This window comes from Globicephala melas, chromosome 18 (genome assembly GCF_963455315.2).
Source record: "Globicephala melas chromosome 18, mGloMel1.2, whole genome shotgun sequence".
NCBI lineage: Eukaryota > Metazoa > Chordata > Mammalia > Artiodactyla > Delphinidae > Globicephala > Globicephala melas.
The window spans coordinates 78,642,874-78,781,634 of record NC_083331.1 but is presented as its reverse complement, the minus strand read 5'-3'; the positions used below and the strand labels follow the sequence as shown (position 1 = coordinate 78,781,634).

General features: G+C 58.7%; 2 protein-coding genes across 5 annotated transcripts; both read left to right on the top strand.

The window, feature by feature from the left end:
- Positions 1–26,553: 26,553 nt before the first annotated feature.
- RASA3 (RAS p21 protein activator 3) lies at positions 26,554–115,485 on the top strand. Of its 4 annotated transcripts, none has more exons than XM_060287803.1 (24): positions 26,554–26,692; positions 62,224–62,341; positions 74,273–74,376; positions 83,266–83,360; positions 89,768–89,844; positions 93,024–93,104; positions 93,338–93,410; positions 93,994–94,070; positions 94,814–94,918; positions 96,056–96,212; positions 96,508–96,656; positions 97,196–97,310; positions 98,002–98,076; positions 98,673–98,796; positions 99,303–99,409; positions 100,200–100,277; positions 101,630–101,707; positions 102,165–102,238; positions 103,036–103,142; positions 103,497–103,579; positions 108,096–108,304; positions 108,440–108,543; positions 111,992–112,163; positions 114,152–115,485. In XM_060287803.1, the coding sequence occupies exons 1-24, from the start codon at positions 26,638–26,640 to the stop codon at positions 114,225–114,227; spliced, it is 2,493 nt and encodes an 830-aa protein (XP_060143786.1). In that variant the 5' UTR covers positions 26,554–26,637; the 3' UTR covers positions 114,228–115,485. The 4 variants fall into 4 exon arrangements, with proteins under 4 accessions (XP_060143786.1, XP_030712512.1, XP_060143787.1 ...); XM_030856652.2 differs by having other exon boundaries at positions 111,992–112,175; XM_060287804.2 differs by lacking the exon at positions 26,554–26,692 and adding an exon at positions 28,798–28,926 and having other exon boundaries at positions 111,992–112,175.
- Positions 115,486–115,533: 48 nt separating this feature from the next.
- C18H13orf46 (chromosome 18 C13orf46 homolog) lies at positions 115,534–130,956 on the top strand. The gene is made up of 12 exons (XM_060287858.1): positions 115,534–115,591; positions 115,696–115,716; positions 115,859–115,921; positions 116,195–116,257; positions 118,602–118,796; positions 122,503–122,554; positions 123,053–123,191; positions 123,281–123,328; positions 124,235–124,282; positions 126,736–126,803; positions 128,765–128,843; positions 128,997–130,956. The coding sequence occupies exons 1-11, from the start codon at positions 115,534–115,536 to the stop codon at positions 128,829–128,831; spliced, it is 822 nt and encodes a 273-aa protein (XP_060143841.1). The 3' UTR covers positions 128,832–128,843; positions 128,997–130,956.
- The last annotated feature ends 7,805 nt before the right edge of the window (positions 130,957–138,761 follow it).

Sequence of the window (138,761 nt, the reverse complement as noted above, 5' to 3'; positions counted from 1 at the left end):
CCGGCTGACCTGGAAGCGGCAGCTCCCCCCGCGTCTGTCCAACGTGCCGGCTGAGCACCAGGCAGCCGGGACCCGAACCCACAGAGCCGCGCGGCGACGGAGCAGGCACGTGCGCAGAGAGCCAGGAGATGGCCAGAGGGTTTGGCTACCGTGCTCAGGAAGCAGCACTTGTGTCCTGAAGTAAGGGGGCCCCTGGAGAGCAGAGGCAAGGGAGAGGTCCTCTGCCACTGCTGCGGAGCGGGACACGGCCTCACGCCGCGCGGTCACCGTGGGGACCAGGGGAGTGACCCAGGCTTGGCGCGAGCCTGCTGGGGGGGGGAGGGGGAGGGGAGGGGTGGAGACGGCCCCAGGCTTACGTTAAGGAAACATCAATAGCAATTTCTGTTTTGTTATTTATTGTTTGTCTTTGGCATGAATGGGTGTTGAGGTTCCGAGGCTGAGGCCCTGCTGAGACGCGGGGCTGGGGGAGGGGTCTGAATCTGCAGGTGCTGTGGGCGCAGCCCTCCTACAAGTTGCACCAAAGTCCCTTCCATCCCCATCCATGCTGATATGGAAGAAGAACCGGGGAGATATCAGGTGGTGAACCCTTCCCCACCGACAGCTCTCTGCTGAGCGCGCATGACATACTCTGGGTGACAGGACCAGGCCACCGCCCTCCCAGACTGGGGGACACAAACAAGAGAACCGAGCGAACGCTTTCCATCCGCTACGCAGCGACGCGAAGCAGGAGAGCAAGATGCAGAGTGAGAGGCTGCGCGCCCGTCCCTGTTCTCAGAGAGCTGGCGGGGAGGCTGCAGAACCGGAGGTCGCAGGAAGGGCAGTGAGCCCAGGACGTGGCCAAGAGGCTCCACGGGGCTCCCATGGGGACACGGGTGCAGGGCCACGTGAGGGGGCCCTGGGCCAGCCTTGCACCCAGGCGCGCAGCACCCCGGGAGGAGCGGGAATCTTGGGTTCACTCCTGGGGGGCCCCCCAGATCATCCCAGGGCACCCCGGTTCCCAGAACGGCCGCTTCTTCAGAGCATTTCTCAGCCTTGACGGCCAGCCAGCACCCTGCACTTGGACGACTCCGCGAGGTCTCGGGGGCAGAAGACCGCCGGGCTGTTTGGGACCACAGAGCCACCTTCTCAGACGAGTTCCAAGTTTGCATCAGGTAAGTGGAAAGAATAACATGTGTCCTAACAGAGACAAAAGTCAGCTTGCAGTCCCCACTGGGGTGTGCTCTTTGGATAGGGGAAAGGGTCCCTGGGATCTCTTTGCCTTTTGGGTCATTTAGGAAAAGCTAAGTACCTTATAAACACGTGCCACGTTTGAGAAAGGATGGTCCTAAAACATAGCACTTGAAAACCGTAGTCTGTTTAATGGAATTTTTATTGTATGGCAACATACATGACCAAGCTTTTAAGGAAATGCCGTTTCAACTATTCCATCTCTGAAAAGAAAATTCGCCTTTGGCTTCCAGGGGAGCCCTGGCATCCGGGGTCCTGCTCTGCGCACCTGGCCCCTACCTTCCTCCTGAGATCCGGGTAGGCTTTCTCCCACGTGCCCTGAAGGCAGCCCCTGCCATGGGGAAGAGTCAGCCGGGGGGCTCTGGGTATCTCCCACAGCAGAGAGGAGCCCCCGGCCGTGCAGCCCTGGAGGGACTGTGTTTGCTGGGTCACATGACAGTCGTCATGGCTTCCAAGCTCTGGGGAGGGCAAGAGAGCAGAGGGTGGCCTGTGCACTTGGCAGGAAGAGCTGAACGTCCTTCCCTCCAGTGGGCATTTTCTCAGAGATGCCATTTTGAGGAGCGCCCCTCACCACCGCACACTCACGAATAAGGTAAAGAATTTCTCCCCCAGCTAACCTCTCCCCGCCCCATCTTTTCCTCCCCTCCTTCCCCACATTATCCTCCCCTTCCTTAGCCCCTTCCTCTTCTGTCTTTGAATTTGATAATAATTTGGACAACTCCAGATATTTTTATTTGCAGCTCGGGTGGCAGATCTTCATTAAATTTGTTTGTTTGTTTGTTTTTATTTTTGGCTGCGTTGGGTCTTCGTTGCTGTGCGCGGGCTTTCTCTAGTTGCGGCGAGCGGGGGCTACTCCTCATTGCGGTGCGCGGGCTTCTCATTGTCGTGGCTTCTCTTGTTGCAGAGCACGGGCTCTAGGCACGCAGGTTTCAGTAGTTGTGGCTCGCGGGCTCTGTTGCTCCGCGGCATGTGGGATCTTTCCGCACCAGGGATCAAACCCGTGTCCCCTGCGTTGGCAGACGGATTCTTAACCACCGCGCCACCAGGGAAGCCCCCTCGTTAAACGTTTTGGCAATGGACTTGAAGATTAGCTATAGAAAGCTTTAGCCGTTTTAGGCCATTCCTCCCTCCCTGGCTTTTTTCTGGTTGGGGTGGGTTTTCCGTGAGACAAATGAAGTGAAGTGATGATAGCATATCTGTTGAGCCATCCATCTTTGTCAAAATCATATGCTTCATTTTGGAGATGGCATGATTAGAGGAATTGGTTAATGACAAAGTAGCAGTATCGTTTTCAGAATTCTGGTCGTCATTACATTACAGAATCCATTACAAACACTTCGCGGTGTGGCACTAGCGAATGGGAGCTCACTGTTCCGCTATGTGTAAGTAAAGTGTCGAAGAGAGGCATTTTATGAGGAATCGAGTTCTGCATATTAACATGACTCAGCGGCTGTCAGTCTGAGAGAGAATTAGCCAAGCTTAAGTTGAATCAGATTTGGGAAAAGTAAGATGAGAATAAAATCTGAATATGACTCTCTCCTGTCCTGCTCCAGGCGCCTGAGCTGCAACGTACTTAATTGGTTCTAATGATCTCGAAATTTTGGTAGAAGACTTGGCAGGTTGGTAAAAGTGTTGATATGTGGAAAGCTTAAAAGTTATCTGAGTAGAATAAATTATTAAAAGAACTAATTTATTTTAGTTCAGGATGGTTCACAAGTATTAGCTTTAGAAAACTATATACACATACAGCAGAAGACAGATGTAAGAATTACTGCCTAAAACATACAGGCGGCACCTTAAGACATAGGCTTCGTTAAGACTTCTTAGCCTATAAAACCTGCACGCCACAGTCAGAGGAATTCTGTTAGAGTGGTTCATTGTCTTTACCCGGCTACCGTCATCGATCAAACCCGATATCTGCCATTGATGATGACGGAAGATGGGACTGACGGTAGTCGCTGAGTCCCCGGTTGGGAAGCCGAGACATCTTGTTCCACCGTCACATCACTCTTGTCTTTCGTTTCCTGAAGCCCGTTGGCCTCACAGGCTGAGAGATATTTGACGACCTCAGAGTCCTGCCAGGTGCCTGGGGGTGGAGGCCACGCTGTCCAGTTTGCTCGAGGTCGTGTGGACAGCCCGGGGATTGAGGACAAAGCAGAAACGGGACAGGATAAAGGAGGCTTGAGGGCTTTTGAATATGTGCTTTTGCTGCACACGTTGGTACGGATTCGCCCGTCCAGCTGTGTGCTGACCACCCACCTGGGCTTGCTCGACTGACCAGCCCCTCGATTCACGTTTGCTGTTTGATTTGACTGGAAGGCGGGACCCAGGGCAGAGGACCTGGAGAAGGTAGATGTGGCCCCATGAACCAGAAAGGCCACCATCAAGCTACCTGGCCTGGCTCCCATGGCCTGCCCACCCAGGCTCGAGCTAAGTTTTAGTTTTCAACACGTTTTCAACAAGATCAGACAGAAAAGACAGTTAGCCAGGAGTCCCTTGGGGTTTGTCCTGAGGAAAGACTCTGAAACACTGACAAGGATTTACACACATCAAAGAATTACTCATAAAAGTGGAAGATTAGAAGGCTTGGAGTTTAATTAGTCGCAAGAGCCCACGTTAGCTTCCACTGATGTTCCTTTTCTGCCCAAGACCCAATCCGTGACACCACTTTGCATTTTGTGAACTTTTAAGTAGAGAATTTTTTTTATATGGTCCTAGGTTTGAGTGTTGAATATTATACAGTTTCCTCCTATGCTCTGCAGAAAATAAACACCAAAGCCTGATTTCGATTTGATTTTTCACATGACACCTGTGTGTTCGGCTCAGCCGTAATCAGCGTTTTGGCCCAATGTTGACCTGAAAATTGAGTTTATTAATAATGCCTTGAAACGTTACCCAGTGATATGATGACTGCGTGAAGCCCTTGCACATGATTGGTTATGATGTATACACGGGATCAAGCATTTGTGCTATAATATGTGGTAATTAAAGCCTTAATAGTCATAATTCTTTGCTTGTGTCCTATGACTGTAATTGGTTTTTCTGTTCCTTTGCCCTCCCACAGGGGCGGCGAGAGCCACGCAGAGCAACGGGCTTCGTTCTTATTTCACAGGACACAGTAGTTTAAGAACAATCTCAAATTGCCCCAGGCTCATTCACTTTTGGAGGGAAACTGGCCCACAGATGTTTGTTCTCAGAAACAAGGAGGTGGCCCCAGTGGCCACTGATGAGTGCGGGTCACTGGGAGGCCTTGGTGAAGCCACTGGGCACCTACATCCAGTAAGGGGTTGGCTGTTCCCCCAGCACTGAGAACACCTGAAAACATGGATAGCGTCTTAAATGCACCAAGGAGCTGACTTAGGGGTCAGGAGTTTCGAGGCTACAGTCAAAGAAACCAGAGTCCTGAGCCAGCCCATGGGGAGCTCTTCCTGGGGGCACTCACAGTCCCCAAAATTGGGGTCTCTGCAAGTGAGAGACATGGGGAGCCCAATAGCAGACCACGGCTGCACCCTTGGGAAAAGGTGAATCAGAAACAATCTCCAGGACTTCTCTGGTGGCACAGTGGTTAAGAATCCTCCTGCCAGTGCAGGGGACATGGGTTCAATCCCTGGTCCGGGAAGATCCCACATGCCGCAGAGCGACTAAGCCCGTGCACCACAACTACTGAGCCCGCGAGCCACAACTACTGAAGCCCCACGCCCTAGAGCCCATGCTCCGCAATAAGAGAAGCCACCGCAATGAGAAGCCCGCGCGCCGCAACGAAGAGCAGCCGCCACTCGCCGCAACTAGAGAAACCCCGCGCACAGCAACGAAGACCCAATGCAGCCAAAAAACAAAAGAAAGAAACAATCTCCAAAAGCAACTGGCAGGTTCCTGCAGAGCAGGCCAGAGAGGGGGAGACCCTGCAGCCCATCTCGAGTGCCTGGCAGCCACACACCCTCACCTGGGGCATGGGCTGAAACAGCCCTGGACGGAGACGTCCCAAGATGCCGAGAAAAAGCGATGGCCTCCCTCCAAGGCCCCGAACTTTCCCAGAGTCTCCAGGGCACGACCGTCTTACAAAGTGAGTCGATGTGAGTAGAGCCAGCAGAAGGCTCAGAACCGACGCCCAGAGATGACAGCTACCGAAATCATGAGACGATTATGGGACAACGGCGCTTACTGTGTTTTAAGGGGGAAAAAAAGCCGAAATTTGGAATACCTGCAGGATACAGGAAACCACAAAACTTTTCAATACAGGAGGACCATCTACAGAATTTGCAAAATTTGACCATATGCTGAGCTATAAAAATATCTCCACAAGTTTCAAAGGACCACAATCATACAGATAACATTAAAGTGAGATTGCGCTAAGAATTAACGACAGAGATCGCTAGGAATCGCGTGTATTTGGATGAGCTCTAAGGTCAGGAACAGGGGTGTTCCTGTGACCTTCGTGTGCTTTTAGGATAAACTGGATGTATTTGTTGGGTGTTTTGAAACCAAGTAATTTTAGTTGCCAGTAATTAGTGATGTTGGGCTTATTTGTAGCCTCAGTTATGCAACCACTTCTCAAGAATGTTAGTCCCAGAAAGATTCACTTAGGTCTGTTAATCCTACTCTGAAGATGGTCTTACAGGGAGTTAATCCAGAAAAAAAAGAAAAGCTAAATATACACGGACGACCAACTTCAGTGTTTCTAATTTTACTGCTAGCGGAGCGATGCGCCTGCAGTGTCCTCTGCGGGGGAAGGTCACCTGTGCACATCACATGATGGGATATAGTGCAGCGAACTACTACGATTACAAAGATTGTAAACCCACTAAAGCAGATACACAATTGTTCCTCTTCCAGCACATAGGCGTCAGGAGAGCTCACAGAGCCTAGAGGACGTCCTGGAAAGGCTGATTTGTTATAGGTGGGAATGAAGCAGGTGTTGATCTTTAAAATGGACCTATCATATGGATGTGAGTACTTAAAAAGTCTCCTTGGGGTGCAGAGTGGGCCTTGTTGACACCATCTGCAGCCCACCCGGCTCCCTAACCCCTGCTCTCATCCACTGAGCCTGGAGAGTTCCAACCGCGGGCCACCCCCCATGACAGAGCCTCTGGTGAAGCGCACAGAATCCCCGGGGCCTCCCATCTGAACAGGGCCTCCCTGGGGTCTCCTGTTTTCCGGTCACGCGGCCTCCTGCTGCTTTCAGGGCGTTCGGCTGCCCCGGGCCCTGCAGCGGGGAGCCCACGTATGGAGGAAGAACCAAACACGGAGAAGTTTTCAGGCCACAGAGCATTCCCGGGAAGAGTGTCTGGAAGGATGTGAGGGGCACCTCCCTTCTGTGCCTTCCTGCCTCTTCCAAGCCAGGCTGAGTGAGAGTGGATTTGAATTTTCAGGCAACTGGGAAAAAGGCAAAGAAGTGACGCGTGAGCGGCTCCCAGTGGGCTCCTCCAAGGCCAGGCCGGGTGCCCGGGTTTGCACCAGGAACCAGTCCTGCAGGGCCTCTACCCCGGTTCACTTTTCCATCTGGCTCGAGAAGGCTTTTGTGCAGCTAGATAATTTTGTCGCCAGTTATGGGTCCTGCGGTGTGGCCTCTGGCAAAGCCCTGCCTCTGCAGGGCAGGGATGCGGATGCTGGCGGGACCTGTAGGACCACCTGCCGGGAGGCCCCCGGGAGAGCCTTTGACCCACCGGCGGCCGCAGACACTGTCTCAATAGCCCTGAAGTTCGGGCTCTGCAGGGGCGCAGGCTGAACAGGACGTGTGTGTTCTGGGCCCCAGGGCTGCGTCCAGGGGACCCTCCAGATGCTCGTGAGCTCGTCGGGAGCCCAGGGAAGGAGCGGGTCCCAGGTCTCAATCCCACTGTCCCTTGCTGCCATTTTAACGTAGATGCCACTGTACGATAAGAAGCCATTTCCTCCCTCATGGAAACAAGGAGACAAGGAAGCGGTTGACCAGTAGTCTTGGCAGCACGTTGAGGAAAAGGAGAAAATGCACCTGGAAAGAAAACTGCACCCCCCCAACTAGAAGAAAAAGGAGATGTGAGAAGAGTGCCGTTCACCCACGCCGTAACAAAGGGCCTCGGCCTCCGTGTGGGAAAGCAGTTCTGGGGGCATCTGCTGCCCCGTCCGCACCTCTGTGCGGCCACCCTGGGGGGCGGCTGGCTCGGCCGGGGGAGGCCGCATCTCAGCGCAGCTGGCGAAGCCAGTTTGAGTAGTTATGTGTATGGTCTCCCTCCTTCCACACTCTCCCCCAACAGTGAGTGGATGAGTTCTTAAAGCTTGTTTCCTCTAGGACAAAATTGAGGTTAAATGCCAGAAAAGTGTCGTGTTGTCATCTTGTCCTCGGGCCAGAGGCACTCGTGAGCTACTTAATTTTTAAAAATGGAAGTGATTGCTGTCAAAGTGGCAGCAGATCCAGTTAGCAGTAATAATAACAAGGGTTCCAACCTTACACAGTAGGCCTGGCTCCGGTGGAGACAGAGCTGGGCCCAGGGGCTCTGACTCTTGGTCCAGTGATGTCTCCCTCTGCCTAGATCTCGGTGTCTGTCGTGTCTTGGTGAAATAAGCCAGATGTGTCACTGGTAATAGCTTACCTTCTTCTACAGACATCACAGTAGCTATCTTGGTGTCAAGGACATACAAGTTAGAAGGTCTGACCAGGTCTCTCGTTGAAGATGAGCTGTTGCTTTCCTTGAGGCCATGATGTGCAGGCGAAGTGGGTTCACTCTGCAGTGTCACTGACAGTGGCCTGGAAAGGGGAGGGCAGGGGCTGGGCTGTGGTTTCCCCCGCTCCTTCCCCTGGCTCACCAGCTGCTACAAGCTGTTTCCTCTGCTGTGTGAGCTTCCAGGGCCCTTTCAATCAGGCTCCTGACCGTGAGTCTCCATGGAGACCACACCAATGAAAATCTCCAAAATCTGACCTGCTCACTGCCCAGCCCGAAGGTTCCTGTCCCGCCCCTGACCTCGCCTCGCTTCTCTCCCACCTGCTGCTGTACCACTGGTCCCTCCGCAGGAAAAATGCAAGTTCACCCTGAAGCTGAGTAAGCTGACGTCCGGAGCCTACACTGCACCCCCCAGACCCCAACCCCGAGGCCTTGGGAAGAGGCTGCCATTTTCTCTTTGTAACTTTAACCCCTTTTCTTTTTGACAGACAACCTCTCCCAATGTCAAATCATATCGGCTTCAGGGTCTGCCCCTACCTTTTCCTTCTCTGCAAAATGCTTCCTGTTCCCGTGTTCTCTGCCGGGTAGACGTCTCCTGAGGTGGCCCCTGAGCCACCAGAGGGGGTGAGGCTGACACGGCAGGACCCTGGGCGCCTTCCAAACCCAAGCAGAGCAACTCCTCCTGAACACGCTTAAATATGTTGGTTCTGTGCTTTTGTTGGAAGAAAACGTCCTGACGCTCACAGGAACTATGAAAAACTAAGTGATCCGTAGCTGGAATATCAAGTGTTCAAGCTCATAACTGGTACGTGTGACATGTGATATTTGCCCATAAACAAGGAATAGTAATTTGCTGTGATGTCTAATTCTAAAAGATGTCAGTGAATTGGGCAATGAATCAGCACAATTCTTCCCAATTCAGTGGAGCTGCTGAGGTGACATGTGCAGGTACGTAGAAGACACGGTCGTAGATACTGTTTTCCCCTCTCTGTCCTCGAATATAGGGATTTGGCCTATTAGTGAGGCCAGGAGATTTTTACCCATGCCACAAGGCACCCTCACAGAGATGAGTGGCACAGGGAGGGTTGACGGGGCCTGCGACATCCTGCAGGCCGTCCAGGAGAGCGTGACGGGTCTTCTGGGAGCTCCACACAGACCAATTCAGAACGGAGCAGGCAGAGCCCTTCCCCGTAACCCCACAGGTATGTCAGGCCCCCCTCTCCGAGCCTGGCCTTTACTAGAAAACCGATTCACCCAATTGGTCGACATTCAATAGTGACAGAGCAGCGTCTGCAGACCCCAAGTGTCCAAGCACTTCCGCACAAGCTGAACCTTAATGACCAGACAACAGGACAAAGGAAAGACGAGCGAGGGTCCTACTGTGTTGAACACGGATCAGCAACAGAGGTGATTTTGAAAAGATGATAACCTGCTGCAGAGTGCTGTTTCCAGGGAAAGACTAGAGACAGTAGCTACCCCGTCTCAGCACTTCTCGAGCTCCTAGAAGAGTGACAGGTCAGTTTCGCTCCACACCGGGGGTCGTGAAGTGGCAGGACGCCCCCAGACATCTGGGCCTCCCCCCCCCCCCCCCCCCCGCCTCAGGCCTCACCAGCGGGGAAGGAGACACACGCAGGCAGGATGACCCCAGCGCTGCGGAGGCTGCGCTCACCCGTGGGAGGGGCCCTAGGCCCGAGGTGTGGGCGTCACGGGGCGTGGTTTTGTGCACGAGCTCCCGCGCCTGCCCCCTGCCCCCCCAGCCCCTCGGCTCGCCCGTGGGGCAGACACCAGAGGGCCCTCCTTCAAAGACCTGGGTTGGGCTGCAGCTTCTAACCGTGTCTGTGGACCCCCGAGTAAAGGCTTCCTTATTCCGCTTGGGTTGGGATATGTTGGGGGTGGGGGAGGGGGATGGCCCGCCTACTGCCCAGCTGACTCCTCGCCCATCTACCCAAATAAAGTAGCAAAACCCATCTGTGGACGCACAACCCCAGCTAACCTCTCCACTTTGAGGACCCAGGGGAACCCACAGCTGTTCTCCAGAAACAGCCTGATTCTTAACCTAGAGCCTTCCAGAAGAAAGTCAGCACAGAGGAGAGACATGAATCTCCACAGAGATGCTGACCTTGGAGCAGACAGCTAAGTAGAAAACAAAAGAGAATTAAAAGTCAAATTATTGTCCTCAGAAACGTTCCAGAAAATATTGCATGTCCATAACGCAAGAACAGGATGCTCTTTTCAAACAGGCAGAGAACTGGAAAGAAATTAAAGAATGACTGCTGAACTTAAATCCCACGGAAAAGCTGGCGGCCAGGATGGAGCTCAAATGGGGAGAGATGGGGAAACACACAAGGAGAGGAAGGGCGATCGATGATCAGCCTGGGAGCGATATGCCTGACTACTAGGGTGTCAGAGAGAAAAAAGAAGGGTGAGTACTCACTAGCACGTAACAGAGAAAACTTCCCAAGCAGGAAGAAGCCGTGGCTAAGGAGACTGACCCCACGGAGGCTGAGGACGTCAGGAGTGGGACGGGCTACCCAGACCCGGCCCGAGGGGATCTGGGGACACCGGACCCGTCAACTCCAGTTCACAGGACGCGAGCCATCAAGCCACACAGGGTGAAACAGCAGAGGGGAGATGATGTCCACCCCCACTTCTGGGAACAGAAATACACACAGGGTGAAACAGCAGAGGGGAGATGACGTCCACCCCCACTTCTGGGAACAAAAATACACACAGAAAAGGAGAAGAAACACATTCCACCTCCAGCGAGACAAGGAGCCAGCCGAGAGTCTGAACTACGCGGACTGGAGACATGCGAGGGGCAGGAGACTGCGGGCCACGAACCTTCGGAGTCAACGCCAGGCCCCCAGCGAGGAACAGAGCGTGGGCGTCAGGGCTCGCGGCGCGAAAAAGCAGCGGTTAGAGCCACCAGACCAGGCCTCGCGCCTCGCGCCTGCCAGCGGGCTGGGGGTCACCCGGGCCCAGCCCTGGTCTGGGGGGGGTGCTGCCAGCTGGACAGGTCCCACCCCCGATGGAGCCCCCTGTAAATAGCTGATCCAGGGAGGACTTGCTACGCACAGGTGAGTCATCATCAGAAAGGAACCAGCACAGGACCTGTGCAAAGACACGGTGAGAATAAAACACACAAAATAAAGGGAAGAGAGCAAGCAAAACACAGCAGAAGGAGCAGAAAAAATGGCCACGAAGGGGGTGAAAACTGAGCAGACACCCCTTCAGGAACAAAAAGATTGCCCTTCCAAACGAGAACACGCAGCAAATGAGAGGCACAGCGTGAAGTTTCTTAAGGAGAATTAATTACAACCAGAAGCTATAACAAGAAATATGATGACAAAACTAAGACTCACCGTGTTCTTGATATCAACGATTGTCCTTAGTTCAGCTCAGCTCGCCTTTTAAAAGAAGAAGGCCGTCAGGTCGAATCACAAAGCAGGAACCTGCCTAAAGCAGAGGGATTCAGGGTTTGCAATGAGAGGACGGGCTAGAGGCATGCCAGGCAAATGATCCCGAAAAGAGCATCAGAACGGGGTTGCATATTTTTTTAACTATAGACAAGGTAAAGAACCAAAGATAGCCGCAAAAAATATGTGAGGAAAAAGAATCGTGGTGGTGGGGTGGTGCTAGTCTATAAATAGGCCAATTAACAAATTAGAAAACCCAGAACTACCCTCAAGTTTATACAAGAATCTACTGATAAAAATGGCATTTCAAATAATCAGGGAAAGGATTAGTCCTCATGTGGTCCTGAGACAAGTAAATAGCCGTCTGAAAAATTAACTTCAGTCCACACCAAAATAAATCCTAGAGGAATCAGAACTTAACTGGAGGAAATGAAAGCATGAAACTAGTAAATGAAAATATGAATGACTTTTAAAATAATATGAGGGGAATTTCTGTCTAAAGTATGATACAGAACTCCAGAAGATAAAGATTAATAAAAATAATTTTTAACATAAAATATCAATAAATTTTATCACATAAAAATAAAATATATCTTCAACAAAACACAAGCCAAAGACAAAAATCGCAACCTATAAGCATAAACAAAAGGTTAATTTCTTTAACAAATGAGGATACCAACAAATCGATACAAAAGACCGCAGACCCAACAGAAAAGTGAGCAACAACTACGAACAGACATTCCACAGCAAAGGAAATGCGCTGGCCTTAAAACTGTGAAAAGATTCGCGACCCCAAGAAACACACACAAACGTCACGAGGAGTGTGGGGTGGGGTCTGCTGTGGTCCTGCTGGGCGTGTGGCTGAGTGCCTCTGTGCCCCCGTTCCTCGAAGCATTTTTACACTTCTTCAGAGCCAGCCGTGCCTTCTTTGGAGTATCCTTATATATGGCAAATCTCTGTCATTGAAGGTAAATGTGAATTTTATTTTTCAACACAGACCGCAGTAATTTGGAATCATGACTTTAAGCGACGCGAGTGTCGAGGACAAGGCAGCAGCACTTCCCAGAGCTGAAGGTGCCGCGCAGTGGTTCCAGGAGATGCCGTGGCGGCTACGGCTCTGGGCTCCGCTGCTGGACGGGTCCAGCCTCAGCCTGTGGCTTACTCACAAGAGCATCTGGGACAATCCCTTCATGCCCCCAGGCCCCGTTTCCTCCCCTGCAAGATGGGGTAACAGTGGGTGGGAGTCACGGGGTGATTACAGGGTGACTGCTGTCTCAGTTTGCCCAGGCTGAGGGGTGTCCTTGGACACTAGATGGGGGCTGTGCTGGGGGACTGTCTGATCGGCCCCAAGGAACTAGAACTGGACGTGCCTCTCGGCACGGATTTGGGGGGCACTCTGCTGGTGAGTGCCCTGCTGGTTAGAGCCCTGCTGGTTAGAGCTCTGCTGGTTAGAGCTCTGCTGGTGAGTGCCCTGCTGGTGAGTGCTCTGCTGGTTAGAGCTCTGCTGGTTAGAGCCCTGCTGGTTAGAGCCCTGCTGGTTAGAGCTCTGCTGGTGAGCCTCTCCTTTCTCACAAGTTGCTTTGAAAGACAATTCAGAAACCATGAAGTTTTTGTTCAGAGATTGTGGCAAACTGCTTAAGGATTTGTGGCTGAGCACAGGTGGTCCCTTTCCATGCTGCTTCTGGGCTCGGCCAGGTGACTTGGTTCGACCGATGGGACAAAAGCAGATGCTTGAAACGTGCATGGATCTTGGGGTTTGCCACCTGTGCTGTGGGGAACCCCTTGGTACCGAGTTAGCAAGCCCACTTTGCTGGCCTGAGAACGAGTGACCAAATGGTGGGGCCGGCCCTGCACTGGTGAGTGAGGCCCTCCTAGGCCACCAGCCTGGCCACCAGGAGAACTGCCCACCAACCCCAGAACGAGAGAGCGACGCCGCTTTAAGCCACAAGGTGTGTGGCGGTTGTTTTATAACCGGCAGAGAGATTCTGTTAAAAAGTTAGTGGTTGAAGCTAAAGTTGCTTAGTGCATAAAATGAAGATGTGGAAATGATTCTACGCGTGGACGTTAGAAAAGAACATAACACTTTATAAAGTGCAGAGCTAAGGCCTAAAGAAGTGAAGGATATAAAATACATCTTTAGCTTAGATGCACAATGGTCTCTGAAAGGTTTTGTACCCCCGTTTGAATGGTTACCTCTTTCAAAGTTCCTCTTCGTAAGAGAAACTTTCTTGTAAACAAATCCAGATTAGGTGTTGGGGCTTGTTCTGCTGTCTTCCTGGTGCGTTTATATCTCAGGAGAATGTCTGCCGCGAACGCAACAACGTTCTGGACGATTCATTGGTACTAGAGGTAGAACTCCATCACTGGGGTGGGTGCTTAGGTCAGGGTCCCAAAGTCCCTCCCAGGTTTGCCCCAGGATGCTCCAGTTTTAAAACTGAAGTCCCATGTCCTGAGAGCCCCCTTTGTCCCTGGCAGACCGGGACTGCTGGTCATACCTTTCCAGGAACAACAGTGAAGAATCCTTTGGGATCTGACAGAAATGCCAATTCTGGGCCTGCCTTGGACCTGCTGAGTCAGAACCTCAGGCCGTGCTGTGCAGCTAAGGGTTGTGCGCTGGCTCCAGGAGGGGCTGGGGTCCAGGCGCGTCTGGCAGGGGCCCAGGGAGGGCTGGAGTTTAGCAGAAGCACCTCAGGAGCCCAGTGGCTGGGCAAGCCGGCAGACCTGTGGTCTGACCACCGGCTCTCAGCCCTAACCTGCCAAGACTCAGGAAGTTGGGTTTTCCCGGCTGGCTCCAGGCCACCTTCCAGGCTTCCTTTTCACGTGGGGACATTGTCAATGTTTCCAGCAGGTGGCCCATGCTAATCACCCCGTCAGAAATCTGAGTAAACCCAGTGGTTGACTTGGTTGCTGAAGCATCAGGTGTCTCTATTGGCAAAGCACACGCGGTCAATCGCGCCATCAGCGGTGATGAAGAGAAACGTATAATTGGCGTAATTAGCACTGCAGCGCCGTCGTGTGTAATTACAAAGAACTCTCTCCGGCTCCAGTCAGGCTGAAACTGGTAAGCACAGATTTTTGAGGAAAAAGAATAAAGGAGGATATTCTGAAATTCAGCCCATTTACTCAATCACGTCTTAGCTTTTACTTTGCTTTGGAGGTGATGCGCCAACGTTGCCCGGTCCTGGTAAAAACCTATGGGGCACCTTCACCGGGACAGAGAAGAAAGTAAGATGGTTTAGTGATGAGTGTGGCCAAAAATGCAATCTCTTCTTTCTTTCTTAAGGAGGAAATTTGAGACAAAGTAAAGACAGTAGCTCTATAAATTTTTGTAGTATTCCCGTTACTTCACAGTTGGCTTAAAATAAAACACACGTAGTATAGGTTATTTCTGTTACCTGAGAAATTGCCCACATCACAGCGACTTCTGGTGACTGACTTCCACGGGTGACTGTCTACTGTCTTGGCGTTGGAATCTCCTGCAATGGCAGCAGAGGACGTGATCGTGGGGCTGCTCTGAGCAGGACGTGAGCTGAGAGCAGCAGAGCCGATGCAACGCGATACCTGAGCTCCCAGCCCGGCCACGGCTGGTGCGGAAAACTTGGCAGGTCCCAGTAGCCCGTCGGGGCCACAGTGGAGACATAGCTGAGAACCGCAGTGACAGGTGTGCACAGAGCCTCGGCTACCCTCATCACTGGCCAGATTTTGGGAGAGAAGTTAGCTTTGAGATCAGCAGTGACATGGGCCTCTCTGAGTTTTGAATAGAGAGTCTTGTAACTTAACCAGGGATTAAGCGTTTCAGCACAGTGTCAAGTAGGTAAATATGGCTGGTTATCCTTGACGCTCTGGGTTGAGCTGGGCTTTGCCAACCAGCTCTGAAGGTCTCATACAGAGATCAAGCCGTTAAGGGCACTATGAACATGGTTGGGAGTTTTTTAAAAATCTGTTAGTACAAAAGCCTTTGAATATCTAAGCCCATCCTAGGAGAGTCTCATACTGGTAATTACACAATGATGCCTATCTATATATAGTTTAGATGTTGGCATTTAGTTTAGAGCACACAAAAAAAATGAAAACAAAGATGAAACAGAAGTACCAGATCCTCTCCAAAACGAACCAAATACAGCCCTTTTGAATAAGAATTTCAAAATACCATGCAACCACCTTTTTTGTATTTCTGATTATTTTATGGGGAGACTGAGACACAGATGAAGATAACACACACCAGCAGCTGAGGACAGAGCCAGGAGTGGCTTATGTCAATGCCAGGTTCTCATCTCGAGCTGGAGCAGTTGTTTCTGCTTCCTTTTCTCAGTGCTGGCTTAACCCCACATAAGAGTTAAAGAAATTAAATCTGTATGTGTTTCCGGCCCTGGGACTTCTCAGTTGCCTTTTTAAACTCAGCACTGAGGGCTAGAAAGGAATTCGGGGAAATCCGCCAGCGAGGTGCTCTGGTTTGCTTAGCGGTCCAGAAATCGCGCTGGGGGTTTCCCATCTCGACACCTGATGGGACCCACCAAACCTTAACTCCTGGCTGCTTGGGGGTCAGACAGCTGCTAAATCAGAAAGCATCGTCAATCGCAACGACAAAGACGATGATGCCACACATCTTAATTCGCATTTTGATCCACCGTCTAAATTCCCTGTGGGCCGAGTGCCACGTGTGTGGAGGGAGGTGAGACCAGGGCACAGGCCACGCACACAGTGGGAGACCTGCTCGCGGGCTTCTGGGCCACGGGAGGCCGGGGCGGCAATGCTTCTCGTCTCCCTGGCAGGAAGCCCTCCTCCAGGGAGCAGGAAGGAAGTGACTGGAGGGCCGTGAGTCACCGACTCTGGCTGAGACTCCTCCGGTGAGGGCATGCGGAATGTTCAGGCCCTGATTAGGCCAGACGGCCGCGAGCATCCCTGAGGCTCAGTCCCTCCCGTCCGTCTTCAGATGTACACTCACCGCGGTTTAGAGACGGAATGCCTGACCTAAACATAGAGGGGCAGATTAACTGACGCCTGGGGGTGCGGCCTGGCCCTGTTACCACTGGGAATCACCTTTGAAGTAAACACGCGAGTCTCAGGAGGGGCCTCAGTGTCACTGTGGTAGACTTTTAAAAGTAAATTTCTATTTCACTGGCTTAGAAATTTGGGATGAATTAGAGCACGGTCACTGCGACCCAGCCAGCACAGGGATAAACATCTTTTCCTCGCCTCACAGCGAGAAAGCGACCCTCAGGAACCTGACAGCCGCTGCCGCTCTGTGCAGACCCCAGGCCGGCGGCCTCCGTCGAGTCTCAGGCCCTGTGTGACCAGGCACTGCTCTGGCCACCGGCCTCCGGCTCTTCCATCCAGCAGACTCATACATTTACGTTCTGAGTCCCGTCCACTGTGTGAGCAGTGGAATTACAAAGACAGTTCAGCTGGGAGCCATGAGGCTTCCTGCTACCCCGGCCCCCAAACCCGGCACCTCAGCCCGGAGGCCCCGTCTATCCCGGGGCTCCTCCAGGGGCCTCTCCCTCCTTCTGCTTCAGGAAGCTGCTCTACACGATGGGGATGGGCAGGGACACTGAGGGCGGGACCTTTGGGGACCTTTGGGTGGTTGGGGTCCAGGGTCATGATCTCGTTAGGGGCACACGGCGTTCGCCGCTTTCTTCGTCCAGAGGAAAAGAGGCCCCGCTAATTGCATCTGTCCTTAATTAAAGCTGGAAAAGGCAGGGAGAGAGTTGTGGTGGGAGAGGGAAATCGTGGCCTCACTTACCTCATCCCCTTCCAACGCGCAGAGCCCAGTTTCGCCGTCCATGCCAGGGAAACCCTCAGGCCGTAGTGCGCGCTCCGCTGGCGTGGTGCAGGGGTCCGGCTGTCCAGGACCTTGTGAAAATACAGGCGCTCAGGGACAGGACTGCTGCAGACGGGAGGGGGGCACGCGTGGGCTCTCAGGTTTCCCGTAGCTCTGCTCGTTCAGCAACCGGCAGCGGACACGCAGAGAAGTGCTCTGGGCGCTGGAGTTGGACGGAGTGCGTAAGCAACACACGGCCACATGCAGCTCCCGCCGTGTGCTGTCCAGAGGGGCGGCTTGGAGGATGACCCTCCGGAAGGCTGGGCGTTCTCACTCGGTCACTGGCCTCTCCCCACGCCTCCTCCGCCAGGTGTCTTGACAAGGACAGTGAAGACGCCCCCCGAGTCAGCAGGACGGCAGGAAGCCAGGGCCCACACCTCCCCGAAGCTGATGCCCGGTCTCCACGGCAGGATTGTGGATGTGACAGCACTGCACCCCCAGCTCAAACATCAGCCAGTCCTGGGCGCCGGGCCCTCCCACACCCCTGTCAGTCCCTTCACATAAAACAGAGCTGGGCAGGCGAGGGGACCTGCCTGGAATAGGGCGTTTCAAGCAGTGGGTCATGGCCAGCGACGGGCAGGTAAGAGCTCGACAGCTGCCGGGGAGCGGGGAGAGGGGTGCGGGCAGGGCTTGTCCATTTCCACGGCATCAACCCTCTGGCCGGGAAGAGACGAAAAGGGCCCATCATATGCGGTGTTTCTACCGTGTAACAGCCAGTGAGGACTTCAAGAGCAGGGGTTTGTACAGTTTTATAAACTTATAAAGCTTATATAACTTAATTTAAAATAATGGTCCTGTTTAACAACAAGCTGGCAGAACTCCCGAAAATGTAGCGGTTGATCTCGCGAGCTGCTCCCTCCAGGCCACCAGTGGCTCACTGGCTCATTGAGGTCCTGAAAGCAATTTCAAACTTATGTAAACCAGACGAGGTTAAGTGAAGCTGGAATAGAATATGAAATTTTAGAGCAGATTATATCTAGTCAGGATGTCAAGTACTTGTGTGAGTGTGTCAGGTTGTGACCTAAAGTGTATTTACTTTTGTGGGTCTTTTAACAAGAAGTGTGAGCAGTTCTGGAATCGGGACTCCAGCTGCCTTTCCGTCCAGCTTCAGAGTGACCGTCGGGAGGGCCGCGCCCATGACCTGCTGCCTGAGGGAGATGCCCCGAGAGCTTGAGGAGACAGACTCTGCGAAAGGAGACCCTGAGGGGAAAGAAGATGCAGAGCCGGGTTGGTCCTCGGGCGCCTGAGCCGCGGGCGCCAGTCGCCGTCCTAGGTGTGGACAGGGACCCACACGTCACCGTCTCGTGACACCAAGGGCAAGGTGAGCGGTCATGAGGGGACCCCTCCCGGGGCGCCGGGTCTCAGGCTCCCCGCAGGAGGGGCCTGGGTCCTGCGGGGCTGCAGCAGGAGCACAGGAGGGACGGTGAGTGCTCACCTACCACCGTCTTGTCCTTTGCAGAAAAATTATTTGGGGCTTCCCTGGTGGCGCAGTGGTTGAGAGTCCGCCTGCCGATGCAGGGGATGCAGGTTCGTGCCCCGGTACGGGAGGATCCTGCGTGCCGCGGAGCGGCTGGGCCCGTGAGCCATGGCCGCTGAGCCTGCGCGTCCGGAGCCTATGCTCCGCAACGGGAGAGGCCGCGGCAGTGAGAGGCCCACGTACCGCAAAGAAAAAAATTTTTGTTATTTTGAGGTCATCGTAGGTTCTCGTGCGATTATAAGGCGTAGGACAGAGACCCCGCGTCGCCGTCCCCAAGGCCTCGTGTGGCGACGTCCTGCGTGACCATGGTGATTGCACAGATCTCAGCAGGAGCTGGGCGAGATACAGCCCGCTGCCCGCTCGGGGTGCACTGGGGCACAAGCACGCGCGCATGTGTGTGTGTAGATCTGTGTCATTCTGTCACACGTGCACACGCATGTGGCCACCACCACTGTCAGCGCACAGAACGCATCCACCCCACGGGGTCCCTCCTGCTGCCTTGTTATGTCCGCAGCCGTCGCCTCCCCCTTCCCTGGGCCCTGACCCCCACTGTCCCTTCCCCGTCTCTGCAGTTTGTCATTCTAAGAAATTTGTGTAGGAAGTTCCTGGTGGCCTAGTGGTTAGGATTCCAGACTCTCACTGCCAGGGCCCAGGTTCAATCCCCGGTCGGGGAACTGAGATCCCTCAAGCCTCACGGCCAAAAAAAAGAAGAAAGAAAAGAAGTTGTGTAAGTGGCATCACGCATGAGCGCGGCAGGCTCTCCTCGGCCTCAAGGTCGCCGGGGTTACTGCGTCAGTCGTCCGTTCCTTTCTGTTGCAGAGCAGAGTCGGCTTCCGCTCCTACCTGCGGAAGGGTGGGTGGAGGTCGCCTCTGGTTTGCGGCGTCAGTGAGCAGCGTGGTTTTGTGAGTGTCCTGTCTTTCGAAGGAGACTTTCTTCCTCCAGGCGGAGGGTCTGGGGAGAGCGTAAGGCCTCCCTCTGCACTGGCTACAGGCTCACCGGGGGCGGGCGGGGGGGACTGACTCCTGGGAGGAGGTGGAGGTCTGGAGGGACCTGCGGGGACCGCATCCCAAGGTCCCAGGGCAGAGTCGCCGTCGCCCACCCCCCAGCGTCTCCCAGGCCCAGCACAGGTGCTGCAGGACAGCCAGTGTCTCCTGGGCACTGGCGGGGGGGAAGCACCCCGCCCTCACCCTGGGGCTGATGAAACCGCCAAGGCGGCCCGGGTGCTGAGCGCCGCACAGCAGCACACGGGCCCCACGGCAGCCGGGTGGGTGGGCACTGCTGCTGGCCCATTTCACAGGCCAAGACACTTAGAGACAATCAGGGGGGAAGAGTTCTGTTCACCTCAAACCATGTGGAAGGAAGAGAGGTAATTTAAGTGGGGTGTCGTGGGCTACGTCTGTAGTAAAAGCAGTGTCAGCCCGTCACTTTCACACTCAAAGTTGATTGCCACGTGTTCACACCCCCAGGTGCTGTGCTTGTACAGTCTGCCAGCTGCCACCGTCCACTCCCTCCTGTGCCACCCACGGCCCTGAAGCTGGGAGTGATGGCCACACAGCTCCCGTGAAGGGGTGAGGGGAAGTCCCGGCCAGGCCGTCCCGAGGCAGCTCCCCCATCCCCAGAGTCAGCACAACCTCAGAAATGGGCTTTCCCACCATTGCAAAGCAATTATACTCCAATAAAGACGTAACAACAAAAAAGAAAGAAATGGTCTTTCCATTCTTCCTCAGTGCTGCCACTGTGTTCATAGCTTCGAGACCACGTCGGCTTCTGGGGTTGTCTCCTCTGTTTGTTTCCCTGCACCATTCCAGGTGGAACTAACTGCAGGCCGCGGGGTAGACAGTGATTTCCTGCTCTTCCCACGGGGTCTCGCGGCTTCTGGACATGTGCCCCGTGCTCAGTAAACGAATTGCTAAACAAGAGTACACACTCATTCAAACACCTTGTCCGGCCACTGTGCAAGATTGTCTATAGATATTAATGAAACCCTGAAGGAAATACAATGTAATGGTGGGCGCACAGGTACCATTTCGCCCTTTTCCAGTTTCTTTACTATTACATTGCATCTCAACCTAATGTTTCACAAAAGCAGCAGCTCCTACTGGCCGCTGATAGAATCTGCTGTGCGGTTGTAACAGCCCGCTGAGCAGTTTGCCACCATGGCTGCCTTTGTCGCTGGGTCTCTGGAGCCTGACTCCCTAGACAGGAAGTGTCTGCGGTCAGAGCTCCTGGGTTTTCTCCTTTGCAGCCTGTGCTGTGATTCTGTTGTGAGGACTGACTGACAGCAAATCCCCATCTCCCGTGGTGGGGATCAGTTACCTCCTCCGCTCCTTTTAGCTTCTGGGATCCTTCAGTGGAGATTTTAGAAGAAAAAACACACACCATCCGTCCATAGCTAAGAAGGCAAGACTTGGAGGCTAGTTAATTGCTGATTTCAGGGGTGTCTCCAAGGAGCTACTTGATATTTGGCGAATTATGGTCAAAAATAACAAGTTAAACTTTACTATGATGAAAACATAGATATTTTGAGCAACTGTTCTTGATAATAAGCGATCAAGGCATTATGCGAGTGTATTCAACAGGTGACGCCATTAGGTACCTGGGGTTATATTTCACTATTAACGCAACCTGACAGGTATACTGATATGGATCAATGGCGTCGCACATCAACGGTTAGGGCTCCTGTTAGTGAGGCCGGGCCAGGCGTGGGCTGGGCCCAGGATCCCTACATCTCGTTGGCTTTACACAACAGGGGCCATTTCTCACGTTTGTTCATCAAGACGGTTCCAGGGCAGCTGTCTCTCCACAGGGACTCAGGGGTCCACTTAGCTCTGAACTTTGAAGCGAGGCCTCCCAGTCGCCGTCGATGGAGAAGAGAGAGACGAAGCTACACGGTGGCTTTTCCTAGCTTCCAACCAGATGCACTCACTTCCTAGGCACCCGGTCCCTCGGCGAGCTGCCAGGAGGGAGGCGGCGTGGTCCCTGCTCCCCCCCGCCCCCCAGCCCATCCCAGGAGGAGCTCCTGGTGCTGGCAGTGGCTCTGGCGCTGTCTCCTTGTAGGCGGGCCGAGCCGGGCCTCCTTTCCACCAGCAGCACAGAACATCTGGGCTTCGAGCATCCAACGGGAACTTCAGTGCAGGCGTCTCCCCTCTATGGCTTTTCTCCCTAGTGTGGCCTAAACGACAAATATTGGAGAAAGATTATTTGAGGGTGTTATTACTCATCTCTCTGGATTCTCCAAATGCTTTCTCTCCTAGACTATCAGGTCACCAGAGCCACATTCCTTGACTCCTACGGGCCTGAGTAAACTATCAGAGAATTAGGACTGAACGTTACGTTCCCAACTTTTCCATGTGACAGTAGGAGAAACCACTATGTTCATTCAGAGAATATTAGTTGGACTTTTACCATGTGCCAGGCAGTGTTGTGAGCAGAGCAGCACAGGTCAGTCATTTGAGACGGAAAAATCCTTCCCTGACTTGTTGAATATCCATATGAAAAATTTGTCTAAAAAATTCCTCCTGTTGCTTAGTTGGCCAAAATATTCTTTTCTGAAAAAGTGGATACACTTCCTTTTATGAAGTAATATATAACATATATGGAAATATGTTTCCATATTTCCCTTTTCACCTTGACTATCAGGAAACTCAGAGCTGAGCTCTACATCATTGCAGTAGCTGTTTTCACTGCAGATGTTTGATACAATAATTTCTTCCTTCAAAAATTTTTTGAGTTCATTGTATACTGGTCATTTATTTTATGTCACTTCAGATCCTTTGAAAGTAGACTGAACAGATATGAATAATAACCTATCTAATTATGCTGTTTTAGCCAATACATAAATATCCACTGGTTGATAGATTGACGCTTCTCAATAAATATTCTTTGGGGGGGTTGCAGAAGAGGATTCTATCAGAGAGAAAAAGACAACAGCGAGTTATAAACAAAGAGAGTATAGATCACCTTTTCCTTTAATCCCTCAGTATCTTCCTGTCTCTTATAATCACAACTCTAAGGGAACAGATTCTAATTTAGAAAAGAAGGATCAGTCCCTTTGGGCAGAACACAGATTTAAGAAGGCATGGTGCCCGCACAGGGCTACGGAGGTGAGTCTTCTTAGGGAAGGAACAGAGGAAGGACGCTGTGTGGGTCTCCGTGTTGCATGGGGGGAAAGCGAGGTGCTCACCCGCATCTGGCCCCACTGATGTGTGGCCCCGCATCCTCATAAACTTATTTCCTACCCTCTGAGCACACGCGTCTTATCAAACCCTGTGATGAGCTGCCAACTTCGTGCTCATTTGGTCTGATTAAAATGATGTCATCGATACGGCAAACCAGACTGCTGCTCTGCAGACTGTCCAGACTGTCCAGGTCTCTTTGGGCTGTCTTATAACAGAGGGCAGGAAAGCCTAAGGGTGCAGTGAGATTCCAGGTGTGTGCTAGAGTCTATGCCATGTGATGTAAACGGCTTCTGCTTCTCCTCCTTATTCGGGACGGAGCAGAGGGCATTTCCCAGTTCCATGGCCGTATACCATGGATAAGAGGCCATGCTGATGTGGCCTGGAAGTGGCACCACCTCTGGCGTGGCAGCTGCAATGGGGGCTACCGTGTGGTTGAGTTTTTGGTGGTTCAGTGTCATCCTCCAGAACCTATCCGGCATCAGACATGGGACTGGCGAATTATATGAGGGAGGTCTTGATCTCCATGGTTCCTCCAGGATGTGTCATTGCTTGTGAGCCTTCCCTGCTGGTATGGCTGTTAACCCACATACCAAGGAACCAAGGTGGGTGTTTTGACAACTGTCACATGCATCCCTACCGGTCCCTCACCTGTGGTGCAAGGAGAAATGATCACTTGGGGGTTCCCTGTGAGCCGCTCCTAGCAGAGTTCCATGTGTTTCTTGGGCCTCACAAGTTTTGCTTTAACAGGGGCGTGACGAGCCCTCGACTCAGACCTCAGCCCAGCAGCCCTTCTAACGTCTAGGTGTTTCCCTTTCCATGTGGAATTACATGAGTAAATGGCCACAGGCCCCTCTGGGGACATCCCAGGGGCATCCTCACTGTCAGCACGTGCAGCCGGGTCCTCTCCTCCAGTCAGCAGGCTCCAGGGCTGAGAACTGGCTCCCGCCTGGAAACTGGGTAAAGGGTCGTGACGTTTTATTGAAGCAACTTTCTTCAGCACCCCCGACCCCATCTACGATTTCCTTTGGCAGCATAAACTGACTTATACCGCTGCCGGCCGGCTCTCTGTCCTGCCCTGACACTGTGCTCGACTGACCATCACTACAGCCTCTGCAGGTCAGGGCGCCGGGGCTGCCGCTGCAGCCTTGCTGCACAGTCACTGCCCCTGCCTGGCTTCTGATGCTAAGTGTCACCTCTGGCCTCTATCATGTCACCACCCCATCATCCTCACGCTCTTAGGAGGCCCAGCGCTCCCTGTGACAGCGTCTCCGCCCTCGGCCCAGCCCTGCATGTCCAGCCGCGGTCGAGCTCTCTCCGGCACATCCCTCATCCCAGGCACTGACGAGGTCTCCTGGTCTCGTGGAGCGTATTTACTCTCCCGTGCCACCTCTAAGCACTGGGATGCCTTCCTCGCTGTCTGCCGTGACCACAGGGCATTCCCACTTCACTTAGTGTGGGATGATGCTTTTTACAAGCTTTCAAAGGCCATACTGGGGCCTGGGGTCCTGGCCAGTGTGCCAAATCCTGCATCGTGGTTGAATGATGCCGTACCAGTGAACTCTAACCTGGTCCCCCTTGCGTGCTGCCTCTCCTGGGTCCAGCATTCTCTGGCTCTGCTTCTGCCTTTGCTCACCCACCCCCACTGGCATGCTTCCCGGGTCTGTTTGCAGAGTGGAGCTGGACACAGCGCTGGTACCGTCCCGCAATCATCTCCAAGCACAGGGTAAGGGGGACACCTCTTCCGGTCCAGAAGGTTTACGGAAAGCTGGGAGTCAAGGTTTTGAGTGCATTAATTCAGATGATGCTCCCCCAAGCTGCAGGGTTACAGCAACCTTCCTTGGGTTGAGCCTGCAGGCAGCCCTGGAGCACCACTACCTTCATGATTAAGTTCTCGCTCTGATCTGCACCTGTTTTGGTTCTCTGGGGTAGGAGATGAGGCTGTCTTTATATGGTAGCAAGAAAACCTTTTTGTCACACTTTTCTTTAAATGGGTGATCTTTTCACTGCCTTGCCCTCAGCAAGAACCACCTGATTCCAAAGTCGAGGTGATTCCTGCTTCCCAGCCTCCCCATGCCTGAGACGCTGCACCCCACTGTGTGCCCCCACGCTCAGCACTGCTGCGTCCACCAGCGGGTGTCCTGCTGTCAAACAGAGGCTGCTCCTAGAACACTCCCGGCCCCAACCATCTTATGCCGGGTTCCTCTGGAGACAGACTCCGAAGAGACGTCCGTGTGCGGGCCTTTACTGGCAGTGTTCTCAGAAGGGAAGCCCTGTGAGGGTGTGAGGGAAGGTGGGCTGGACAGAGAAGCAGCTTGACAACAAGGCTGCTGCTACCGGGGCTCCGGCCGATCCTCTGAGAAGCTCGGGAGCTGGGGGTGCTTTTCAGTTACGTTGACGGAGGCAAAGCCTTGGTCATGCAGAGGGATGACGGCACTCGCTACAGAAGCCGCCTGAGGTCCAGGCTTGGAGACGGCAGCTCTAACTGGCTGCTTTCCTACCCTCCGTGTTAAACCTGAGTAAACACCTCCTATGAAGATCTCGAGAAGATAGACTCAAGCAGAGGACTGAGGACCTGGAAGGAGGCGCGGGTAGTCTGGGTGAAGAAGGGTCATTACTCTTTTTTAACATGTACCTAAGCATTTTTTTTAGGAAGTGAGGTAAAGCAATGAGAAGAACAGGCCTTTCTCTTTATTAAGCTTGTAGTCTGGTCTACACATGGTGTGTGTGTGTGTGTGTGTGTGTGTGAGAGAGAGAGAGAGAGAGAGAGAGAGGGAGTGTGGTATTAAGCTTGTAGTCTGGTCTACACATGAGAGAGAGGGAGTGTGGTATTAAGCTTGTAGTCTGGTCTACACATGGTGTGTGTGTGTGTGTGTGTGTGTGTGTGTGTGTGTGTGTGTGTGTGTGTGTGTGTGTGTGTGTGTGTGTGTGTGTGTGTGTGTGTGTGTGTGTGTGTGTGTGTGTGTGTGTGTGTGTGTGTGAGAGAGAGGGAGTGTGGTGTTGGGCGCTATGAAGCCAGAGGAGTAGGAAGTGGACAGGAAATCAGGAGACACAGAAAATGAGCTGAGGTTGGTGGCCTGCGGGTCAGCAAGGGCAGACAAGAGTGCCCTTGGCCTGTGTGAGAAGCTAGGAGCCAGGGTGGCCCGAGGGAGGCCCGGAGACAGCAGAGGGGCAGGAGGGACTGGACAGCTTTGGAGCCTGGTCAGGATCTCACCCGGACTGCGCACTCCCCCTGACCCCAGGTGGCCGGCAGCCCCTACTCTGAGGGGCCTGAGCTGGGCCAGGGAATTCTTTTCCTTTGATACCTGTAGGTCTGAGTTTCTTAAAACCCTGTGCATGTGCCCCCCTCCCAAGTCTCCCGGCCAGGTTCCACCGCCCCCGCCTGGTCCCCACCACCACCAACCCTAGCCCGGTCGCCCCCCCCCCCCAGCAAATCTCGCCCGGTCGCCCCCGCCGCCCGACTAGGTACACCGGCACTCCCGGCCGGATCCTCCCCGTGGGGCGAGACGCCCCCTCCGGGCCCCTTCGATGCCTCCTCGGAGGCCAACCCCGCCCCGCTGCGGGCCTTGGGATGTGGGCGGAGCCGTCTTGCTCCCGCCTCCTAGCCCTCAGCCAATGGGCAGTTGGGGACGCGCTGTTGGCGGAACCGTAACGCTCCCGCCCCTCTGCGGGCCTTGGACAATCGGGAACTGGGCAGGGCCGTGGGCGGAGCCTCCCCGCCCCCACCCGCGTCCTCGGCCAATGAGCGGGCGTGTGGGCGGAGCCGGAGGTGGAGGTGCAGCGGACGCGCGGGCACGGGGTAGGGCACAGAGCTCCGGGACTGCGCCGCCGCTCGGGCTCTGCTGCTCCGCGGGGCTCGGCGCGCGAATTCCGGGCAGACCCAGCATGGCGGTGGAGGAAGAGGGGCTCCGGGTTTTCCAGAGCGTGAAGATCAAGATCGGTGAGCTCCCGGGAGCTGGCGGGGGCGCTGGGGTCTTCGAGGGGGCTCGCGGCGGGCGCCCCCAGGCCCCCGACCCCTTTCCTGGGGACCAAGGCCCTGACGCCTCCTGGCCCTGTGTGCTCCCCGGTTGCGGCCCCTCCCCACCCCTTGGAGATCCCCAGCCGCGGCCCCTCCCCACCACCCCGGAGGCCGCGGGCCTCGGCCCCCTCCCCATCACAGGGAGATGATGGGCCGCGGCTCCCTCCCCATCTCCAGGAGATGCCCGGCCGCTGCCCTCTCCCCACCTACCCCAAGGACGGACTGGGCCGAGCCAGGCTGGCGGCTCCGGGGGACGCAGCTCCCTGCGCTGCCTCCACGCCACTAGCGGCCCCAGGTCCCCGGAGGTGGGGTCGCCTGCAGCAGAGGGAGGTGCGGTGCCGGTCTTGGGTCGGGTCCCCGCTGGGAGTGTGTATCTGCGTGTGCATGAGCGCGCGCGCGGGTGCTCTCCGGATGAGTGCACTTCAGGTGCCAAAAAGACCAACCCCGGGGTTCCGAGCCTCGCTGAGTGCGGTACCCAGACGCTTCCTTCGCTGGGGACGTGGAAGCTCTTTCACATTCCCCCAGGGGCGAGGGGCCGAGCGGGCGGCTGAATAGAGCCTGGGTGTGCACGCGACTGTGTAGGTGGATGTGTGGGCATGTGTGTGTTCCTGCGTGTTTGTGTGTGTGTGTGTCTGCCTGTGACTCTGTGGAACAATCTGGCCCAGGGCTCCCTCCGGGCAGGTCGCCACAAGAGCCACCCCTCCCCCTTCCATTGAGAACTGGCTGCGGGAGCTTTTGGCCACCAGGGCCTGCCATTCAGGTCGTGTCCCCAGAGCAGTCCGCCTTTCTCACTGGACCCAGGAGCTGGGGGAGGGAAGTGCAGACTCTGGAGTAGCTGGAAGGCTGTATCAGGACTTCCGGGGTTCGGTTTTAACTTGGGAGGGTGATGTGCAAGTTTCTTCCCCCCAAAACAAGATCGGTTCCTGGAGTGACTGTTGCACGTTAATGCCGTAAATGCGCCAGCTGAGGGGACAGCTCCCCTTGGAGAGGGCTGCTGAGACCCTGGTGTGTTGCCCGTCCTCGGGGCCCTTCTTGCCCACTGAATGCCTGCGTCCTCCACACTCCCATGTGAAAAAGGGGCTCCGGGAACCAAGCCAGGCGCCCAGTGACTGCTGGAGCGTCAGTTGCTGGTGACATTCGATGCTGCTTAGGAATTCCAGCTACCCCAAGTCAGCGTGTTGTTTCCCGTCTGCTTTATTTTGGTTTATGGATCATCGCTGAGACGCTATTGATATCTGGCTCAGAAGCGCTGCAGATAGGATGTGGTCGCGCTTCACCTCGAGGAGCCTGCCCGGAGAGGGTCTCTCTTGTTCACTTGGTTGAAATCTGCTGCCACTTCTGCTGAGAGGTTCAACATGGCACTCCACCTGAAGGCACAGGGAAAGTGCCTCTCAGCGCCAGGCTCCAGTGAGCATGAGGGGGATGCCAACCCAGAGGCCTTGAGGTGCTTCCTTAATCGGGGTACAGGAAGGGGTGGGGCACGGCTGTGAGGCCTGGGCCAGGCTTCTGGGTGCAGCAGGCAGGAAGGGGTCTGGGGACTTCGGGGCTCAGGCCCCGCACGGCCAGCCTGGACTCGACTCAGGAGGGCTCTGGAACGGGGGTCTGTTAAGCAGAGCGGATTGACTTCTTTCGAGAATGGCACCGAGATCTGCTGGCCTGGCAGGGCGCCCTCACGGGAGGTTCTGGACCTCACACACAGGGGCCACGTGTGGAAGGAAGGGCTTTGAAGATGCTGCTCGGTTAGGCTTTCCCTCTTTTGTGCTTCAGTTTAAACAAGTGAGAGAAATGCCCAGCTCAGCTGAGGATTAGTGCAGCGACTGAACATCTGCTGGTCTAACTCCATGTGGGCACGGGGTATTATTAGAACCTTTGGAGCCCCGCCCCCACGTCTGGGGGCTGTGGCAGAGCGGATGAGCAGAAACGTCTGTGCGCAGTGGTCCACCTCCCTGGACGCGGCTCCAGCTCTCAGAAGCCCCTGTCTTCTCCCCTCTCCAAGGGTCTTCACCTGCAGCTCGGGGCTGCAGGAGGGAGACATCTGTGTCCCACCCTGGCTGCTGGGGCTTGCAGGGAGCAAGGGCCTGCGCACAGCACAGGCATTGGAGCAAAGACGTGTCCTGGGCTGTGCTGCCGACTTAGAGCCGGGGCCGGCCCCAGAGGTGAGCTGTGGGGACTGGCCTGGGGCTTCATCTTGTTCCGCTGTGAGTAGACAGGGCCTGGTGGGTGGTGCCCCGAGCTCTTCGTTTCTCTCCTTAGTCCTCTGCTGTGGCCAGTCTTGACTCTGACTTGCCTGAGTGCCCCAGCCGTGAAGGTACAATGACGAGGGAGGACACCAGAGATGACCTGGAGGAGGGGCGGCTGTGCAGGAATCACAGGCATGCTCGCCTCCTTGTTCCGGGAGACCCTGGCTGGCTGGCCATTCACGCTGAGCCCTGTCTCTGGGCGGCTGGCAGCGTGCCCGTGTCTGCTGGTGGCCTGCCGGCCTGCCGGCTGGAAGACCCAGGGCAGGCGCCCCCGCCCCCCGCCCCCCTTTCATGGCCTCGTTTTTCCATTTGCGAAATGCCGGCAGTCATTGTCTGCAGCATCCGGTGGGAGCCCCTCATCCCAGAAAGAGACAGAGAGAAATTCTCCCTCCAGTTATACCCTCAGCAGTGTCACCATTCCTGTTGCTGAGGGGAAAGGCGGAACATTTTGGGGGGCTGAAGAGTTTTTAGTGGGGGGGCCTTGGCCGTTAAGTCCTTAGAAAGTCTGGAACGTGTGGTGGTAGTACGTGGTCACTGAGAGGCTAACGCTGGGGAAAATGAGAAGAATCTCTTCCTTTTTTCCCTCTTCTCCTTCTTCCTTCCACCTTAAGTGCCAAATAAAAGGGGGGTATTTTTATTGTAACCATTTCAAGTCCTCGCCCTGAAGAGCTTGTGTCTTTCCCCACTTAAATCTCGCAGTTATTTTGGGCCGTTCTGCTGCACACTTGAAAATCTTACCCGCGGTCTATCTTTGGTAACAGCAGTATCTCATGTCACGTAAGACTGAACACACATCCTGTGAGGCTGCTTGAGGAAGTGTGCTCCTCTGGCTTTCCATGAGTCAGGGCTTCAGCCCTGGAAGGGAAGCAACGTGAAGATTTGTAGGCGGCGGCGGGTGAAGACGCCCGGCGAGAGCACCTCTGCCCAGCAGGGTCGTTTTGGACTCAGCACTCCTGTAGGCCTTGCAACGTAGCTTTACTTTCTGGTGATGTTTCCCTTTTCCATGATAGTTACTCCTTGTTTTTAAAAGTGTCATCTTGATAAATATGTCCAATTAAGAGCAATGTACAAAGGTATTTCTCTCAAGCTAAAAAAAGAGAAAATCCTGGCCTTGCCCTTGAGGGTGAGAAAAGCCCTCTTGGGCTGTGAGTGGGTCTCGTCGTTGTCAGGTTCGAGGGCAGCTTGGGGATGCGTGGCGAGGCCACAGGGCAGACCTTCCTTCTTGGACCCAGAGCAGCGGCCCCCCTGCTCTCCCCGGGCTCAGAGCACCCACTCCTGTCCCTTCTCATTCAGATTAGAACCCGTCACCAGGAAGGGCCAGGGCGGTCTGGGTGCAGCACGAGCACAGGGGAAGCGGCGCGCCCCCATTCAGCCAGACGTGGCCACGCAGCAGCTGGCTGTCGGCCCGTCTGCCCCCCAAACGTCCCCCCACGGAAGCAGGAGGCCCCTCAGGTAGGGGAAGCGGGGAGCAGGGAGGGCCCCTGGGCGGCCTGGAGAAGAAGCCCCAGACCACAGGGGCTGGGAGCTCAGGGTTCTAGGGCCACGCTGCCGAGAGTGTGATTTTTTTAACCCAATGTCCAATGTGGGAGGCAGTGGCGCACCAGTCCCGGGGTCTGTAAGGCTCAGGCGGGGCGGTCCAGCGTATAAGTGGCAGTGGTTGTCAGCAGCCGGGCGTCACAGGCTCCGTTAGAGGACACGCTCTGTGCACACGATGGCCGACGTCTGCGCAAGGCTGCGCGTGAGTCGGGGAGTGGGGAGCTGCGCCGGCCACGCACGGTTCTTGGTATCGGGCTGCGTGTTCTCCGGAGCTCTCTGATGCTAAAATTAGCCTGGATACTCTATTAACCTGGGAGCGCAGCTCGTGAGCTATTTTTGGCCCCTGAGGACCGGTGTGCAGACTGGCGCTGCCCACGGGGCCGCGAGGTCGGCCACCTGGCCGCAGCCCGCGGATCTGGGCTCCTCTGGGCAGCAGCGTGTGCTGGCGTGTGAGGTGGGGAGGTGCGGACTTAAGGGTCTGGCGTGCGCCTTCTCTCGTTGCACCTAAGCTCTCGCAAGCCCGCGTGGAGTCACCTGCCCAGGGTCTTGGCCTGCAGGGGGCGGGAGCTCGCCTCGCGTGCTGCCTCCTGCCCGGTAACGCGCATGGACAGGAGGGGCCACCGGTGCCCCTGAGGGGAGGGCCCGGGCCACTGGCGCCTGTGGGAGGACCGGGGCGTGCGCACACGGCCCGTAGTGCAGGTGCTGGCCGGAAGCTGGAGGGGACAGAACTCGTGAAGGTGCGATTGAACAGGGCACGAGATCCAGAGGCGACCCCTCGAGCGGGGCCACCTGCAGTCCACGGAGCCCCGGGCACGCAGGGAAAAGGGTCTGCAGGTGGTGGGGCCCCGTGGACGGGTCATGGGGCTGCAAAACACCATTTGGCAGAAAACGTCTGGGTTTGTTTCTCTGAAGCTAACGAGGCACTTGTGTGTGTCAACACTCACACCTTCTGGAGAGTATTTGGGAAATCAGGACATCGGAGCATCACGCTTTAGAAACAACCACAGTGGGAGCAGCTAAGCCCGAGAAGTGAGGTTTGCAAGTCACACTGGAAGGTGGAGGCTGCAGGTGCCCCAGCTGCTTCCGAGCGAGGAGGGTCCATGCTGGGCCCAGGCGGCTCAGGAGGGGAGGCTGGGACCTGAGACTGAGTCCCGGCCACCTTTCTCGCTAACTCTGCAACTTCAGGTTCATCTGAGCCCACTCTGCTTCAGTTTCTTCCTCTGCAATAGGGGAGAGTAAGGCCCTTTCTGTGCAGCTCAGCGAGCTTGTGTGGACACAGGCACTTGCATTGCTCCGGTCCTGATGGCAAGGTGTGACTGCTGGTACAGTTTGAAGCTTCTTGTTCTCTTAATCTTGTAACGGGTTAGAGATCAGCTCAGCAAGTCAGGAGGAGTTGGTGAGGCAGCAGTGGGGAGGGCTCGCCGGTTGTCTGTCCCCGGCACCCAGTGTCAGCATGGGGGTCTGTGTTCCAGCTGTGCCCAGTCGGTGGGACGTTCAGATAGCAAAATGGGGAGACAGAGTATTGATAAACGCCAGATGAAGGGGCAGTTACATTATGGAGCTTCCACAGCCTGGAATACTATGCAGCTTTCAGAGAAATAGGTTGGAGCCCGGCCCGGCCATGTGACAGGCAGGAAGCCCGTGGGGTGTGACTGGAAAGAAAGCAGCATGCGGAGCGTGTCTCCAAAGGTCCCGGAGAAGCGCAAGGCAACAGCTACGGGTGTGCAGGTGTGGGGACGAGACCCACACACGTCTGTCACTTGGACCCCGGGGCTGGGGAGAGTGGAAATGGTTTAGCAGGAAGAGGGAATAAAAGGTCTGTTTGAAAAAGCAAGAATATTACTAGGATGTATAAGATAGGTCAGTAAAGAGTTTAGAAACCACAACCACTTAAAAAATGGAATGAACACGTTCTGTAGGGGACACTGAGGCCCAGAAAGATAAAATAATCTCCTAGACACACACAAGGCTCACTCGGTGCAGGAGAAGTGCGGGGCTGCCGTCAGGTCAGGAGCGAGTGAGTAGCGGGCTGAGGGCTGGCCCGGGAGGGGACCTCGAACGGACCCAGACACGCGGGCGGCGCGAGCTGCAGCCCTGTGTTCAGGAAACGCTGACCCGGATGAGAGGGGATTTGAAGTCCCACCATCCACACGAATGACCCTGTGCTTCTCTTTAAGTGTGAGGCAACTTCCAAAATTAACAGTGAACACATTCGAGTTGCGGTGTAAATGCACGTTTCGTGACCCTCCTTAGAGAAAAGCGGACGAGTGTCCCCGACCGCGCGTCCCAGCTCTCGCCGTGGCCCGGGACCCACGTGTCGTTTCCGCACGACGGCTCTTGGGTCAGACTCAGAGCTGCTCGTTATCGGAAGCTTCTTTGCCGGAAGTGAGGGATCAACGAGTGGACCGTGGGACCACAGGTCGTGACCCTAGTCCTCCGAGTGTCTGCAAACACGCGTTGTGTTTCTGCACGCAGGGCAGATCCCGGGCCAGCCCGGCCCGTCCTGAGGTTTGGCCTCGCTCGTTTGCATTTTCAAACAAGCCTGCAGCCCGTGGCAGGGCCAGTCAGCATCTGGGCAAGGGCCCTGCTGGTGAGGCCACGTGTCTACGCCTGAGGCCTGCCGTGGAGGCCTGGGGGAGGCCGGGCCGCCCCCGCTCAGGGTTTGAGGGAGCGCTGTGCCCTTCACTCCTAAGTCAGACCAGTGCCTGTTTCCCTCTTCGCATAGTTTCTCTTCCCGTTGTCTGAATAATTTCCCAAGTGTGACGGAGTGCTCTGTCTCGGCCCCCATTGCCAACGGGATGAAATCCAGAGGCCGGCAAAGTCGCCGCGTCTCTCTCGGACTCAGGGTGACTCAGAGCCTGGAGCCTCGGTCGGCGGCCGCTTCCCCAGCCAGGTCGCCCCGCGGGTGCTCCGGACACAGCCTCGCTCTGGGCTTGGCGGCCACCGGTGCCGTTGGGACCTGCGGCAGCGCCAGGACCAGGGCCTGGTCGCCGGCCTCTCCTGGGACCGGCTCCCCCTTCGCGCCCCCCAGGGCGTCGGGAGCCCAGGAGTGGGCCTGGGCTTCTGGGTTTTCGGGATGTTTAGCCGACTAGGGGGCTGGTAACTAGCCCGCCTTTCTCTGCAGCTTTGATTTGGACTCGACAGTGGGTCCCGTCGGGTGTGACCCGTGTGTGGAGTCAGGCCTGTCTCTCCTTCCTGTGACGCCCCTTGGCCCTCCCAGGAGCCCCCGTCGCCAGGCCCCCGTGGTTGAGGGCAGCTACGCATGCCCTGGATCTTCTCTGGGGCTTTGTCTTGTGTGGTTTTTCCTCTGAGGAAAAAGTTGTCGTTTTCCTTTTTTGCTCTGTGGGACTGGTCTGATTTTGTGCACTCTGTCCGTTTCCACGACACCGGATCCGTCGTTGCCCGCGGAGCCCTGGACACACCGGGGAGCAGCAGGTGCCCCTGCAGAACGTGGTCCTGTCAGAGTCTGGCAACGACTCTGTGCCTTGTGCAGGCACGTGTCTTAACTACCCCCCACCCCCCGAGGCCCAGAGAAGCCAGGTCACTTTCCCGAAGTCACACAGCAGGAGAGGTTGTGACTGTCTCAGTTGTCCTGTAATGAACTCGAAATTACCAAGGCCAGGCACTCCTCCTGTGGTCAGTGAGGAACGGCCTTCTTGGGTGTGTTATCAAGTCACTTCCTCAGTAGACAGCTCACTTCCCACCAAGGCCTCTCCTTCCCTGAGAATCTCTGAACGAGCATTTCTGGGAGATTCTCAGGAGAGTGACACCTGTGCCTGAACCTGTGGTCCTGAGAGGCCAGGACACCCGGGGCTCAGGGCCTGCTGACCACCTCCCAGCTGAGTGTCTTGAGCTGCTGGACACCTGAGCAATTTCACCTGAGACCATGCTTTACACGGGGGGCCAGCCTCCGAGTGGACAGACTGCAGGCTGCCCTGGGGGCGGGAGCAGCCCTGTTTCTTCCTGACGCTGCCGTCTGGCTTCTGACCATCTCTTCCTCCTGCTGGGGTGGGACCCGGGCCCAGAGGCTGCCTTACGCAGGAAAAGCCCCCGGGCCAGGCAGGCAACGTCGGGGAGGGGTGAAGTGGGGCAGTTAAACTCCAGCCGGAGGTGGTTCAGCCCCAGGCCCGGAGCCTCTGGGCCTTTGCTTGTTTGGACCCAGCCGACTGGGGACTTCCCAGAGCCGGGCTCAGATGGTGGTACAGAGCTGCTTGCAGAGATCCTGGAACCCGAGCTGGTTCCAGAAATCCCATCGGTGTGCAGATCCCAGGGGGCCTGGCCGAGTGCCTTGTTGCAGAGTTCTGCAGTGGGCTGCTGTGCCGGGGCTGCTTTTCCCATGGCCTTTGGGGTGAGGGCGGGCTGGGGAATTCCAGATTGTTCTGGGCTGCGGCTTGGCGAGCTCACCCTTCTCAGGGGGCCCTGCTGGCCCGTCCTGGGGCTGACGGCCACAAGCAGTTTTTAGCTTAGGATCTGACGACTGGGTGTTTTATCTACTTTTTTTATCTACTAGGAGTGAGTTTCAAGGGCAGAAGACACTGTGTATGCGATGTTCCCATGGAGGGCACACCCCACCCGTGTGTGGTGTGTCCAGGACCTTCTGGAGGAGCGAGGTGTCCCCAGGCTCCCCTGAGAAAGGCCTGCACCCCACGAGGCAGAGCGTTCAGTTGAGGGAGGGGTGGTTCGCCCTGACCTTCTCACGGGGGCGCCTCACGTCCTAGTACGGGTGTGCGCACACACGCACACACACGCCCCCGGCCTGTCTCGGGGCAGAGGTGCGTGGTGTCGTGTCACCGCGCGGTGATGGCGGGGGAGGCCGGGAGGCCCACGGCGGCTCCTGCTGGCTCTTTCCCATTGCCGGGACCCGTGGTGCCAGGGAACCGGCCTCGTCTGCGCAGTAAGGTGCGCGGAGTTTAGAAGAGCTTCCTGTGTCTCAGGCATTCTTGCTGTCCTTTCTTCTGCCCGTCGTGGCAGAGGCTGCAGAGTCACGTGGCCCGCGTGGGCCCGACCCCGGGGGTCTGGGGGGTCTGGGGGTGTGCGTTGGGCGGCACCTGCTGTCTGAGAGCCCTGAGGGCGGCTTGGCCGGGTCCCCGCCCCGCCCTGGGGCCTCGCTGCTGGGACGCCTGCCTTTGCGCTTTCTGTGACTCCAGCGTCTTTTCTGCACTTTTTGATTCTTTAATATTTTGTATGTGCGTCAGACACCTTTCACATTTTAGGCCCACAGCCGGGTTTTTCCTGTAGCTTCTTTTCCTGTGCGTTTCTGGCCCGTTCTCTCTCCTGGCTGCGCTCAGGTGGGAGCCCCCAGACTTTGAGAAGCTCCGAGGACCCCGGGCAGGGCGGGGCTGCCTGGGAGAGTATGCTGGGATCGAGCGAGAGGACGTGAAGGTGAACAGGGAAGTACTGCAAACGGGGGTGCATGAGCCATAGTGGGTGGGGGCTGCCGGGGGGCCTCCTCGCCCCCCGAGGTGTGAGGCTCTTGTTTCCTGCCCGGCTGTACGGGTGAGAGAGCCCAGCTCCCTGAAAGTGGGTGCCCTGCCTGGTGGGACCCGAGCCGCCCGAGCCAGGTGGGCTGCAGGTGCCCCATGGCCCCCTGGCTCTCCTGGCCGTGCTCCCGGAGACCTTGTAGCTCCTGGGCGATGCTTCCTGGGGCGTTGGGAGGGGAAGGGCAGAGGACCCTGTGCTTCCTGAGCCCCAGCTGGCCCCGTCCATCTGGAGTCCGTGGCGTTCCTTTCTCTGTTCATCATTTCCTGCTCCACTCAGCTCCGCCTCCGTATTTGGAGAAAGGATTTCTCAGCGTTTGGACCCGAGGATGTGTTTGTGCACATCCTGACCGGAAGGAAGGGTCTCGGGGACAGAAAACCCCTGGTCGCTACAGTGTTGCTCAGTCTCCTGACTTTCTGTTTATTGGTTTTGCGGAGGGTGTTCTGGCCTTCTCTTCGAGGGCCCTTCCCTCGCTGCCGGTGTCCTTCCCGGACAGGCAGGCTGTCCAGTCAGGAGGGCAGAGCCTGGGTCCTGAACAAGATGCTTCCACCTCTTTTTCGCCCACACAGGATTCACTATAGTTAGTAGCAATGTAGTTCTAATTGTTACTAGACCTCCTCCTGCCTCTCCCCAGCCCAGCCCGCTTCCCTATCAGTATCTGTGTGAGGACCCACCAGTCTGGTGGATAATATAAGAGTGTTGGGTTTTCTTTTTCTTTTTTTTTTGCGGTACGCAGGCCTCTCCCCGCTGTGGCCTCTCCCGTTGTGGAACACAGGCTCCGGACGCGCAGGCTCAGCGGCCATGGCTCACGGGCCCAGCCGCTCCACGGCATGTGGGATCCTCCCGGACCGGGGCACGAACCCGTGTCCCCTGCATCGGCAGGCGGACTCTCAACCACTGCGCCACCAGGGAAGCCCCGAGTGTTGGGTTTTCTTAAGCAGGAATTTCTGTGGCCGGAAGGAGCTGGCTGGGGGGCAGTGGGTGTTGGCCCCCAGCACACAGATCTCTTCAGCCCTTCACGTGCAGGAGGCCAGTCCAGGTTTCCTGTCACCGGGGCCTGAAAGCGGTGGAGGCACCCTTTTCGGACAGAATATTTCCGAAGAGTGTGGGAGGGCTCTGTGCATCTGACCTGGGACGTGTTGGGGGCGTGTACACACGTGTTGATTTTCTGTATCAGGGCCCGTGGAGGCCAGTGTAAGGGCCACCCTGAGGCAGCGGCAGGAACTCTGAGCCTGACCTAACGTGTGAATCACAAAGACCGTTTGGGAAAAGCTAGTTTCCAAAAGCTCTCCTCCTTGCAAAAAGTGCTCCGGCGTCGTCTGGGGGGCGATTCTGCATCGCATGGGCTGACCTTTAGGTGAAGTCGGCCCGGGGGTGGGGTGGGGGGTGACCTTTGCCTCCCTGGTTGTCCCACGGCAGTTGGACGCCACCTGCAGATGCTGCACGTGGGCCCGTGGGGCCATAAATTGGGCATTTCACAGGATGCATGGGAAACGTTGGCCTTGCCTTCCAAGACTACAGATCAAAGGATAAATAAGACAAACCATCAGCATAGTCACGCTTTTATGGGAATAATAATGACTGAGATTTTCAGGTCTTGGGGAGGCGCTAAGGAAGACTGGAAGGGGTCCCCTGCTCTCTTCCTGTTCTCCCAGGAACGGGAACCTATGTGTGCACACGTGTGCACAAACATACATGCACACGCGTGCAGACGTGCGCACGCACACACTCTGCACACAATGTATTTTCCAAACCTGGAGAATTCTTAGAAGTAATAGAAACTGTATGTGCAGAATTAATTTCTGAATATGTAAAGTGACCCCCATTGAACAAGGGCAGCACTTACTCTTATCATTAAAACTAAACTAAACATTAACTTACCATTTTCTACTCAAAGGCTTAGTCTGTCCCAAGGTGTACCTGCACCCTGGTTAACAGCTCTGGGGAGGGGACGCCTCTACAGCGGCCCCTTGATGGTCACTGCTTCCCGCTCTTAGTAGCAGACGACAATAGTCTGTCTTGTTATGAAGGCGTCTTGGGGTCCTTGAAACGTGCCGTCTTCCTTGGAAAGCAGAGGCCGGGAGGGTGGCGGACAGGACACTGTACGTCTGTTTTAGTGTGTCTGAATTTCTGGGTCGCAAACCACCTTAGGTAAAGTAGGGCCCTGGGCAGGGCGGGCCTGCTCCGGGGACCTGGCCACCCCCTTGGGCCAGGCTCTTGGGCTGTGCCCCAGCTCGCGGTTTGGTCCTCTGTCTCTTCCTTTTCAGGGTTTTTGTAACCTGTGGGGTCCCTGTAGAGAAGGTGCAGAGCAGGGCACAGAGGAGAAGCACCACTGAGAACATGAGTTGCAGGTGAAGTGAGGGCACAGCAGGCCCCCTTCTGCAAGGTCCCCCTGGCCCTGGGGTCTCCTGGCTCCGGGGAGCTTGCTGGGCTCTGCCCCCGAGGAGCAGAGCGGAAAACAGCAGGACGGCCCGTGGGTTCTCTAAGATGCGCTTGTTCCTGGGTGACCAGTGAGCGTAGTTCCTGCCTTGAGAGCAGACGTCCTGCGGGGGGGACAGTCTCCCCATCGGGCTCCGAAAGACCCGTCCTGAGCTCCCTGCCGCGGCGGAAGGCGTCTCCACTTTCCTCCAGTGCCCCGGTTCTAGCCAGGGAACCGCCCCCCGGGGACATGTGGCCCTGCTCTGGGACTTGTTGTTTGTCACGCTGGGGGTGGGGAGTGCGGACCTAGTGGGCGGACCCCCCCCCCCCCCCCCGCCGCAGCTCAGTGCCTGACTGTGCACGGGGCGTGCCCGGGAGAGGGGGCTGTGGGGGCGGCATCGGACCCCGGTGAGACCCGCGCGTGTGTCCTCTGCTCTCTGCCTCTCCTCAGGAGCGTGCGGGCAGGGAGCAGCTAGATCCCATGCTCGCCTGGGGGAGAGACGCCTGCGGTGTGGACCCACCACACTGCCTGACGGTTTAGGGCGTGGACGGGCCGGCAGGACCCTGGGGCAGCGGCACGGTGGCCAGTCCGCTGCGACCTCCCACTCTTCAGCTAGCTTGTGGCAAGTCACTTAACCTCTCTGTGCCTTAGTTTTAGTGTCTGTAAAGTGAGGGTACTGATAGCTGCTTCGCAGGGCTGTTAGAGGGCTGAGTGCAACTGTCGCCGTCCTGCCAGCTCTCACTTCACGCTGGAGGCGAGTGAGCCTCAGAGGGTCTGGACCTGCTCGGGTCGCCAGGTTGGGTCCGTGAGCCGAAGCTGCTTTCACGAGCCGTGGGAAGCAGGACCGCGCCGCGGACTCCCGGGGAGGATGTGTCTGTGCGGAAGGGCTGGGCTGGGAGGGCGTGGGCTTGTGTGGCCGCCCCTGGGGTCTGGCGGCACCCTCCCTGGCCGTGCGGTCTGAGCTGCGCTACCCGACCCCACGAGGGGACCCCGGGATGGTACCAGCTCCGCCGCGGGCTGCTTCCGAGCCCGAGTTCTCTTCGGAGTGTCGGTGCTCCTCTGGGCAGCCGCCGATGACTTAAAGGTGAAGTGTTAACCAAGAAGCATAATCTCGCATTTGAGTGTGGCTTTGCGGGAGCAGGGACCTGTAGCAGCGTAATTAGGGGCTGTGTTCCCCGAGAGAGGCAGGGATGGGGGAGCGGCAGGTGCTTCTGGCTTCCGGGCTAGCACAGAGCACTTAGCCCGGCTAAAAAGCTCACACAGGGCTGCGTGGGTCTGGGAAGAAATGGGAAGAGCAGTCCCCCTTTAGATACTGTGGGCGTCAGGTGACAGTTGCTTATTTACCATGTTTTGAATTCTGTAACTTTTTTCTGGATCATTCTGTGGTTTTATCTCTATGGCACAATGCTTTTATGACAGGAGGTGCGTATTAATGAATCAGTTAACTATTTTGTAAATCGAGGGTGCTGTCTTATGATGTCTTTGTAGCCCCCAAACACAGGCGCCACGGGCAGGACTTGCACAGGTGGGTAGGGACAGCTGCCCTGACCCCCCTGTGCTAACCTCGCCCGGGAGATGCTTGGGGAAACTGCTCAGCCTGTCACAGTGGGACAAGGGTGTAAATATTTACCCACCTCTGTGGGCTGGGAATACTGCACTGTCGCCGTGCCCCCCTGCAGCGGTGACCTCTCCATGGCCGGGGGTGCTCTCAGCACGCAGACATTAGCCAGGGGGGTGGTGGGGGGAGAATCTAGCTCCCGTGTCCCCTGCTCGGGTGACGTGGATCATTTCACCAGTGATTTAGAGAGTCTGCTTCTCCCCACACATGGAAATGAGGCCGCTGAGAAACCAACACCAAACAAGTTTGGAGGATGTGTTTAACCCACTCTCAGGCTCGTCCAAAAAACTTGTCCCAATTTTATTAATGGATAAGAGTGAACAAAGGTTCGGGACTTCCCTGGTGGTCCAGTGGTAAAGAATCCGCCTTCCAGTGCAGGGGACGCGGGTTCGATCTCTGGTCAGGGAACTAAGATCCCACATGTCGAGGGCAACTAAGCCCGCGAGCCACAACTACTGAGCTCCCGCGCCCGACTAGAGAGCCTTCGTGCCGCAAACTACAGAGCCCATGCGCTCCGGAGCCCGCGCCACAGCTGCAGGCCCACACGCTGCGGTGAAGAGCCCGTATGCCACAACGAAAGATCCCGCATGCCTCAACAAAGATCCTGCGTGCTGCAACTAAGACCCAACACAGCCAAAAAAAAAAAAAAGGTAAACAAGGTTCGTGAAGAAAAACACGTTGCTTTTATAAGTAAAATCATACACATAATAATGTTCCACTCATTTTGGCCCATGCACCGTAAAGACCAGCCGAGAATAAGGCATTTTTAAAGGCAGGATGAGGTGCTGGCCCTTTGGCAGCGTGAGCAGTGTTGTGGCTGGTCCCTGAGGGCCCCAGAGCAGGGATGCGCCCACTTCCACGCCCCTCCGCAGGTTAACTGTCCTCCTCACCCCCTTACAAGTGTGAGGCCGACATGACCCAGAGTCCTTTCTGAGATAGACTTGGACTCCAGTCTAATAAAGGAAACCCCAGGAAGTCCAGAATACACAGTAGCACGTGACAAGGGAAGTTCACTTTTAAGCTCTGCAGATAAATGCGGTTTGGCCTCCTCACATCACGGCAAAGGGCAGGGGCGCCGGGGCCCTCGGCATAAACTGGGGTAAATTAAGGAAGCGTGTGCGAGCTAACAGGTCTCAGCCCTGAGTTCGGGTAACGAAGGCTACCGGACTGGTTTCCTTACTCGCACGTTTCTCTCCTTCTTAGAAGTTTGCTGAAAGCAATGGTGGTTATTCCCCGTGGGGTGACGGGGATCCGCACAGCCTTTTCAGATGTTTCTTTGATGTTCCTTTTGTTTGTTCGGAGGTTGCAGGAACGCAGGAACGCCCCGAGCCACAGCTGCTGGTTAGGGTGTGGTGTGCAGGGGGCGGGGCCTGTCCTGGGGGAGACTCTCGGGACCAGAGGCCTGACGATGAATAAGCTCGATGAAGAGGCTGCCAGGCCCACCTGGACGTGGGAGAGGACAGGACCCTCCCCCTCCTGAGTTTCTCCCCCTCGACCCGCTGAGGGCTCTCCCTGGGGGGTCCTCTGGGGCGGGGCCGGGTGGTCTTGCTTAAGTGTCCCACGCGAAGGGGGTCCGAGGGCCCAGGTCCAAGGTCTGCTCCCTTACAGCTGAGCTGGGCACCCGCGTGCTTCCTGCATTGTCATCCTGCACTGTCATCGGCAAGGCTGCGCTTGGCCCTGGGCCCGGCTTTCCCGGCGGGCGGGGAAATCCTCCCTGCCCTGCGGCCAGGTTCCGGCTCCCACGGGGGCCAGCGGCTTTGGCAGCTCCGGACGGACGCCCCCCACCCCCCCACCCCGCGTCTGCAGGAGAGGGTGGGACCCCACGGTCTGATCTGCTTTTGGCTTCTGCTGCTTCCACTAAAATCCACCCCCTCCCCTGTTCTTTGGAATTAGACGGAGGGTGGAACCTGTCAGCGGGGCAGGTTCAGGATGGTTGCGTTCTGTGCGTGGTGACCCCGGCCACAGCTCGGGGGCGCACAGCCCCCAGAAGCGCCGGTTTCGCTCAGGTTGCACCAGGGAGGCCCCGATCGCCGGCCGTGCACGGAGACTCCACACGCTCTGCTCTTACTTCTGAGCTGCTCTGAGCAGCTCGTGTGGCTAGAGACTGTTCTGGAAGGCGATTGTCACGAATGTACTTGGAGCACCGAGGCTTTTCATGGTGCTGTTGAGAGGCTGGCCCTGCGTGCGAGCATGGGGTGTGGGACCTGGTGCTTCTTCCCTGGAGCCGCCAGCCCCCTGGAACTTTCTCTCTGCTCGTTGGTGGCATCAGCAGTGTTCCGTTCTGTAGTTCTACCTGGTTCACCTGGAGCAGCCCTGAGTGGCGGCGGTGCTGGTCCCACGTCCTCTGGGCTGCCACACCGGCAGCTTGCAGGCCCAGGTCAGGGTCTCAGCGCCGTCCCGCGTGCCGACCGGTCTCCACGGGCCCCAGACAGGCGTGAACCAGGGCTCAGCTTCTCAGTTTCCAGAGCAGCGTGTCCCTGTGCAGTGAGGTGCATGCGGGCTGATGACCGAGTGGGTGGAGGCATCCCCCAACCCATAGGAGACGCCCACGGGGCCGGGGCCTACCTCTGTGTCCCCCTGACGCCCACGGGCAGTCAGGCAGCTGTGCCCAGGCGGCCCTAGAGAGCTCTAGGACAACAGCAGTGCCGGGTCCCCCCCAGGACCTGCTTCCGGGGGCTGGGCCACGCGCCGTCCATTTCCAGAGCCCAGGGTTGGAGACAGAGAACAAGGGGAGTGCAGCGAGAGGCGGGGGCGAGGGGCGGGGGGGCTCCTGTGCTTCCGTCTGGGGGTCTCGGCTGCCCGCTCCCCAGGCTCGTCCCCTGAGGACTGAAGCAAGTGCCTTCTGGATGCCGTGTGTGTGTGTGTGTGTGTGTGTGTTCAGAAGTAAACATCTTCCCTGAAGAAGGTGTGGGGAACATAGAAACGCAAAGTGAGAACGTGAACAGCTGTAATTGCACGTCGGGTGCCTCGGGCCTGGGTCACCCCAGCCCGGCAGCCGGCAGCCGCGAAGCGGGGCACGTTTGTGCTCCACGTGCACACGTCCGTGTGGGTTCCGACCTGTCGGCCCGTTTCAAAGCTGGGAGGCCCCCGAATCAAAGGGCGGTCCCGCACCCGGGGCCGACTACAGCCTCTGCTCTGGGAGCCGGAGCGGAGAGGGGCCTGCGGGTGGCGGTCGGAGGCCGAGGGCCTTTGTCTCACCCGCGTGGGTGCGTGACCCTGGTGCCCGGTGAGTGGCGCAGGCTTAGAGGCGGCCTCGGCTTGGGAGAACGTGGCTCGGCCTCTCAGCCTGTGCCGCGCAGGGGCCGGCCCCGCGTCTGGAGCTGTCGGTGGTTGGGAGTCGTGACGAGACCCGGCTGTACCTGGGCCGAGCTCTGGAGGGACGTCGAGAGAGAGGCAGCCGGCAACGGGCCCCGAGGACCTGGCTGGGCTTCTGGGTTGGTGGGAAGAGCTCTGTGACAAAGCAGAGCCGTGAAGGGGACCAAGAGCACGGTGCCCAGCGCTGCAGAGTGCCTGCTGCCTGCCTAAAGCTTTTCTCTAGACAAGAGCTTTGGACTGAAATAGGCAGCCGAACGTCCTGCGGCCGTGGGGAGGCTCTCAGAGCCCAGGAGTCTGGCCGGCCCGCGTGGCCTGTGGTCAGACCCGAGGGCCTGACGGCTCCTCGGAAGAGTCTCCCTGGGAAACGCCTGGGATGCTGACCCCGTTGAAGGCTGTGGGCACCGCGTCCCTGCGTCTGGGTCTGGATCTGCGCTGACCGTCCACGCAGCCCGAGCCTCCTTCCTGCAGCTCTGAAGGGAGTGGTCACCCGTCTGCTCGCTGCTGCCTCTGTCATTCTGGACGCCTCTCTGTGACGAACTGGACCTTCACGGTGATAACTGTGGAACCAGAGCTCCGTGGAAGGACTCTGACTTACACGGGACGTCTGGCTCGGCTCAGAAACACGCGAGCGGAAGCGCTGTCGGTGTGATTGGGGGCGTGACACCCTGCCGTGGACCCGGCCTCCAGTGTGAGGCTGTGAACCCGGTGGGTCCGGACACGCAGCAGGAGCCTCTCCCCGCTGGTCTGACACCAAGAGAGCCAAGCAAGGTGGTGACAGCGACGGCCCCTGTGTTGTGGCGGGAGCGGGAAGACGAGGGCTCCGATGGTCCCGGGGGAGCGCCTGCCCTGGGAGAGTGCCAGGAGCCAGGCCTCTCGCAGGCGGTGTGTCCCCTTTTTACCGACGGGGACACAGGCAGCTGCTGATCTCAGGTGACAGCGGGGAGGCGGCTGGTTCGGAGCGTCGTGCTGGCTCTGTCCTGGAGAGCACAGCCGCGCCGTGAGCCCTGACCCCGGAGGCTTGGGGCGCCCTGGGAGGATGGGGGGACGCCCGCGTTGGGAGCGGGGCGTGAGGGGCAGGACCTCAGACCTTCGAAGGGCGGGTAATGGGGGTGGGAAGTGGCACCGCTGGGCCGCGCTTGAGGGAGGTGGGGACAAAACGTTACATCTGCCATCACCAGCCAGTGGAACAGAAAACGCGGGAAAGACACCCAGGGCGCTCGGGATGTGCGAGGGCCGTAGGCTTCTGCGTCTCCTCCCTCCTTTCTTCTGGGTTTCAGATGTCCTGGGCCGCTGTTCCACTGTTGTAACACACACACAGTGGTAGCTGCTTCCTGTGTTGCTAATTCAGGGAGCGTTCCCTCTGCCCTTGGGCCTCCACCTTCCCTGACGCCCCGCCCTGCCCTTTGGCCTTCGTCCCCAGCTCCCTGCCTGACCTCGGCCCTCTCCGGTCCTCTCGCCCCCGGTCCCCTGACCCGGCCATCGGGGCTGCTCCTCCGTCACTGCCCTGGGGAGGGGCCGCCAGACGGCCGCTGCAGCTGGAAGCACTTTTCATTTCTTAGACGTGGTGGTGGCGTTAGGACTGGGCTCTTCTATGAGGGCGGTTTATTTTAATTCATGGAAAATGGCTAATTGGCCCTTGGTTGATTAACAAACGGGCAGGCTAGGCCAGGCCAGGCCAGCCAAGGGCTCAGATTGTGGGAGCTGAAATAGAGGTGCTCTGGGGAGGGCGAGTGTCCCCAGGTGAGGTGCTGGGGCCCAGACGGCACACGGCCGGCAGGGCACGCGGCCGGAGGAGTTTCTGTAGTTTTGTGTTTTGCTCAGGCACTGTAGACTGTTAAGCGGGAAGAGGATGCTTAGATTCAGATTAGAATAAATTAAAGAGGAAGTGTGGAGCGTTCAGTGTTGGCTTATTAGCTGGTGTATAAGTTAGTGTGTGGAAATGTGATTATCACTTGGAGGGTGACAAGTGATGGGGTTGTCAGCTTGCATATATGTCAGTCACCTTTTAGTAGGTAGACTCGGTCGACTCAAAAACGTTAGGTAGATATTCTTAGATTCCTAACAGACAGAAAATATCACAGAGGATACGGAAGCAGATCAAAACATATATGGGCACCTGATCCACAATGAAGATGCGTTTTAGTCCCTGGAGAATGTGGGAGCTGCCTTCTTTGGCATCCGGCTTGAAAAAAGTTACATCCTAACTCACACCATGTAAAACAAATGCCGAATGGATTAAAGGTTACAAAGTGAAAAACTAAAGCCAGATATCAGAAACATTTTGGAGAATATTGTGAATAACCTCTGAAATGTGGGAGAACTTCTAAGCAGTCAGTAAACTAAAAAGATAGACCGATCTGATTATATAAGAATAAACATTTCTGTCTAAGTGATGACCTCACAGCGGCCGAGCGCTCATGCCCGGGACAGGCTGGCTGGGAGGTGGGGGACAGGCGGGCGGGGCCCAGGCCACGTGCTCGCAGACACTTTCCCTGGTGGCTCGGCCTCGCCCTCAGCCCTGCCTGCACAAGGTAGTGGGGTGGACACTCCGTGTTGGTGCCACATCCTGAGGGTGGCCGGGTCGTCCCTGGATCCATGGGTGGAAGCAGACATGTCTCGTGGTAAAGAGAAAATCGCTCTCGCCAAGCCGTGATCAGTGATCCTGTTTCAGTGACCAAGTTAAGGCTCTCCCCCCACCCCCGACATTTCCTCCCTGTGGGGCTGTGAGGGTGCAGCGCAGGGTCTGGAAGTGAACCAGCAGGGCTGCTGTGGCTCAGGGCTGTGGGGCGGGCAGAGGGAGGCTGGTGACGAACCTTATCTGTAGGTGCTTACGCAGCATTACCGGTTACAATGAATATGTATTTCTTTTGTAATAAAAAGTGTTCAAAAAGAGGACGAAAAAAGAGTTTCTCTATAAAACTCAGTTTCAAACATAGAGCTTCTAAAAGAGCCTGTGCCTGTCCTTCGGTGGCCATGGACTGTGTGCCCCCCGTGTGCCCTGAGACGGGACAGGTGACTTCCTGGCATGTGTCACAGTTTGGACCCAGCTGGTTCAGGACTTAAGCAGAAAACACTTAATAAGATTAAGTGATTAATTTACCATCTGCCAGGGACTCAGCCTCTGGAGCTGGAAGCTCTCGGCCTCAGTGGGGTTTGTGAGTGAATTTCTAGTTTAGAGTTAATAAAGGGGGCATTTGTTCACAAAGCCCTGAATTACACTCTGTCATTTTACATTTAAACTTACTTATCAGAAATGGCTGTTATCATGACACATAATAAATTGACTGTCAGTGTTTAATGTAGAAGGAAGGAATAGCTGGTCAAAGAGAGATTAGACCTAAAATTTATATTTAAAATAAATCTCAGATGCGGTTGAATTTCAAAGCATTTCTGTTCAAACATAGTGGAGGCTCTATAGAAACCTTAGAAAACCTAGTTCTTAAGTTTTCAGGGTTGAGAGAAAGGTGACTCATTTCCCCGCTGAAAGCTGTGCCACTGTCAGCATGTTGGTTCTTCTGTTCAGTTTCTCCATTCTTGTTTTTCATATGGAGATATATTGTGTGTGCACATATACTTACTAGATACTAAATACACACACATATACGTGTGTATTACGTAGGCCCCTTAAATTTCCCCTTCAGACATTTCTGTGTGTTACTGGAAGTTCTTCGTAACCTCCACTCTGGTTGCTGTGTCGCAGCCCGCTTCCCTCCTGCAGCCCCCGGCCCTCGCTTCTCCTGCGCTCTGGACACCGGGGGTCCTGCCGTCGGCTCTGGAGGCCGGGCCCAGGCCATTGGAATCTCCTGTTTTTGGACATTTAACTGTTCCCTTTCTTTTGGCCAACATAAATATTGTTATAATAAACATCGATCCTTCATAAGTCTTTGTTTTATGGATTATTTTATTAGGACAGCAGTGCCCAACCTTTTTGGCACCAGGGACCGGTTCCTTGGAAGACAGGGGGTGAGGGTGGTGGTTCAGGCGGTAACGCGAGTGATGGGGGGTGGCAGATGCTCGCCCGCCGCTCACCTCCTGCTGTGCGGCCCGGTTCCTAACAGGCCACGGACCGGTACCGGTCTGTGGCCCGGGGGTTGGGGACCCCTGCCTCAGGAGACCTAGATGTAGATGTATTCATGGCCTTTAAAACATGGTTTTGAAAGTTTGAGAAGAAACGGCAGCTGTGGGCATGGTAGCCAGGCGTCAGGGGAGGCCGTGGGGCTGCGGGCACGTGTGCCCTGCTTCCTGGACACGGGGCCTCTGCAGTGAGGCGTCCCCACCTCAGGCCGGTGAAGAGGCGGAGGTGGATTTCTGCTTTGTCAGCCGTGGCCCTTGATGTGACAGTGGCTTTGGGGGAGGTGGGTGGCCAGTGGGGGGCAGGTCCCACGCAGGGGCCGCGGTGGCGGGGCTGCTCTGCCCTCGGCCGGGTGGCCCCAGAGTCCCCTTCCCCGCAGGCCCTCGCCCTGGGCGCCCTCCACGGAGCCCGTGCTGCTGGCCAGACCCAGGGGTAAGGAGCTTCGGCGCAGGTGTCGTAGGGCCGGCACCTGCTCCCTGCGCCCCGAGCTTCTGCTGCTCTTGTGAACGGACCTGCCCCTCGTGGTTCACACAGCTTGGGGCGCAGGCCTGTCAGGCAGCGGGGGTCCCTCTGCCCCGCCCAGGACCACCCACTGCCTCCTCTCTGCGCACTGTGGGCGGGGCCTCCTGCCCCGGGGCGGCGGCAAGCCTTGGGTTGGGAGAAGATGGGCCACCCGCGTGCACCCGGGTGGGCCGCAGGTTTGCCGCGGCTGTGATTCAGGAGCGAAGGGACAAACAGCACCGTGTCTCTGCCGTGGAACCTGATCTCGCTCCTGGCTGCTCTTTCCAGTAATGAATGAGGAAGGAAAAACCAAAGTCTTAATTTTGCCGTTTCCTCCCGTCCTAAAGTTGCCACGAAGACTCAGATCCAGAGGCCAGCGCGGCCTTTAGGCTGCGGTTCTCTGCAGGGACAGCGGGTTAGAGGCCGTCCTGGCAGCGGGTTCACGGAAGCGGGCTGATGCTCTCCGCGGTCACCCACGCCCGACGACCAGGCCTGAGGCGGCGCTCCTGGGGGGCTCACGGCCTATGCTCGCGGACCCCAGGGGCCGCGCTGTGGCTGGCTTGTGCGGGCCCTGGGCCCAGCTTCCAGTGTGGCTGCACCTGGCAGTTGGTCACCTCGTGGCAGGAGCCCCCCAGGCCCGGGTCCGTGTGCCGTGAGACGGGGCTCCCTTTGGGGCGCCGAAGTCTGGGGTGCTGGGCACAGACCCAGCGTGCCTGGGATCCTGAGATTCTGTGTTTGCTGGCGTCTCCGAGCCTCTCAGACCCTCGTGCTTTGATGGGGCCAGGATTGCCCTGAGGGGGTCCCGAGTGGCGGACCGCAGTACAGTCGGCGCCAGGCGACGGTGCGTGTGCCAAGATCTGAGACCTGGGGTCTTGCGCGTCTGAGCTGGTCAGCCTGCCTCTCCTCCTGCCGGACCCCACAGAGTGTGGGCACCGCCGAGCTGACGAGCTCAGAGGGGCCCTGCCTCGGCTGCTCGCTGCTCTGGGCCGGGCCGTCTACGCTTCGAGACCCTGGAGCTGCGCACACCTTCTGGGGAAGCCAGTCCGCAGACTGACCCTCTGCTGTTTGCTTGTTCTACGTGACCTCTGGTCACTCACCGAGACTCTGCCCCCAGACCCGGAAGGGATGACGGCGGGGCTCCCTCGGGGGTGGGTCCCTGTCTCCGGCCTCCAGGGTGCGGCCTGTGCGCTGCGTGGAGCCCTGCGGGTGAGGGGTGAGCGACCAGCGTGGGCATCTCTGGCACGCTTTGGTCCCCACTCAGGCCGGTGCCCGTCTGCTCCCTGCGACCTGACGAGTCTGCAGCGGGAATGGCTGGGCAGGAGCCCGACCCTGGAGGCCCACGTCCTGGCGTGGAGGTCCCCCCGCTGGCCGGTCGGGGTGGTGGCCGCGGGGAGAAGGGCCGCAGCGATGCCGCGCCCAGGCGGCCGCCGGGATCAGGGCCATTGTGGATCGCGCTTTCGCAGCATCTCGTGCCCGGGCGGGTCCTGGGCTCTTCCTCGGCGCGGTCCTCCAGCAGCCGGAGAGCAGGCCGTTGCCACGGATGGTGGAGTCGAGTCGCGAAGCCTGGGGCGCGGCAGCTGTTTCTGGGCGGACGCTGTGCACACAGCCCTCGGGCTCGGGCAGAGGCAGACCCGGCCTGTGTCCTCTGACCGAGCCGCGCCCGCAGTGTGGGGGCAGCCCAGGCGCCCCCTGGTTCGCATCTGCCGGGTGCCTCCGGGCCTCAGTTCCCTGTGGAGTGGGTACTGGGGGCTGTGCCTGGCGAGGCCCAGCTGTCGAGCCCGTCGCTGCTGCAGGTCCTGGGGGCCCCTCCCTCCTCCTCCACACAACAGGAGGTGTGTCTAGCGGCCGAGGTGGTAAACTTGGTGGTGTTTCGTGGTGTTGAAAATGACTTTGGAGTTTTAAACAACTCTTGAGATGCAGAGCCCCGGGGGCTGCCGTGGGGCTGAGTCTGCAGCCGTATTCAGGCCCCGAGGGTGGGGAGTGCAGGCGGCCGAGGCCTGAGTCAGCCGGGGACACATGGTCCTGGCCTGCAGGGTGGGCCTGAGATCCTTCCCACCCAGAGACACTCGTGCATATGAATCACAGCTGAGCACAGCCCACAGCCCTTTAGAAATCGTTCTGAAGCTTTTATTACTTCACTCGCGGAACCCCTGGCAGGGTCCCGCCTCCCCCCACCCCACCCGAGTGCCTTCCAGCTGCCTCTCTCCTGGGCCCCAGGCTCAAGGAAGCCTGTGTTCCGGAATGTTCCTGGGGCGTCACGCCTTCTCTGACTCAAGCCAGCCTCCACTGTGCCTGCCCTTCCCGCATCCCCTTGTCACCCCCAGGGGCGGTCACCCCCAGCCTCCACCTTCCAGACTCCTGCCCACCTTTCTGCCTCCACGGGGCCTGCCCTTCCCGCGTCCCCTTGTCACCCCCTTCGCTCTTGTGGGCGCCCTCGCCTGGCCCTGGCTTCCTCTGCGTGGTGGTGCGTGTGGTCAGCCGCATGGCTGCTGCTCCGCTGAGAGAAGGCGGGTGACGAGCCAAGGTCATCCTCCCCTCTGGGTAGGTCCCCGTTAGCGCCAAGCGCGCTCCTTGTTCCCGCGTTTGCCGAGAACCGCCCAGCGACTTGAACGGGGAGGCCTGGCCCCTGCAGGTGCGACCCTCCTGTGGGACCGCGTGGGACGGAAAGGAAGCACCATGGCCTCCGCGGAAATGGCAGAGCGCTGGGGGCAGGGGGTGGGCCTCGGGGTGGGGAGGTGGGCGACGCAGGGGTCTGGACGCAGGGACGCACTGGCAGCGGGAACCGTGGGGGCCTCAGGGGCCCAGCTGAGGGCTGTGCCTCGTTCAGGGGGAGTAGGCGGCTTTGGAGGGGTGGGGCGGGACGGTCGTCGGGGAGGTGACAGGCATGCCCACGTGAGCCACCAGGGAGGCCCCTGAGCATCCGTGACTGGGAGAAGCGTGCTTCCTGGGACAGCTAGAACGCTGTGGACTGTCCTGGAATGCAGCGCGAGGCATGGGCAGGGAGGCGCCGGCTTTGGGACCTTAAGCGGTTCTCAAACGTGGGCCGGCTCCTGAGGCTGCGGGACCGGTGGGCCTGGGAGTCTGCTTTTCCAACCAGGCGCCCAGTGATGCCACTGCTGCCGGTCTGGCCCCCGGCTCAGAGCTGCCGGGTGGACGGACACGGGGAGCCGCTCGTCCTGACAACCAGCCGTGCACCGGTCACCTGGCGGGTGTCCCAGTGAAGCCGTGCCCACACCCTAGAGATGCCGCCTGACACGGTCCACACGCGGGGGAGCCTGGAACACGAGGCCAGGGCCACGCTGCCGTCGCGCGAGACGTCCAGGGAAGGCAGGCCTGGTGGGCGTGTGGACGTGGGGCTGGGGCAGGAGTGCTCACGGGACTGTGCTTCTGCTTCAGGTGATGAAGGTCCTGGGCATTAGTGCTGATGGCCGTGCAACTCTGTACTAAAAAGCACTGAATCGTACGTTTCCAAAGGTTGCATTTTATGCTGTATAAATTGCATCTCAATAAAAAACAAAGGTTGCAAAAAAATTACAAAAAACCCAAATTACCCACCTTCTGAGGGCAACAGGGAGCTAATTCATTCTTTGAAAACTTGGTAAATAAAAGGCTGTTTGCCCTTGGTGTGTGGACCTCAGCAGTGGGCCAGCAAGCGGCAGAAGAGGGGCGCTGTCTCATAAAATTACTTCAGCTTATAAACCAGAATCAAAGACTATTACCATTTGCAACCCCGAGTGGGTTAGTGGATTTGGCTCCATTTTTATGAGGTACAGAGTGGGCAAAACCGATGATTCTGTGGAATTCCGAGAGGGCCAGGCTCTGGGTGGGGAGGGGCCTGAGGACGTGCTGAACGCCGGAAACGTTCCCCATCGTACCCGGCCGTGCACGTAGGGAAACTCGTGGAGCTCTGTTTACCGAGTGTGCGTTGTACCCCAACAAAAAAGTACAAGTGAAAAACAACCGAATCAAATGCATACTCCAAAAGAGGTATTTATTTATTCCCACCCTTCCTCTCTCCAGAAAAGGGTCTGGGGAGGTGCGTGGCCGTGAACGACACATGGTCACACTGAACAACCAGCGCTCTGTCCACGCCCGTAACCAGCTTTTCTTCGTTTCGCTTAAAATGTGGTAAAATGCACATAACGTAGAATTCAGCAGCCCAGCCGTTCCTAAGCGTACAGTTCAGGGCATTTGGCACGTTTACATGTTGTGCCACTACGTGGTCTAGTTCTAGAGCTTCTGAGTCGCCTATAAGGACGTGTCTCATCCCACCCCCCTGGCAACACGGAGGATACACCATGTGTTATCAGCATGAATAAATAAATTTATTTATTTTTTTTTGGCTGCGTTGGGTCTTCGTTGCTGCGCGCGGGCTTTCTCTAGTTGCGGCAAGCGGGGGCTACTCTTCGTTGTGGTGCACGGGCTTCTCATTGCGGTGGCTTCTCTTGTTGCGGAGCACGGGCTCTAGGCACGCGGGCTTCAGTAGTTGTGGCTTGTGGGCTCAGTAGTTGTGGCTCACGGGCTCTAGAGCGCAGGCTCAGTAGCTGTGGCGCAGGGGCTTAGTTGCTCCGCGGCATGTGGGATCTTCCCGGACCAGGGCTCGAACCCGTGTCCCCTGCGTTGGCAGGCGTATTCTTAACCACTGCGCCACGAGGGAAGTCCCCAAGTATTTGTCTGAGCACCTGTTTTCACTTCTTTCCAGCGGAATTGCTGGGCTGGTTGGTGACTCTGTGCTTAAGTTTTTCTTCCCACCCTGGCTGCACCGCTTTGTGTTTTCTTCCTCAAGTTCAAGACAGGACTCTTTCAGAGAAAGGTGTGGGAGAAAGAAAAGCAAAAATAGTCCCAAAATATACAGGGTGGGGTCGTGTGTGGATTGCTTCTGGAAAATGAACCTGGGTCTTTCTGCCAGTGGAGTGGGGGTCTTTGGAGGCCAGCGTCTTCCTTTGCGCATCGAGACCAGCGGGGCTCGTGGCTGCGCCGCACTTGGCGACTTTCCCCAGATTCATGTTTCCCAGATTGTCTTTCCTCCTTGAATTCAAAATAACACTAATGCAAGCTGTGAAGAATGTCTTGCTGTCAGAATCCAGAAACCCGGGCTGCAGCGGAGCCAGGCAGCCTTTAGCCCGAGGTGAGGGTCCTTGGCCTTCACCGGGGGACCTGCTGGAGGGCGGGCAGACGCCCTGCCGCGTCAGCCGTGCGGGGGTCCCAGCCCCTCCAGTCAGTGCACCACAGGATACTGTAGGGCTAGTCGGGAGGGTGGATCTAGACACAGCTGGAAAATCAGAATGTGACAGCAAAGGAGGTCTCGGCTCCCTAACCCTTGCTTTCACAGCCTCCGTCAGAGCTGGGTGTGCTAACCCTTGTCAGGACTGGTTTTGGGGCCCTTGTCCTCGGAGGACAGAGAAGAGGGACAGGAGAGGCTGGGAGCGGCTTCAACTCCCAAATAAATGGAATGGAATCAGGTCCTTCAAAAAGAGCCCTTCTTAGCAAACGGAGGGCGAAGCACACACAGCATTTTTACCTCTCAGACGCAGAGATGCATGATTTCGACGACTCAGTTCTAGCAAGGATCTGGGAAAGAGCGTGTTCAGACGCGGTGGTGGGCCTGCGAATCGGCGCTCCAGACGAGAGCTGTTTGCCAGCGCGGTACAGGCGTATGAAAGTTACAAGCTGCCCTTCTGCCAGAAAGTCTGAGTCCGGGCACTCGTTGTTGCTGCCTTCTCGGTCCCAGGAAGGGACCTGTCACTCAGTGGGAGGCAGAGCAGCCCCCCACCCCGGCAGAGGGGGTTCTGCCCGGTCCTCACGCGCGGCGCTCACGCGGCCTGGTGGTCGCTGCTGCCTGGGTGCTGCGCTAGCTCCTGTTCACCCTGGACCTCCAGCGGGAGCAGGACCCGGCACGTTGCAGCCCGTGAAGGAGGCCGAGGATGGGACTGAAATGTGGACCATTGAATGCGTGCGAGCTGCTCCCGCGGCTGGGGTGGGGCCCTGCAGGCGTGAGGGGAAGCAGCTTGAACCCTGAATTGACACGCGGTCAAACCACGAGGCCCCTCGGGCGGAACGAAGTTGCCAGGGCCTGGGAGTGGGTGTGGGGTGTGAGGGGTGAGTTGCACAACGCTGTGAATGTGCTAAAAGCACTGAGTTGTGCACTTGAAATGGGTGAACTTCATGGTCCCCCGATCCTACTGCGATAAAGCTGTTAAAAAACAGAGATCAAAACATGCACGTAGGGCTTCCCTGGGGGCGCAGCGGTTGAGAGTCCGCCTGCCGATGCAGGGGACATGGGTTCGTGCCCCGGTCCGGGAGGATCCCACATGCCGCGGAGCAGCTGGGCCCGTGAGCCATGGCCGCTGAGCCTGTGCGTCTGGAGCCTGTGCTCCGCAATGGGAGAGGCCACAGCAGTGAGAGGCCCGCGTACCGCAAAAAAAAAAAAAAAAAAAACCATGCACGTACACACCTGTCCATGCCAGGCACGTGCAGCATGGCTGTCTGGCCATATGCCCACTGCCAGGTGTCGGCCCGGGTGTCCCCACCTCTCCTGGCTCTCTTCTGGGTCCCTCCCTCACCCCTCACATCTGGGTCTCGTAGCGCGGAAACGTCCCAAGGGTTGTGTTCTGTTCTGTGTCGTCTGTGCTCACGGGCACCTCCGGATCGCTGCCCACATGTTCAGGGATGCTAGGGGTGGCCTCCCTGCCCTTGCGGAGCTCGTATCCAGGGGTCCTCACTCTTCCCGAAGTTTCCACAATATCCTCACCTTAGTTTGTTTCATTAAAAAGAAAAAATCTAGTCATATCCCTGCCACCTCTGTTTCCTTTTTCTCCTTCACCCTCTCAGCTACCTTGAAATTCTCACCCCACCCTTTTACTGATAACCTCCTAGAGATTCCTGTGCAGTTAGTAAAAGCAAAGCACAGAGGAGCAGAGGACGGGGTCGTGCAGCCGAGCGGGGAGTGGGGGGCCTTGCCGACAGTCTTCAGCTGCTGCTTTAGTCGTCACGATGCCGCACGTAATGATATTCTTGGTCCCTGTTTATTTCTTAGGTGTTTTCCCTACTTTGTTTTCCAGAAGCTTCTTCATTGATCTTAGTAACCAGCTAACCAACATCTTCTCATTTGAAAGTTAATCGGGAGATTTGCAGTTTACACATGTATTCGAATGTGTCAAACGGCGGTTCTCGGGAGGGCCCCGGCTTCCTCAGACTCTGCTCCTGTTCTCGAGGGGCTCGCAGTCAGGAGAGACGGGCGGGAACTTCCACCCAGACGAGGCGCGGGTGCCCAGAGCTTGGGTGGGGAGGGTCCCAAGGCTGGTCGCAGGCCGGGGGCGAGAGCAGAGGCACAGCTGCTCGGGGTACCCGGCGCACGGGGCAGTGGCGACCGGCACGTTGGTCAGATGCTGTGTCTCAGTCGTGGGGCCTTTGACCGTGCTGTTGATGGAGTGAGCGTGTATGTCACGTAGCACTCCTCCCTCCTGTCCTGCCCCAGAGGGAGCCCTGGAGGGGGGGCCGTGTGCCCCCGAGTGCCCGCTGGGGCGCCCGCTGCCCCGTTTCCAGTGTCCCCGAGGCCCCTCAGGTGTGTCCCCAGGGTTAGGGGGGCAGAGTAAGTGCCGCTTGTTCTTTTCTGGCCTTAGCAGCCCTTAGGAATGCAGCATTAGGGGAAGAAGGACGTCCTAAACAGAGGCACAAAGTTTCAGATTCCAAGGAATCGGAAATACCCCTTCACCACAGCATTCGGAAATTAAAGGAAACAAGTTTCTTTTTCCCTGGGCTTAACTGTACAGCTTTTATTTCAGGATTGGGTTGTTGTCCAAGAGCACTATTTTCATTTCTAGCTTAATTGGAAAAGCACAAGAGAATAGCACTTGCTTTTTTTTCCCGATGGGAAGAGACCAGCCTCTAAGTAAAAGCAAAGTTAGCTAATATTTTGTGCGTTTTTAGGTGCTGAATAGGTTGAGTTCAGTTCAGATGGAAGATCTAAACGATCCTGGGGCTGCGCCGTCGTCCACAAAATCCGCCGGAACGTGGGGAAGTGGACGACTTTCCACCTGCTGTTCTTCGTGCCATAGGCGTTCTTTCTTGCCCAGGAGCCTAAACTGCACTTTTCTTTAGATTCTAAGGCCTTCTCAGTTCAAGCAGAGAAGTGTGTAGGGTTCTCCACGCCCCCTTGCCTTAGGGGGTCTGCCGGGCTCTGCATGAAGGAGCTCTGAGGGCGGGGGGGACAGCCCAGGGTGGAGGAGGCGCCCACCCGCCCCCTGCAGCCCCGACATTTTCCACCAGCTCGGAAGCTGGGGGGTTCCCAGGGGTGTCGGGGCACCGGGCCGAGCAGCCCGGCAGGTGTTGCCAGCCCTGCATTTTATGGTTGCAGGAGTGCCACAGATCTGTGCCCCAGAGGACCCCCACAAGCTGTGCAGGGCCGTCCAGCCAGCCAGAAATTCCCGTCCCTCCAGGTGACCGGTGCTCGGGCCACGGGGAGAGACGGAAGCTTCCAGGGGCGGGTGGAGGCCTCAGGCGGGAGGAGGAGACCCTCATGTAGCTGGGGGTCCCGTCAGTACTTCTTTCCACAAGTCTTCTGGGCGGCGACAAGATAGAATCTGACAGTCACAGCACATGAGGAGGGCGGACAGGTGCCCCTGGGAGGGGCTGCCCCGACCCGGCCAGGGACTGTTAAGACGGGGCCGTGGCCCAGCACCGCTGGATCTTCTGAGTTTTCTCAAGGAGCGGCAGTCCTGGCTTAGGAAAACGTTAAATCACCAGTTTTAAATGGCGTCAACTTATTCAGAATTGAAAAATCCCCGTGTAGGGAGAGCATTGCCTTCACCGCCAGCCCCCAGCTGAGACCTGAGGGGCAGCTCCCAGCCCGGAAGGCCCTCGGTCATCGCCGCACTCGCCCAGCTGTCGACGGTGCTGCTGGAGCCCGGGTGTCCCCCGGCTGCACGGCTGCCGCCCTTCATCATTATTCTCACTAGAGTTGGAGGTACTTTGAGTCAGAGTCAGAAGGCAGCAGGGGTGCAGGGCAGGGTCTCCTCACCTGGAGGGACTCTGGGTGTCTCCTGGGCTCTCCACTGCTGGGTTAGTCACACCTTTAAGTCCTCACCGTGTGCAGGGAGGGGACCGGTGAAGAGCTGCTTCGCCTAGAGCCCCGTGAGCGTCTGACAGCTGTGCTATCACATCTCACAACGTTGGGGCCAAGGGATTCGGGCTGGACGTGAGGCCTGGTTGGAGCCATGGGGGGCAGCTGGTGGGCGGGCTGCCCCGCAGGCACGAGACGCGTCCGTCACTAGTGTGGAGCGCTGGGAAGCTAGGCTGGCCCGGGTTGTCCAGGCAGCTGCACTGCCCCCCCAGCGGTGGCCTCCGGGGCCTGGCCTGTGGCTCAGGGACAGAGGGTGTCCAGTGGCCAGGGTGGAAGCACATGGCTCTGACATCTCCCAGGGAGCCGGCAGTCACTGCTGGTCAGTCAGGGCCCTGAGGCCAGCCCAGACCAAAGGGAGGGACACGGGAGTCCCCCTCGGAGGAGCAGAGTAGGAGCTGTGACTGCCCCCACGTCGTGTCTCTGGCGACTGTCTTCAGAAGCTGCCGTGCGTGGTCATTTCATCACAGGCTTTCTCCTTTAATCCCTGGAACCAACATTTCAGGGACGCTCGTCATCTGCCCGGCGCTGCTGGGGTGCTGGACGCAGAGAGGAAACGAGACCAGGCGCGGCCGTGGGGTCCACAGAGAGGAGGGGGTGACCAGAGGCTCCTCCAGGGTCCCTCTGCCCCGCGGTCCCCGGGCCTGAGGGGCGACCCTGTCGTGTCTGCGTGCGGAACGGGGCCTCACCGGGCTCTTCCTGGGACTCCTGGCCGCCCAGCGTGCTCGGCCCCCGTCGGCGTGCCCCCCGTGCCAAGCGATTCTCACAGGTTGTCACTCGAGTCCCCACCTGCTGAGGACAGAAAAGAGCCTCGAGCACGTTTCTGCGTCTTCTGTCAGATTCTCTCGGAAGCCATGCCGGCCCCTCTTTTCATGGTGTTTCCTCCTGGAGAGCTGGTGTGTTTCATTTTTAGGTAAATCGCGAGAAGTGTGTGTTCCGCCATATTTCCATTTGTTCCTTAGCTACCGGGAAACTCGGGACCACTCATGGTGGGGTTGGATAGGTGTAACTTTCCTCCCTCTCACCATATGTTAAACGTTTAATTTCCATTTTAACAGCCTTATTTTAAACTTGTCTTTCATGGTGTCACCTATTCCTTCTGGAAATTGGAGGAAACCTGCGATGCCTGTTAGTAAATCTTCCCGTGTCCTGGTCATGCCCCTCCCCGGGCGCAGACATCAGCCGAGCCCTGCGGGGTCTGGCAGCTCAGCCTGGAGGTCTCCTGACTTGTAACTCAGCGTGCAGTAGAGGAGGCTGTTGGTAACTTGACTATAAAGTCCAATCTCGTCAGGTTTTACGGACTTTTGTTCTATTTAATATCTAGTGCTAGAGTCACCTAGCAAGGCCGTCAACAACATATTCTTGGAAATAGGATGTTTTAGTCATGAAAGTGATCTTCTGAGACCAATAGGCTTCTACGTAGGTATCATGAGCTGTGCTGGCTGCCAGAATTTGTAGACCCGTTAGGTGTTTAGAATGACCAGAAAGACGGGAGCGCCGGGGGCTCTAATTCCTCCACGTGTCCTGCCTCTGTGCACAGAGGCCCTGGGCCGGGGAGGTTCGCTTTTACAGGACTAGTGCACTGGGCTCGAGTACCTGTTTAGGTGTTATTTGCAGAGGTTGGCCTGTAGTTGAGGTGAAAACCAACACACTGAGTAGGAAAGAGCAAAGTTCCGACACTCCGTGGATGTGGCAGACTCGAGGCCCCAGCTCACGGCTGGGAGTCTCTCTTGGGGTGGCTGAGGACACTCTTCTCGAGGGCAGCAGACAAGACAGAGCCCCTGGGAGGTGAGCTGGCTGACGTGCGGTGCCCAGGCCGGTTAGACCTCCAACACCCCTCTTGGGGTGCAGACAGCGTTGTTGCCCCACAAGGGCAATGGGCTTCCTCGTCAGGGCAGAGCCTAGCGGTGCCGCGAAGACCGCCCACAGCCCTGCGGGAGGCGTGGACAGCCACACGTGGCCCTTCCCTCCGCCGGGTCAGGTGCCTGTGGGTCTGGGGCTCTCTGGCCGTGATCACCCCGAGTGTGGCGCCTGTGATCAGGAATAGGTTTGCTGTTTCAGTGCTGTTTCATCACCGAGTTTTAAGTGCTGCCTTTTGCTTCCGTGTAAATTCAGGGTTCAGAGGCGGCACCGGGCGCCAATGTACCGTCTTTATCAAATCCACCAGCAGACAGTTCTGGTGGGTGAACAGTGTGCGTTTTGGAGACGTGGATAACGGGAGGGAGGCGTATGAAATGTGACTTGGCTCGTAGACTGAAACCAGAGTTTACTTTCCTTTTTCCTTGCAGGCGTTTATCCATCCAGTCATTCAACAAAGGTATACGAGGCATGGCTTTACCTTCTTAGGCAAATGCCTCCCACACTGGAGAAAGGGTCATGGAAAGGCCCCTAATCTGCCTCCAGGGAGGGGAGCGGCCTCCGGCCTTTGGCAAAAGTAACACGCTTGGAGGAGACGTCATCTGCTCTGAGTGTGGCTGGGACACGCCCCGCCCAGCCCCCTGGGCCACGGTGGGGTCCCCAGCTGGAGGACCCTGGGCAGACGACACGGCCAGGACCGGGTGCCGGCCCACTCCCAACCCTCCTGGCCTGAACCGCTCCTTAATGTTGGCTCCGCTCTGCCTGCCGGTGCTCTGGTGTCGCCACTGTCATAGCAACCGGGATGTTTCTGTAACCGGTGGGGCTGGGCAGGGCCAGGGCTAGGAGGCGGGGAGCCAGGCCACGTTCACAGCCACACAAGGTAGTTCGGTATCTCGCAGCTGTTAACCCGATTGTTCAGGGGAGGCGCGTCCGTCTCTTCTGTCCTTGAAGAGAAGTGTCAGCTGCCGCTGCTTGTGTTCTGAGGTTCTTCCGAGAATAAACAGAAAAAAAATCCCAGTTCTGTGTTTTCCACCAATGGCCATCTCCAATAAGACTTTCCAAAAAAAAGGATTTTTTTTCTACTTTTAAGAAACACAGGAATTTGCAGCTAAATATCTCATTTGTTGCCCAAAAAGTTCCAGCAGGAAATAGGGTCACATCCTAGAGGTGTCAGCTGGAAAGTCAGCAGAGCCGGGCTGTGTTAGGGGGAAGATTTGTGAACGTAAATCAGTTTGGAAAGTGGACGGGAAGCTGCTGGGCCCCTTCGGATGTGGGTCGTCACGCCCCTCGCACGCACCTGTGTGTGCCCACGTGACTGCTCACATCTGCCAGGAGCCGTCGGAAAGTCTGTCTTTGGACACTTAACAGCGGGCTCGAAGCCGGGCGGGATCACGCGCCTCTTCTCAGATGGTCCGTGGTTCTGTGCCTGACGCTTGTGGACGCGCTTCCCGGAGCCTTGAGGCGTGAGGTACCGTGAGGATAGCCGCACCCCTAGGAAAACATTCATTGGTTATTTCTTTTTCTTCACCATCTGAGAGTCACCGACGATTCCCAAAAGAAAACTTCCTAGAACGTTTTGAGTTAGAGGAGGCTGGGAGATGTGTGCTGTCTTGCTTTTACGGTCGGGGAAGCTGAGGCCCGGAGGAGAGGCCTGGTGTCCCGGCCGCGTGTGCGGCAGACCCGCCTGTGCAGAGTACAGCTGGGGCTGCTAGGAAGCCTCAGAACACTCGATTTATTGGCCCAGTTACTGAGCCACTTCTGTTCATTGCTGCTCTCCTCCGTCCCGAGCAATAAGGCCAATCGGAAGTTTGAGAGAAAGACTTCGGCCCGTCAAGCTCACCTCCACCCTGGGCAGCAGGAAGTTGCCACCTGCGTGTTTCCCCGAGAGCGGCGTCAAGTGTGTTTGTGGGGTGCGGGCGCGGCTCCTCTGGGGGCTGAGCTCTGAGGTTTTGGTTTGCTTTCTGTTGTTGCTGCTTTTCCTTCGGTTTTAACCAGAAGCGGTAGCGCGGCCCTGGGTGGTACTAACAGGTGTCGGCCGCAAGGTAGCGCGGCCCTGGGTGGTACTAACAGGTGTCGGCCGGGACTGGGCTGCGTTGGTGGGTGCTGGGTGCTCAGCCCCGGCCCCCTTCCTGGCCCTGGGTCTGGTGCCTGAAAACGCCCAGCTGGGGGACAGGAGGCCCCTGGGAGGCGGGAGCTCGTCAGTGGGGGTTCCTTCCAGGGAGGGGGCTTCTCCTCCCTGGTTGCAAGCCCCTCTGCTCCCTATCAGTCCACAAGCAAAGGGGCTGCTCACATTTGCAGCCCAGGTGCACTCCCAGCTTCTGGCAGAGGGTCCAGCGGCTGCGGCTTCACTAATGGTCTTCGGTCAGACCCAAGATCAAAGGCGACATGGCGTCCAAGATTCCACGGGGCCGTTGGCAGCTCCTCCCTTTTCTCCAGCGTGTGTCGGGGAGGCATGGCCCGTGGCTGGTCTCCCCACCCCAGACTTCTCCTCACCGACTTCTAAACAGCTGGAGTTCGTAGCTTACTCATCAGTAAAAAAAGAGTCCTTCTCCTTAATATTGCCCCAACTTTGACCTAATACTATCAAATTAAATTCAAAATGAAAAGGGACCCGGGGGATGAATAGACAAGCAAAACGTTAGCCTTGGAAAAGAAGCGAATCCTGTCTCGGGCCATGACGTGGATGAGCCTTGAGGACATTGTGCTCAGTGACATCAACCAGGCCCAGAAGGACAGGCAGTGTGTGGTTCCACTTCTGCGAGGTGCCTGGGCAGCAGGTGGGCGGCAGGGGCTGGGCGGTGGCGGGGACACGGGGCTTGTTGTTTAGTGGGGGCAGTTTCAGCTTCACGAGGTGAAGGAGTTCTGTAGGTTGATTGTGCAGCAGTGTGAATAGAGTTAACTGCAGTGCCGCTGAGCTGTATGTGTGAAGGTGGGTGAGAGGATACATTTTAATTTCTGTGTATCTTACCATAATTTAAACATTAAAAATATTAAAGGGACCAATGTGGGTAAAACGAAACAATCCTTAATTCCTAGGCCAATGGATTACTACTGTTATAGGAATCCATTGCTTTAGAGGTTAATGTATATGTTACCTTACACTGTAACAGTACAGATGGTTTTCTCATCAACACTTTGGTGGCAAGAAAACCGAGACCTCGTGAAGAGCTAATGAACGTACAGAAGTGAGCGGGTGCCTTGCTGTGAGAGAAATCCATCATTGGGAAGGTGTCTGTGGTTATCAAGGAGACTGAATAATTCCATGCTAAACTGATGATAGATTTACGTTTGCTTTTTAGGTGAAGCCAAAAATCTTCCCACTTACCCGGGGCCAAACAAGATGCGAGACTGTTATTGCACCGTGAACCTAGACCAGGAGGAGGTTTTCAGGACCCAGATCGTGGAGAAATCACTCTGGTAACGTCTGCTGCCGCTTTATTTGCTGCTGACAGTTGCTTCTGTGCGGAGGGTGTCCTCACTCCATCCTTATCCTCTCTCTCTGCCTGAGAGAGGAACGGGCTCCCGGGGCGGTGACGGGCTCATGGTCCCTAAATGCCCGAATGACCGGGGCAGAGCGGGAAGGACAGAGCGCGTAGACTTATTAGTCGGCTGAGAGGTGGGTGAGGACTTTCTAAGTCGAGATGAGCTGGGCAGTATATATAGTGCAACGAAAGAGTACAAAGCAAGGATTTCAGAGCATAAATACTTGGGGAGCTTTTTTTTAACCATCTTCCTTTTTCTGAAGAGGCTCAAGACGGGGGTGGAGGTAACTGTTCACAGAGATCAGAGACCTAGAAAGCATTGTTGCTAGACTTGAGGAACAGAGGGGTCAGGTGAGAGAGGCTAGCATTGAAGCCTTAAGGCTGAGAGGTTTTCAACCTAAGAAACACGTCCGTGCCCCTCACCCCCGGCTTGTGTAGGAAGCGTTCGGAGAGCCTGTTAAGGCCCGGGTGCCGCCCCAGGCGGGTAGGGTAGGGCGATGATTTGCCTTTCCCGCCAGCTCCAGGCCTGCTGGCCCCGGACCCCGCCCTGGGGTAGGAAGTGGTGGCACCTGTGGTCACAGTATGTCTCCGGGAGAGGGAGTGGGTAGGTGAGGGGGGCCTCTGCCGCCCTGGCAGGCGGGCGGGGACGGTGGTGTGAGCCTGGGGGAAGCACAGCAAAGCCGGTGGAGTCCCAACCAGAGTAAGTGGTTCTGGAGCCCGTGCTGACAGTGGGCCACCCTCGGGCTTAGAGCGGTGGGCTGTACGGGTCCATCCAAAGAGCTGTCGGGCTTGAGAACATTGTTAGCAGATGAATTATATCCTTGCACATCGCTGCTTCTAAGTGGGAACAAACAGCACGTTCTGGTGACTTAATGAATTTAACTTTTAGACACTGTTAAGATCTCCTGCCCCCGAAACATGCAGACACTTCCCTTCTCCGTCTGCCCCGTTGTCGCCCAGACCGGCAGGGCTGCTCCTGAGGCCCTGTGTTATTTGAATGCGCCCTCCGGATTCTCTGAAGTAATTTGTTGAAGGAGAACGAGAAGACTGAGGAGTTTGTCAGGAGTCGCGTGTGGCTTTGGCGCTGATGTTGAAGGTGCTACCGTCGCCCTCAGGGCCATTTCCGTGAGCTCCCCAGGAGAAGAGTCCACGTTAGAGGGTCTCTGCAGAGCTGGGCTCCCCGCAGACCTGCCGGGTGAGGGTCTCTGGGAAGGGAATTTGGGAACCTGTGCTTTAGTTGAGGCCGAGAAATAGGGACCATTCCTGAAAATATTTCTTACACGTTTAGAGGTAGAAATCATAGTTTCTGGTTTTGATGGCATAAGAAAATGAGCTTTTGGAGCAGAAAAGGGAGGCTGAGAGCGAAATAAAAAGAGTGGTGTAGTAATATTGTCTCTTCTGGGAAGTCGGCTACCTGTGATACAGCCAGAATCGGGCAGCCCCCAAACACTGTCACCAGGAGCCAGTTAACTCTAGTGAGTATGCCAAGGTGATTCTCCCAACTCGTCAGAGCGTCTAACCCTTCACAGACCATTCCTGCTTTCCTCAGACAGTTTTAATAAGCTTAGTTTTTGAAAGGTTAATTTATTCATTAGCTCAATTAATATTTATTGAGTGCTTATCTAATATGCCAGATAAGTCAGGGAGCGCTGTAAGCAGAAAGTTAAAGCTGACAGCAAATAAAGAGACAAACCTACATGAAATAATTCCAAGAGGTTAAAAAAATATGAGACAAGAAACAAATGGGACCTAATTAAACCTAAAAGCTTTGCACAGCAAAGGAAACCGTAAACAAAGTGAAAAGACAACCTACGGAATGGGGGAAAGTATTTATAAATGATACTACTGACAAGGGATTAATTTCCAAAATATACAAACAGCTCATACAGCTTAATAACAAAAACTCAAACAACCCAATAAAAAAATGGGCAGAAAACCTAAATAGACATTTCTCCAAAGAAGACGTACAAATGGCCAACAAACACATGAAAAGATGTTCAACATCGCTAATTATTAGAGAAATGCAAATCCAAACCTCACTGTAATGAGGTACCACCTCACACAGGTCAGAATGGCCATCATTAAAAAGTCTACAAATAATAAATGCTGGAGCGGGTGTGGAGAAAATGGAACCCTCCTCCGTGGTTGGTGGGAATGTAAACTGGTGCAGCCACTGTGGAGAACAGTATGGAGCTTCCTTAAAAAACTAAAAACAGAGCTACCATATGATCCACTAGTCCCATTCCTGGGTGTATATCCAGAGAAAACCATAATTTGTAAAGATGCATGCACGCCAGTGCTCACAGCAGCACTATTGACAATAGCCAAGACATGGAAGCAACCTAGATGTCCATCACCAGGTGAATGGATAAAGAAGATGTGGTACATATAAATATAATGGAATATTACTCAGCCATAAAAAAGATGAAACAGTGCCATTTGCAGCAACACAGATGGACCTAGAGATTATCATACTAAATGAAGTAAGTCAGACAGAGAAGGACAAATATACGATATCGCTTATATGTGGAATCTAAAAAAATGATATGAATGAACTTATTTACAAAACAGAAACAGACTCAGACATAGAAAACAAACACAGTTACCAAAGGGCATAGCAGGGGAGGGGAGAGGGATAAATTAGGAGTTTGGGATTAACCATACACAATACTATATATAAAATAGATAAACAGCAAAGCCCTACTGTATAGCACAGGGAACTATATTCAATATCTTGCAAGAACCTATAATGGAAAAAAAGAACATATATATATATTCTGAATATATATTCCTGGATCACTTTGCTGTACACCTGAAACTAATACACATTGTAAATTAACTATACTTTAATTTTAAAAATGATTTAAAAATATGGGTGTATGTGACCATTTAGTATTGAGGCAAAACCCCTATTTATACTGGTGAGGGGCCAGCTGGTCACCCCAGACCTTGACTCTGCAGTGTAAGGGCAAAAGCAAATAACCTGCTGCATAAAAGAAGTGAGCGAGGAAATTGTGCGTCCACTTGGTGCTGAGTACTTGAAATCACAGGCTGGCTCTTGGAGTGTGTAGCCTGAGTCTGCACCACATCCGTGGTGCAGAAACCACAATCCATACACACACGTTAATGCAGTCTTGGGTTGGTAGTTTGTACCTCCTGCTGAGGCAGTGACAGGGCAGTCGAAAGCAAATCCACTCCTCTCCTTCAATCTAGGTCTCAGGATTCTCCAGTATAACGTTTCAGGGAGCTTGCGCTCAGAGGAGAAAATGCACAGAGAACACAGAAATAAAGCGTCGTGTGCATTTTCCAAGAGAAACAACAGACAGCAGAATCAGGCCTGCAGTGTTTGCAGAATGTCAGCTAACAAAGTTTAGTGAACTTAAAAGTAATGAGACAAGATTGAAAACATGAGCAGGATAAGGAACGATGAAGAATGCCTGCACCAATTTGAAAAAGAATCTAACAGAATTTCTAAAAGTGCAGATCACAAGAATTTAGATGAAAAACTCAGTGAATGAACTAAATAGTTGATTAGACATAGCTGAAAGGAAAATTGGTAAAGTGGAAGGTACATTTGAAATATACCCCAGAGGGACTTCCCTGGTGGTCCAGTGGTTAAGACTTTGCCTTCCAATGCAGGAGGTACAGGTTCAATCCCTGGTCAGGGAGTTAAGATCCCACATGCCTCGTGGCCATAAAACCAAAACATAAAACAGAAGCAATATTGTAACAAATTCAATAAAGATTTTAAAAATGGTCCACATCAAAAAAAATCTTAAAAAACCCCGAAATCTACCCCAGAGACACAAAGGAATGGAAAGTGTGAGAGAGGTTTAGAGACACAGAAGGTAGAGGGATGTCTGAACACGTCCTGTGGGAATTCCTAAGGCCAGAGACCACGGGTGGAGGTCACAGGAGGTGGTGTCTTAAATGCAGCTCAGTTCTTGAGGGGCCGAACCTGGGGGGCAGAGCCCAGTGGCACAAGACCCAGACCCAGATGGCAGCTGCGAGGGTGGAGGGAAGGGGGCATGCCTGGGTGACAAGGAGGGCACTGCGCCCTGGACAGGCCACCGGCACCGGCAGCCGTCAGGGTTCAGTGTTGCCCGCACAGAGCAGCTGCACGCCTTGCTGTGTTATGGCCCTAACTCCCGCATCGTCCTCCAGGCTCAGCATCGCCTGTGAGGGTTGACCATCTGTTTGGCAACGTTGCTGTAGGAAACAAAGAGCCTACGTCTGATCTCTGGACCTGAGGGAGCCGGCAGGACCTGGTGCCCTGTCTGGGGCTCGTAGCCAGAGGGGCCTCGGTGGCCACAGAGGGTCAGTGCCACCCAGCGTGGTCTGTCCTCCCTCAGGCTGGAGTGCAGATGGAGCGTGAGGGTGAGAGGGAGGACACACACCCCCTTCCCTCCTTTCTCCAGGGGAAGGGGGTCCAGGAATCGGGCTGCGGCCTGGCTCTGTGGGTGTCCCCACGCCCTGGGTCTGCAGAACGCCGCTCACCCGTGAGCAGGTGTCACCGTCCCTGCCTTCCTTTCCTGCATGTCTGGTGTGGGACAGTGGGCACTGAGAGGGGACTGCTGTTGCAAATTTACTGGGGGAACCCCCCTGGTCAGACCCTTCGGGGAGAAGGAGGCTTTTCCGGGCCGTCTCTCCTCCAGGACGGTGATTCGGGGAAAGCTCTGTCCTCCTGAGAACGGTATCTTCCTGATGGTGCAAGTGGACGGTGTTCACATTTAACTTTTTACAGCTATAATTTTTAATCATTTAAATGGCAAGTCATCATTTCTTTACCATTTATTTAAACAGAAAGGCTCTATGAAACTGTGTTGTCTGGGTCCGGGCGGGTTAGCTGCCTGCCTGGGGCCACAGTGCATCTGCGGAGGGCATCCTGGGGTCCCCGGGAGGGCAAAGCGGAGCTGAAGGCTGCCTGTGGAGAAAACCACCGTCCTATCCAGTAAAGGGAGCACGTTCGTGCTACAGTTAAAAAAAGGAACTCTTAGGAGCTGGGTTGGCCCAATCGTTTGCAGGCGTATCCCATGAAGTGCTAGTTTTTCATTTCCTTTTGTCCATGTAAGTGATTATTTTGAGGATGACATTGCCCGCCTCTCCCCTCGACAGACAGGAAGCGGCTCCTACTCTGACCCTCACTTTCCCCCAGGGCAGCTCTGTTGAGGCTGTGCTGAGCCTCCTGCCTGGACGCCCGCCCCCCCATATCCAGCCCAGAAGCCCCTCCCTCCCGCCCCCGTGGGCCTCTGGACCAGACGGCCCTGACCCCGCGACTGTGCCTCCTTGCCTCCCGCAGAGTTTGGTTGTGTCTGTCAAGCGATAAAGGCAAGTTAGAAAGTTGTGTTCACAGTAAGATTCCTTTTTGTTTAAAAAACTGGCATAGCTCTAAAAATGGTCTGGCACGTGAGGACTTAAACGCCAATGTGGTTATTTTTTCTGGGTAGTGGGATTATGGGCAGTATTTTTGTTCTTTTGTTGGTAGGTTTTTTGTTTGTTTGTTTTTGTATTTTACGTAACATTACAAGTTAGTAAAATAACCGCTTTCTAGAGCACAGTGAGGAAGGAGCTAGCTCATCACCACGCTTATCGTTTTGGGTGTCATTACAGAATCTCTAATCCCGTCATTCTCGCCAAGAATTCTCCCGAATGAAAGGCTGTTCCCCTGCGGGTGGGCGCGAGCTTCCGGTTTGGAATCAGAAGGAGCCTGTGGGTCAGTGACTTGAGAGGGTCTCTCTGTTCCTCCGAGAGATGCAAATTGCTCAGAAAATAGAGCTTTGTGTGGTGGCCTCCGCGGTCTTCGTCTCCGGGAGGGAGAAGTTGTTTGGGGTTAGGGTGTGACAGCACAAGAGGGAGTCTGTGGTTTGGGACGAAAGACGTCATTTTCTCAGATGTTCTTAATGAAAACCAAGTTGTTGACTAGAAAACACCAACTTTGAGATTATAAGACAGTACAGATAGCATCATCTCTCCTTATGTTTCTTTTCTCTCTAATTTCTCAAGTTAAAGCTTAAAAAGGAAGTCTTTTTGACATAAATGCAGGTCTCAGGCCCAGACGTTCCACACCACCCTTCGCCCCAACGGTCCTGGGGAGCTCCAGGCGGGGACCCTTACCTCCGGTCCTGGGGAGCTCCAGGTGGGGACCCTTCCACCCCACCGGTCCTGGGGAGCTCCAGGCGGGGACCCTTCCACTCCCCCGGTCATGGGGAGCTCCAGTCCGGGGGACCCTTCCCCTCGGTCCTGGGGCACTCCAGGCGGGACCCTTCCACCCCCCCAGTCCTGGGGAGCTCCAGGTGGGGACCCTTCCACCCCCCTGGTCCTGGGGAGCTCCAGGCGGGGACCCTTCCCCCCCGGTCCTGGGGAGCTCCAGGCGGGGACCCTTCCCCCCAGTTCTGGGGAGCTCCAGGCGGGACCCTTCCACCCCCCCAGTCCTGGGGAGCTCCAGGTGGGGACCCTTCCCCCACCCCGGTCCTGGGGAGCTCCAGGCGGGGACCCTTCCCCTCGGTCCTGGGGAAGTCCAGGCGTGGACCCTTCCCCCCCGGTCCTGGGGAGCTCCAGGCGGGGACCCTTCCCCCCGGTTCTGGGGAGCTCCAGGCAGGGACCCTTCCCCTCGGTTCTGGGGAGCTCCAGGTGGGGACCCTTCCTCCCCCCGGTCCTGGGGAGCTCCAGGCGGGGACCCTTCCCCCCGGTCCTGGGGAGCTCCAGGCAGGGACCCTTCCCCCCGGTCCTGGGGAGCTCCAGGTGGGGACCCTTCCCCTCGGTCCTGGGGAGCTCCAGGTGGGGACCCTTCCCCTCGGTCCTGGGGAGCTCCAGGCGGGGACCCTTCCCCCCGGTCCTGGGGAGCTCTCTGGTCCAGGGTGGGCCTTCAGCTCAGAGCATCCCCCCGACGTCGGGCTCCAGTCCTCACTGAGCCCCTGAATCTCAGGATGTGGGGCTTCTCACAGGGCTTCCCAGATGCCCAACTGACCGCCGTACCCAGGCCCAGGTAAGGCTGGGACCCTGCAGGGAGAGACCACCCTGCAGGGAGAGACCCTGGGCCCACCCTGTCCACTCTCCCTGAGTAGACAGTCAGTCCCCGTGGAGCTGTGGGCTGGGCAGTTTGGGTGTCAGAATGCTGTGGTTAATGGGTTCCTCTGGGGTCCCCAAAAGCTCCCCAGGCTGCCGGCCCCCTCACGCCTCCAGGCTTCTCCCTGACACCCTCCTTCCCTTGGGGCCTTTCTGAAGGTTCTGGAGTCCGGGGGCTTCAGTTACCTTAAGAAGCGTGGCCAGGCCTTAAAAGGACAGTCTGGGTGTGAGTTTTTGGTGAGGACACGTGATTTCTCTGGGGAGGGTGCAGGGAGGGGAGGGGCTGCATGTGGGAGTCCCGTGTGGGGTGCACCCCATGTGAGCAGATGGGGAAACTGAGTCTGGAAGAAGTGAGGAACCCGCCAAGGCCATGTGGCCGTCCGCCTTGGGCTGCTTAGGCCAGGACAACGGGCTGCAGGTCACCCATGAGGCCGGGCTCCGGCACAGACACCCGGCTGTGCTTCTGGAAGAGCGTGTGGCTGGCCCTGTAGGCGGGCGCCCTGGGTGCCCTCGTGTCCTGTGATCCAGCCTTGTCCTGCGGGCCAAGACTGGCCCAGGTGGGGTCCAGGTGGGGTGCTTCTTCCCCAGCAGTTGGAGGAAACTGTGATCTGACCTCCAAGGCTCCTTCCCCGGGAGGGTCAGCTGCATCCCTCCGTCCACATCTGCATGAAGCTGGGGGCAGGCCCTCGTTTCTCCATCCGTCCTTCACGTGGACGGAACGCCTTTCTCTCCTGGGAGCCGCCCCTCCCCGTGTTCAGGCCGTGACCCACGACTTGGGGGGAGGCTTCAGCTGAGCACCTGGCCTCCCAGTGAGCTGCAGTAGCTTATCGGAGCCTCAGAGACAGGCTCTCGGGTGCCGAGGGCCGCGCTGCTTTAAAATCGTCATTTAGAGGAAGTGAGGGAGACACCAGACAGGGTTCCTCCTGCTTCTGGGCGCCATGGGCGGTTCGCGCCTGGGGTGCGGGCCCTCCCGGTGCCGGGGTCCCGCGAGCACCAGCCCGTGCGGGGTGCAGGCTGCACGAGTCCCCTCCCTTCCCGACTCTTCTGTGGACGTCTGAATACAGTATTTGGTCTCATGAATTTTAATCCAGGTTTTAGTGAATGGTTTAACCACCTGCACGTTTATTAGCCGAACGCAGAGCTGTTCAGAGCCGGCCGGCACCCTTTTCGGAGAACGGGCCCTGCCTGCCTGGCTTCCAGCTCTCTCTGGGCCTCGGCGTGGGCCCCGGGTCCCCGCTTCTGGGCACCTGGGCTCCGCCAGGGCTGCCCTGTGGCGCATCCGGGGCTTGCGGGGAGGCTCCCCTCTGTCCCCGTGGCTCCCGCGCTCCCCTCCCCCAGATGCTGGGAAACGGATGCTCGTGTTTGCAACATAGGGCACAGCACACGGCGCGAAACCGGGCAGAGCCTCGCGTCTGGCCGCGGCGGGGCAGGGCAGTGCCAGCCGGGCTCTGGGGGCCGGGGAAGGACTCTGCGGTCCTGCGGGGGGCGCCCTGCCGGGACCTCTCCGCTGCACATCTGGGCTCGCGGAGCCAGAGGCCAACAGCTTCCTGTCGGAGGCTTTTTCTCTTTTCCCAATTCTGTGAAACTGCATTTAAACTTCTCCCTGTAATTAGCGAGGAAAGCGCTCTGGCCGGCCTCAGACGCCAGAGGCCGCGTTTTAATTCCCTTGTCAGATAGTGGTAGTTAAGGCCGTCCAGTCCTTTGGGTGGCATTTTCCCTTTCCCTGGACAAGCCTGCAACCGTGCAGGGCATGAGTCCTGCCTCTGCTGCTGCTGAGCTGTGTGCAGAGATGCCCAGGCAGAGGCGCCAGCTGGGGGAGCTGGGGTTGTGCAGCCCCTCTCAGTGCCCCAGAAAGGAGAGTCTGTGTTGCAGGCACGTGGGGGGACCTCACCCCACTCCCCACCACCCACAGCTTCCTTTTCTTTTGGAAATATGCTTCCAACTCTGCCCCCTTGAAGAAACACTGCAGGCTTTCCCATCGACCAAGAAGGGGGTGGCCTGGCCGCACGCGGGCACCAGGGGGCACGCCTGTCCCACCCCCAGGATGTCTGCCCTGCTCCCTCACGCCCCTGTGGGCCCTGCTGATGCCAGCCCCGACCTGAGAGATGCCACGATTGGGCTGAGGAGGCCTTTGTGCAGGGACCCCCTGGGCTTCTGGTGGGGACAGCCGGGTCGCCTGCCTGTCCCTGTTCGTGGACGACAAACATATTCCTTGTATGTTGGGCGTCAGGTACTTGTCTTTTACTTTGCGACATAAATTTAGAAGTTCTCAGTGGATTAGTATCCTGAACTTGAAAAGCGCGTGAAAAGGTGGTCATTTGACAGAAAATGAGCTAGATATTTCAGCACAAAACGAAACAAAAAGTGCGCACACACACGACAGACATTCAGCCTCAGCAATGACGCGGACTGTTCAAATGAAAGCAGTAGTGTTGGTCACCAGCTTAGCAGAGTTTGTAAACATCGATGGAGACCTTCCTGGAAGGTCCGTGGTCCCAGAGCCCAGGATGGAGGACGCCCTCCCACCAAGCAGGCCACCTCGGGGACTGTCCTGAGGACACCAGGGCTAGGGACGCTCCCGGTGGTGGACGTGGGGGAGGACTTGCTGTCCGCGTGTTGGAAGGTGTGAGGCCTGCGGTTGTGGTCACTCAGACCTCAGGTGCCGTTTGGCCTTTACTTACTTGGGAAGTGGTCCATGGCCTCATGTTAAAGGAAGAAGCCGACTGTGTACCAGGTTGAAGAATGTAGCCCCACTTTTATTTAAAAACATGTGTCTTTATTTTTATTCTTTAGAGAAAAAAACCTTAAGCATGATATACCCTAGGATGTTAATTCTGTTACTCACGTGCTGACATCTTTATGTATTTTTTAAATTTTTGGGTTTTGAAAAATAGCTTCGCTGAGATATAATTCACATAGCATATAATTTACCCATTTAAGATGTGCAGTTCTGTGGTTTTTATTATATTCAGAGTTGTGTGGCCATCACCACAGTCAATGTGAGAACATTTTCATCTCCCTAAAGAGAAAGCCATTCCCTTCCCCTGCTCCCCAGCCCCTGGCCGCCAGGAATCCACTTTGTCTCCACAGATGAGCCAGTTCTGGTCATTTCACGTACAGGGAACGGCACCCTGTGTGGCCACTTGCGATGGCTTCTCTCGTTGAGCCTCAGCGTCAGAGCTGAAGGTGCCAGTGGGTCAGGGGCTCCGTTCGGTGTGTCCGCCCTCTGTTGATGGACGCTTGGGTTGTTTCTGCTGTAACCTTGCACGTACCGGTTTTTGTGTGGATGTGTTTTCATTGCTCCCGGACATACCCCTGGGGGTGGGCTGTTGGGCTATAATGGTTACTCCGGGTTTACCGTTTTGGAAGAGCGATGGCCCCGTTTTACATTCCTACGAGCAGCTCAGTTTCTGCACGTCCTCACCTGGGAAAGTGCATTCTGGGTGCACTTGTCCCGGGCCCTGTCCCGGGGCTCCTGTGCCTCCAGGGGCCGGGGGTGAGATTTGTGTCCCCCATGTGTAACCGGCTGGTGTCACGGCTCTGTGTCAGGAGGTGGCAGGTGTGGGACTGAAGGTGCTACCCTGTGAGCCACCCATGAAGAGGGTCCTCTGAGTGGGGCCTGGGCAGTGTGTTTTCTAGAAACCTCTCCAGGTGATCCTGATTTGCAGCCGAGAGTGGGGACAGTCCCCCGAGATAAAGCCGGGATGGGGGCCGGGCCGTGGGCAGGGACACTGGAGGCAGGACTCGCGTGTGTGGCCGTCTCGGGGGCAGCCCTGGGGACACCTGCCGTACACGTGCGCCTTCTCGTGAGGCCTCGGCCGCAGCTCTGACTCCTGCGGGACGTGCCTTCGGGGCTCTGGCCCCCAGGACATGGCGGGGGGAGAGCAGCTGCCTTCTCTGCACGCCTGGACCTCAGGCCAGCGCGGTCCCTCTTCCTGCTCTGGATCTGAGCTGGTCAGTAAAACAAGCGATACCTGTTGGGTGCTTCTGACGGCAGCACCACAGGTGGGCTCGTCCCCCTCCCGAGGGGAGGCTCTGCCATCGCCTCCCTCCGCCCCCCCCCCCCGCCTCCCTCGGCCCGCCGGGACCACCAGCTCCCAATTTCGTGTCCCCCACGTGAGGTCACAGGTGCATGCCTGAGGCAGGCGCTTGGATGCCGGCCCCCCCCAGGACTGACCCCACCTCAGGACTGATGACCCCCCAGGACTGACCACCCCTCAGGACTGATCCCCACCCCAGGACTGAGTCCCCCCTCAGGACTGATTCCCCCCAGGACTGACCCCCCAGGACTGAACCACCCTCAGGACTGATCACCCCCCCCAGGACTGACCCCCCCCTCAGGACTGATCACCCCCCAGGACTGACCCCCCCCAGGACGGATCCCCCCCAGGACTGACCTCCCCTCAGGACTGATCACCCCCCAGGACTGACCCCCCCTCAAGAATGATCCCCACAGGACTGATTCCCCACAGGACGGATCGCCCCCAGGACTGACCCCCCCTCAGGACTGATCACCCCCCAGGACTGACCCCTGCCTCAGGTCTGATTCCCCACAGGACTGATCCCCGCCCCAGGACGGATCCCCCCAGGACAGATACCCCCCAGGACTGATCCCCCCAGGACCGATCCCCCCAGGACGGATCCCGCCAGGACGGATCCCCCCTCAGGACTGATCCCCCCAGGACGGATCCCCCCTCAGGACTGATCCCCCCAGGACGGATCCCCCCTCAGGACTGATTGCCCCCAGGGCAGGGGACGCCGCCTCGTAGAATCTAACGGTGCCCCTTCTGTCTGTGTCCAGCCCCTTCTACGGAGAGGACTTCTACTGCGAGATTCCGCGGAGTTTCCGTCACCTGTCCTTTTACATTTTCGATAGAGACGTTTTCCGGAGGGATTCAATCATAGGTAGGTACCGACCGACCAGGGTTTTCTTCATTTTCTCCGCCTCTTCTGAGCGGGGCTCATTCTGGCAGAACTCCCGGGCACGCCGTCTGAGCCGGTGAGCCACACCAGCATCTCGCCTGCCCTTGCTGGCCGTCCCGGAGCTGCCCTGTCACTGTGTTCTGGGGCGACACACCACGAGCTCACGCGGGGACACGGGGACACGCGGCAAAGGCAAACCATCCTTCAAGGCGAGAGTGGCGTCCCCCCAAACAACTCCCGAAGCCTTCTCCAACCATCCCACCACCCCAGACCTTGCCCATCCCTGAACCCAGCACCCATGTATGGGGGACTGGGATGGTATTGGGGTGCTCAGAGGTATTGGGGTGCACTCATAAGTATTAGGGGCTCTCAGAGGCACTGGGATGCTGTCAGAGGTACTGGGGGTCTCAGGTATTGAGGGTCCCAGAGGCACCAGCGTCCTGGAGAGAGTGAGACCCACCTTGAACGTGGAGCCCAGAGCCGCCCGTTTGGTGGCCGCCTCTGTCCCGGGAAACCTGTCAGCTCCCCGTGGTACCAGAATTAGACCCGAGCTGCCCAACGTGGGCTCAGCTGTGGCCATGGGACCCCAGCTGATCGTCGCTGGCCCGGCTGCTCCTGGCAGGAGGCGTCTCGGTGCTTTGCTCCTGGACAGAGCAGTTGAATCTGGCGGGCCCGTGACACTGCAGCCTCCCGCCCGCTCCTGGGGCGTCTGACCAGCTCCACTCGCTGCCCATACGTGACTGGTCAGGGGTGTTTGCGCCCAGGCCAGCAGCCCTCAAAAAAAAAAAAAACGTCTGGGGCTTCCCTGGTGGCGCAGTGGTTGAGAGTCCGCCTGCCGATGCAGGGGACGCAAGTTCGTGCCCCGGTCCAGGAGGATCCCACATGCCGCGGAGCGGCTGGGCCCGTGAGCCACGGCCGCTGAGCCTGCGCGTCCGGAGCCTATGCTCCACAACGGGAGAGGCCACAGCAGAGAGGCCCGCGTACCGCCAGAAAAAAAAGAAAGAAAAAAAAGTCTGAAGGCAGCTCTGGAGCTGAGGTCCTTTGAAGAAGCATCTGGCAGTGTTTCCAGCACATGGATCAGAGCTTCCCACACTGTCAAAATGCAGATGCTGGGTATTGGGTCTGGGGCAGGGCCCAGGGTCTGCATTTCCAACAAATAGCGTTCTTGGAGACTGCTGTGTTTTACGTAGAAATCACCAGTTTGTTCAGGAAGTACACGGCCTAGATGACACAGCAACTCAGATAATTCACACTTGATTTCATTTAAGATGGAGCCGTGATGGGGCCCCTCAGCAGCCCTTTACCTCTGAAGCGAGGATGTTCACGTTTGCGGGGCCACTTCTGTGCTGGGCCTGCGGGCCTGCCCGCTTTGCCCTCAGGATGGCGCCCGAACCTTAGCTTGGCGTCACGCTCCGGGGATTCCTCCTCCAGCCCAGACATAGGCTCTGGCCCCCCCGGCCCCTCTCCCGGTGCCTCGCAGCCTGACGCCCACCTCAGGCCCTTCTCCGATGCCCGCGTGGCTGCCGCTGTCGGCCCGAGACCCCGGTCAGCTGGAGGCTGCCCCTCGGTGTGTGTTATTCTCACCGTGGCCTGTGGGAGCATTTCTTTTGTGTCCACTGGCCCGTACTTCCTGTGGCCTGGGGCTGTCGGAGCAGGGCCCGGGGGTGTCTCCGTCTAGCGCCTGCTGGGTGCACCAAGGTTTGTTCGAGGAGGAAAGGAGAGGGGCAGAGTGGTGGGTCGGAAGTTTACACGTTACTTGATGGAGCTCACCTGGGCGACAGGTGCGACCCACAGGGAGATGCAGTACCACCAGGGCAGTTGGCTCAGATTATACCAGAATGAAGAGGAGTTTGACTAATCCCTGGAGCTACACGGGAGCTTCTTTGAGTGGTAATCCTAAGGAAAAAGAAATTTTAAAATATCTGCCCATTTGAATCAGAGAACCTGATCTAGCTGGTTTGGGGTTATTTCCGCTCATAAAGACCAAATAAGATGTTTATCAATCATTCTGTTTAAGGCGCCTGCTGTTTTTAAAGAGAACCAGCGGAACCAGCAGAACCATGGTTTAGCAATTCCTGGTGGCTTTAAAATGGGGATGTGGCAGGGTGCAGCCAGATTTAGATGTTTCCAACATTGTTCTCACAGCCGTAAAAATAAGAGGCTGTCTGGATCTCCAAGGATAATTTGAAGTTATGACTAGCAATTATGTTGTTACCAGGATGAGAAACCAAGTTCTAGGGTATAAATTTATGTCGCGGAAACGAGCGTAGTGTCACCGGCTTCTCACGTCTGCCATGTGATCTGACGGCGCCGCACCAGGTTCTCTGGGTGCAGCAGCGCGTGGGCCCCCCCGCGGGCCGAGTCCAGGGGTGGGGTTTGTCCCAGGGAGGGTGTGGCGGTGCAGTGCGGGTGTGGTCGAGGCAGTGCTGGCTCAGGGCCACCGGCTCCACTTCCAGTGCGGGGCGTGGGCTGCTGGGGCTCTGGGGGCCCAGCCAGGCCTCCCCCTCTGCCCCACTCCGGCTGTGGGCCTGTCATCCCAGCATCTCCCCGCTTGGTCCGTCCAGCCCTGCTGGCAGGGGCTTCCTGCAGGTTCTCTATTGAAGGGTGGGGGTGTGAAGTGAGACCGTGGTCCTTTTGTTGATAAGCCAGGGTCATCGAGGTGTAATTTGCACAGTGCGCCCACTGCCCACTGCGGGCGCGCTCGTCATTCGACGGAGGCGGGGTTGTGTCCTGCTTTTAGTGATCGTGAGCAAAGCTGCCGTAAGCATTCTTGCCTAGGTCTCTGTGTTGGCAGATGTGTTTATTTCTCTTAGAAAATACCTAAGAATGAGATTGCTGGGGTGTACTGTAGGTTTTAAAGGACGGCAGAATTTGCCATCCCGAATAGGCCACCGTGGCATAACGATTTGTTTGAGCTGCAGGCAGCTGGGAAGAAGCAGACACAAGGAAATCTCTCTACCCTAGAAGCAGAACATAAATTCGTCCAAATCCGAGATGACCCTAGACCCTTGGCGGCCCAGAGGCTACACCGAGGAAGCCACACAACGAGCCTTCCGGGCCATTGGTTCCCACCTACATTTACCTTCCTTGAAACTCAGAGTCCTTTCCTTGGTCTTGTCACTTCTCTGAAAATTGGTGGTGGTGGTTTTAGGTTAAGATGCTACGAGGTCCAGCCACCGCCTTGCGATACTCATCACCGAGTTTCCCCCACGTATATCTGAGATACACATGTTGATAAACTTCTGTTTGTTTTTCTCTTGTTAATCTTTCTTTTGTTACAGTTCTCTTTGTCCAGAGAACCTAAAAGAGTAGAAGGAAAAAGTTTTCCTCCCCTGCAGTGTGTTTACCTTTATTAGAAACTGACAAGCTGCTTTCCTGAGTGCAGCATTTTGAATTCTCTCCGGCACTTGTATCATCAACTTTTATTTTTGATTCATTTTTGCCCTTCTAATATGTGTGCAGTGTTTTATTGTAGCTTTACTGCTTTTTCATGATGAAGAACGATGTTGGGCACCTTTTCATGTGTTTGTTTACCATCTGTATCTCTTCTTTGGTAAATCATTCAAATCTTCTGCCCTTTTAATTGGATTTTCTTATTGAGTTTTTGAAGTTTTTAAAATATATTCTGGATACAAGTCCTTTATCAGATGTATGTTTTGCAAATATTTTCTTCTAGCTTGTGGCTCATCTTTTCATTTTCTTATGAGTGTCTTTTGAAGAGCAGAAGTTTTTAATTTTGATGAAGTCCAATTCATCAAACTTTTTTTTTTTTTTTTTTTTTTTTGCGGTACGCAGGCCTCTCACTGCTGTGGCCTCTCCCGTTGCGGAGCACAGGCTCCGGACGCGCAGGCCCAGCGGCCATGGCTCACAGGCCCAGCCGCTCCGCGGCATGTGGGATCCTCCCAGACCGGGGCACGAACCCACGTCCCCTGCATCGGCAGGCGGACTCCCAACCACTGCGCCACCAGGGAAGCCCCCCATTTCTTTCTTTTATAGTTTGTATTTTTGATGTCATGTCTAAGAAATCTTTGCCTACCACAGGGTTGTGAAGATTTTCTTCTATCTTTTCTTCTAGAAAGCTTTTGGTTTTAGCTCTCATGTTGCGATCCATTTCAAGTGAATTTTACATATGACAGGCTTCGTTTTTCTCCTTACAGGTGTCCAGTTGAATTACCTTAGCACCTTTTGAAAGTCAACTGACTTCATATGCATGGGTCTGTCTATGGCTTCTGTGTTCTGTTCCACTGACCTGTATTCCTCTCCTCACACCGATACCAAACTGTTTTAATTCCTGTATCTTCACAGCAAGTCTTAAGTCAGTCGTGTGAGCTCACCAACTTTATTCTTTTCCAAACTTGTTTTGCCATTCTAGGTCCTTTGAATTGTCATTTACATCTCAGTCATCTTCTCAGTTTCCAAAATGACTGAGATTACACTGATCTATAGATTAGTTTGGGGAGAATTAGCATCTTAACGAAACTGAGTCTTCAGACCCTCCAGCGTGGCTTGTCTCTCCACGTACTTGGGTCTTTAATTTCTCTCATCAGGGTTTTGTGACGTGTTTTCAGCACACGTGTGTGTGTGTGTGTGTGTGTGTGTGTGTGTGTACATACAATTTGTCCCCATATTTTATGATTTTGGTAGAGTAGACAAAGACTTCTGGGCTAGTACACCACAAGCTGAAGGCGTAAAGGCATCAGTTTGTGGATGTGCTGTTGGTATCTTTTCAGTTTCAGCTTCCATCGTCATTGCTCGTGTGTACAAATACAATTGATTTTATGTATTGGCCTTTATTCTAGACACACCTACTCTGCCATCTTTTCTTGTAGCTTTTCCTATAGATTCTGTGAATAAAGACTTACTTCTTCACTTCAAGTCTACAGGCCCTTGTTTCTCTCTCTTGCCTCTGTGCACTTGCTGGGCACCAGGGTGAACAGGCGCGACGAGGAAGACATCTCTGCCCCCTGCCAGGCCCAGGCAGCGGGGGGCATCCGGCTGTCCCTCCTTAGTCGCCACCCTGCAGGGGTCACCCCTGGCTGCCCACCTTCCCGCACCCTCTGACCTACCGTACCTGGTTCCCCACGTCACATGCTGCCTCTTGAACTACCTGACGTGCTTCTCTCTTCTGAACAGACCCTGGCAGGTACAGCACCCACCAGAGGAAGTAATACCTGGGGCTTTTAGTGGCGGAAAGGCTGCCACACCACCTCTGTCCTCATCAGAGGGTGAGGCCCAGGGGCATAGTGACCTGATGTCACTCAGATCGATGGGGACAGCTGTGGATTATGACACATCAGGCACGTTTCAGTGGGAATTGTGGTCTGCAGGTCAGGTGCTCCCCAGGACAGCCTGTGCGAACACCTACCTCTCACGTGTGAAGAGTGCATGTTCATGTGTTCTTGATGTGGTCGGTCTCTAGGAGGACAGACTGGCAGCTGGTGACAGAGGTGACCCTGAGGTGGGACCCTTGTAGCAGGGGAGAGAGAAAGTTATTCTTGGCTGTATTTTATATCCTTTCTAATGTTTCAGACTTTGTTCTATGTTCTGGTATTACCCGTTTAAAATTAAGTACTTCCAAAAATAAAGAATAATGATGATGTGTAAGTTGTAGGGGTCACATGAGCATTAAACACGTGTCTCCTCCTATTCCAATCAAAGCTCATAAAAACATTGTAGTTACTTAAAATTTCCAACTTCAAATGTAACCCTCCTATCCAGCTGAACTAATCGTGGAGTCTGCAAGTTTCTTTATCCCTTTTTAGTGGAATATTATTGCCCAATTTAGTTCCAAGAAATGTTTTTTTCTTGTGGCTTTATTCCTGCAAGACTCAAAATTATATTCCCATCAGGGAAGGGGGTGGAGTTTTGCAGGAGCCAAGCAGAGAGAAAGCCAGGGGCTCTGCCTGGTGACAGGTGGTTGGAGGTGGCGGCACCCACGTCGGGATGTCAGCGGGATGCCCCCAAGGCCAGGAGCGGTGGGAGGGGCTGGGCTGGGCCGGGCCGGGGTTAGTCCTTGTGACTTGATGCTGGCTGGAGAGAGGCCTGTGTGGCCGGTAGCTCCAGTTCTCTGAATCGCTGTGGAGCCCCTTTTTCTGCAGCCTGTGCGCTCTGTCTTCTGTCCTCTGCCCCTGCCCAGCACCTACGGGCTCTGCGTGCCGTGGCCTCGGTGCCTCGTGAGGCCTGTGGCTGGGCAGGACTTGGCTGCAGACGGGTCTGCGTGGCCAGAGCTGAGCCAGCGAGGTCGATGTGGGCAGTGTGTTGACCCTTGCAGCCAGCTGTGCTGCGCCCACCTTGCAAGTGGACAGAAGGGCTGGCCTTTCCCGAGGCTGTGTGACGGTGGGAGGTGAGCGTGCTGAGGTGCTGCGGGGACAGTGGGCAGGGAGACGGGGCTGCCGCGGGTGATGGTGGGGAGTAAACAGACCCGACTCCGCCGCGCTCAGCCCATGGCACTCGGGCCGGCGTGTCCCTGCTTCATTTCCAGCTTCCCGTCTGTGCCCGGCGGGTGTGCCTGTTGGGTCTGGAGACCAGGCGTGAAGACTGCAGGGCGAGACCCTTCTCTCACCCACCTGGGTTCCCCGGCTGGACCCCTACAAAACTAGATGGAAGATGGGCTAACGAGAGAAGCAGGCATTTCTAACGCCTTTCAAACGCACGTCTCGGGAGGAACCTCAGCGTCGAGTAGCTGGGCGCTGGCGACACGTGGGCCCGCAGTGCATCTTAGCAAAGGGCCAGCACATTCAGAGGAGGCGAGGGGTGCAGGCTCCTGGGGCACCGCGCGCTGGAAGGGACCGTGGAGGCTGCCTGGCGGGGTGCGTGCACGGGTCTCTGGGCCGACGCCCCCTCCTCACGTCTGAGCCGCCCTCACCTCTCGCTCACCTCGAGACGCGCCGCGTGTATGTTGGGTGATGGTCTGAGCTCCCCCAGGAGCCAACTGCAGAGTGTCCTTTCCCTTAAGCCTACCAACCAGCAGGTGGCTGGGCCCCAGCGAGGCCTCGTGTGGGCCCCTGGGAGCAGAGTGGAGGCTGCCCTGCGGGCCCCAGGGTAGGCCGGAGAGGAGGTGACGTCACAGGAGGGCCTCGTGGGACTGGGGCGTTTGGGGAGAAGAAGTGGTAGGAGAAGCACAGAGGGCAGAGCTGTAGCGACGAGGCCCGAAGCCCATGGGCGGGACGCCTGCCACGTCTGTGACCAGCACCCGCCGCCTCGTGCCGGGGTTGCTACAGGGTGACGTGAGGGGAGGGTGCAAGGGGCTGGCGGGCAGCATGTGTGGGCAACCCCAGGATCCCGCTGTGAGGCCGCCGGGTGCTTCTCCTCAGAAGCACAAGTCTTTGAAGAAACAGGCAACGGAAAGCAGTCCCTTTGCCGAGAGGACTCTGCGTCCTGGGTGAGGGCAGGGTGGGCCAGCCAGCTCGGGGCTCTGCAGGGTGGCCGCAGGGGGCTGGGGAGCGTCCCAAGCAGCAGATGACGCGGGGTGAGACGGTGCCAGGGGCCCAAAACGTCTCCTTTGGTAACTGGACTGCGATCCCGAGTTAGGCAGTGTGTCCTGGGCTGTACGCCAGGAACACCTGAACTTCAAAAATGTTTCCTTTTATGTTGTCCTTTATCGTTCCTATTTCCGTGTGTGATGTACAGTGTACGTAAGACATTATGTGTGTGTACGCGTGTATTGCACGCATATACACGTGTGTGCAGGGATGCTCACGTGGGCAAGCACCCGACCTCCCTATCCTGGTGGACAGCGTGGTCCCCGTGCCCGAGGCCACGGGGTGTGGGGACAGGAGGACAGCCAGTGCCCGGCGTCCTCTGCCCTCCTGAGCGGTGGGGTGGGTGCTTGCTGGCCGCCACGTACGTCTTTGGAATAAACAAGGTGAATGAACGATGCATGACGGTGGTAGATGGATATTCAAATACTGTAAATCTATGTCAGTGATGTGCATCACACACGTATGTTTACATGTGTATTTTCGTTGAAATTCTAGCTCCTAAGTACTAAGCCTATGTCAGGAATGTAAAACTATTGAGCGCAGACGTCCTTAAACTTTGGGACCCACAGAAGTTCCCTGGGGACCTCGCGAAAACGAAGATTCCAGGGCCCCACCCCAGAGATTGTTTTCTCACGCAGGATGGGGCCGGGGAACTTGCATTCAGGAAACTCTCCAGCTGTTTTGATGCAGGTGGCCTGTGATTACACTTTGAGAGACACTGATTCATAGACCCAAGCAGGCGATAACCCGGCTCATTCCACGGGCCCGACAGGAACACGTGTGCACACGTGCTACATAAGCTAGGTGTGCACGCACACGCATGTGCACTCTGTGTGAGCCGGCTGTGCGCCTTGCCTGTGAGCTAGACATGCGCACACGTGAATTCTAAGCCACAGCTCATACGGGCACACGCGCACTTCCAGGGACTCTGCAGCAAAGCCCTCCTGGCAGACGCCGCCCTGCCTTGCTCTGCAGCTCGGGCATCGGGGCAGGGGATGGCCGGGACGTGGCTGCCCGGGGTGCCTGCTGCCTCAGCCCATCCCGCACGCCGCCCTCCGGGCCCTGAGCAGTGCGCCGCTCCCTGATCTGTAGGGTCTGCGCCAGGTGCCCTCATCTCCCGCAGCCTGGGTAGCGGGGAGAGGCTCCCATCCACGCCCAGGCTGTGGACACTGTGGCAGTGGCCTCGGGACGGGCTCGGCTCAGGGTGGGCGTGGCACCTCCGAGACGCAAAGTGGCATCTGTTGCTCTCACTGCGTCGTCCCTTTCCCGATGGTCTGTTCTGGATTTCCCATCTGGAGTGACTGGCAGAGGTAGTGGAGACTGCTCCCAGCCCTGCTGGGTGGGTGGGTTGGTGCCCTCGTGACTGGTCTCCTCTGCATTGATCTTCCAGGGAAGGTGGCCATCCGGAAGGAAGACCTGCAGAAGTACCACAACCGGGACACGTGGTTCCAGCTGCAGCACGTGGACGCCGACTCCGAGGTGCAGGTGAGGCCTCGCGGAGCCCGTGGGACATGGGGGCCTTGGCGGAGGAGGCCTGATTGTGGCTAGAGACATAGACGCTGGACTCTGGTCTTCAGAGGGAGTGAGGCGTAGCAAGCTGTCCCCTGCGTATGTCCTCCTGGGCTCATGCATTAGGTTGGTTCCATCGGTTACTGTCGGACTTAGTCGTGCAGCTTAAAAAATGTAACACGCGAAAGAATGCAACGCGTAACTGAAGGTAAAGAGAGAATAGGTGAGAAGACGTAAGGCTGTGGGCCTTGCCCACTGGAGGTGCCCATGTGTGTTCCGGGCTCCCTGCCCTCAGCAAGGCGGGGCTGGAGCTGAAGGGAGTGACCGGAGTGATGATGTCCCCTGGCCTGAGCGTCCCTGGGGCTCACCCAGTGCCCTGGCGATGTGTTAACTGGAAGTGACCCCTTGACCGGTGCAAGGTGCCCCCACCCCGGGACTGGGGGTTTCTCCCCCAGCTGGGCCGCTCCCCATGCCCAGGGTCCAGGAGACGCCCGTCGGGGGGGCCGCCTGCATCTTCTCTTCTCTGGTGACCCTGGCATGAGTTTCCGGTCAAGCCCGTCCCCGAGCCCGGGCCATGCCTGGAATTCCGGGGCCTGCGCCGAGCCAGGCCTGCTCTGAGCTCAGCAGAGTGTGTGGTTCTGGTGCTCTCTGAGCCTCGGTTTCCTCCCCTGTAAAGCGGGGTTTTGTGAACAGCAGGGTCAAACAGCAGGTGTCGCAGACAAAATCCCCAAGTGGGCACCTCGCGAGGCCTTCCCCGGGCTCCCGGCCCAGCGTCAGCACGCCTCCTCGTGGACCTGGGGCCTTGGCCGGGCTTGGAACTGCACACCGGCGGCTCAGGGTGTCCACTGCCGAGGCCCCTGGTGGCCGCCGGGGCCGATGCTCAAACTGCGACAAAGAGGCAGCCAGAGGGACGCCTTGAGAGGCCCAGGCCGAGGGGCATCGTAAGGGTGCTTCACGCTCAGTTAATTCCGACCGAGGGGCCCACACGTGCTGTGGAAATTGGGGGGCTGCTCAGAACTAGTCACGGAGCCCCAGATCCAGGAGGACAGCGGCCACTGCTGCTCAGGTGACCAGGAAATCGCCTCCTTAGGAAGAAGTTTCCGGACCCCTGTGCCGTGTGTGCTTTACGCCTGGGCCCCGCCTGCCTCCATCGCCGTCGTTCTTGAGAGATTCTGCCTGTGGCCGCGATGGGCCCAGATTTAAGTTCTGTTTTGTTGGCAAGTGTAGCTTTTCCTTTTTCTTGCCTTTAAAAAAAAAAAACCAACTTTTAATTTTGAAATGGTTACAGGGTCATAGGAAGCCACAGGAAACACTGCACAGGGAGTTAGCAAGCCGTGTGTTCTGTTTACACTCAAAGACTAAACATAGGAGCAGGGCCATGTCCCTTCCCGGGTCCCGCACAGTGACATCCGCGTAACTGGTACCGGGTCCCCGACTCCATTCAGGTCGCACCAGCCCCGCGTGTGCCTGCATGTCCCCGTGGGTGCGTTTCACACGTGTGGTTGTGTAACCACCACTGTCCAGATCCAGAGCCGCTGGGTCACCGCAGCCTTGGGAACGTGACACGTGTGTCCACCTGCAGCCTGAGGACGTCCGGGCCATTCCCTGATGGTCCCCGTGACATGGGTCCCGACCCATTGGTGATTCCACGGAAGCGGGACTGGGCGGTGGCGGCCGCTGAGTTCCAGGCACCGAGCAAGTGCTCTCCAGAGGGGACCTGTCAGGTGCCAGGGCAGCAGCCTTTAAAGGGGCAGTTACACACCTGCAGCCACGAAGGTCAGGGGACACATACGGTTTCTCCAGCTATCTGCTCAGCGATTCACAAAGACAGCAGAAAGGGAATGTCACAAAGCCGGGGCCCACGAGAGGCCAGCAAGTCATGGCACTGGGGGAAGAGAGGAGTGAAGGGACGTCTGGCTTCCCTCTGGAGCCGATGCTTGTTAAGGCCTCTGCTCAATCACTTCATTAAAAAGGACCCGTCGCTCTGCTCCTTCCCTGTCCCCGGCCGGGCACCTTCTGGATGAGGCGGTCGGCAGGGACGGCCCTACCCGTCGTCCGCGCCAGGCAGGGTGGCCAGATGCACGCTCACGTCCGCGAGGGCCCCTGCCGATCCTCCAAGGACGCCAGCAGCCGCGAGCTCTGCATTGAGCGGCTTCTGTGAAACTTGTTCTTGGAGCACATGTTCCGAAAAGGCAGAGGCAGGGGGGCTGCCCCAGCAGAGCCGCAGCCCCCCAGCCCGTGGCCTCCTCTTGCACCTTTAGCGACAGGGCAGTAACTCTGGCCTCATAGTGGACGCCCTGGGAACGTCCTCTGTGTGTCTGCCGTCCTGTCTGAGGATCTCCCCAACAGTCAGCGCCTGCAGCCATACACCTGCGAGGACCCGAGTCTTTCTAAGGTTCGGGGGTGTCAGAAGGAGAGGATGGGGTGGCCCGCGCCTCCCCTTGAGGACGTGGCTGCTTCCCTTGGTCGCCCTCGCGTCCCTGCCCCTTCCCGATGCTCTCAGCTCCAGCGGGGCTGCAGGTCCAGCACTCAGTCGCCTGCGCCTGCGTTTGCTCTGCGCGGACCTCCGCCCGGCCTCGCAGGCCCTGTGCAGAATGAGGACAGGGCAGTGATGGCTTGTGTGCTGCTGGGCCCCTGCCTGCAGCCACGGGCCCTGCAGACCAGGGACCGACGCCTTCCTGAGAAAATTGCACAGGAAACACCAGTGCTTTTCTCTCGTAATTAATAAACTTTATTTTTCGAGCAGTTTTATCTCTGCAGAACAGTTGAGGGGAGTGTATGAAGAACCCCGTGTACTCCTCCCCCAACCATTGCTAGCGTCCTGGGTGCATTTGCTATGGCTGACACCTTATATTCGCTGAAGCCCCCGGCTTACAGTGGGGTCCACCCTGGGCTCTGGGCCCCCCTGGCCGACAGGTGGGTGACGTTTCGGATCCCCTGTCGGAACCACTGCTGGTTTTCTGCAGCCAGGAGTGACGGCCCTGCTTTCATTTCTGTTTTTTCTTAGCTAGAACTTTACCAATTTTATTGATCTTCTCAAAAAAGCAGATTTGGTTTGTTTATTTTCTGTATTGATTTCCAGTTTCCATTTTCATTGATTTCTGCTCTAGCTTTTATTATTTCTTTCCTGCTCACTTTGGATTTAATTTGCTCTTGTTTTTCTAGCTTCCTAAGGTTAGAAACTTACATTATTGATTTTTGCCTTTCGTCTTTCCCAATATATGCATTCACTGCTTTAAATTTCCCTCTAAGCATTGCTTTTGCTGCATGTCACAAATTTTGATGTTTTATTTCATTTTCACTTATGAAAAGAAATGAATTCAAAGTATTTTTCAGTTTCTCCTGAAACTTCTTCTGTGGCCTGCTTGTTATTTGGAAGTGTGTTCTTTAACCTCCACACATTTGGGGATTTTCTAGCTATCTCTCTGTCACTGAGTTCTAGTTTAATTTCCACTGCGGTCTGAGAGCAGCTGTGATGTAATTTTTATTTTCCTAGACTTGCTGACGTGTTTAAGGCCAGGTCGGTCGATCCCAGTGGATGTTCCGTGAGGGTGGGTGATGCTGTTCAGTCCCAGCTGTTTTTTTAAACAACTTCTTATCCTTATTCTCCTTAAATGAGACTGGGAACGACTATGAAGTCAGCATTCTCAGTGCTCTGTCCTAAGGTTTCTCTTCTCGTCTCATACACCAACGTTAATGCGGGAACTCCGGCCAAGTCTCAGCACGTCCTGCCTGGGCTAATTGTTAACGAGCACGATTCAGCTGGACCCCCCTCCGGGGTTCCAGCCCCTATGGGAGGCATGGCCACCTCTGCCCTCAGCCTGCCAGGTGGGCCTGTGACCGCCTCCCTGGGGAGAGGGCTCCCGCTGGGGTCAGAACAAGCGGAGGGGAAGTTGTGTGTGTAGCTGTGCGTCCATGGAAGGTTGCGTGCCCTGCAAAGGCCGAGCCTGGGAAACCACACTTCCTGCCTGCCCTGTGCAGGGTGTGGCCCGCACCACCCCGGGCGTTGGTGTTTGCGGTGGGATTGTTTGTGCAGTGAGGATGGGTGTGAACTTCCGAGCTGCAGATCCTGGGTGGTTCTGCAGGGGTTTCTCTCCGAGATGTGTGTGTTTGTGTTTTATTTACCTCATACCCCCCTCCCCCAAAGCCCCCGAACTGTAACAGCACGAGTCGGCTGACAGCACTGCCCCTCCTGGAGGACGCGCTGCCCCAGGAGAGGAGCGCCAACGGTCACAGCCCGCGCCCGTCCCCCACTGGGGGTGCGTCGGTCTGAGGGGCCGTGGCCCACCGTCGGCCTCAGAGCGGGCGCCCGTGCACCTGGGGTGCGACGAAGGACAGCAGGCTGACCGGGCCACCAGTGACAGCTGAGCTTCCTGCTGGGCTGGTCTCCAGGCCGTCAGTCTGTGCGTTCTTGTTCCATTGTAAGGACGGCGGTGCCCGCGCCGGGGACAGTGCTGAGGGTGGGGTCGCTCAGGATGCGCCACTGGCCTTTGGGGACTTTGTTTCTTCCACCCGCACAGGGAGGCCACCCACCCCCCGCCACTGCCACCCCAGTTACCGGCCTCAAGGATTCGCTGTCGGACCAGCCTGCCGCGTGCGAGGGTTGCGGTGCGCCGTGGACCCTGTGTCCGCGCCTGGCGGGTGAAGGGCGCTCGGGCGGACGCCCCGAGCCGCTGTGGGAAGAGCTGCTGCTCTAGGCGAGTGCGTCCCCGCGAGGGGCGGGACCTGTCGGACCCTCCGCAGATACAGACGTGACTCCGGGTCGGGATGCTGGTGTCACCCGGGCCGCGCGGCTGTGACGCCTGCGGGCTCGTCCCACCTCGCGGGACATGTCGCGGGTTGCCTGCCCGCAGGTGAGGGCAAGGCCGGGAAGGCGGCACCTAACCCTGCCCGCGGCCGGGGGGCCTGGACGCGTGTGCGGCCGTGAGCGCCGCCCACGGCCTGGGCTCCCACAGGGCAGCGTCCGTGTCGTCGGGAGCCCGTGTCAGTGTCGTGGGCGAGGTGTCTGTGCGTGAGGCCGGCCCCCCCACCACCACCACCACGCTGCTGCGGCCCGGGGCACCTGCTCGCTTCCAAGCTCGCGATCCCGGAGCTGGTTTGCTCTGAGTGGGAGACGCTATCATGGGGAGCTCGTGTCACCTGCCAGTGCGGGGCCCGAGAGGTGTGTAGGAGACAAGAGGGCCTGGGGTGATGGAGGTATCGCCCTTGACCCTTCTCATGGCCAGACCCTGGTTTCTTGTTTATTTTCTCTTGTCTGGTGGCGGGGCTCTAGCTGGGGGTGCTCCCCGCGCCCCCATCCTCAGGCTGCGTGTCCGGGTCCAGCCTCTCCCTTTCTCACAATCAGTGCTGCCGGCATTTTGTCGAAACACTTCTCTGGTGGCTCCGGTCAAGCTTAGAAGCAGCAGGTGGGAAGGTCTGGCCGCGGTTGGAGCGGGCTTCCCTGGGGCGGAAGGAGCAGCAAGGATCCCGGGCCCAGGAGCTGCTGGCCAGGTCTGCACACGCCCCGTGCCGACGGCCCGGAGCGCCGGATGCTCCCGCGTGGGCTCGGGGTCCCGCGCTGCAGTGGGCGACTGTCGGGGCTGAGCGCCCCACACCGACCCCCCAGCTGGTGAGCCGTCCCCACCGCGTCCTGGGCTCTCCTGAGACGTGGCGGCCCTCACAGGCTCTTCCCAGGCTGCAGGGTCCGGGGGTTTCAGCTGGAAAGGACCTTAGAGACAATGGATCCAGTTCACCTCCGTGTCTAAGGAAAGTCAGTTTAGTTTAACCGAACGCTCGCTCACGGAAACACACGCATCATGCATCTTCCTGGTGGACTTTTCGGGAGCTCGTCTCCCCGCTGCTCCTCGTGGCCCTCATGATGCCCTGGCCATGTCCGCCCCGCCCACTCGCCGTCCTCAGCCGGCGCCCTTTGCACAGCCAGACGGGTGGAAGCACAGCCGCAGCTGCTCCATTACCCCAGCTGCTCTGCCCCTCCTCCCAGAGCGCGCGTGAGCGTCCGCTTCCTTCCTAAAGAGCAGGGCTGAGGTTCCTGGCCTCCGACCCTGCCTGGCGCAGACGCAAAAGCACCGAGACGCCTGGGCAGAGCTGCCCACGCCTGCCCGGGGCCTGCGGCACATGAGCGAACACAGCCCAGAGCAGACAGTCAGGCCCATTTGGGACGCTGCTCCCTCCAGTACCTTTTCCTTTGCTTTCTTCTGAAACAGTGCCTGCTGTCAGCGTCGTGCCCGATGGGCTGGAAGCTTCTTTAACTCTCTGGGCTCTGAGCCGGGCGGCTGGACACGTGTGGATGCCACGCAGGGTCACGTGTCACCAGCCTGTGATCGGAGCCCAAGAGCTCCCGCCGCTTGTGGCCCCCCGTGACCCCCTGTCATTGTCACTTTCAGGGCAAGGTCCACCTGGCGCTGAGGCTGAGTGAGGTCATCACCGACTCGGGTGTCGTCTGCCACAAGCTAGCCACGCGGTAAGACGCGGGACGGCCGCCACGGCCTGTCTGCCCAGGGCTGTCTAACCCCAGGGCGCGGGGCGGCCCATGCTTTATAAACAAATGACTCAGGAGTCCCAGACTTGGGCATTCCCCAGACGACTTTCTTAACATCCTTGCTCACCCTGGAGGTGACGCGTTTGGCTTTTGCAAATAACCAGTTACTCAGGGCGACGTTTAGGCAAAGAGGCTGGGGTTGTGGAAACGGTGAGATGGGGGCAGAACTGGGGCCTGACCTCAGACCTCGACCCCGAAATCGGAGCTCCTTCTACCCTGTATGCTTGCTGAGTGTGCACATGTGAGTGTGTGCAGGTGTGAGTGTGAGTGTGCACGTGTGTGTATGGGAGCGGCTTAGACAAATGCCTGGGGTGTGAATATACCTTTTCCAGTGAAATAGGCTCTGCTCGGATGTGATGCAAGCAGCCGTGACCCCCAGACTGTACAGCTGAGCCGTGACCCGCAGGTTGTGCAGCTGGTGAAGTGACGTCTGAGGGAGGAGGGTGCGACGTGCCCATGACACCTGTTTTCCTGTTGTGCGTTTTGCATCCAGGTGTCAGCGTGTCAGTTTTTCTTTTTCTCCGGGATGTGTAACTGCAGTTGGGGCCAGTCAGCGTGTTGGTTAGCGCCTTCCTCACGGTGGTCTGTGAGGAGTGGCAGTGACGTTGACGGGCGGCTGCTGCCCTTCATCTGGCAGCGCTTCCCCAAGACGCCAGCTGCGGGAAGAACTGCTCCCCCTGTCTGAGCTGCTGCCGGGAAAACCGTTATCTCTGCGGATCCAAAATGCACCACTGTCCCAACCTTCCTGATCAACAGCTGAATGTGATAAAAATGCATTTGCCTTGAACTCTGGGCTTTGGTGCAGGGAGGGGACGAGTGAGCCCCTTCTCATGCTTCCAGCCCCAGAGGCAGCAGCCCCCCAACTGAGGGCGGCTCGGTCTTGTCCTGAGACCTCCTCCCACCTGCCCACCCGACGGGTCGCCCTGTGTGTTCCTCCCATGCGTGACCCACCCGCTGTCCCTCTGGCTGCCAGGACCCCGAGCCCCCGGGGGCTTCTCAGGGTGTCAGCCCCTTGTACAAGCTCTCGGCTGGCTCAGGATTCTGTGCCTGTCCCTGGAAATGTGCCCGAAGATACTTGTTTAGTGACGAGTTAGTTCACAGAGGGAGGAAGATGACCCAAGACCAGGTTATAGCAGGGAGAGAAGTGCAGAAACTCCAGAAAGAAGAGTGAAAGGAGAAAGAGTTGAAAAGATTCACTAAAGTCCCTGAGGGCCAGCCTGTGTAGCGGGGCGGAACACAGTGGTGGAGAAATGGAGAGAGAAGGGGCCACACACTCCAGGGAGCAGGAACGGAGGAGACGGGCCCTCAGCCCAAGAGAAGAGGCCCCGTAACGCGTCAGGACCACCAGGCTCCCAAGGGGCGGCAGCCGCCCGGGCCAGCTGGCGTGCAGGAGTGAGCGAGGAGGCAGGGCACGCAGATCCTCGCATCCGAGTGTGGGTTAGGGCTCTGCTTCCGGCCAGGACGGGACAGGGGGCCTCACCCCTCTCCCGCCACAAAGGACTAAGGAGCCGACACCGTGTGAGCCAGCCGTGCGGGCGGAGGGCGATTGGCCCCCAAGTGGGGAAACAAACAAGGTCGCTGCAGGCCAGCTTTCGTCCTGGAGGTGCATCGGCGACACGGCCAGCAGGGCGTCCCCAGCAGGGCCCAAGGCGGGTTAGGCAATGGGAGCTGGGGCGTCAAGGCCACCGTGGGCACGTTCTGCAGGGGAGGGGACCTCGTGGCACTCCCCAGACCTGCGCCAACGAGCAAGGTGGAGTCCCTCAGGGCCGGGCAGGCGAGGGGGCAAAGGGACGACGGGGCCATAGAGCTGGGGGTCATTCGAGTTTCCACCAGCCCAGTGGAGCGCCTGCACTCACTCCGACCCTCAGCACGGACTCCAGGGGCCACACCGGGCGGTCGGGCCGCGCTGTCCCCGAACAAGGCTGCTGACGCCTCCCGGACAGAGCCGCAGACGAGAATTGCTCTCCAGACAAGAGACCCCGACCACTGACGGCACGGATGAGCCCAGAATCCGGGCACCAGCGACGTGAAGTTCACAGCGCCCAGTGTCCAGCCAGAAGCAGGAGCAGGAGCTGTCCAGCGACAGCCCAGGGTGACAGGCTCAGGAGTGACGAGGGCGGTCCAAGAGCTGGAGTAACTGCGGTCCAGAACCCAAAGGGGGCCAGGCGCCGGGGCAGTCGGCAGAGTGAAGCCTGAGACGGGGTCTCCCGGCCCGAGAGGTGCGTTGCAGGCAACGCCCGGCCTAGGGCTCTAAGCCCCTGGGGTGCCAGGCCCTCAGGTCCCCACCGATAACACAGACTTCACCACAGTTCCTACCTGGCAGGCCGGGCGGGGCCGACCTCTCTCGAGCTCCCAGGAAGGGAAGGCAGGGGCTTCGCTCAGGAAATCTCCACTGTGGACGAAGAATGTCAGCTGCCGGATCAGGAGACAAAGAGTGTTGGGACTCCCAAGCCTGCAGCCACTGCAGCTGCCCCCACGGTGCCCCTGAGGGGACTCCGTCTGGGAAGGCACAGGACGCGGCCCCAGAGAGCTGAGGTGCACGTCAAAGGAACGATTCCAGTGAGCCCAGACTCCCGTACCTCACCACACAGAGAGAAGCGCTACATTCCTTAACTGGAGATGTCGGGTTTTCTTTCATTAACAGTAATCTTTTGATGTTCCGACTACCTGGTCTTTGTTGCAGAAGCTCCTGTATATCCTGGCTCCCCCCGACCTCTTCAGGGGAGTCCCTCCGAGCCTTCTGAGAGGCTGCGTCCCGGGCTTAAGTCCTCAGAAAGTCCACCAAATAAAACAAGTCTCAACATTATTTGTTGTGCGTTTTCCTGCAGTCGACACCAGCGACGTGTCCTCCGCAGCCGGGCTGCTTTTCCCTTTTCCCTGGTTGCACGCACACCTTCTCCTGCCTCCAGATGTCTCATGACTGCTGACCAGCGCGTCCATCTCTGTTTATTAGACGGGAGCCCCTGGGAAGCACTTTGCAGGGACTCGGAGCTCTTGACCTGAGAGCTGTTGAGACAGCTGCCCTCCCGGACCCCAGGGTGGCCTCGAGAGATGGCTCGCTGGCCTTGGGTCCCCTCCTGACCTCCCACTTCTTTCCTCAGCATCCTCGAGTGCCAGGGCCTCCCCATCGTGAATGGGCAGTGTGACCCCTACGCCACGGTGACGCTGGCGGGACCGTGCAGGCAAGTACAGCCTCGGCTGGGGGAGGGGGGGAGGGCGAGGTCGGATCCCCCCCCCCCCGTGGGGTATCTTTGGCTCAGTAAAGGGCCCTGATTTGCATACCATCTGGGGTTAGAGACAAACAGACACGCCCGTAGGCCACGTGACGTGCGTGCTGGGTGGCCCAGCCTCAGACTGAGAGATTCGGCGTCAACAGTGTTTGTTTTCCACCCCGATCTTCCCCCCTCGATTACAGGTCAGAAGCAAAGAAGACAAAAGTGAAAAAGAAGACAAACAACCCCCAGTTTGACGAAGTGTTTTACTTTGAGGTTGGTGTTTCAGTGGCACAAATGCAGTTGAAGCGCACACCCCAGGGTCTTCTGCAGAAAGACCAGTCGCTTCTGAGAGTTCTGGGGTGCTGTCCCCCTACGTGAAGACCCCCTCCTGCCCTGCAGCTCGAATTCCTAGGAACTGTCCTTCCTTCCCTGGGCAGAAAGGCTGTTTGTTGCTTCCAGCGTGACGCGGTTTTGAGTTGAATGCTGACAAATTAATACTTGCCAGATTATCAAGACGTTGATTTTTTGTTTGGTTGGTTTGGTTTGGGGTTTCTTACGTTTTGCCCGCCCCACCCAGTCTTCCCTGAGCAGTGGAGGGAGGCTTGTTTCACCGGAAGTAGTGAGGGTCTTAAGGCAGAAGGGGAAGTGCATGCAGATGAGAGCCCCCGGCTGCCCCTCAGAACGCGAACCACCAGCAGGACGGCGGCGTGGGGGCCGCGGCCCCGGTGACGCGCAGGTGGCCGTTCTCGCCCCGCAAGGGCCGGCACAGATGAGCGCGAGGGGGCCTGGCTCCCAGCGCAGGGAGAGCGGGCAGCCAGGGGCAGCAGAGGCCTGACGCTCTCCCTCCGGCCCCCAGGTGACCAGGCCCTGCAGCTACAACCGCAAGTCCCACTTCGACTTCGAGGACGAGGACGTGGACAAGCTGGAAATCCGGTGAGCGCAGGAGGCGCTCGGGGTCGAGGTTCCGGCTCGGCGGGGCGGCCTGACTTCCTCTAACACTGGGGAGTGGATGGAAAGGAACTTGGGTTTTCTGGATTATTTTAACGCGAGGATGTTGGGTGGTGGCGAAAGGGCAAAGGTGGCGTGTGTTCGCTTTGCAGTGTCTTCCGCCGGCTTGAAGGGCGGAGGCTCCGAGCCCCTCTGCGTGTGCAAGGCCCGGCCTGGCTCGCGGTCCCGCTGCTGCGGGGGCCTCGCTGTGCCAGGTCGCAGCGTCCGCTGGGGGACTCACCAGCCCTCTTGCCGCGCTGGCCGCAGCACCGCCCCCATGTCAGGGGACAGGTCATGAGCCTGAGGCTGGGGTGACCGCATTAGGTCCGATGGGCCCTGCTCACGAGAACCCTAGGGATTCTCCGGATTTGACATCACTTAAAATCCGCTTTCCTGTGGGTCAGGGTTTCCCGAGGCGCCTGAGGTTCGGAAGCTCAGAGGGGGCAGAATCGGGTCCCTCCCGCAAGCCCGGCCTCGAGCAGTGACAGGCATGGGGGTGGGGCTCCGGGCAGGCGGGCTTGTCCCTCCAAGGGCCTGCACTGCCCGACCTCACGCTCCAGCCGTGCTCAGTGTGGCCTTCATGCCCCGTCCCGTCCTGCCCCGGGTTCTCTGGGGAGAGCTCGGGGGCGCAGGGACCCCGCCCCTCCTCGCCGCCCGGTAAGAGACCCCGCACAACTGCTGTTTTCTAGGGTGGACCTCTGGAACGCCAGCAACCTGAAGTTTGGGGACGAGTTTCTGGGGGAGCTGAGGGTCCCGCTAAAGGTGCTGCGGCAGTCCAGCCCCCACGAGGCCTGGTGAGGGCACCCGGGGCCCCGCAGCGGCCTCCGCACGGAAGGGGGCCGTGCCAGCCGTGCCCGCCGCACTCAAAGCCCTCGCGTGTCCCAGAGACCACCGTCCTGCGCCCCGTCTCCCTCCCTGGTCTCCAGGGCGCCCGGTTCCCTTTCACCAGGGCTTCCAGGTCACATCGCGTGACAGGGAGCAGGTGCCAGTCTCGGCCGCTCCGGCCCCAGGCTGGCTTCACTCCCCACGGCCCAGCAGCAGACGCTTGGGCTGGGCAGGTGCCCGCACCCCACGCCACACAGCAGAGCCCTGCATGCCTGCAGACCCGGGTGGGTAAAATTTGGGTTGTGCCCTGGGGAAACTGGAATTCTCGATTCAGTGCCCCAGGCGACCCTGCTCAGCCAGCAGCCTGGCCTCGTGACGGGGCTGTGCCGGGCGGCCCCAGTGGCCAGTGCCTCAGCCCGCAGTGCGCCGCCCGGCACGTGCGCTCAGAGCAGCCGGCTGCGCCTGCGTCAGGAGGACCGCTGGGTGCCTGTGTGCCCGGGGCCGCCCGCCCTGCAGCACAAGCCCAGCCCCCGGCGTGCACTTAGGGTGATTCCACCCGGGCTCTGCTCAGGGCTGGCCGCTGTCGGGTGTCAGTCTTCAGGGGTAAATTATTTCACCGCAGTTTCCTAAACTGCTCGTGACCCCCTCCCCTGTCCTACCTGTTCCCCCCACCCTCCCGCTCCCCACCCCAGCGTCTGAGTCTGTGGCTCAGTGTGACCAGCGCGAAGTACACAATGTGGGGGAACCCCCAGGTGCAGGGACCCTGCGTGGGTGTCAGACGGGGGACCCCCCAGGTGCAGGGACCCTGCGGGGGTGTCAGATGGGGGATGCCCATGCAGACGCTGCGGGGGTGTCAGATGGGGGACCCCCCAGGTGCGGGGACCCTGCGGGGGTATCAGACGGTGGACCCCCCAGGTGCGGGGACCCTGCGGGGGTGTCAGGTTGGGGCCACTGAGGCAGAGGGACTTAAGCAGGGTGTCCTGCAGAATCTCCCGAGTCCCCTTGCCTCAGACCCCGACACAGCCTGCGACGGGAGGACCACCCAAGCGGGGTCCCTGGGGGAGCTGCTGCCTCAAACTGCCTCGTTTGTCTGTGTCCTGCACCAGGTACTTCCTTCAGCCCCGGGACAACGGCAGTAAGAGCCTGAAGCCGGAAGACCTGGGGTCGCTGCGCTTGAACGTGGTTTACACGGAAGACCACGTCTTCTCCTCCGACTACTACAGCCCCCTGCGGGACCTGCTTCTGCGGTCGGCGGACGTGGAGGTACCTGCGTGGCTCGCGCACCGTAGCCCCCACCTTGGGCCTGCCGTGTGTTCGGGACCATCTGGGTCTCCCTCTGCTGGGGAAGGGAGCCCTCACGTCCCCCGCAGCGAGAGCCACAGGACCCGGCATGGCCCACGCCTGGCGCTCTGTCTGACAGTGACCCCAGGGTCATGGCCCTCTGCTCACTGGCCCCGGTGCTGTGTGGGGGTGCGGGGGGGAGGCGCAGACCCGCCGGGCGCACGCAAAGTGGGGGGCTGGGCCTGGGGCTCGCCTCCTTCATGCCCTGTCTCCCCAGCCCGTCTCAGCGTCTGCGGCCCACATCCTGGGCGAGGTCTGCAGGGAGAAGCAGGAGGCGGCCGTCCCGCTGGTGCGGCTCTTCCTGCACTACGGCCGGGTGGTGCCCTTCATCAGTGCCATCGCCAGTGCCGAGGTCCGGAGGACCCAGTGAGTGCCAAGCGCGCCCCGAGACCCTCCGGGGGTCCGGCCTGTTCAGGGGCTGGACGGGGGTCCGGGCAGCCAGAGGAAGCCACACGGTCAGGGTTCCTTCAGAGACACACTTGCGCTTCTAAAAATGCGCCTTTTCTCCTGGGAACTGGGAGGCACGTGGCACGGAGCGGTGAGCGGGGCACCGGCTGCCTCGGGGGCGGCTCCGTTCCTGAGGCTGGGCCCGCGGGCCTTCCGGGGAGGTGGGTTCTGCTGGGAGTGGCTCCCTGGGACCGTTGGCTCAGAAGGATCCAGAGCGTGCCCTGCTGGAGGTGTCGTTGGGCCTCGCCTCCCATGCTGACCGCAGGCCCTGAGGAGCGGAGGAGGCCCTCAAAGCGCAGGGTGGGGGGCGCACGGCTGCTGCGCCCTGGGGACCCGGCAGTGGCCGCGGTGGGTTTGTTACACGGCAGGCAGGCCCAGGGCTCAGGCCCCACTGCGAGGCTTCGGTCAGGTGGCCTCCCTGACCCCTGGATGCCTCCCTATCCGCCACTGTTTTCCAGGGATCCCAATACCATCTTCCGAGGAAACTCGCTAACGTCCAAGTGCATCGACGAGACGATGAAGCTGGCGGGGATGCACTACCTGCACGTCACCCTGAAGCCCACCATAGAGGAGGTGAGGGGGGCGCTGCTGGCGGGCCAGAGAGTCCCGAGGGAAGGGCGGTGACACAGAGCCCGCAGCCCCGGGCCCCGCCTAAGCCCAGAACTGTGGCTTCCATGTCAGCTTCTCTCCGGCTTCCCAAGGGGACCTTCTGAGCATCCCAGAAGCTTCCTTGTTTTCTCAAATTAGAAAAATACTTAAGCAAGTCCATCATTCCGCTAAGACAGAATGACACGCAAGAGAAAAACTGGCTCTTCCGAGGACGCCTCCTCCCCCGAATCCACGAGGCCAGAGAGACAGCCCTGCTGCTGTCCCCCCCACCCCAAACCCCTGCCCCGGTCAGACACCCTGGGAGGAGTGACCCTCCATCTCTTACTGACACCTTCCTGGGAGGGGGTGTTTCCCCCAGAACAGTTTCACCAAAAAGCAGGTCCTTTGCGGTCCTTGCGGTCCTTTGAGGGAATTGAGAGTAGATTCTGGTTTGATCTGTGAGCCAAATTGAGAGCACTTTGAGGTAAAACGTTAATAAGCTGGTGAAGCCTCATCCCGTGTCAGCCGCCGCGCTGCAGTCTCGAGAAGGACCGCCCCTCCTAGGCCAGGCCTCAAGCTGCCCCTCCTGGACCAGGCCCGCCTCGCCCGCCGTGACCCCGCCCACCTGGGCTCCAGGCTCGGCTCACGCACTGCGTGTCTCCAACGCTCTCCGCAGATCTGCCAGAGTCACAAGTCCTGTGAGATCGACCCCGTGAGGCTGAAGGACGGTGAGAGCCTGGAGAGCAACACGGTGAGGCCCGGCTCGCCCTCCAGCGCCTTGGACGCTGCGACCCCCGGATGGTGGGCGGTGGCAGGCGCCTGAGCTGCAGCGGCCTCGGGGGACCACCCCCCCCCCCGCCCCCGGCGCCAGCCACCACCTCCCCTGCTCTGTGCCCGGCCTGCGCCTCCCGCCACCCATACCCGGGAGCCTCCATGGTTGGGGGCGTCTCCCTCAGCTCAGCAAACGCGGCTCCCCAGCCTGGGCCACCTGTGGCTGCTCCTGGAGCTCTGCCCCAGTTTTTAAAACAGCCAAGTCCCTGTTTCCATCTTTCCACCAAGTCTTTGCCTCTAAAGAGCAGAGCCCGGTCCTGGCGCTCGGGAGGCCACGTCGCCGCGGGCACGGCCTCTAGGCTGCCGGTCGATGTGGGGACACAGCGTGCTCCCTCCACCCGCGCCCCTGGCTGGTTGCGTGGGTCACTGTGATTGCAGCGTGCTGCTCCTGGCCCACGACGGGAAGTCTGTCTTTGCTGCTCTGGGACCCCAGCCTCGCCCTCGCCCCTCCTGGCGGCCGCGGGGCACGGCAGCCCAGGGGAGTCTGGAGCAGACGGCTGAGCCCCCGCCTTGCAGGAGAACCTACGGCAGTACGTGGACCGCGTCTTCAGCGTCATCACCACGTCGGGGCTGAGCTGCCCCACCGTCATGTGTGACATCTTTTTCTCCCTGCGAGAAGCGGCCGCCAAGCGCTTCCAAGGCGAGTGCTCGTGGCGCCCACACCGTGGGGACACCCGCACCCCTCACCAGACGGAGGCCTCCAGGCAGAGACGGACGTTCAGGGCCCCGTAACGAGGGTTCTGACCCCCACACCGTGGGGACACCCGCACCCCTCACTGGACGGAGGCCTCCAGGCAGAGACGGACGCTCAGGGCCCCGTAACGAGGGTTCTGACCCCCACACCGTGGGGACACCTGCACCCCTCACTGGACAGAGGCCTCCAGGCAGAGACGGACGTTCAGGGCCCCGTAACGAGGGTTCTGACCCCGTAGCCAGTGGGCAGCGTCAGGCACCAGCATGGGGGCTGCATGGCGGGCAGGGCCCCTGGCTCCTGTCTGCACTCGCCCCTGTGTGAGTTGGGCCCCAGCCCCACCCGGAGGCCACAGCCGAGCTCTGTCCCAGTGGTTCCCAGTTTCTTCCTGCCCCCGGTTATTCCCTGCGGCTCCAGCAGCCCCGGTGAGTCCTGTCTCTGTGTCCTGGCCACAGATGACCTGGACGTGAGGTACACGGCCGTCAGCAGCTTCATCTTCCTGAGGTTCTTTGCTCCAGCCATCCTGTCCCCCAACCTCTTCCAGCTCACACCCCACCACACGGTAAGTGAGCCCCTGTCCCGGAAACTAGTCAACCGGACCTCCTGACCGTCCGGCCCCCTGGACCAGCAGGTGGCCGGGGCAGCTCCCGTGAGCCGAGCCGGGGAGGTGCAGAGGTAGCCCCAGGTGGTGGCTGGGTTGTGAACGTGCCACATGCCCTTACGTCTTTGTCTCAGGAAGGTTTCAAGACGTTCTAGTCAAAGTTGTGTTGTTAAAACCGCTGGATGGTGTGACCAGGGCTTCCTCTGGGCTTTTGTTATGACGTTACCCACTGCCCACACACAGGAGGACGGAGCGTGGATATCAGTCATCATTCAGGCCATGTGGTCCGCAGATGATTTCTGAGCTCCCACCGTGAAAAGGCCCGAGGCCCGAGCCCTTGCAGAGAGAGTGCCAGGGGGCCACAGTGCCAGGCGGAAAGCCCAGGGTGATGGGCCCATTCCTGGTTTTGCTGGTTTAAAATTAAGCCTGCGAACCGTGTGGAGGGTGAGAGGCCCCCAGGCTGGGTTCCCGGGAGACTCAGGCCCAGGGTCGCCAGGGGAATCCGCTCCTTTGCTGGAAACGTGGGGTCTGGGGTCAGGGGTGGCCCGAGAGCCCGCATGTCAGCAGCTCGCAGCCACCTGGGTTGGAGGGCCCACAGGGACCTCCGACTCCAGCGCCAGCGGTTCACCTGCTCACTCACGGACGACACTCGCTCCGTGCAGCTGTTAGGGGTGTCGTTCGTTCTGTCGGCGGCGGTTCTGGGCTCATTCACGACTCAACTGTGAGACCGTCCCTTTCCCGTCTCCGGCAGGACCCGCAGACATCGAGGACGCTGACGCTCGTCTCAAAGACCATTCAGACTCTCGGCAGCCTGTCCAAGTCCAAGTCCGTGAGTCACTGACTTGAGTTCTCTTTTCAACACGAAGGAGGAGGAAGGAGTAGTAGGACGAGGAGCAGGCACTGCCCAGAGTCCCCGCGGGCCGTGGGGGGGGCCTCACCGCGTGGAGGCGTCCCCTGTGGGCGGTGACCGTCCCCTGTGGGTGGTGACCGTCCCCTGTGGGCGATGACTGTCCCCCGTGGGCGATGACTGTCCCTTGTGGGCGGAGGCGTCCCCTGTGGGCAGTGACCATCCCCTGTGGGCGGTGACCGTCCCCTGTGGGCGATGACCATCCCCTGTGGGCGGTGATGTCCCCTGTGGTCAGTGACCGTCCCCTGTGCGTCCCCCGTGGGCAGCTAACACTCCCGCTGCCATGTCTGGATCCACAAACCATGTCCCCTTGGCTCTAGGGACTGCGTAGCCCTGCCACACAGCCGGGCGTCCTCGGCCTGAGCACCTTAAGGAAGTCGGGGTGCTGCCTGGTGACCGAGGGCTCGTCTACGTGGGGCCAGCGAGAGCCCCTCCTTCCCTGGGTCTGAGCTCATTTTACCCCATTTGGTGACAAATCTGCGTCTCCCCTTCACGGGGGCGTCCTGGAGACTGACGACGTGCCAGGGCCCCGGGGGTCCACCCCGTGACAGCAGCAGCAGTGTGGGCTCTGGGTTCCCCGCACACAGGCGGTGACGTGGCCTGTTCCTCAGGGACGGGCCTGTCAGGCTCTGTCTGGAAAGGGTTGAGCCATGACCTACAGGATCACCCCAGCTCTCCCCATTCTGTTCTTTGTGGGGCGGAGTGACCCAGGCTCTCAGCACTGCAGACAAAGCAGCCCCCTGCAGGGCAAACGCTCGGCTTTCTCTGAATCCGAGGGACACAAAGCCGTGGGCCAACGCTCTCCTCCATCCGTCAGCCCCAGCGTTTGTCGGCTGGAAGCCCAGATAAACAGGCACCTGCTGGGCTGAGGTCTGCACAGACTCGCTCGTTTTCACACCCAGGGTAGCAAAGTGCCGTCATGCGGACACAGGTCCCCCCGGGTCCCTCTTGCCGCTGCCCCAGCTCCTGGAGGTGAGGACCCCTCCCGTCCCAGCAACCGCGTCTGGGAGCCACGCACCCGCAAAAGGTGTTGAGTCGTGCATGACGAAGATCTCACCAAGGACCCCGTGTGGTTCGCTTTTTGAACACGGCTTGAGTGGAATCCACCCTGCAGCGTTTGGCCCCTCCCTGCAGCTGGGGCCGGGGTACTTGGCACCCGGGACAGCATCCACCCCTGCGTGTTTTGCTGTTCAGCGCCCGTGGCCGCACTCCAGATCTTTCAGGTTCGGGCCGGGAGACCTTAGGCCTCCATTAAGTGACCTGTTTCATTTTAGGCCAGCTTTAAGGAATCCTACATGGCTGCATTCTATGAATTTTTCAACGAGCAGAAGTACGCTGATGCAGTGAAAAACGTAAGCATCGGCGTCGATGAACGCAGACTCGCGGCAGCAGAGGCGGCTGACTCGGTGGGAGGGATCCGGACGGTCGTGGGTGGTTGAACTGAGCGGGGAGGCCCCGTGGGGGCAAAACCCGGGGCGGGGGCCAGGGAGGGGAGCCGCGATGGCTTCCAGCTCCACGAGGGGAGCAGGTGGACCTCCAGGTGTCACCTGAGGCCTGGCGGCCTCTCAGGAGCAGTACAGCTGTGGGTGCGGCCAGCCCTTCCCGGGAGGGGCCGGGGTTCAGCTGGGGCTGGAAGCGGCTCAGTCTCAACAGAGTCAAGACCCCGTGGTCCTCTCAGAGGGACCCTCGCCCGACAACTTGCTTCTCAGAGTCTCCTCTCTCCTCTGGTTCCAGAAGGAGATGCAGGGCACCCAGGCACTGTTCCTACGAAGGTTCGCCTTTTAACCATCCGGTTTCTTTCCACTTCAGTTCTTAGATTTGATCTCGTCCTCCGGGAGAAGAGACCCCAAGAGTGTGCAGCAGCCCATCCTGCTTAAGGAAGGGTAGGGCTGGCGGGAGAGAGGCAGGGCGGGGCTCCCAGGCTGGCTCAGCGCCAAGCAGGCATCCCTGCCCGCGGGGCCAGAGGGCATCCAGACCCGTCTGGGGCCTTGGTCCGTCTGGGAGAGATGCCCCAGGGCTGCGCCATGGCGTGTCTTCAGTCCTGTGCCTGTTCTCTGCTGAGGCTGCGAGTGGAGGAATGCCCATCTGGGAGCGGAGTTTGAAGGCGGAGGAGACTGAACAGCCCCCAGATAATCAGAGGCTTCTGCCCGGGTGGCCCCCTCACCCGAGTCCAAGGCCCCCCTGCCCTCCATCAGCCCCTCGCTCAGAAGTGCCCCCCGCCAGGGGCTCAGAATACAGGACGCAGCAGAGAGCCGCTACCTCTCGCCTCCTGTCTTTGCTCCCAGAGCACACCTGCGGGCTGGGAGCCTGCCGCCGGCACTGTGGGAGCATCTCGTGTCCATGTTTTCAGGGTGGGGGTGAGGGGGTGCCCTTTGTTGGAGCTCAGATAGACCCGTGGTCATCACCAGCTTGTAACTTGAAGTTGACACCAGCACAGGAGCTAAACTTTTCCAAAGTAGAGACCTTTGCCTTTTGATTTTTAAATCCTGTCCCTTGGAAATAAAATTATAAGATACTGAAATCCCACAGTCTGCTTCGAGTATCACAGGTACGGCAGTGGCGACCTGTTGTGATTCTGCAGGCTTTGACTTTGTGACTTTGGGCTGCTGGAGCTGGCGGGCAGGGGGGACATGCACCCCGCCCTAAGCCGCTCACCCACCAGCCTGTGCGTTCACGACAGGTTCATGATTAAGAGAGCACAAGGGCGAAAACGCTTTGGGATGAAGAATTTTAAGAAGAGATGGTTTCGCCTGACAAACCATGAATTTACCTACCAGAAAAGCAAAGGTACCAAGAACAGTGCGCTTTTTATTTGTTCTCACATATTGTATTCCGAGGGACCAGAGCCTTGCCTCAGCCCCCGTGGCGGTACCGGTCGCTTTTCTGGGGTGGGCGGGTCCTTACCCGGGAGGCGGGCACCGAGAGGGCGGCCTGGGCATCGTGGAGAGCAGGGTCTCGGGGTGGACGCTCTTGTCCTGCGTGGGTGGCTCTGATCTAGATCACAGGATGTCCCCATGGAAACGTGGGGTTGGCTTCTCAGGGACCCGGGTCCTGTGGGGGGTGAGCGCGTGAGGCCGGCGTCACCTGCCTTCGAGGGGAGACCGGCCCCTCCTGGCAGCTCACGGGCACACTCTGCCACAGGGGACCCGCCTCTCTACAGCATCCCCATCGAGAATATCCTGGCGGTGGAGCCGCTGGAAGAGGAGTCCTTCAAGATGAAGAACGTGAGTGCCACCCCATCCCCTCGACCTCGCCGCCGCCCGCGTCCCGCACCTGCTCCCAGACCCTCGTGAGCTGGCAGCCGCAAGGCGCTGCCGCGGGGCAGAGAGCCCGACCCTGCCCGCTGGGTTGGCAGGACCCGTGGGGTTTCTCTAAGACTTTCGGTTTAGATTGAGTCTTGCATCTACAAGCTCCAAACATAGAGCGAGGGCTGCAGCCCCTCACCGCGAGCCCCTCACCGCGAGCCCCTCACCGCGAGCAGTTGCTCGTCTGCACTTGTCCTGTCGGCTGAGCTGAGTCCCCGGCCTCCTCCCGTCTCTCTCCGTGTACATGTGCGTATGGCTTCTGAAGCATGTGTATCTTCAGTGTGTTTCTTAAAAACAAGGACATCCTTTATGTAACTCTGCAGCCAGCATCAGGACACCCGACCCGCGCGCAGCGTCACTGCTAAACCGCCGCCCAGCTGCCCAGTGACATTCTCTAAGCCGTTGTGTGTCCCAGGCCAACACCGGTACTTGGTTCTCTGCTGTCTCCTTAATCCGGGACATTCCTCAGCCTTTCTCTGTGTTCTGTGGCCTCGGCATTTCTGAAGCAGAAAGGCCAGTGTTTGGAGACGGCCCTTGGTTTGGGTGTGTCGGGGGTCAGTGCGGCAGCTTCAGGTGATGCGTTTTGTAGGGACTCCCTCGGATGTGGCACAAGTGCTGGTGACCTGTATCAGGGACCCATGGCCCGGAGTCTGTCGGGGACTCGTGGCCCGGGGTCGGTCGGGGACACGTGGCCCCACTGGACGCATCAGCTCTGCCCCGTCTTGCTCGGCCTCACGCTTTTTGCTCCTCTTGTCCCTTCGCTGCATCCCGTCGCTTCCTTCTGCCGAGGGCCTTTCTCTCTCCCTGGTGTGTCTTGGGCTGTGCGGCCCCGCAGGGCCCCGTTCCATTCAGGCCGGGGCCCCTCATTGGTGAGGCCACGTGGGTGCTCACGTGGCCCGGATCTGGCCGTGGGAATGGCACGGGTTTTGCCGCCCCTGTAGCTCCCCCCTCCGGGTACATGCCGTCCATGCCGTCGGGCCCCACGGAGGTGTCCGCGTCTGCAGGAGCCCACGCATGGCCTGACCGGCAGGAGTGAGCAGCTGCCACTGGTCATTTCAAAGCCAGACTTTGGGCAGAGGCTCTGGGGGACCCTCCCAGGAGGTCCGCCTCTGCTGACCATCCAGATGCTTGCAGACAGCTTGGGGAACCCCTGCTTCGCGTTCACTTCCCGACACTGTGGGCACCATGGTGGAGGGGGGCTGGGGGGACGGTGCCTGAGTTCTCGTCGCCGAGCACGTCCGAACGCTGGGGAGGAGAAAACACTCCTGCCCAGCCCCCGCCATCACCGCCGTGTCCCCTCCTGTCCCCTCCGAGGGGGAGCACGGGGTTCCCACCGGGTGCCAGGACGACTCTGCTCTCCAAGGGGTGGTCTCGTGGGGAAGTCCCCTGCAGCCTCGCGCGGCCACTGGGGGGCGATGGCCTTGCGTCCCACCTCCCCAGGCCACCAGCCCGTAGCCCGATCTGAGGGCTTTTCTGGGTTGTCTGTTTTCATTAGAAAATCTGTGCGCTTAGGTCCTGTTTCTCCCAAGTCTGTTCCCATTTCTCTTTCTCTGCTCCTAATTTTCTAAATATTTTTTATATTTTTCAGTTTCGTTAGATATATTTTGTATGAGTCACACGCGGTCTTTTTTGAAGGAAGGTGGGGCTGTAAATAATAACTAAGAGTTAAAACTTCAAATCCTCCAAATTCTTCCCTAGTCTTCCAGCTTTAAAGAGACCCCAGCCTGTGGCCGGGGCCGAGGGTGACTGGCGGCATGGGCGCCACGCCCAGGGGCCGTGGGCGGAGCCTCCCTCAGGAGTGCGGGCAGCTCCCCAGCGTCCCAGACTGGGCACCTCTTCTCTGTGGCTCTCCATCCTGTCCTGAGGCTGCAGTGGTTGGAGGGATGGCCCCACAGGCCGGGGTCTCCCTGAGGGTGATGGTGGCGGGGACGTCCCTTCCACAGATAGGCAGAGCAGGTGGGACCCTCACAGCTGGGCGGTCAGCCCTTCAAGCCCTCCGCTGAAGACGACGGCAGTCCCCGGGGTGGTTGCCGGGCGAGGCAAACGACAGATGAGGCTCCACGCGGTTCATTCCCCTTGTGGCGCGTTGACTTGGAATGTTTTATTCAGGGGAAGGTCCAGTCGGGCAGAACCCTGCAGAAGCCTAACCGAGGGTAAGAATTTGGAATCCTTTGCCCAAAGGGACACCTTGCTTTAAGGAGGAGGGAGGTGTTCTCAGGAGATCAACCCTGTTTAAGGCTCTTCACTTCAACGTTCAGACAAATTACTGCCCTTACTCTTAAGAGCTGCGGCTGGGGGCCTTAGCGGGGTCCAGGCCCTGGGCGTCCGCGCTCTCCCGAGGTCACTGAGAGCCGTCTCCCCCCATGGCCGTCCTGAGGAGGGGTCACGATGCTGACCCAGAGCTCACACCCGTGCGTGGGGGCAGAGCCCGGCCCAGACCGTGCGGCCCCAGAGCCTGGACGTGCTCCACGCAGCCACAGACCCGGCCTCCCCTCCTGTGTTTCACGTCGCCACCCCGCCCTGCTGCCCTCGAGCCCCCTCCAGGCCCCGGGAGCCCCGGTGTCTCTGTGGGTCACGCGCTCCCGGCTCACGGACCCCCGAAGAGTCGGGCTTGCCCCCGGGACCCGACTGGCCGCCAGCCTCCTTCCCCGTCCTCGCGTCCATCTGCCTTGCGCTTCCGGTTTCAGTAGGTGCCCACGGCCGCACTGGGTCCGTCTGTCCGGCCTCCGTCTGGTCTGAGGCCGGCCCCACGGCCTCAGAGGGTTAGGCCGCTCGCTGGACGGGTGGTTGGAGACGGCAGCTGCGCTGGCTCCCGACCTTGGCGCCTGGTCCTGCCCCAGGACAACTTGAGGCCATGTTTTGGGCCGCAGATGGCCCCGTGGCAGGTGCGGGCGGGTTTCTGGGCCTGAGGGAGGTTAGCACCCTCGACCTGCCCCCTTGGTGGGCAGCGTCCTGCCGTGTGTGTCTGCACGGCACCTCCCACCCCTCCCCTGGATGGGGCTGGGGACGCTGTGCTCTCAGCCGGTGGCCTTCCCGACGACCACAGAGGGACAGAGTGTGGAAAATACCCTGGAAGCAGCCGTGAGCTGCTTCGTTCCGTCAGGGCTACAATTTCAGGATCCTTTTCTCATCGGCCTGTGCCTTCCCGCTGCCTTCCCCAGAGGCGGCTTCCACGCGCTAACTACCAGGCCAACGTCCTCTTCCATTTGTGAGACGTCTTTGAAGGCCTGTGGTGTGCCGGGTCCTGGCGGAGGGGCCCGCCTGTGAGGACGATCGGAGCAGAGCGCTCCCTCCAGGGCCTTCCCTCCGTCGGGGATCGCAGCCACGTACAGAGCATGCAGTCTGAGGCCTGTGCGACGGTGCACGTGTGGGTGGGGTGGGGCTGGGGGGAGCCGTGGCTGTTCACTCCGGAACTTGGGCCCAGGCCCCTCCCAGAATCCTTCGAATCCTGTTCGTCCTCCGGGCACACCGCCCCACCTTGCAGAAGGCCTCCGTGGACTTTGACGTCCCGACTCCTGGCCTCCCACATGCCCTCTGCCAAGTCCAGCCTGACAGCCTCCCAGGGCTCAGGGCTGCCGACCTCTCTGCCCTTCTGTGTGCAGCCGGGCCTGCGTCTGCTGGGAGCACCTGCCCCTCGCTGCCCCCAGGGCCTTTGCACCTCCCGTCCCCTGCTGCCTGCTTTCCCCACTAAGCTTAATTAACTCTGCGTCGCCCGTCTGATCGCAGCTGGGGGATCGTCTGTCTCGAGGGCTCCCTCCTGACCCTCCTTTTGGCCTCCTCCTCCCCCCTCACAGCCCCCGTGCTTTGTGTTCACTCTTGTCTTTCTTGCTGGCTGGGAGCTCACGAGAGCAGAAACTATGTTTGGGCCACTGTATCCCCAGGACCTAGGACAGTGCCTGGTACTCAGGAATGTTTGTTGAGTGAATAATAAATAGGAAAGGCAGTGGAGGCTCCGAGAAGCCTCACGGGGGAAGTACCTTCTGCCTGGAAGAAGGAGGGGTCCCTGGAGTGGTCAGTCTTGCAGCGGGAGTACATTTCAGATGGACAACAGCACATGCAAAGGCCCCGAGGCAAGTCTGGGGAAGCGGACGGGAGAGAGGGCAGGGTGTGCTGTGGCGTCTTGTACGAAGCCCATCCCGCCCGAAGACGAAGGAGGCTGAGGAGCCAGCGCGTCTGTGTGACGGCCACGTCCCAGTTCACGTGTCCTGGTGCAAGTGGTGCAGCGCCTTTGCTTTTCCAGGGGGACCCCAAGGCCCCCGAAAGGCAGCGCCCTGGCCCGGGTGACCGGGGCTGACCCCGCCGAGCCGCGCAGCCTCCTGTGTCCCCGCTCTGCCCCCACTCGGCCCCAGGCTGGTTGGCGTGGACAAGAGTGGCCCTCGCGGTTCAGGCAGGAGGCCCTGCCGTGGAGCCCCCTGAGCCCGCCCTTGCCCCTCAGATGTTCCAGGTCATCCAGCCCGAGCGGGCACTGTACATCCAGGCCAACAACTGCGTGGAGGCCAAGGCCTGGATCGACATCCTCACCAAGGTGAGCCAGTGCAACCAGAAGCGCCTGGCCGTCTACCACCCGTCCGCCTACCTGAACGGCCACTGGCTGTGCTGCAGGGCCTCCTCGGACACGGCCGCCGGCTGCTCCCCCTGCACCAGGTGGGTTGTGCCTGGTACCCCAGCCCGGGGCGGGGATAAGTGCGGGGTGGGGCCCCCGTGTTTAGTGACCTTTAAATGACCACCGCCACAACTGACCCCTCCTCCTCTCCGCCCGCTCGCGCGGTGTCTGGGCAGCGGCCTCCCAGCAAACATCCAGCTGGACATCGACGGGGACCGAGAGACTGAGCGCATCTACTCTCTCTTCAGCTCGTACATGAGCAAACTCGAGAAGATGCAAGGTGAGGCGGGGCGGATGGGGGTGAGCCCTGGGGGCCGCCAGGGGCTGCGCGCGGTGTCATCGTTTATGGCGCCGACGGGGAAAACGTTCTGCAGGTTGAGTGGCTATTGGGGGGCAGTTACTTAGATAACAGGTTCTATGGATAATTTTAAGATGGAATTTAGCTTGCAGCCTCTGAAACTGCCAGATTCTTGAGAAGATCCTGTGTCTTAATAACCTCCCATGCCTCCAAACAAGGAGTTTCAATCTTGTGTGTTTTCCAGAGGGACGTGTGCACGTGTGTGTGTGTGTGCACGTGTGTGTGTGTGTGGACCCGTGTGTGAGTGTGCGTGTGCTCGTGCCCCTGCCGGCAGCTCCAGGTGTTTTCCTGCATTCCGTTGCTCTCCGTGCCCTGCAGAATGAAGCAGTGTAGGTGGGGCAAGTCGGGAGACCAGGGGGGCGCTTGGGCTGTAGCAGGAGAGGCAGATGCAAGGCGAGCTGGGGGCGGTGAGCTGTGTGACCCTGCACTGGGGCTGGCACTCCTCAGAGCTGCTGTTAGAGATTCTGTGGTGGGCCCTGCAGCCCCCTCAGAAGGTGCCCGGACACAAGCCTGTTGGACTCTTTTCCTGTTCGTCTCCTGGTCAGTTGTGGGCCGCAGCCTGGAGGGTACTTTAGCCATGCCTTGGTGAGCACGCAGCTGCCCGCCCATGTTCTCCAGACCCCCGCCTCCCTCTGTGCCCCAGCACCACGCGGCAGACCCCTGTGCCTTTGCCCCCGATGCGCCCCTCATCTGGCTGACGCCGTGTGTCCTGGGGGGGCCCCTCCCGAGCTTATCCTGCCCCCCTGCGGACAGCCTGTGCTGATCTCTGCCATTACGATGATGCCCTCTCAGATCTGTTCACCAGCGACACACATGACCTTGCGAGGAGAGGCAGGTGTCATTCATCCCAGTGCCTAGCACACAGGAGGGACTCAGTACCTGTTTGCTGGATGCGTGGATGGATGGGTGGGTGGGTGGGTGGGTGCATGGGTAGATGGATGGACAGTCAAATGGAAAGGGGTCTTGAACACCCAGCCTCCCTCCCAGGATAGCAGTGATCTTGACAACAAGGGTTCACAGAAGGTCAGCCGGATTGGAGGCCTTACTGCTCACTTCACGGAGGCACCAAAGCACTGAGTCACTTTCCACAGTCTTCAGGCCTCTGCCTGGAACCTCAGCGCTTTCTTGAGGCCGATACTCTGCTGTCAGGGGCTCTCATCTCCTTGAGACCCTCGTTTACGTCGGTCAAACTGCCCTGAGCGCTCAGCCCGTGGGCTGACGACATACCAAGGCCTCTCCTCCGGGCACAGCAGCCTTTCCGTGCTGGGAGGCGGCTGTGTCCCGGTCGCCTGTGAGTCTGTCCCCCAACCTCCCTCACGGCGGTGTCCCCCTGGAGTTCGGTGCCCAGTGCTGCAGGTGGCGCAGGGCCAGTGCAGGGCTGGGTGGGATCGTGTGCGGAAGGGCTGCCGGACCGAGGTCACGCGGCCAAGGTCTCGGTGATGGTGGCCGGCCACCCCGTCTGCGCCCTGGAAGGCAGCCTGCACGCACACCTTCCCGCAGGCATGGCGAGGGGGCCTGGGAAGGTCTCGGGGTGACTTCCACAGACACGGAGCCGTGCTGCACGCGTGCCCGTTAAATCAGCATGAAGGCTTTTCGCCCTCCCCCCTCTCCCCCCGCAGCTCAGCCAGCACCTCGGTGCAGCCCATCAGCTACGGGCCACCGTCTGCCCTTAGAAGGGACCAGGACGCACTTTTAGTCTCGCCCTTCCCACCTCGGGGCACGGACATTGGGCTCACTGTCAGGGCCTCTGTGTCCTGTGTCACCTGGCTGTTGGGTGTCCTCCCGACGTAGATATCTGCCCCCCAGTGTCACCGGCAGGGGCCGTGCTCGCTGTCCTCCCGTCCTTGTCGGTCAGCAAGTCCACCTTTGCACTGTCCTGCGTCTGCCCTGTGCTCTTCCTCGTTCCTAGGGCCGTTTTAGAAACGTGTACCCGCCGCCAGCCGGCCCCAGCACGCGCTCCAGCGTTGCCCAGGCTTGGTTTGGGGAGCCCCGTCAAAGAGGAGCGGAGGGCGAGCTTGCCGCCCGGCCCCGTGGATGCTCCGGGTCTGTTTTGGGTCCAGTCACAAATCTCGCGTCTGACGTTGGGCCCCGAATTAAGAGCTGCTCCCCAGCCCGGTCCCGGGACCTCCTCCCGGGTCTGTCCCAGCTCCCGCCACTGCAGCCACACTCGTTGGCGCCCTAGCAGGAGATTCCCCGCGACGCACAGGCCTCAGTGCAGAGCTGCCTTGGCATCCGCTGCGAGACCAGCTGGGCACACAGCCCCCTCCTCTGGGAAATGGCAGCGACGGGCCCCACCCGCCAGGCTGGCCCAGGGGCCGTGTGGAACAACCCCTGTGAAGCGGTTCACGCAGCCCCCGAGCTGAGGCGGCTGGGCGTCCCTGCCTGTGTCCCGACCCTGCCACCGCCCGGCCCCCCGCGTGGGATCGTGGTCCTTCGGTGATTCCCATCCTACTCCTAAGCTGCCCTGTTTCCCAGAAGGCTTCACTGAGGCTCGGGAGCCTGAGGGACTCGCTCGAGGCCAAGCAGGCACAGCCAGAGGGGACTCGGGGGGGACGTGCAGGCAGCCGGGCTCCAGGGACTCATCGGTGCGGCTCACCGCGCCCTGGGCGCTCCCGCCCGCCTCTCTGCCCCTTTATCCCTCGCGTGCGCAGCCCTTATGTCTTTCTCACGTCATGTTCCCATTTCCTTTGAAATTTTGAATCTTTCCAGGTTCCCTTTGCACAGACTTGTGGTTTTTTAGTAAGAATTAAGAGGTTTCCCTTGAGTTGGGAGTGAAGGCGGTAAATCTTTCCGTGACGGTGAGCCGGCAGCACATCACAGGCCGTGCCGAAGGGGCCTGCTGCCAGCTCACCTGGGCCGGGCACCCGTCTCTCTGTGGCCCTGGAGTGCAGGACACAGCTCGGGTGTTTGTGGGCAGGTGGGGGGCCCGGAGGCCACAGCGTGGTCTTCAGCAGGAGTGCGGTGGTCGGATGAGAAAGGTACCTGTTGAGCAGGTGGGGCGATGGAGGCTCTAAGAAGCTGCTAGCACAGACTGGCCGACAGGTGACGGCCGAGAGGATGGCTTCTCGTCCACCCTGCACCCTGCAGGTCCCTGCCGTGGCACGTCCCAGGAGCAGCCGTCTGGGAGCCCGGGCCAGGCTGCACAGAGCCCGGTCACCCTGGAGAGGGGTTGGGCCCTCGTGCTCGGCATTGGACCCTCGGGTCTGTGGTTCCGGCGCCGCAGGCTTCTTCGGGGTTCAGGGTTGGCCCCACTCTTAGCGGCTTCTGGTTCGTGTGCGTTTGCGTGAGCGGTCGGCCCTTCCCGTGCGCTCGGGGGGCAGCCTGTCCGCTCGCCCCAAGCTGACCTCAGCCCCTGCCCCCGATGCTGCAGAAGCCTGCGGGAGCAGGTCTGTGTACGATGGTCCAGAGCGCGAGGAGTACTCCACGTTCGTCATCGACGACCCCCAGGAGACCTACAAGACGCTGAAGCAGGTCATCACCGGGGTCGGGGCCCTGGAGCTGGAGCACGCCCAGCACAGAAGGGACAAGTTCAAGAGGACCAAGTACGGGAGCCAGTGAGTCCGGGGTCTTGGAGGTGTGGGGAGCCGGGGAGGGGCCGCCTCGGGCTGCCTGCCTGTGGGGCGCGGCGGGCCCCCATCTGGCTTCACCCCCAGCGCCCTCTGCACCGGGTCCCCAGAGGCGCCTCCTGCTCCCGCCTCGCGACCCATGTGCTTCTGAAATTAGGCTTCCATCGTGGGCCAGCGGCCCTGTCCCTGGGAAGCACGTTTTGCCTCTCCAGGCTGGCTCTGGACCCCCCCCCCGCCCCCCGCCCCCCGCATCCTGGGAGGGAGGGGTCGGCCGCAGAGGGGCAGGCGCAGCCGGGCCACCCGCGCTCTGTGCCAGGGGCTGCAGCTCCGGCTCCGGGCAGGCAACCAGGCGGCGCCCTCCTCCTGCACGAAGGGTGTGGGTGACGAGAGCCTATGAGTACTTGGAGCCCACGGACCCACGGCAGAGCCCGCCCCGACACCTGAGGCGGGAGCCCTGCGTGGGCCCAGCCCCCTCCCTGCTGGCTGCTTCCTTCCAGGGAAGACGTGGCTTGGGTCTGGGAAGGGAAGGGGGGCTCTGGGAGAGACCCCGACTCTGGCCAGGCTGCAAGGGTGCCCAGCACCCCTGGGGATGCCGACCGTGCCTGCTGCCGGCTCCACAGACGTTCACATCACATTCTAGACCCTTTAACACCCTCTGTCAGAACCCACGCCGACCGTCTAAAAACGCCTTTTCTTAGACACGGCAGAGCCCGTGACTCACGGCTGTGCCAGCGTCTATCAGCTAACAGGGCGCAGCGCCATGGTGCTCACTCCAGGAGGCCACGGTCTCCCCACGCATGAGCACACGCGCCCCGCACGTTGAGGCCGGGGTCACGGGCTGTGCTTCCACAGGCAGTTTTGGGCTAACTTCTTCCTTTGCTGGTCCATGCTTCTCATACGTATTACGATGAACACGCATCACAAGCAAAGGTAGGGAAAGGTGATGAGAACAACACACACAGGAAAGGGTGCTCAGCGTCACTAATTATTAGAGAGAAATGCAGATCTCACCACTACGGTGAGGTACCACCTCACAGCAGTCAGAACGGCCACCGTCAGAAAATCTACAAACAATAAATGCTGGAGAGGGTGTGGCGAAAAGGGAACCCTCCTGCACTGTTGGTGGGAATGTAAATCGATACAGCCACTATGGAGAACAGTATGGAGGTTCCTTAAAAAACTACAAATAGAACTACCATACGACCCAGCAATCCCACTACTGGGCATATACCCTGAGAAAACCATAATTCAAAAGGGTCATGTACCACAATGTTCACTGCAGCACTATTTACAGTAGCCATGTCATGGAAGCAACCTAAATGCCCATTGACAGATGAATGGGTAAAGAAGATGTGTCACATATATATAGTGGAATATTACTCAGCCATAAAAAAAGAACGAAATTGAGTTATTTGTAGTGAGGTGGATGCACCTAGAGTCTGTCATACAGAGTGAAGTAAGTCAGAAAGAGAAAAACAATACCATATGCTAACACACATATATGGTATCTTAAAAAAAAAAATGGTTCTGAAGAACCTAGGGGCAGGACAGGAAGAATAAACACGCAGATGTAGAGAATGGACTTGAGGCCACAGGGAGGGGGAAGGGTAAGCTGGGACAAAGTGAGAGAGTGGCATGGACATATATCCACTCCCAAACGTAAAATAGACAGCTAGTGGGAACCAGGCACATAGCACAGGGAGATCAGCTCGGTGCTCTGTGACCACCTAGAGGGGTAGGATAGGGAGAGTGGGAGGGAGATGCAAGAGGGAGGGACTATGGGGATATATGTATACGTATAGCTGATTCACTTTGTTATACGGCAGCAACTAACACACCATTTTAAAGCAATTCTACCCCAATAAAAATTAAAAACAAAAAACAAAAAACAGGCGATGGCAGTTCAGAGGCGCACCAGCCACAGGGCGGCCCACGCTCACGCTGCTCCCCCTACACCCCCGCAGGGAGCACCCCATCGGAGACAAGAGCTTCCAAAGCTACATCAGGCAGCAGTCTGAGACCCCCGCCCATTCCATGTGAAGCCCGCGGGACCCCCTGTCCCAGGATGGTGCCCTGAGCTGCGCCGGGTGAGCCCGTGTCCAGGAAGGAGAGAACACCAGACCAGAGGGCAGCTCCTCAGCTTGCAAGCCGACAGGGGTCGAGCTTGTGAACCCCTGAGGCTCCCGGGCCATTTCCGGGTGGCTGTGCACTTGATCACGCCAGTGGCAGGCAACCTGAGCTGGCCTTTCGGGAACAGGGTGCTGGCGACACCGCGGCCTGCGGAGCGTGTGCCCTGTGCCGCGTGCACGTTTGTCTCTGCTGGTCTGTGACGCCCGCACCGTGGAGCCTCCGGCACTAACGTTCTGCTTCGACTCAGCGGGGGTGTTGCGAGCGTTATTCTTCTCCTATGAGCCAGACGTCCAGGCGGCCACCAGCACGAAGCCTCCTGGTTTCAGCTTTTGACGTTTGTATCGGTCCTGGCCAGAGGGTCGGAACCGCACGGAGATCCCAGTTTGAGGATGCCCTCGCTCTTTGGGGACACGGGGTCCTTTTGCAGAGAGATTTCCTAGGGGTCCCAGCCTTCGTTCCCGCGGTGGGAGCCCCCCTGCCTGCTGCTGATACGCGTCCACGCAGCCGCCACGTCAAGCGAAGTTGTGTTGTTTGCTGTCAGTGGGGCTAAAAGTAGAATCCACGTTTGCCACCCTGGTGGGAGTTGGGGGAAGGTTGTAAAAATAGAAATGTGCATTATTTTCAAGCTGTTTTTCTTAATGTTTTTAAAGGACTGTTTTTAATTAGCTCTTTGATATCAAGTAACTCAGAACATCCAGGCCTCTATGTGCCTCCAGACGACAGAAAAGGGAGTGGTTGTGTCTCATGGCAGCCAAGTAAAGGTCCCCGAGGGAGAACGGGGAGGGAGGCAGGGGGAAACCTGGGCCCGCGCTGGAGGCTTGGGAGCGGACGCCGGGCCAGCGGCAGAGCTCGCCGTCTCTGAGGCCCTGGGGGCTGCCAGGGCTGCCGTGCGTCTGGGGCTGGGGGTCCTGACGAGCTTCTGCTGACTCCCCCGAAGGCCTCGGCTGTGTTCAGACTCGAGATCTAGACGGCAGATGGTAACATTGCCTGTTGTCGCAAAAATGGTGGAGGAAAGTGTTGCAAAAAAAAAGCTCCGTATCCGCAGCTCTGAGGCTGCTCCAAACCGCAGTTTTCAACGTGGATTTGTAACAGTGTCTCTGTTTGTACGATACTAATGATCGGGATGCATTTTACTGGCCAATTAAAACAGCCCTTTTATTCTTTCTGAGACTGGCGTGGTTTCACAGGAGCGCCCGCTGATAAGGCACACGTGGAGATGGGGGGTGTGGTGGAGTGGGGCAGGAGGGAGCTGGACGACATGCCTGTGATGACAGGTGAGGTACCTTGACAACAAATGTGGTCCCTCTGATGATAGAAGGTGTCCCCCTGATGATAGGACAGGTCCCCCTTACGACAAGTGTGATCCCCCTGATGACAGGTGAGGTCCCCCTAGCAACAGGTGAGGTCCCCCTAGCGACAGGGTCCCTTTGATGACATGTGGGATCCACCTGACAACAGGTTTGGTCCCCTGACAACAGGTAAGGTTCCCCTGACGACAGGTGGGGTCCCCCTAACGACAGGTGAGGTCCCTCTGATGACAGATATGATCCCCCTGATGACAGGTGTAGTCCCCCTGATGACAGGTGAGGTCCCTCAGATGACAGGTGAGGTCCCTCAGATGACAGGTGTAGTCCCCCTGATGACAGGTGAGGTCCCTCAGATGACAGGTGAGGTCCCTCAGATGACAGGTGTAGTCCCCCTGATGACAGGTGAGGTCCCTCAGATGACAGGTGAGGTCCCTCAGATGACAGGTGAGGTCCCTCTGATGACAGATGTGATCCCCCTGATGACAGGTGTAGTCCCCCTGATGACAGGTGAGGTCCCCCTGATGACAGGTGTAGACCCCCTGATGACAGGTGTGGCCCCTCTGACGACAGGTGAGGTCCCTCTGATGACAGGTGTGATCCCCCTGATGACAGCTGTGGTCCCCCTGACGACAGGTGAGTTCCCTCTGACAACAGGTGTGGTACCCCTGATGACAGATGTCCATTTGACGACAGGTGAGATCCCCTGATGACAGATGAGGTCCCCCTTAATGACAGGTGGGGTCCCCGTGATGACAGGTGAGGTGCTTCTGATGACAGGTGAGGTCCCTATGATGATAGGTGAGGCCCTCAGGACGACAGGTGAGGCTCCTTGGATGACAGGTGAGATCCCTCTAGTGACAGGTGAGGTCTAGTTGTGGGGCTTTGGGTTGTGCTGGAAACCACAATGCTTCTGGGATGGAAAGATGTGGAGTGGGGCCCTGTGAGGGCCATGGGGACCTCAGGGCGGACAGAGACGGCGTCAAGCTCAAGGAGGGTGGGAAAGGCAGGGCCCCTCGTGTCTCCGAGGACTCAGCAGCGGGGTGTGTGCTCGAGGGCCAGACACAGGTCAGTGTCCCGAGGGAGGGGGGACAGGAGGCCGGTGGCCCGAGGGGAGACAGAGGGAGCTCAGTGCCGTTGAGCAGCTATGGCTACTCCCCTTCGAAAGGGGGGAAGGAGCTGGGTGCACAACATGGGGACCCGCCCCGCCCCCCGGGGAAAAATGCCTCTTCTCCTTTCTCCTGTCTTTTCTCCATTTGGTTTCCACTCAGTTGTCTTTTTACTTCCAGCCCTGGTCGGCCGCCTGGTATGAGAGAGTCGTGGGGGGAGGGGGTGGGGTCTGGCTCTGGGGAAGCCGGGTCAGGCCTTCAGGGGTGCCGCGGCCCTGAACCGAGGACAGTGGCGATGAGCGTCCTTCCCAGGTGCACGTGGACTGGGGAGGAAAGCGCTGTTCTGCTGCTCTCCGGCTCCCCCTGTCTGCTCTGGGTGGGGGCCAAGGGGTTCAGACGCCCCAAACACGAGCGTCCACGGCAGGGCCGCAGGGCAGCTCCCAGGGGCCTGTGCAACACAGATTCACACACAGGACCAGGCCCAGTGGAGAGAGTTGGGGCTGGCGGGGGCAGGTAACAAGCTCTGCCCACGTCGGGGTATGTGGGAGGACTGAAAAGAGAACACCTGGGAGAATGAGGACCCAAAGCCCCGCTCCGAGGACCCCAATCTTTTGCGACCCCAGTCTGTGCCCACTGACTTTCTCCAGCCCACCTGTTACCCCAAGAGGGAGCTGGTTCAGCTGCCCGCCTCCATCCGTGTCCCCCCGAGGCACAGAGCCTCTGAGCAGCCTCCAGGGCGGCCCCTGCACCGGCCCCCGGCTGGCGGACCCGAGGCCTCCCGGGAGCTAAGATGCCGTGAGCTTGTTTAGGGAATGGAAGTGCACGTGGAAAAAGGGAGCTCGTCACTTGTACTTCATTCGGAACATTACGACACACTTAGTGCTGTCGGCTGGGTCCTCAGGAAACACCTGCTCTGATTTTCCCCCATGGTCCCAGGTGAGAAGAAAAAATTGTGTTGAATAGATTATCAGAAACTTTCTGTTAGGCTGTGTTATAGGCTGAACTGTGTCACCCCAAAATTCATGTGTGAAGTCCTGGTCCCCAGGACCTCAGAAAGTGACTGCCTTTGGAGATGGGCCTTTAAAGAGGTGATTAAGGTTACATGAGGTCACTAGGGTGGCCCTGATCCAGTCTGACTGCTGTCCTTTTAAGAAGAGGAGGTCAGGACACAGACACGCACAGAGGACGACCCCGTGAGGACACAGGGAGGAGACGGGCATCTACGCACCGAGGAGAGAAGCCTCAGGAGGCCAGCCCTGCCCACGCCTGGACCTCAGACCTCCAGGCTCCTGACCCAGAAAGCGAATGTCTACTGTGGAAGCCACCTGAGTGAGCCTTTGGTCACGGCAGTGTCAGCAAACAGCTCAACTGAAAACGCAGAGAAGAGTTTCCTCGGCACAGGCAGAGGTGCCTGTCCGCAGACGGCTGCCTTCCGAAGCTGCGTTTGCGTGAATCTCCCTCGTCTGGAGGGGAGGACGCAGGACGCCACCCAGGGCCCAGGCCGCCAAGTGGACTCCCCGCCACGACCTCCGAGTCCTTCGTCCCTGCTAGGAATCGAGAGATTCGCCTGAAGGCTCAGCAGACCCAACACCAGAAGCGTCTGCAGAGCCGCATGAAGGCCCCCAGCCGCCTGGCCCTTTGCCGTCTCTGCTGAGAGGCAGGAGGCACTGGGAGGAGGCCACTCCGACCTAGGGCCGCAGGAAGGGCCAGCGGGCTGGCCTCTGCCTCTGCAGTGATGTCACAGGGGCCACCTAGCAACGGGGCCCAGGAACACAAGGGCAGCTCCCCGTGGAGGGGGTGGAAGCCATGCGCTCCGTCTGAGGGCTGCGTGAGAGCCAGCGTCCTTCTTCTTTCCCGTGGCCCGAAGGCAGGGAGGTTGGAGAAGGACACCACGGCTGCACACAGGAGGCACCAGCTGGGCCCCGGGGCCCCTCCCTCGGCCGTGAGCCCCGGACACCTCAAGGCGGCCAGCGGGATGGCTGAGCTCCAGAGGAGCCGATGTGTGGGCGGCCTGCACCAGAAAGGGGACCCCCCGAGCTGCATCAAGACGCTGTGCAAGGAGCTAGGTAGGGCCGGGGTTAGGGCGGGGCAGACCGCTCTCCCCGGGCCAGCGAGGGCCACACACCCACCCCCCACCCCGGACCCACTGCCCCTGCCTAAGATCCTGAAGGCCAGGGTGGGGCGTGTCGGGCACTGAGGTCTGAGGGGGCAGAGCCAGCCTGGGACTGTGTGGGGACACGCCGGGGTCCAGCACGGGAAGGGTCTCAGGTTGATGAGGAGGCCCTGGGGTGAGCCCCAGTCCCGCTGCCAGAGCCAGGGCCCTCGCGGCCAGGGGCAGCAGTGAACCCACGGGGCTGGGGGCCGCCCGTCTGCTCGTCACTAACGTGGCCTTTACGTTGTAAAGTGTGCAAACTTACACCTGTGTCAGCCACGTGTCCCACGTTTCTAACCCTGCGAGCGGGCCATGGTGTGGCCGAAATGGGGATGGGTGCCCGAAACGCCCTGGTCCTTACGTGGACCTGCCCCTGGAAGGTCAGCTACCCCAGGGCAGCGGGCCCGAGTTGGCGGAGAGACGGGGTGACTGCCAGTCGTCGGCAGGACCCCAGCAGTTGTGGTTCACACCAGCAAGTACCCTTTGCTATGACCGTCGTGTAGGAAGCCTAAGTGACGCTCTTAGGAGGCGAAACACAGTAGGCGGGAAATGCGGTTTGCTTGTTCAAGCCCTAGGAGCGATTTTAAGAGGTCATTGTATAAAAATATTTGTTCTTCTCTCAGCTTAAAAATCCAAAGCTGTGTTATCTCTGGAGGAGGAGGGGAAGGGGGAGCCGGCGGTCACAGCACAGGGGCCGCTGCATTTCCACTACCTCCGACCGATAAAAGTCCGAGCACAGGGCTTCCCTGCTGGCGCAGTGAGAGTCCGCCTGCCGATGCAGGGGACACGGGTTCGTGCCCCGGTCCGGGAAGATCCCACATGCCGCGGAGCGGCTGGGCCCGTGAGCCATGGCCGCTGAGCCTGCGCGTCCGGAGCCTGTGCTCCGCAACAGGAGGGGCCACAGCAGTGAGAGGCCCGCATACCGAAGAAAAAAAAAAAAAAAAAGTCCGATTACAGCCACTCCTTCTCAGGCTCTCAGGAGGGCCGAGCTCCCCAGAGAGGAAACCAACCTATAACCTGCTCAGGAAATATTGCAAGTAGCCACAGTGTGTCCCCAGTAGTGCCGGCCACGGACCTTCCCACCCAGCACCGATGGGTTTGCCAAGGCAGGATGGAGGGCAGGGACGCACCGAGCGCTGCACTGCCAGCCGCCGTGCACACACCCGCCCCAGGCGCCAGGCCCGGTGGGGCTCCCGGACAGCATGGAGGGGATGCGCCGCCCGGAGCCGGAGCCACGCGGAACACAGCTCGCTGTCTACAGGGTAAAATGAGACGAGGTGCGGCCTCCCGAGTGAGGGCGGGGCACCCGCCAGGCCTGGGCGCCCACACTTGGAAGCAAGAGCCAGGAGGCTGGTGCCGCCAGGCCCGCAAGCGCCAAGGTGACGTGGACGCAGGAGGCGGGGCCGAGCGCCTGTGGGACGCGCCCCCCAGCCGGGCGGGAGAGGAGTCCGCGCACGGAGGGCCCGCGCGAACCCGCGGATCCACGGCTGAGCTCGCGCCCGGGCCCTGAGCCTTTGCCTGGGACGCCAGACCGCAGCCGCCGGCCTCGCTGCCGCAGAGCCTCCGGGCCAGGCGCCCCAACGACGCCCCCTCTGCAGGGGTGCGTCCAGGGCAAGGAGGGGGCTGTTCCCCGGAGGGGCTCCGGGCATCGGCGAACTGGGCCTGCTGAAATCCGCAAGGCGGAGGAGGGGGCGAGGGGCGCCCTGGCCGCGAGGTGGCGTCAGGCCGGTCGTGCAGCGGGTTCCTGCCCGTGTCGGCCCCGCCCCGGCCCGCGCCTGTCCCGCCCTCCGCTCCCACCGGCGCGAACCCCGACTTCCGGGGGCGGCTCGCGGTCCAGACAGTGACCTGTGAGTGTTTGGCGATCACTTAGAGGCCAGCTGAAGAAAGGCAGCAAAGGAAATAGTCTCTTCGCGTGCGAGGGCAGCTTCTGCCCGGCCTGCTACTCCTCCCGGAGCCACGCACGAGCCCAGCCTGGAGCCTTACGGGCTGAGCCCTGCAGGTGCGCCCAGAACCCCGAAGAAAGCAGGGCCTTTCTTAGAAAGCGGACAAAGGGGGAACCCGCGAACACACTGATATTTTTACTTTATGATAACGAGGCACGGGGGCAGGTGTGTGTTTCTCATTCCACAGCTGCTTTGGAGCAAAGAAAAACCAGGCTCTCTTTTTACTGATTCTTTCCTTCCTGCCAAATACACGTTACAGGAAGGAGCAGGTTTGAAGATCTATCTGGAGCGGCCCTGTGTCTTCTAAAAACGGACACACTTGCACACATACACAGACACGCACGAGCACACACGTGTGCACACACGTAGGGGCTGCTGAAGATTTTCCGGAAGAAGCCCACCGTAGATCCCTGCCAGAAAACCACTGAGCCGAACCATCCGGGCCCTTCCATCTGAGGTCGACGCAGCGCCCTTCCCTCTGAGAGCTGCCAAGTTCTGAAGTAGTCTCTGAAGACCCAGGGTCGCCTCAGCCTTGGCCTTCAGGGCTTTGTCTCTAGGTGGCCAGGGCCAGCCTGGGGGTGGCGGCACAGCCGCAGGTCAGCAGACGTCCCGGAGCCCGTGTGCGAAGAGGATGCACAGCACCTAATTCTCACCCACAGGGAACTCAGACCAGAGACAAGGAAAGTGTGCGGACGGCCCGGCCCAGGGCGGGGGCCGAGTGCCGGGGAGAATGGGCGTGACGGAAAGCTCCCTCCAAGGAAGGTTGCTTAACACTGGGCAGGGGGCCCAGGTCCCCATGAAGGATGGCGCTGGAGGACGGCAGGGGTCGGGGGACACGGTCCAGGGGAGGGACAGCGTGCAAGACAGCGAGGACCAGCGAAAAAGCAGGAACAGAAAGCAGGGCACCTGCCGGAGCCGGGCCCTCGCCCCCTCTGTCCGGCAGGTATCCCCGGCCCCGAGGCCTGTGAGCTTAAAGGATCCCGAGTAGCTGATCTGGCCGCCAAATTCTGTAGGAAGTCCTCTGGGATGGCGGCTTGCAGAGGCATCCTGCTGGGTCTCCTGTCAAAAACTTTATTTAAAGCTCAGAGCTCACAGCTCCCGAGGCTCACGCTATCTCGCCGAGGTCACCAAAATGCAGCTTCCCGTAATTGTTCACTGACAACCGCTCCATGCATGAGCCCGGGGCTGGATCCTGTGCCCCTTTCTCCTCACCAGACAAAGACCTTTCCCAGCCAGAGGACTCCCACCGCTGGCAACGCCCCTCAGAGGAGCGTCCTGGAGGGTGTGGTGTGGTTCAGATCTCACCTCCGGGGCTGGGTCGCCGCCCCCCTCCCCCAACGGCCCTCAGTTCCTGCTGCTTCCAACCCCACCTGCTGCCACCAGGAGGACGCAAGGGGTCCCTGCGCCTGGCACAGTGACAGTAGAGGCAACGCCAAGGCCTCCCGCCACGTGCCACGGAGCGGGCAGAGGCCCTGCGGGGAACCTGTGGGGGGCAGGGGGCCTTCGACACCCTGCACCGGCCTGCAGAGGGCTGATGTGAAGAGTCGGGGCGGGAGGCCTCCTGGGCCGGGGATGCGTGAGAACGCTGGTCAGAACTGGGGCGGCAGCGCCCACACCCCGCAGGTGGCCCGTCAGCATCCTCGCAGGCTGACGACAGACCCGCTGCTTCCTCCTCAGAGCCTGAAGGTCATGGGAAGGACCTCAGAAGCGACACGGAAGATGCCCGCTGGTGAGTGGCCTTGTCCAGCGGAGGCAGCTGTGCAGAGACGTGCGGAGAACACGGCAGGCTGGGGTGGGAGTGGGCGCCAGGGCAAAGACCTGGCGGGGGAGGGGGGTGCTGAGGAAGGCCAGGGCGTCCGGAGAAGACCTCGAGGCTCAGACGGGAGGGTCGGGGGCCGGTGACCCAGGGGGCTCGCAGGGCCTCAAGCAGCCCCCCACCGGCAACCCCCCGGCCCAGCATCCTGGGGCCGGCGCCTATCGCTGCAGACCTTCCCCCTCGGATCCCCGGGCATCTCGCCCGAGAGCCTGCCAGGGCTGCCGGCGTCCCTTGTGTTGGGGCAGGTTGGGGTGACGGCTCCTCAGGGAGGTCAGCTCAGCAGCACTGCCCACCCCTCTACCCGGGTCTGCCTCGCCCACCGCCCGCCAGCCCCGCCCTGCTGACCCAGGGGCGCCGGTGCCCAGGAGGGAGGAAGGTGTCGTCTCAAAGCCCCGCTTGCTCCCGCTGCAGCCAGGCAAGCCCGGAGGAGCAGCGCCAGGACGCCGCTGGGCAGGTGCGGGGGCGTTGGAAGGAGGCGGAGCCCGAGGCCAGCGGCCAGGAGGAGCCGGACGGCAGGGAGGGCGCAGACAAGCGCGCCCTGGAGGCCAAGGTCAGGCCGTGGTCCTTTCATGTGCACGCGCTGCCGGCCCTGCGCCTTGGAGTCCTGCCTCTGTTTATCCGTTCGGTGTCTTCTTACAGGAAGGGGAGCCAGAGTCCGTACAGCTGGGTGACCTCCTGGAAAAAGAGGCAAGAGCTTTTCACTTTAGTAACAGAAGTCAGAGGGGAGGCCTGTCAGGCACAGTCCTGCCGAGGACACGCGGGCTGGGCCAGGCCCCACCTGAGCTGCCTCAGCGCCCAGTCTGTGCTCCTGGCTGGCGCCGGGGCACCTTAACCCCGGCTTGCCAAACAGCACAGCTGCTGAGGGAGCGGGGGTCCCGACAGGAGGTGACCCTCAGCTTGCCCTTGTCAGGGAGCCCCAGCCCCGGCCCGCCGCAGCCCAGGGGCAGCGGTGCTCACAGGACCCTGTCCAAGAGAGGCTTTCCTTCCCCTTCCCCATCCGCGTGCAGGGGTGGAGGGGAGCTGGGCTTGGCCTGCATCCAGGGCCCCTGGGGTCCCCTCCACTCCCCAAAACACTTCTCCCATTGTTGACTAAACTGCTACCACTGGGCCAAGCCAAGGTGCCTGGTCAGAGACCTGGGGGCCGCTGCACCTGAGCCCCCCAGGCCTTCCCAGCTCACTGTGTGTCTCTGCAGCTCGGGCAGCGGGGCAGGGGGTCTGCAGAGGCAGAGCTCAGGCGCTGCCCAGATGAGCAGGCCTGCAGTGGGCCTGGAGGGTCCACCCAGCTCTGGGCATCACCGGCCCTGATTCTCAGGGGGCAAAGCCGGGGGAGACCCTCTGAGTTCTCAGGGACCTGATGGGAGGTGAGCAGGGAGGGTTGGGAGGCCACATCCCTCCTCTCCCTGTGCCCGAGGGCACCTTAGCAACCACAGTGTCAGCAGGTCCCACCACACACTGCCGGTGTCTGGTGGGCTCAGTGTAACGCCCAGACCCTGGCCACCACTGGCCCAGAGCCCACGCTCCCTCCCAGGAATCTGTGTGCCTTCCTGGCTCCCCCAAGCCCACCAGCCACGCCTCTTTGGTTTCCATCCACAGAAGCCATCTGTGTTTGTGGAGGTTGATCTGGGAGACGGATCAGAGGAGGTAAAAAAAACCCAAAGTTCACAAAGCCAAACCAGCCACCGGGAAACGCCTTGCTTGGAGCCATGCGGCGTTCCCAGGAGCTTGCCCCGTCACCATCACCACAAGCACGGGTGTGCTGGAGGCTGAGGCAGAGATGGGGCCCAGGGTTTGGAGACTGGCCAGGGGACCAGAGAGCACCTCGCTTCTTTCTCATTTTCCCTCACGCCAACCCACACACATTCCTGCACCTCCATAGATTCCAGGGCCTGGGTCAACCCTCGAGGTACCCAGGGGCCCTGAGAACCTCTTGTGAGATTGTGCTGGGGTGGTGAAAGGGCACAAGCTGAGGAGCTGGGAGACCCAGCCTCCACAGCTCTCCAGTGAATGCTCAAACAAGCCACCATACCTCTCCATGCCTCAGTTTTCTCATCTGCAAAATGGGGATCTTAGTAGCACCCACAGTCCAGCGTTGTTTTGTGACACCCTCAGAACACTGCCTGGTACCCAGGAAGTCCCAGCATTAGATATCATCTTCACCACCTACACCACCACCACCATCATCACTATCTTCATCACCATCAGCGTCATCAAAACTACCACCCCAATCATCATCTTCATCGCCATCAGCATCACTATCCCCATAATCTTCATCACTATCCCCATCGCCTACACCACCACGGTCATCATCACCATCATCACCGCCATCATCACATCTTCACCGTCATCACATCACCACCATCATCATCACCATCATCACCATCACCACCATCATCATCACCATCACCATCATCACCACCATCATCACATCTTCACCATTATCGTCACCACCATCATCACCATCACCATCATCGTCACCACCATCACCATCACCATCATCGTCACCACCATCATCACATCTTCACCATCATCACCATCATCACCACCATCATCACCACCATCATCACCATCATCATCACCATCATCATCATCACGTCTTCACCATCATCACCACCACTGTCACCACCTACACCACCATCACCATCATCACCACCATCATCACATCTTCACCATCATCGTCACCATCATCGTCACCATCATCACCACCATCATCACATCATCATCACATTATCACATCACCATCATCATCACCATCATCACCATCACCACCATCATCATCACCATCACCATCATCATCACCATCATCACCACCATCATCACCATCACCATCATCACCACCATCATCACATCTTCACTGTCATCGTCACCATCATCACATCTTCACCATCATCACCATCATCACCACCATCATCACATCTTCACCATCATCGTCACCATCATCGTCACCATCATCACCACCATCATCACATCATCATCACATTATCACATCACCACCATCATCATCACCATCATCACCATCACCACCACCATCATCACCATCACCATCATCACCACCATCATCACATCTTCACCATCATCGTCACCATCATCACATCTTCACCATCATCGTCACCATCATCGTCACCATCACCACCATCATCACGTCTTCACCATCATCACCACCACTGTCACCACCTACACCACCATCACCATCATCACCACCATCATCACCATCACCATCATCACCACCATCATCACATCTTCACCGTCATCGTCACCATCATCACATCTTCACCATCATCGTCACCATCATCGTCACCATCACCACCATCATCACGTCTTCACCATCATCACCACCACTGTCACCACCTACACCACCATCACCATCATCACCACCATCATCACCATCACCATCATCACCACCATCATCACATCTTCACCGTCATCGTCACCATCATCACATCTTCACCATCATCACCATCATCACCACCACTGTCACCACCTACACCACCATCACCATCATCATCACCATTATCACCATCACCATTGTCACATCATCATCACCATTATCACCATTTTCTGTAAAAGGAAGTGGGTAACCCCATGGCCTGATTGGGCCTTTCCAACACAAATATTCTCCATTTCTCTGCTATAGTGAGCAGCCATCTCTTTGGAAGTTTTTTGAAATTCTCTCCTGGCAAATGTAAGCCCCTACCCGGGGGTTGCTTTTTTCCAGATCGCACCTTCTATATCTGCCCTCAGAACATGCTGTACGATGAAGAGAGCTGGTTATTGACCGCCTCCACACACAAGGCTACCGCGGGGCACCACAGGCTTCAAGGACTCATGAAGAATCAGTCAGGGGCAGAGCTGGGACTTAGGGTCCAGGTCTTCTGACCTACAGTCCAGGGGTCATGGTAGCTCACATCCAGGCACAGTTCCTTGGTCAGGGTCCCCTAGTTAGAAATTCCCACTTGACGGTGCCCCGTCTCGTGGGAGGATGCTCAGTGCAGTCTCCACGCCCCACCTCGTCCTTGGGCAGGTTCAGCAGGTCCGGCCCTGGTCCCTGTCATGACCCCCTCGCCTGTCCCCTCAACTACTCCCACCACATCCCACAGGTGATCACATGTGCCATGAAAGAAGAGAAGCAGTCCCAGATGGACATGGGGGATTTGTCAGAGGACGAGTGAGTGAGGGGTTCACACTGGGGAAGGTGGGAGGCTTTTCCTCCATCAGGGTTTCTGGTGGGCAGAGCGAGCCCCGGGCTTTCGATTCCTCCTGGGCACACGCAGAGACCCAGGCGTTTACTGCAGCTGGGGGGGTGAGGCAGGATCCCCGTGAGTCCCACCTCACCCCTAGCTAGACCCCTCTCCCCACCCTGTCAGCCAACAAAAGGGCCAGAGTAGGAGGGAGGGAAAGGTGGGAAGAAGAAGAGGGGGTGAGAGTGGGAGGGTCTCCTCTCTGTGCAGCTCCGAGGTTGCAGCCCTTGGTCCTGCAGGCAGTGGGGGGACCCGTCACACGTGGCTGCTGGCTCAGCAGGGCAGAGGGACCTGGGGGCGGGGGCGGGAGACGTTTGTCCTGACCGCCTCCACCCTGTGGGTAGAGATTGTGAGGCTGTGAGCGCCTGGGAGCAGGTGAGACGCTCGCCCAGGGCCGTGGCTCTGTGGTATTTTAAACAATACAGAGAAACACAAAGGAGAAAACAGCAATTTGTCCCCTTTCCAGCAGAGTCGGAATTAACAACCACGTCAGTGTCTTGGCTAATTTTCTTGCACGGTTTTTAAAAGAAAAATTTCTCTATTTACTTTGTAAAACCGATACGCGGTCATTTAAAATAAATGAAAATGTGAGATAGCCCAACACAGAGGAAAACTTTTAAATCTGCGAGTGCCACCTCGGAAACAGTGGGGACTTCATGGGAGCACGTGGCCCCAAAGGAAGATCCGGACCGCGGGAGAACAGGGCCTTCGGGCCATTGTGGGTTGCCAGCTGTGAACGTGTATAGCATCACAGCCCTTTGCTTACTTGGCAGTCGCTGTTACTGCCTTTCCCCAGGTTGTATGTTTTGGGGGAGAGCGTTCCTGTTAGGAAGTGTCACCCCACGTCTCTCCTGATCTCTGCTCACACAGCCGGCCGTGTGGCTTTCACCAAGATGTCAGGACTGGCTGGCACGCCCCCAGATCTATGCTTGCGGAACTCCCTGGTGGTCCAGCGGTTAGGTATCCGCGCTCTCACTGCCAAGGGCTCAGGTTCAATGTCTGGTTGGGGAACTAAGATCCTGCGAGGTGCGTGGCATGGCCCAAAATCAAAATTTTTTTTAATTTAAAATTAAGAAAAAAATTAAACCAAATCTATGCTTGACATGGGAAGGTCTTTCCTAAGCAGACGTCTGTTTTTCTCGTCAATTCTGGATAGATGTGGTGATGGATTCGGACACACCGGACACAGCCTGGCAGCTCCTTTTCTGCCCCAGGCCAGGCGGGCCCAGGCCCACCCTCTCGGCCTCTTGGTCCGGCTCCCCACCCCCCGTGCTCAGTTGCCCCAGAGAACCTGCAGACGGGCCGTGCCCAGGAGCCAAGCCTCAGCTGCTGGAGGCTGCTTGGCCAGCAGGACAGGGTCTGCTCCACAGGGGCCTGGCCTGGACATTTGCCGGGCAGGGCCACCTGTCTGCCCTGCTCACCTGCAGCCTCAGTTTCCCTCAGAGCTAAGCCGCCTCTATCCAGCCAGCCCCCTCGGGCACCCAGGCACTAGCAGCCCGTTAGCCGCCCGCTGGGGGGCTTTGGCACTGAGCCGTGGAGGTCCCTGCGAAGGGAAGGGGGCCACCTCGTCCCAGAGCCTCGGTTGCAAGCAGAACCCCCAGAGCCCACGCACAGGGACAGGCACGGGCTGCGACGCTCGGGAAACGCTGGGCTGGGCATCGTCCACCTGCAACGCCTCTTCGGAGCCGGGCAGGGGAGGGAGGGCAGCTCGGCTCTGCTGACCTTCAAGGTCTGCTGTGCTCAAGGGGTCCCTCCTGGGCTGGAGACACAGGGGTGGCGGTGGGAGGGCAAAGCCCGGCTCTGCACCGGCCGGGAGCCCCGCTGGCCTTGGGAGGATGGGACGGGGGCAGTTCTCTCACCCGCCCACCCCACCCCACTCTGTCTCCAGGATCGAGACCAGCTGGGTGTGCTGCATCCCATACTCCACCAGGAAGAAGGTGGAGGAGAGCTCATAGCAGCCGGAGAAGGTAGTTCACACTCAGAGATGGGCCGGGGCCGAAGTGGGTGCCTGGAGGGGCAGGGAGTAGAAAGGGGGCGGGGACCAGGCCGCCTCCTGGGTCCCACCCTAGCCCTGCCCCCTCTGGCCAGGGGTCTAACCGAGGTCTCCACTTGTCTCCTAGGGTTGGCCAGGCCGGGAGGGGCGAGGGACGAAGCCAGCGGCCCTGAGAGACGCCACGCAGACCTGGTGCCGTTACCACCCCACGTGTGACGTCCCTACCACCGCGAAGTGATGACGCCACCTTTAAAAAGGGCTCAGTAAAGCACGAACGGAAGACGTTGTCCCTCTCCAGGGGCCCTGTCCCTTCTTTCCACACACCCTGTCCTGTGAAATGTAAGTTAGGGGGGAGATGCAGCTCAGGGATGGATGGCACGGGTGGCCGCACCTCCCAGGTCAGTGGTCGCGCAGCCCCGCACTCAGCCCCAACGAGGGCTGCCACCAGGGCACGGTGGGACCCCAGGCATTGGTCCCCAAGCACCGGGGGCAGGCGTCCTTGCAGCTGGAACTGGGCGCCTCGAGGGCCACGTGGAGGAGATGAAGCCGCAGGGAGGTGCTGCTTGTGGGAGCGGGGAGGGGCGTCAGGGGTCGGGGAGCCGCACCAGGGAGACCCGACGGGCTTCGAGGCTCCTCTGTTCAACCAGCTGAGGCTCTGCAGCCTGTCCCAGGCCATTCCTGTGGTTCAGCCCAAGACTAAGGACGCGGTGGCCCCCAGGCCCCCAGCAGCAGGCACAGCCTCCTGAGCAAGTGCTCCCTGTCCCTGCCCGCTGGGTGGCAGCTCCTGGCTCTGGCACCAGCCCCCGAGTAAGGCAGAGAGGAGCTTCCGGAGAGTCCGCGGAGGAGGCTGTCTGGGCTGCAGTCATTTTACCGGTCCCTCTGCTCCCGGGGCTCAGCCACAGCAGGCCAGGAGGGGGACCGGCCCCCGGCCAGCCCTCGCCCTGGTCTGTCCGTGTCCACCTCTGGCCGCCGCGGACAGCTGGCCTCGTTCAGAGCCACGTGCCGCCTGTCCGGCCATGGAGGGGCCCCGGGGGGGCAGGGCGGCCTCACACGTGTGCACAACCCGGCTGGCTTGGCGGTGACCTTTCACCTCCCGTGTCGGCTGGGGTGCCTGCGGGGAGCCGGTCCGGCCAGCGCCATGGGAACCTGCAGGGCCGGCCGCAGGCATGGAGGTGGCGGCTCCTGTCTCCTGCCCGCGGGCCAGGCTCCAGCCCGGTGGGTGGACGCGGCCCCGGGGGCCTCCTTCTGGCGCCCCCAGGCCCGCCGAGGCCCATAGAGCAGGCGCTACCCATGGAGCCCGACCACAGCCCTGCGTCGCCCACCTCTGCATCCTGCCAGGGAGCACGCCAGTCCCAGGGGTGATGAGGGCGTGACACGGGCCTTGCAGATTTAGAAAGAGCCGACGACCTGGAGGGAAGCTGTAGGATCTAGGGCAGTAGGAACCATTAGCTCGCCGTTGGCGACTCCATGCGCTCATGTCAGACCAGGAGGGAAGCCGGAGCCTCCAGCCTGAGCCGCCCTGGTGGCCGTCGGAGCTGTTTCTGCCCATCGCGCTGCTTGGAGCTCGGCAGGGGGCCAGCCTGGCCTTTGTGGTGTTTACATTTAGGGAGGGTTGCCCCCAGCCTCCCCCTGCTCGGAGGCCCCGGTCCTCAGGGTCCCCCGACTCAGCCTGCAGGGGCGCCTATGCAAGCTCCCCAGAGGCTGGGCCCCCTGTCGCCTGACCCGGCTTCCTCCTCCGTCCCCGCTGGCCCCCCAGCTACTCAGACACCAGTGAATGAGAGGCTGCAGGGCCCCCCCCCAACCCGGGGCAGGGACAGCCCCGACACCTCTGGTGGACGCCAGCCGCACGCTGGTGCCCGTCCTGCCTGGGCCCCGGAGCACCACGCCAGTGCCTCCTGCTTGCCTCTCCCATTAGTATTCTCCCCTGAATCACATATGCGTTTTCACTGTGGGAAACGTGGGAACCAGCAAAAAGCATCTAGCCTGTCATCTCGTCAGATTACCTCCAGATTATCGCTGTTAGAATTTCCATCTATCTCTCGAGTGTTTCCTCTCTCTTGATGTATGTAGAGCGAGCTATATGTGGAGATGGGTAAATAAAGCTTTTTACAAAATTGGCGTCACACTGCACCAGTTGTTTTTTTTTTTACAGGTTTTCCTTATGTCATAAGCCCTTTCCCCAATATCACCGTAAATGTTTGCTGAAAGCCTACCACGTGCCAGGCACCGTTCCAAGTGCCGGGGACATGGCGACGGTTGAACGAATCCTGGCCTCGCGGAGCCTCCATTCCCAGGGGGAAACGAGAGTGGGCGTCCGGTGCGTCTTGCTTTATCTGCACGCAGCCCCACAAAAATGCGCTCCATCGGGCTTCCCTGGTGGCGCAGTGGTTGGGAGTCCACCTGCCGATGAAGGGGACAAGGGTTCGTGCCCCGGTCTCAGAGGATCCCACATGCCGCGGAGCGGCTGGGCCCGTGAGCCATGGCCGCTGAGCCTGCGCGTCCGGAGCCTGTGCTCCGCAATGGGAGAGGCCACAGCAGTGAGAGGCCCGCGTACCGCAAAAAAAAAAAAAAAAAAAAAAAAAAATTAGCTCCATCATCTGAAAAGTGATGCTCCAGGGCCACACCTCCCAGGGCACGGTGCACACCTGCTAAAGAGCACGCAGAGTAATGTGAAACGTGGATGGCGGGCTGGACCAGGAAGGGGCTCGGGGAGCGTGCGGCGAGCAGCGGTGACCACGTGACACCTCGAGACGTTTGGCGAGTCTCACTTCACTGATTCTACAAGGTGAGGCCCTATTATGGTCCCGATTTGGCAGCAGGAAGGCCGGGTGTTGCGTGTGGAGAAGGGTCAATAGCATGGCGCCGCCCACCGGCTGCTACCCTCAGAGGCCGCCGTGCCCACGTGCCAACCAGCGTGTGCTGTTGCTGCTGCTGCCGTCGATTCCTGGTCTTTTCCTGCTGCTCCAAGGACTTGGACGTGAAAGAGAGGCGTCCCCGCCCTCCCTGATCCCGCCTAGAACGGCAGCCGCGCTTGCCTCGCACGCCCCCTGGTGGCGGGATGGCGCCCTCACAGCCTCTCTCTGTTTTTCAGTAGGGAAGTCATCCTCCCAGACCTTTCACCAGGAGGCGGCCCATCTGAAGCAGCAGCCAGAATGTGTACGCGGTGGTGGCCGTCTGCTGTCGGGCAGAGTGAGGCCTGACCCAGGCCCCGTGTGCATGGCCACCGCGCCCTCCAGTCCAAGGCGTGTAGCTTACACGCAGCCCGGCGGTCAAGTGTCCTGGCCACTGACCCTCCCTGCACCATGACCTCGCGACCCATGACCCCACGAGCTCTGTAGGACAAACAGACCTGCACCTCTGTCTAGAGTCCCGGGCGCCTCCGAGGGTGGACGACACTTGGCTCATGTGGAAACCCACCCCCCAAATAGATGCTTCCCGTGATGCCCTGACGTACTTCACCCAGCAAAACACAAAGGTCACTCACACGGCAGCATCCTGAGGCCCCTGTGCCCAGTATCCCTCCAGTGTCCCCATGTCCCCAGGTGCCCCCGTGTCCCCAGGTCCCCATGTCCCCAGGTGCCCTGAGTGTCTCTGGACTCCCTGGTGTCCCTGGTGACATCCGGCATGGAGGGCCCACTTGTAGGAGGATGAACTGAGTAAGGACGGCCTGGCCGCCGGGGGGAGGGGGGCACTTGCTAAGGCCTTTGGAGGTGAGAGGCTCACCAGAGCAACACGCAGAGCTTGTCAGGACCAGCCCAGGCCGTGCAGTGGGAAAGCATCCCCTCCTGTCCCATGAGTTGTCCCTTCCCAGAGTGCAACCTGCCTGAGGACTCTATCAGCTGCCTGGGAGAGGGGCGGGCAGGGGGCAGCCCTGAGGGCAGGAGAGGAGGGGAGCCCTGTCCTGGGCAGGGTTTGGGGGTGGGGGGACTTCAGCATTTACATCAAAGAGACAGTTACGTGCACTGGGCTGCAGGAAGCCCAGCGAGGTCTGGCTAGACTCCCCCTCGGTCCCCCTCCATCTGCATGGACTTGGGATGCGTCTTCAGAGGAGTGTGCTGCTCACCACGCAGGACGTTTCCTCCGTGGACCCGGCGCGCTGTGACAGTCTGTGGGCAAAGGGCTTTCCGGTCCTGTAAGCATGACTGTGGAGCAGGGTCTTCTGTGTGGAGCAGGTGCTCGGGAGCAGGTGCTCGGGAGCGGGTCCTCGGGAGCGGGTGTTCGGGAGCGGGTGCTCGGGAGCAGGTGCTCGGGAGCGGGTGCTCGGGAGCAGGTGTTCGGGAGCGGGTGCTCGGGAGCAGGTGCTCGGGAGCGGGTGCTCGGGAGCAGGTGTTCGGGAGCGGGTGCTCGGGAGCAGGTGCTCGGGAGCGGGTGCTCGGGAGCGGGTGTTCGGGAGCGGGTGCTCGGGAGCGGGTGCTCGGGAGCGGGTGTTCGGGAGCGGGTGTTCGGGAGCGGGTGCTCGGGAGCAGGTGCTCGGGGGCAGGTGCTCGGGAGCAGGTGTTCGGGAGCCCGGTGTTCGGGAGCAGGTGCTCGGGAGCAGGTGCTCGGGAGCAGGTGTTCGGGAGCCGGGTGTTCGGGAGCAGGTGTTCGGGAGCCGGGTGCTCGGGAGCAGGTGCTCGGGAGCAGGGGCTCGGGAGCAGGTGCTCGGGAGCAGGTGTTCGGGAGCGGGTGCTCGGGAGCAGGTGCTCGGGAGCAGGTGTTCGGGAGCGGGTGCTCGGGAGCAGGTGCTCGGGAGCGGGTGCTCGGGAGCGGGTGTTCGGGAGCGGGTGCTCGGGAGCAGGTGCTCGGGAGCAGGTGTTCGGGAGCCGGGTGCTCGGGAGCCGGGGAGCGCGCCCTCGGGGCGACAACTGCAGCGCTTAGCTGGATGCCACTCTGATGGCGCCTGAGACCAGCCAGGGAGTGGAATGATCCCACTCTACAGACAGGAGAACTGAGGCTCACAGAGGCAGGGACGGAGGTTCCCAGGGTGCCGGGCAGTCATCCTGCCCCACAGGCGGGAGCCCTGGCCGGTGTCAGGGCACATCCCACCCAGGGGGCCCAGACAGCCCTGCCACCTACAAGTTTCGTCTGCTCTTGGGGTCGGTGTGAGGGGCTGCCTGGTATTCCAGCTATGACTGTACCTGGACAGGTTTTTGAGAACTTCACGCCAGTTCTCGGGAGTAAGTGGTACCCCCAGACCCCACAGCGGAGCAGCCTGAGCCCGCGCTGGGGCTGGGGCTGCTCTCTGGGGCGTCCAGCGTCCCAAGACCTGACGTTGGTTCCTGGGAAGGGCAGGAAGAGCTGTCAGTGCTGACAGCCCAGACTTATGGAGCAGGGAGCGAGCCAGGAAAGCACAAATCACCCCCCGCCCGGGGCTCTGTGCTGTCCCTCCCCAGACACGGAGCCAGCAGGGGCAGCGCTGCCCCCGAGGGGCTGTGGCGGCGGGGAAGGACCCGGGACCCCCAGGGTAGCAGAGCCGCGGAGGACGCCCCACCCCCACCCCCACCTCCACCCCCCACTCATCTGCTTGACTCTGTGTTCGGGGCCTGCTCTTGTCAGCCACAGACACCCTCCGCGGGGCCGTGATGTAGAAGCTGGAGACTCAGATGTGGACGCCAGGGTGCAGCCAGCGGGAGACCCGGGATGTCCTTGAGCCCACGTGTGCGCGGGTGCTTGGGCCGGGGAGCGCCTGGCCTCCAGCAGGTCCTTCAGGAGCCCAACCCCTGCACGCTCCTTCGAGCCCTGCCCGGGCTACCGGCAGCTACCCTCACATCTGTCCAAGCCCTCACTCGTCCTGGACTGCATCAGTTTCGGTGAAGGAACAGACCATCAGACCTGGGCGCCCTACTTCTCGAAGAGCCACCTGCCTGGTGCCTGGTGACCACACGGGGCAGGAAAAAGACCTCCTGCTTCTCGAGACGGCCGGTGGCACCCGCCCCCCTGGCCCCGTCTGGCTGCGGGCTCTGGGTTTGTCGGGAGCCCTGGAGGCTGCACCACTGACCGCCCCCCCCGACCAGGCAGGAGCCCGTAAGCAAGCCTGCCTCTCGCTTGTCCAGAGCGGAGACGCCCTCGGTGTTAGGGTTCACACAGACCCTCCTCCAAGCAAGGAGCTCTGACTTCGCTTCCCGCGACTTCCGCCTGGGTGTATACACTACATGTATACAGTGCACTCGTGTACAGCCCTGGGCTGCGTCCACCTGCCGCAGGACCTCCAGCCTGTCCTACCTCCTCCCATCACCTCTGCCTCCCCACAAACCAGGGGCTGACCTGGCCTGGCGCGCCAACCCTGGCTTCTCTGTTTTCACCACAATAGTTCAGGGTGTTACAGAGGCAGCCCTGGTGTTACTGAGGTCACCAAGCAGCCAGGCGGTGAGGGGCACTCGGTGTCTCCTCTGACTAGTCCCAGGATGGCCTGCACAGCCCCAGCTGCTGACACACGCTACCCTTCCCAGTGGCCCTCCTGCTAAAGCAGTAGCTCTACTCCTGCCTCCGGCTTAAACCTCTGCCCTGACAGGACAGGACAGAGAGAACAGCTCAGACACCGGCTGTCCCTGCAGGGGTGCTCAGTTAGCACGGAGCTGGCCGCCTAACCCGGTTTACTACACAACCAGATGACTACCTAACCCCTTCACTGCTTAACCCACCTTACTATTAGCCCAACTAACTGTCTAACCCAGCTGACCACACTTGTTAGCTACTACTTAACCCAGCTAACTACTTAACCCAGTTGACTACGGATCCAGCTCACTATCTGCCCAGCTAACTACCTATCCATCTGACCACTTACCCAGTTGACTACTTAGCCCAGATGACTACCCACCCATCTGACTTCCCACCCAGCTCACTACCTTTCCAGCTGACCACGTGCCCAGCTGATACCTACCCATCTGTCTACCTACCCTGCTAACTACCTAACCATCTGACTACCCACCCATCTGACTACCTGCCCATCTGGCTACCTACCCATCTGACTACCTACCCACCTGACTACCTACCCATCTGACTACCTGCCCATCTAACTACCCGCCCATCTGGCTACCCACCCAGCTGACTACCTGCCTACCTGACTACCCACCCATCTGGCTACCTGCCCATCTGACCACCTGCCCATCTGACCACCTGCCCATCTGACCACCTGCCCAGCTCCTCTAAACCAACAGCTCCCCCGGTGAGGGTTCTGCTTGCCACAGGGGTGCTGTCTGTCCAGCACCGCCCCGTGCTCGGACACCCACCTTAGAGAACCACCCGGCTGCACGGTGGACTCGAGGACTAGCCGTGGGAGCCACGCCGATCCCATAAGCGATTCCAAAGGGGCGTCTGTCCTCATGCCCCTGAGATCTCTCTTCGGCTGGTGTGAGTTCGCCCAGCTAATTTTCTGTGTCCCTCCCTCTTTCCCCGTTACTTATTGATGGAAGCTCTCCCGAAAGGAGGGCCGCCCTTGTCCCGCCTTATGCAGGCGGCCATTTCCATCGGCGCGGCTCTCACACATGTTACTCTGTGGGTTAGGACCCATCGCCACGTACTCGCTGCTCACAGGGCCCCACCTGTGGCCACCGGCGGCGCCTCCAGGGCTGGGACGCGCTCTTACTTCTCTAATTAACTAAAGTCGGGAGCATTTCCTGGCTTTCTGGCCCCGCTAGGTGTTCCGGGCTCATCTCACTGTTTGCCCTGCCCCTGCGGACCTCCCAGGGCCTGGACCCCACTCAAAGGGGAGATTAAAGGTGTAATTGGAAACGCTGAAAGACGTTCTAATAGGAAAATTGACACGCTGGTCGAGCCCAAGGGCAACCTTTCCACCCGGGTTGCCGCCGGGGGGTCCTTCAGGCCAGCCGGCCGGGCAGAGGCTGGTCCAGGTTGGGGACCATGCATGCGCCCCCTGCCACCTCTGCGGGGGCTCCACCGCGGCCTGAGGGGAGGGTGTGGCCCTGCAGAAGGAAGGGGCAGGCAGCCCGCAGGCTCCAGCAGGCCCCGCGGGCCCACGGCCATCCCCACGTCCCAGGGGGCAGAGCGGGGCCTGCTCCCAGAGTCTGGGGCACCCTCGGCTCACGGGTGCCCCGGGTGAGTCCAGAACACACAGCCACGTGCCTGAAAGGAGACCCTGACGCTGAGGGCGTGGAAACGTTCCTCTGAGGAATGCCCGGCGGACCTCCCCTGCCCGACACCAGCTCCTTGAGGGCCCGGCTCCTTCCCCGACAAGGAGGGACACTTATGAGCACCTCAGACGGGCGATCCATCTGGTCCTCAGGTAAAGCGTCTGCAGCAGGGACTGCCGTTAGCGCTGCTTGCAGATGACAGCGGGGTCACAGAGAGGTCAGCACGCTGGCCCGGGCCACACAGCACATACAAGGCAACCTGGACTCCAGACTGAGGGGTCGGTCAGGGCCTGACCACTGCCTTCCTGTAGGGGCCAGGACTGGTGCTTGTTCCCGATTCACAGCTGGGGAAACTGAGGCAGCCTCAAGGCTTCTCACCGAGGCCCTGGGCCAGCATGCCCACAGGTGTGTCCCCACCCCCGTTCTGGGGGCTGCTCCCCCCGAGTTCAGGAAGGCCCCGCTCTAAGCTGAGTCTTCAGAAGGGAAGGGGGCAGCAGGTGAGGGCCGTTTGGAAGGGTTGCTGAGTAGTGGGGACGGCTGAGCTAAGATGTGGAGACGGGAGAGGAGAGCACCTTTCCCGGAACATAAAGTTCAGGGTGGGCCACGTAGATACCCTGTCTGGCAGAGACCCCCTGCCCCGAGCCCCGGGACCGGTGGGTACGTCACCTCACTGGTGAAAAGGACTCGGCAGGTGAGTTTAAGGTGGGGTTCCTGCAACGGGAGACTGTCCCAGGGTATCCAGGTGGGCCCCGTCTACACACTGGGTCCTGGTCAGAGGGAGGCTGGGGGCCAGAGCCAGGCGAGGCTGGGAGATGCTGCACTGCTGGATTTGGACTCGGAGGCCTGGCCTCCAGTGCTGACAGGGGAGGCCGGCCTTCACGGAGCCTCTGGTGGACACAGCCTTGCAGCCCGCGGGGCCCGGTGAGGCCACGGCTGACCCCCAGCTCCAGGTGGGAAGGCGCTGAGTCGGCAGAATCCTGGACTGCGCAGCCTGTGGTCATTTATGGAGCAGCCGGAGGCCCCTCGCCAGGGGCTGCCGCGGTCACCTTGGGACCCGGTCGTCTACGAGGAGTCTGCGCGGAGGCCGGGGCCGCAGTCCGAGCCAGGACCCTGCAGCCTGCCCGGCGGCTCGGGGCTGTGACACGCAGACATCTGGCCTCCGCCTGGACGTGCACGGGCTCAGCGGGCAGCGGGGCCGGAGCCCAGGACCGGGGTCCGCATCACCCCCCGACCCCGCTGCTCGGGATCCGCAATCGCCCCCACCGGTCCCTGACGGGCCTGCACTTCCGGCACCTAAGTCTCGTCTGTCTTTTCTGACGCTGGGCTCTTGAAAAACCCTTCGAACTTGGTGAAAACCTATCGTGCGTGGACGTCTTTTCTGCCAGTGCCGAGGAACCTCACGCTGGCCAGAGCCCTGCCTTTCAGCAGCTCAGTCCTACACAGCCCTGCTGGATTTTAAGACGCTATTCATTTGTGCAGACTTCCTGCAGCCCAGGAGTTTTCAGCTGTGATCACAGTTTGCGAAGTTGCTGGGTTTTAGCCGACATTTGGCGCTGGGCCTGGCATGGGGGAGGCACACGGCTGCTTCCCCTCTTACAAAGCATCGGTGCAGCCCCCTCTGTTCCCGGCATTTCTCCAGGGCCCGGGGGGGATGGGGGGGTTGGGAAAACACACAGCCCGGCCTCCAGCAGCTCACGGCCCAACCAGGAGCCCCGGAGCCTACGACGCAGTTTACACCAAACAGTTGTTGCCACAGCAACAGCACAGGATGCCCAGTGGCCGACAGCCCCCAGTTTGGCTGCTGAGAGACAGCTGTCAGGGGG

What these genes read in the sequence shown, in the direction of transcription:
- RASA3 (XM_030856652.2), top strand. Translation starts at nt 26,638, where the DNA reads ATGGCGGTGGAGGAAGAGGGGCTCCGGGTTTTCCAGAGCGTGAAGATC. An exon ending in CCCATCCTGCTTAAGGAAGG is followed by an intron (nt 102,239 to 103,035) that starts GTAGGGCTGGCG and finishes CGTTCACGACAG; the next exon opens with GTTCATGATTAAGAGAGCAC. An exon ending in AGGACCAAGTACGGGAGCCA is followed by an intron (nt 112,176 to 114,151) that starts GTGAGTCCGGGG and finishes ACACCCCCGCAG; the next exon opens with GGAGCACCCCATCGGAGACA.
- C18H13orf46 (XM_060287858.1), top strand. Translation starts at nt 115,534, where the DNA reads ATGGGGGGTGTGGTGGAGTGGGGCAGGAGGGAGCTGGACGACATGCCT. An exon ending in GACGCTGTGCAAGGAGCTAG is followed by an intron (nt 118,797 to 122,502) that starts GTAGGGCCGGGG and finishes CTTCCTCCTCAG; the next exon opens with AGCCTGAAGGTCATGGGAAG. An exon ending in GACACGGAAGATGCCCGCTG is followed by an intron (nt 122,555 to 123,052) that starts GTGAGTGGCCTT and finishes CTCCCGCTGCAG; the next exon opens with CCAGGCAAGCCCGGAGGAGC.